The sequence below is a fragment of the Ovis canadensis genome, chromosome 2, assembly GCF_042477335.2.
Source record: "Ovis canadensis isolate MfBH-ARS-UI-01 breed Bighorn chromosome 2, ARS-UI_OviCan_v2, whole genome shotgun sequence".
Classification (NCBI taxonomy): Eukaryota; Metazoa; Chordata; class Mammalia; order Artiodactyla; family Bovidae; genus Ovis; species Ovis canadensis.
Window position 1 is genome coordinate 106725628 of NC_091246.1, and position 144179 is coordinate 106869806.

At 39.0% G+C, this 144179-nt stretch overlaps 2 protein-coding genes, 1 long non-coding RNA gene and 1 other non-coding gene across 5 annotated transcripts; 3 read left to right on the forward strand and 1 right to left on the reverse strand.

Annotated features, from left to right (window-relative positions):
* Nucleotides 1–35304: 35304 nt before the first annotated feature.
* On the forward strand, nucleotides 35305–35376 carry TRNAS-GGA (transfer RNA serine (anticodon GGA)). Its single transcript has one exon. It is a non-coding gene; the product is annotated as a tRNA-Ser (tRNA).
* A 3220-nt stretch (nucleotides 35377–38596) lies between these two features.
* Nucleotides 38597–73948, forward strand: HPGD (15-hydroxyprostaglandin dehydrogenase). 2 transcript variants are annotated; one of them, XM_069574190.1, is made up of 7 exons: nucleotides 38655–38946; nucleotides 39229–39352; nucleotides 41857–41963; nucleotides 52179–52275; nucleotides 66355–66431; nucleotides 70108–70271; nucleotides 72229–73948. In XM_069574190.1, exons 1-7 carry the CDS (start codon nucleotides 38854–38856, stop codon nucleotides 72365–72367), a joined length of 801 nt encoding a protein of 266 aa, XP_069430291.1. In that variant the 5' UTR covers nucleotides 38655–38853; the 3' UTR covers nucleotides 72368–73948. The 2 variants fall into 2 exon arrangements, with proteins under 2 accessions (XP_069430292.1, XP_069430291.1); XM_069574191.1 differs by lacking the exon at nucleotides 70108–70271 and having other exon boundaries at nucleotides 38597–38946.
* A 12701-nt stretch (nucleotides 73949–86649) lies between these two features.
* LOC138432718 (glutathione S-transferase A4-like) lies at nucleotides 86650–87386 on the reverse strand. Its single transcript, XM_069574192.1, has one exon. It carries the CDS (start codon nucleotides 87343–87345, stop codon nucleotides 86677–86679), a length of 669 nt encoding a protein of 222 aa, XP_069430293.1. The 5' UTR covers nucleotides 87346–87386; the 3' UTR covers nucleotides 86650–86676.
* An 11491-nt stretch (nucleotides 87387–98877) lies between these two features.
* On the forward strand, nucleotides 98878–101426 carry LOC138432719 (uncharacterized). Its single transcript, XR_011253959.1, has 3 exons — nucleotides 98878–98939; nucleotides 100165–100383; nucleotides 101052–101426. It is a non-coding gene; the product is annotated as an uncharacterized lncRNA (long non-coding RNA).
* Nucleotides 101427–144179: the final 42753 nt, after the last annotated feature.

A 144179-nucleotide genomic window follows, 5' to 3' on the forward strand; every position in this document is an offset into this window, starting at 1 on the left:
GCTGGCTAGAATAATCAGCTTGGTGATTTTTACTTCACTATTTTTATACTAGAATGTTTAATGTACTTTAAAAATGTTCTGAGAATTGAAAAAAAACACAAGTAGCTGATATTCATCTTTACAATTTAATTCACCCTATAGAATGAAAAAGCCCTAATGTAATTCAAACCTCAGCAGAACAAAATTCCAATACATCTAGCCTACTCTCATAATGTCTTAGGGTCAAAAAATAAAGCTGAAATAAAAGGATACAGGCCCTTATTCTTTAGGAATTCCAAGATTAAATGTAACTGTTCAATTCAAATAGAAAATTAAATTACGCTTATTTCCTTAATAATGAAGAAGTAGAAATTAAAACTCCATCAGGTAACAGAGATATTGTGTAAATGATATTTATAATCCAGATTAATAAGCATATTATTAACTGAATAGAAATCAGATGTAGTTTTTTAAAGACTGAATTACATAGACCTCATGATCTGGTCTCCATTTTTACTCTTCCTGCACAGCAGTGCCTCAAAGTTATCTGTATGCTAATTTCTGGAAATTAAATGTAGTCTGATAATGAACTCTTGGAGATTTTGCATTTTTCACATCTATGCTCTCATATAAGTTTATTATCAAACTATTTTACCATCAGTGCCTGTAGAGATTTTTCAATAAAGTAGAAAACACAGTATCTATTGATATCTATTGTACTAACATTGGTCATAGTTTATAACTTCTGCTTGATTATTACTTTTATTTTCATCTGGTCTTTTTTCCTTGTCTATAATAATAATAATAAACATCATAGTAAATATGACTTATTTTTAGAACAAGTTTCTTTTATTGTTATTAAATCACTTCTAATGGATAGAGGTAGTCCTGTCAAAACCATCATTCAAAATATCCTCTGTCTTGGGGACTTTCCTGACAGTCCAGTGGTTGAGACTTTGCCTTCCAATGCAAATGGTGTGGGTTTGATCCCCAGTTGGGGAGCTAAGACCCCACATTCCTCATGGCCAAAAAACCAAAATATAAGACAGAAGCAATACTGTAACAAATTTAATAAAGACCTTAAAAAAATGGGAAAAAAAATCCTCTCTCCCAGTTTTTAATGGGAGTCTTTGCCATTATCCACACAATTATTTACTTTGTAGGTTAGCCCTGCAAGGTAACAATCCCAGCCCTGGTTAGTGTTAGTCACTTGGCAAATTCTCTGCTCTTGAATGGCAAAATCAATTCAATATTATACTAAGCTAAACATAATTTTTAAGGTAAATCTAATTTAAAAATTAAGGTCTTGTGACAAATCACAAAGTCAGGAGAATACTTCTCTGAACTGTCTGCTTCTCCACCCCACCTGCCCTGGTGGATCAGTGGTAAAGAATGCACCTGCACTGTAAGAAATGCAGGAGATACAGGTTCTATCCCTGGGTCAGGAAGATCCCCTGGAGGAGGGAATGGCAGCCCATTCCAATATTCTTGCTGGGAAAGTCCCATGGACAGAGGAGCCTGGTGGGCTACAGTCCAAGGGGTTGCAAGAGTCATATACAACTGAGCAACTGAACAGGCACACTGTCTCACCCAAGCCACTTATTATCTTTCTTGCTGTCAACATAACACTTAACACCTTTCCTCCTGGTTCTCTTTGTAAAGAAAGGAGATAAATAGGGCCTACGTCACTGAGAAGTACAATCATTAAAGAGATGATCTATGAAGTCTGTTACATGGGTCTTGAAACACATCAACCACAAAATACTATCATGTTATTATTTTATTATATTAAATATATATGTCTTATAAATAGTACAATTTACATTATACATAATAAAAGATGTATTAAATATATAATATAATGTAATATATGCATTATAAATATTAAATGCAGTGTATGTAATATATAGAAATAGTATATATCAAATATTACAGGAAATATTGACATTTATTATGAAGTGATTTTTTTAGTATTATTTTACTCATTGTTATTTCTCTTCTCTGTATAGTGCCATCTGTCCCATCTTAGTTAAATATTTGAGAATTGTCTTTGCAATCATGTGAAATATTTTTAGACATTAATAATGTTAACTGAGTTCTATGTCATGAGAAACTCTGGCCTGGAAGAAGTACAAACTGGAATCAATTTTGCCAGGAGAAATATCAATAACCTTAGATATGCAGATGACACCACGTTTATGGCAGAAAGTGAAGAGGAACTAAAGAGCCTCTTGATGAAAGTGAAAGAGGAGAGTGAAAAAGTTGGCTTAAATTTCAACATTCAGAAAACGAAGATCATGGATCTGGTCCCATCACTTCATGGGAAATAGATGGGGAAACAGTGGAAACAGTGTCAGACTTTATTGTTCTGGGCTCCCAGATCACTGCAGATGGTGATTGCAGCCATGAAATTAAAAGATGCTTACTCCTCGGAAGGAAAGTTATGACCAACTTATATAGCATATTAAAAAGCAGAGGTGTTACTTTGTCAACAAAGGTCCGTCTAGTCAAGGCTATGGTTTTTCCAGTGGTCATGTATGGATGTGAGAGTTGAACTGTGAAGAAAGCTGAGCACTGAAGAATTGATGCTTTTGAACTGTGGTGTTGGAGAAGAGTCTTGAGAGTCCCTTGGACTGCAAGGAGATCCAACCAGTTCTTTCTGAAGGAGATCAGTCCTGGGTGTTCTTTGGAAGGACTGATGCTAAAGCTGAAACTCCAATACTTTGGCCACCTGATGTGAAGAGTTGACTCGTTGGAAAAGACTCTGATGCTGGGAGGGATTGGGGGCAGGAGGAGAAGGGGACGACCGAGGATGAGATGGCTGGATGGCATCACCAACTCGATGGACGTGAGTCTGAGTGAACTCTGAGAGTTGGTGATGGATAGGGAGGCCTGGCGTGCTGCAATTCATGCGATTGCAAAGAGTCAGACATGACTGACCAACTGAACTCAACTGAGTTCTATGTTTATTTTAAAACTTAAGTCACAAGGTAATGTCTAGGAGAATATAAAATAAATTATTTCTGATTAAAAATATTCTTCTATTATGATCCTTTTTAAATAAATTTTTTACTTCAACTATAACGTGGTGATGGAGAAGGAAATGGAAGCCCACTCCAATATTCTTGCCTGGGAAATCCCATGGAGAGAGGAGCCTGGTGGACTACAGTCCATGAGGGGCGCAAAAGAGTCAGACATGACTTAGCCACTAAGCAACAATGACAACTGGGTGAACAAACTCCATGTGAAGAAGAATGTGAAATAAAGAGGAAAATAAAATCATAAGACTGACATACAGAACAATGATTTATCATTTTCTTGTTTCATAATTTATATCCACATTTCTGTTATTATTATAGCAATTTATCTACTGTTGTTTATTATTGGCTTTATAATGATAAACTCGTTTTGAATATATATGTTATAATCTGGCATTTATAATATATATGGAAAGAAATTCAGAATTATTATCGCATCTTGCCTTCCTTATTTCCAGTGTCTCTAATTATTTGGTACAATTACAAAACTGTAACTCTAGCTGTCATCATATAGTGATGAAAAGTGTATTTAAAACTTTTCCTGAACAGGAAGGCTGAAGTGGAATAAATGAGGAAATCCTCCTTTTTAAGAATATTTATATAACTCCAAACAAATAGAGTGGACCTTTCTTCTATCTTTTTCATTAAATAAACAATCTGCCTGGGAAAGGAGCACGTCTTAGTGATAGCAGATCCAGCACCTTCTCTGTGTGGAGCTCTGAAGGCAACAGGAAATGAAAACAAATGAGAAGTAAGCATTGACTTCTGGCAGGAAAATATTGTATCCGGATTCAAAACTGCACGCACGACAAAGATTGATAGACGATAGTCACGGAGAAGCATAGAGCTGAAAACAATGTATTATTTTACATTTGTAACAATATTGCTTCTGTTTTATTTTTTGGATTTTTGGCCACAAGACATGTGGGATCTTAGCTCCCTGACCAGGGATCAAGCCTGCACTCCCTGTTTTGGAAGGCGAAGTCTTAATCACTGGACTCCAGGGAAATCCCTAAGATTCAAATATTGAGTTAAAAGAAAATTGATTGTTTTTTAAAGTACAATACAGAGAAAGAGGTAAGATAATGTATCTGAAAAATAGTTGACACTTTCATTTAATTATGTGCATCATAAGAATCAAACCATCTGATGCCCCCCCCATTATTACACACAGCACACATATTATTAGAATTTAGTGTTCAGATTGGGATATTGTCTATCGAAATATGGTCAGAGGAAAAAAAATGGAAAAGACTGTAAAGAGACTTAAAATCTCCTGATGAATAAACTATAAATAGCTGTGATGAAAACAAGAATATCTAGGCAAAATATCATGGTCGCTTCCAAGTATTTGAGAAAATAACACAAGGAAGGGGGAAGCCGAGTGGGTCTCTGTCATCCCTGGGGATAGAATTAAAACAATAGACCTTTTTCAAGTTAGGAAGTATTTTGCTGCTCAACATAACAAACTTCATAATGGACTTCATAATGGTCCATGCTATTCAACAAAAGCGTAGATGCCCAGGATGGGGGGAGGGGAGGTACGTTTTAGGACTCTGAAAGTGTGAAAGGAAGCCTGGTAGATAGGAATGAGAAATGTAATGAGGAATGTAATCCAAGGCATGCAAACACTGGATGAGGACTCTTACAAAATGATCGCATTGGGGTGGTGACAGTTGTGCAGATTTCTTGCAGCACAGACTGAAAGCAGAGGTGTGAGCTTGTTTGCCTTTCAGCTGGAGGATTCCTAAGGAAGGCCTCTTAAAATATTCAGAGCTGCTTCTGAGAAACCAGCGGGGCCTGTTAGTTGTTTTCTTTGCTTTCCTGCTTAGTCAGTAGCTATACACATGAAACCATTTCTGAACATCTTGCAATGCCTGTTTAAGTTATTGCTAAACAAGAAACAAGGAGTCTGTAATATTCATCATAATTTGTCCTGATTCAGAAATAGGTTCTTACATAGAAACGTGCTTATATATGCCTCAGGAACTATCTTGATAGATCCTAGAAGAAAAGACAGCATGTTATTTTAGGTTTTTAAAGAATTTATTAGCTTTGATTTCTTTTTTAATTGAAGGATAGTTCTTTTACTATATTGTGTTGGTTTCTGTCTTACATCAACATGAATCAGCCATAGGTGTGCATACATCCCCTCCCTCTGGTACCTCCATCCACCCCCCACCCCATCCCACTGTGCTAAGCTGTCACAGAGCACTGACTGTGGGTTCCCTGCCTCATACAGTAAATTCCCACTGGTTATCTATGTGGGATAGATAGGGGTTCTATTTATCTATGTCCTGCCAGACTCCTCTGTCCATGTCAACCCTAATCTCCCAATCCATTCCTCCCCTGGTGGTCCAGTGGTTAGGACTCTACACTGTCACAGCCAAGTGCTCAGGTTTGATCCCTGGTTGGGGAACTGAAGATCCCGAAAGCTATAAGTGGCACTTAGTTTAGAGCAATTTGCTATGGAAACCTTAGCAAACAAATACAATAAACTGCTATTATTAAATTCTCTGCTTTTATCATGTAGGACCTTGATCCAAAAATTGCTACATTTTATTGGTTTACTGGCATCAGAATAAGGAAAGACTTTCTATGGCTGGTTGAGCTGGAGAAACATAACTGTTACTAATTGGGAGCTGCGCAAAGTTAGAGGGAGCTCCTGTCTCTGAGTTAGACACTACCTTCATTCTTTTAATCTCTATAGGATAGTACATTTATGATGCTGAAAGAAAGAAATTGGCCCATGGGCTTCATGTGCTCATTCATTTCTCATTACACATTTATAAATGTAATGTTCTATGAGTATTTAGGTTTTATCCACAAAGCTTCTGCCTTCTGCTTGAAGGTGAAAAATTCTGTGGGGGGTGGGAAGGGTTGGTGACAGATCCCATAGTGAAACTACTTTGAAGAATTCCCTGGCTCTCTACTACAGAAAAATAAGTGTTTTGAGTCATTATTACTTTCTTAAGAGGCAGAGGGGCAATTGTATAATTGATGAAAAGAAAACTGCCCACAGACTCCTTAGGTGGGTCCTTAAAAAGAAACACATTTCTTGTTAAGTATATGAGAAAGAGTTAGAATGACCTAGCATGGTCCCTGAGCAAAAGACTTCAAGTCCAGGAATCTACAAATATATACATCCTTCTTTAACACATAAATTCAGATATCTTAGAATAAAAGATGGCTGTAAACTTTGATGATATACTAAAGGTGGCTCAGTGGTGCAGAATATGCCTGCCAATGCAGGAGGCACAGGAGACATGAGTTCAATCCCTCAGTCAGGAAGATCCCCTGGAGAAGGAAAGGGCAACCCACTCTAGTACTCTTGCTTGGAAAATTCCATGAACAGAGGAGCCTGGCAGACTACCATCCATGGGGTTGCAAAAAGTTAGGCATGGCTTAGTGACTAAACAACAACAAATACTGAGTGTTATCAACTGAAAAACCCGTGATTGCCTCAATAGCCACTAAGATCATCATAGAAGTACCTTCACAGTTTACAAGGACACTACACAAAATGTATTTTAAAAAGAAGGCCCCTAAAAATGTGAGGACCTTTTAGGAATCTGAAACAGGATAAAATTTCTGTTTCATACAGCAGGAATTCTGGAAGAAAATCTAATCTTTTATACCAAAGAAGTGAAGCAAAGTGAAGTCGCTCAGTCATGTCCAACTCTTTGCGACCCCGTGGATTGTAGCCCACCAGGCTCCTCAATCCACGGAATTCTCTAGGCAAGAATACTGGAGTGGGTTGCCATTTCCTTTTCCAGGGGATCTTCCTGACCCAGGGATCGAACCTGGGTCTCCCACATTACAAGCACACACTTTACTGTCTGAACCACCAGGGAAGCCCTTATACCAAAGAGGCTTCTTGAGGCTTCTTGCAAATGAGGTCTGGCAATGGTCACATTGAGTTCACCACAAGGAAATTACTGCCAACCCTGCTACATCCCTAAAGTTACACTAAGGGAAATATACCCACTGGCTATGGCCAGAGTAAGTTCTTAAGAGAGTGGTTAATGGAAAAAATATGCAAAACAAAACAAAACAAAACAAAAAAAAACCTGACCAGCCTTCCCAGAAACTCCCAAGGTCATCAAAAACAAGGAACATCTGAGAAACGATCACAGCCAAGAGGAGGCTAAAAAGATATTGACAACCAAATGCAGTGGAGTATCTTGGATAGACTTTGGTAAACAAAAAACCGCCTTAGATTAAAAACTAAGACAAAATGCATAACATTTAGACTTTATTAATAATAATAGGTGGGACTTCCCTGGCACTCCAGTGGTTAAGACTCTGCGCTTGTAATGCAGGGGGTGCAGCTTTGATTCCTGGTCAGGGAGCTAAGATCCTATATGCCTCCTAGCCAAAAAACTAAAACATAGAAGAGAAGCAATATTGCAACAGATTCAATAAAGACTTTAAAGTGGAATGCATCAAAAAATATCTAAAAGCAAACCCGAAACTAACAGTAATAGGTAGCATTGGTACATTAACTGTAACAAATGTACGCTAGTCACTTAAGATGTTAATAATAGCGCAAACTGGATGCAAGCTATAGGGAAACTCTCAGTACTGTCATGACCGTTCTCTAAACCTGAAACTGTTTTCAAAAAATGAAATTTGTTTCAAAAACAGCTGTTTATATACAGGCATAAATGATCCCTTAGGAAACTATGCATCTGAAATCCTACTTATATTAAGTTTAATTCATATTAAAGTACACACACCTATGCACACGCCAGAGCTGTAGGATGCCTGGGCTAAAGAACATCCCTTTGTTCTTTGGACTATGAAAGAAGCTGCTTTCTAAAACCCAAGACCCTTTGCTGGCAAGGGAGTAGCTTGCAATTTCTCTTCAACATGTAGTTCATTAACACTAGAATAGCTGTTTTGTAATCACAGAAATAGCTGCACAAGGGCTTCTGGGCTCATGGGATATATCCTTCCTAGCTAGAGAGAAAAGAAGTACCCAAACCTGGGAAGAAATTTCTTACAAACTGATGTGTGTATGTGCGTGTGTATGTGTGTGCATGTATGTCCAACTTTTTGTGACCCCATGGACTGTAGTCCACAAGGCTGCTTTGTCTATGGGATTTCCCAGGCAAGAATATTGGTATGGGTTGCCATTTCCTACTCCAGGGGATCTTCCTGTCCCAGGGGTTAAACTCGTGTTTCTTGCATTGGCAGGCAGATTCTTCACCACTGTGCCACTTGGGAAGCCCCATTAAGAAACAATACTTGGGGCATATCAATGGGAGTTCAGGTTGTAGGGGAAGCAAACATGTCTTTTCCTTCTACCCATTTTAGGTTATCTGGCTAGGGCTCTGTAAGTCAGATTGACAAAAAACTAACAAGAAAAAGACAAGCAGAAGTTTATGAACATGTTTATTGCACATACAAATGGAAACACCCAGTGATGAGTAACTTTAAAAGGTGGTTAAAATTTGGGTTTATATAGCATCTTAAAAAAAAAAAAGAACGATGTTATAAAGAAATGGCAAACCAGAAGAAAGACTTTGAGCTTCTGGGGTGTGCTTCAGTTCAGTTCAGTCGCTCAGTCATGTCCGACTCTTTGTGACCCCATGAATCGCAGCACACCAGGCCTCCCTGTCCATCACCAACTCCCGGAGTTCACTCAGATTCTCGTCCATTGAGTCAGTGATGCCATCCAGCCATCTCATCCTCTGTTGTCCCCTTCTCCTCCTGCCCCCAATCCCTCCGAGCATCAAAGTCTTTTCCAATGAGTCAACTCTTCGCATGAGGTGGCCAAAGTACTGGAGTTTCAGCTTTAGCATCATTCCTTCCAAAGAAATCCCAGGGTTGATCTCCTTCAGAATGGACTGGTTGGATCCCCTTGCAGTCCAAGGGACTCTCAAGAGTCTTCTACAACACCACAGTTCAAACACATCAATTCTTTTTGGCACTCAGCCTTCTTCACAGTCCAACTCTCACATCCATACATGACCACAGGAAAAACCATAGCCTTGACTAGACGGACCTGAGTCGGCAAAGTAATGTCTCTGCTTTTGAATATACTATCTAGGTTGGTCATAACTTTTCTTCCAAGGAGTAAGCGTCTTTAATTTCATGGCTGCAGTCATCATCTGCAGTGATTTTGGAGCCCCAAAAATTAAAGTCTGACACTGTTTCCACTGTTTCCCCATCTATTTCCCATGAAGTGATGGGACCAGATGCTATGATCTTCGTTTTCTGAATGTTGAGCTTTAAGCCAACTTTTTCACTCTCCTCTTTCACTTTCATCAAGAGGCTTTTTAGTTTCTCTTCACTTTCTGCCATAAGGGTGGTGTCATCTGCACATCTGAGGTTATTGATATTTCTCCCAGCAATCTTGATTCCAGCTTGTGTTTCTTCCAGTCCAGCATTTCTCATGATGTACTCTGCATAGAAGTTAAATAAGCAGGGGGACAATATGCAGTCTTGATGTACTCCTTTTCCTATTTGGAACCAGTCTGTTGTTCCATGTCCAGTTCTAACTGTTGCTTCCTACCCTGCATACAGATTTCTCAAGAGGCAGGTCAGGTGGTTTGGTATTCCCATCTATTTCAGAATTTTCCACAGTTTCTTGTGATCCACACAGTCAAAGGCTTTGGCATAGTCAATAAAGCAGAAATAGATGTTTTTCTGGAACTCTCTTGCTTTTTTCTTGATTCAGTGGATGTTGGCAGTTTGATCTCTGGTTCCTCTGCCTTTTCATGTCCAACTCTTCCCAACCCCTGAACTGTAGCCCGACAGGCTCCTCTATCCATGGGGATTGTCCAGGCAAGAATACTGAAGTGTGTTACCATTTCCTCCTCCAGGGAATCTTCCTAACCCAGAGACCAAAGCCAGGTCTCCTGTATTGCAGGCTGACTCTTTACCATCTGAGCCATCATGGAAGCCCAAGAATACTGGAGTGGATAGCCTATTTCTCCTTCAGGGGATCTTCCTGACTCAGCAATAGAACTGGGGTCTTCCGCATTGCAGGCAGATTCTGTACCAGTTGAGCTACCAGGGAAGCCCCCCTTTGAGCTTCTAAGGGAAGCGAATTCTGGGAAGGCAAACACAGGAGGTCCCCTCCATAGGAACAAGTTCCATTTTGAGAGCATACTTGTGAGTCCAATTTGTTCTTAAGTCCAATAAAGTTAGCCTAGATACCCAACTAACATAATCAGCTATATAACACTGTACTGTAATAGGTCTGTAATACTTTTCACATAAATAATGCACAACAAACACAGAAAATAAGGAAAACATTTTTACTCTTATGGTACAGTACCTTGACAAGCATAGCTGTACTAGCCACATAATCACTGCTTTTACCCTTGCTTTCAGACATCCTGGGCTTGAAATAAAGATACTGTATTACCGTACTCTATATAGGACTATACAGTAAAGTACAGAAAAGCGCAACCACTTGTAGAGGATTCATGCACATAGCAATGTACACCAGACACGTGATCTAACTTACCGGATTCGACAGGTCAATGACCATTCGCATCTTTGAAAGTCTGCTAAGTTCATATGTAAGGGACTTAATATTTGGGGAACTTGATGGTAGATCAGAGCTACTTTAAGCAATGTTTGTTGTATAGATTCTTCTAGTGCTGCCTCTGGGCTGACACAAGTCTAGCATTGTCTCAGGTAATTATCATCTGGTCTTCCTGGTAGGAAGGAGATAGGAGACACCTACACAAATTTATATCCTGATCTTGGGCAAATAATGAGAGAGCAGAGAGCTTTTCTTACATCTACTTCTCATTTACCTTCATATTAAACAATCACTATGACAAAGGGACATATTTTGGAATAGCATCTTCCACCTTTGACAATCATCACAAACTGTCTTCAATAATGTAATTCAGGAAATGTGTTTCTTCATTTTATAAAGGGGTGTTTTTTTTTGCATGAAAAAAAAATTTTATTTTGTAGATGTTCAATTCATACATTTTAGACTTAAATGAAGAAAAAAAATTTTTCCCTACCTTGTCTACAAATAAATTAATTTTACCATATCATTACCCTAGAAGGCTTTTGTAAGTTTTGTTTTCCCGTATGTTTAAGGATTGAAAAAGCCGGTAATAAAGCAAGATATCTCGTGATTAGCATATGCCCTATGGAATAGCAGATGTTACAATGCACCCTAAGGACAAAAGAAGCTGCCAAAATAGAACAGGCCAGCTTTAACAACCCTGGAATTCAGTTTTGCCAAATGTTTTAAGTACAGGAAATGACTGGAGCCACTCTGTATTTCTTTTTATTTAAAGCATGACTAAAGGTTGAGTCTTCCAGATCTGAGGCAAGTAGCCAATTAAAGCCATGTCCATCACCTGCAAATTTCTCCATGAGATTGCTGTGCCCAATAACCCAGGGAGTTACTTACTTCAATTATCTCAAGTAATAAGTCAATGCTAAGACCCCCAACCCCATGTTTTCAGAGTTATTTACAATGATCCAGACTATATGGTCCAAGTAGATGGTACGAATAAGGAATTGGAGGAAATATGTTAAAAAAAAAAGTTAAAATCTCAATGTGATATTTACTTTCCCATTTTTTATTCTCTGGATCATAAATCTTGTATTTATGTTTTCATCCAACATATATTTATGACTTTTTTTCTAACCCAATTCACATTTATAATTACAGATACTCAAAGCATACTAAAGGGGCATGGAAATTAATAAAAATACTTAAAATAGTCTATCATGATTCATTGGATTAATTTTGTGAGAAATTGTAGAGTTTTGTAAATTTGTAAGAAGTTGACTAGAGGAAAAATCAGGAATATTTTTGGACATATATTGTACATATATTTATGTTTGAACAAACAACCCTTAAGCCATTTAACAGTTTATTCTGGCAGAGGGCTGAAGGTCATATGCTTAGCCTCTTTGTGTGACAGATGACTTTCTTTTATAATCTCTGACATCCTTAAAGGATTACAGCTGTATTTGTCACAAATTTATCATCAACGACAGAAAAACAAGTCAAAGTACATGCAGATTGGGCCAATAACATCATGCTTTGCATATGTGCTGCAAGACTTTTAAATCCTGCTCTCTTGTTTCAATTTTTCACGTGTCCAGGTTACACTGTCACTATAATCCTAGATTGCATCAAGGATATACAGAAGGGGTGTGGATATACAAGTCGTGGTGTGTGTGAAACATAGTATAAATGGCTCCTGGAATTGTCAGAGTAGAAGAGATGGATGACTCTTTCGTTCTGGCAAAACCCCATCCTCTCAGAACCCAGCTTAAAAATCATTTCCTCTGGGAAACACTGAACTACCCTCCACTTATCCACCTCTTCAGATAATTTGTTTCCATTGTGCTACACGGGAATTCTACTTCCTGTTCAATTTTTTTGCAAACCTGAAAGTGCTCTAAAAATTTAAATCTATTCACTTAGAAGATGTCCTGAAAAATAGAATGCGTAGGGGGTCACAATTTTGTTTCACATCCTTAATTGTGTTAAATTTTTTTCTTAAACTTTATGACTGCCATCAGAGTATTTAAAAACTCTAGGGTCAGCATATTAAGGTTAATTTGACCAAGCTATATTTTGACTATCTCAGATTCTTTACATTTCTGACACACTGCCAATAATCATTACTTGGCAAAGCAAGTCTCTCCTTAGGGAAACTTCCCTACTTCTAAACATGCTTTTCTGCCTGTCAGCAGCCTGCTAATGTTCACAGTAGATGTTTTTGCAAGGGAAGAGTTCCATGTTCAGTTGTAGTAGTATTTGTTTGAGGATTCTATGTGAACTTTTTAATAAACTGTATGATGAATTTATTATACTAATAGATTATATTCAAATGATATGTATGCCTATATTTATTTATTTTTGACTGTGCTGGACCTCTGTTGCTGCATGGGCTCTTCCTCTAGTTGCAGTGAGCTGGGGGCTGGGGTTGAGTGAGGGTTTTCTAATCTCTATTGCAGTGCATGGGCCTTTCATTGAAATGGCTTCTCTTGTGTGGAGCACCAGCTCTGGGGCGCTCGGACTTCAGGAGTCACAGCACATGGGCTCAGTAGTTTAGGCTCCTGGGATCTAGAGCAGAGGCTCTATAGTTGCAGCACACAAGCTTAGTTGATCCGCTATATGAGGGATGTTCCTGGACCAGGGTTTGAACCCATGTCTCCTGCATTGGCAGGTGGTTTCTTTATCACTGAGCCATCAGGGAAGCCCCTCAAATAGTGTGTGTGTATATATATATAGACTCAAATCTATAGTGCTGAAACTATTTCCTCTATCAAAATAAATCTTTAAAATCTGCCCCATATACACTTTCAGCTGTTATGTACTTCATTAAGCTCAAAAATACTGAAACAGTTAAATAGGATTATAATTTTCCAGTGGTCATGTATGGACGTGAGAGTTGGACTGTGAAGAAAGCTGAGCACTGAAGAATTGATGCTTTTGAATTGTGGTGTTGGAGAAGACTCTTGAGAGTCCCTTGGACTGCAAGGAGATCCAACCAGTCCATTCTAAAGGAGATCAGTCCTGGGTGTTCTTTGGAAGGACTGATGCTTAAGCTGAAACTCCAATACTTTGGCCACCTCATGTGAAGAGTTGACTCTTTGGAAAAGACTCTGATGCTGGGAGGGATTGGGGGCAGGAGAAGAAGGGTACAACACAGGATGAGATGGCTGGATGGCATCACTGACTTGATGGACATGAGTCTGAGTGAACTCTGGGAGTTGGTGATGGACAGGGAGGCCTGGCATGCTGCGATTCATGGGGTCGCAAAGAGTCAGACATGACTGAGTGACTGAACTGAACTGAATAATTTATCTAGAATCTCTTATCCTTCCAACAAATGTTTTTAACTACATAACTTCCAGACTAGGTGTGAGAAGCTGGGAATATAAAAGAGAACAATCTTACCACTAAGGAATTTACACTTTCTTGAGTGAAAGGGACCAATGAACAATTATACTACAGCATAATAATTTCTGGACTTCCCTGGTGGCTCAGATGGTAAAGCGTCTGTCTGCAATGCGGGGGACCTGGGTTCAATCCCTGGGTCAGGAAGATCTGCTGGAGAAGGAAATGGCAATCCACTCCAGTACTATTGCCTGGAAAATCCCATGAAAAGAAGAAGCCTGTTAGGCTACAGTCCATGGGGTCGCAAAGAGTCGGACATGACTGAGCGACTTCACTTACTTATAATAATTTCTACAATAATGGGTAAATTTAAGATCGTTAGTGAGTAAAAAAGTATTCACATACCTATTGCTCTTATTGTCATTCTGAAAATATTGCAGAGTTGAATTGACTGGAGAAGAAAAATGATTAGGAAAGGGAACAAGAGATGAAGAAATAGTAAGGATATCACAATGATTTCTGATTTGGGGAAGTGAGATAGAGACACAGCACAAATGAGCAGGACCTAATTCTGGAGTCCGTTCCAGGTGAGAACGGGAGAGTGATCTATATAGATGAAATTTCAGGTTCAAGAACTGGACTTAGATTTGAGAATGGTCTCAGTTCAGTTCAGTCACTCAGTCATGTTCGACTCTTTGCAACCCCATGAATCGCAGCACCCAAGGTCTCCCTGTCCATCACCAACTCCCGGAGTTCACTCAGACTCACGTCCTTTGAGTCAGTGATGCCATCCAGCCATCTCATCCTCTGTTGTCCCCTTCTCCTCCTGCCCCCAATCCCTCCCAGCATCAGAGTCTCTTTCAGTGAGTCAACTCTTCACATGAGGTGGCCAAAGTACTGGAGTTTCAGCTTCAGCATCATTCCTTTCAAAGAACAACCAGGACTGATCTCCTTTAAAATGGACTGGTTGGATCTCCTGGCAATCCAAGGGACTCTCAGGAGTCTTCTCCAACACCACAGTTCAAAAGCATCAATTCTTTGGTGCTCAGCTTTCTTCACAGTCCAAGTGTCACATCCATACATGACCACTGGAAAAACCATAGCCTTGACTAGATGGACCTTTGTTGACAAAGTAATGTCTCTACTTTTCAATATGCTGTCTAGGTTGGTCATAACTTTTCTTCCAATGAGTAAGCGTCTTTTAATTTCATGGCTGCAGTCACCATCTGAAGTGATTTTGGAGCCTCTCAAAATAAAGTCTGACACTGTTTCCACTGTTTCCCCATCTATTTCCCATGAAGTGATGGGACCAGATGCCATGATCTTTGTTTTCTGAATGTTGAGCTTTAAGCCAACTTTCTCACTCTCCTCTTTCACTTTCATCAAGAGGCTTTTTAGTTCCTCTTCACTTTCTGCCATAAGGGTGGTGTCATCTGCATATCTGAGGTTATTGATATTTCTCCCGGTAATCTTGATTCCAGCTTGTGCTTCTTCCAGCCCAGCGTTTCTCATGATGTACTCTGCATATAAGTTAAATAAGCAGGGTGACAATAAACAGTGTTGACGTATTCCTTTCCTATTTGGAACCAGTCTATACTTAGATAAAACCGATGCCAGAAAATACATATGCATAACCAGGGAGTCTGCATAATGTGTGAAAACAAGAGAAGGTTTTAACATTTAGAAGTTGACTTCAACAGATTAATAAAAAGACTTTGCAAATAACCATGAAAAGACTCAAAAATTAGAGGGGAAAAATGCAGAGTGCAAGTTCAGGAAAATTCAGGACAAGAAAATGTTTCAACAGGTAAGTTATAGAAAGGGTCAAGTGGGTAAGATAAGTAAATGTGATCAAGATTGAAATGTGCACGGGCCTGTGGTGTGGGTACAGTTGTCACCTCAAGGGAAATTTAACACAGTTCTGTTTCCTCTCCCCACTCTCAGTGGGGAATCTAGCTTGGGATCCACCATCATTTGCTCGCTCAAAAAATATTTGTTGAGGGTCTGTTATGTCCCATGGAGAAGGAAATGGCAACCCACTCCAGTGTTCTTGCCTGGAGAATTCCATGGATGGAGAAGCCTGGTGGGCTGTGGTCCATGGGGTCGCAAAGAGTTGGACACAACTGAGCGACTAACCCATTATGTCCCAAGAAATGGAGTTTTTTTGAAAGAAAAGAGCTCTTTTTTGCTCTTTCAGGCTTGGGCTACATCAGAACCAAAAGACCCAAACCCTTGCCCTTGTTGTGCATCCCTGCCAGAATTAGGTAAGATGGACAATAAAGATACTTTTTATTGTAAATTAATAATTTTTGTATTTATTTTTATAAACATAAAAAGAAATTTTATATTCTTCAATCCATTTTAATGGATTAAAGAATAAATAGGAAGTGATAGATTTAAGATGATTAGTATGTACCGATATCAAAATTGTTGTTGTTGCTGTTTAGTTACTAAGTCGTGTCCAACTCTCTTGCAACCCTAGGGACTGTAGCCTACCAGCTCCTCTGTCCATGGGATTCTCCAGGCAAGAATACTGGAGTAGGTTGCCATTTCCTTCTCCGGGGGATCTTCTGGACCCAGGGATTGAACTGAGGTCTGCTGCATTGCAGGCGAATTCTTTACCGCTGAGCCAATGTGAAAGCAACAGATTTTTTTTTTTTTCTAAAGTGTTTCCATAAGATTGATGCCAATGGAGAAAGAGAAACTGAATATAAGGGGGAAAGAAAGCAGATAAATGGTGAACTAACATTGCCATGAAGAGGAAAGGACTGGATTTTAAAGTACAGATGGAAAAATTAGAGTTATGCCAAAGATGTGACATTGCTAGTGTGGTCTAGATGCAAGGAAAAAGGAAGAAAAAGTCATGGGTATGATAATAATAAAGAGAGATAATAAGATAATAATATTATGATAATAACACTTTATGCTTTCAGGGAAATTATAAGGTCTCCTCCTGACAGTAAAAGGAAAAGTATAGAGATAGAAGGGCTAGTAGAGACTTTGAATCCTTGAATTATTACCCCTGAGTATGAGAGGACAGCAAAGAGTTGGGCATGAGAGAGAGGACTGCCAAGAGGGTCACTCTTATCATTAGAGTTAATGCCCTCGTAGGACCCGAGGCCTGAATTTGAAAATAGAGAAGTTGGGTAGATTTGTCATTATAGTTCATCCAGTATATGAACATTGGTGCTTAGGTCATTGGCAAGAAGGTAGTGCACTAATGGGTTGTGGATCCTAGAGAATATGTGTGTGTGCTCAGTTGCTCAGTCATGTCTGACTCTCTGTAACCCTGTGGACTGTAGCCCACCAGGCTCCTCTGTCCATGAAGTTTTCCAGGCAAGAATACTTGAGTGAGTTTCTATTTCCAATTCCAGGGGATCTTCCTGTCTCAGGGATTGAACCCATGTCTCCTGCATTGCAGGCAGATTCTTTACCACTGTGCCACCTGGGAAGGCCACAAAAGATGAGGATCAGAGAAAATGAGATGCCAGGTAGGCAAGGAGAATGCCTGAAGATATGGAGGTGCAAGTTTAAAAACCTCATATGTTCAGCTAAGCAATTCTTTCATGCTGGATGTACAGATTTACTATCAAACCCAAAGTCAACCTACATATCCACCTATTTTACCTTCCAGGGATTTTATAGTTTTGCATTTTACATGTAAGCCTGTGATCCATTTTGAGTTAATTTTTGTGAAGGGTCTGTGCCTGTTCATTATTTTGCACATGAAAAAATGTGTTCCAGCTGTCCCAGCACTGTTTGTTGAAAAGACTGTCTTTACGCCATTATATTGTCTTTGCTCCTCTGATGAAGATCAGTAACTACACAGATCTCTCTTGACTTATAATGGGGTTGTGTCCTGTAATTTGAAAATATCAAAAGTCAAAAACGCATCTAATATACCTAATCTACCTCTTAGGAACAGCTCGTTTCTCCTTTCTGACTAGTTAGGACATGGTTCTGACCCCATTTTGGAAAACAAGACCCAGACTGGATATTGCTGGCAACTTGCAAAAAACTATGTTCTTCCAGTTTCAATCTAATTTGAGTTGCTGACAAACCCCACCTAGAAAAGATTACAGGGCTCTGTGGTACTATTTTGTGTTCTGGATGCCATGGTTTTTTGAGGGTCCAGAGGTTGCCCTGTGGAGGAGGAAGCTGTGACAGTCTCTAGTGCTTTCAGGAGAAGGATGAATTGATTCTCTTTTCCCCAGGGGATGTCACATAACACCCAGCATACAGGAGGAGAGCTGTTCCCAGGTACTGCAAAGGAGCGTGCAGAATTTGGTTTGCTAGAATCACTTGTGGTAAGTTGACAGGGGCCAAGCTGAAACCATAATTGGTGCAGCACACTGAGGAGAAGGCAATGGCACCCCACTCCAGTACTCCTGCCTGGGAAATCCCATGGGCGGAGGAGCCTGGTAGGCTGCCGTCCGTGGGGTCTCGAAGAGTCGGACACGACTGAGAGACTTCACTTTCACTTTTCACTTTCATGCACTGGAGAAGGAAATGGCAACCCACTCCAGTGTTCTTGCCTGGAGAATCCCAGGGACAGGGGAGCCTGGTGGGCTACTGTCTATGGGGTCACACAGAGTCGGACACGACTGAAGTGACTTAGCAGCAGCAGCAGCAGAGACACTGCGTATGATTAATAGGGTCTGGAGCTGACTGCCCTGAGTTAGAGAGAAGGTGCCTTTTCTGAAAGTGCATCCACAGATGTCCCAGTGACAAAGTCTATAAGAGATGAGTGTGTACACCCCATACTAGGACTCTTCCTGGAACTGAGGTCATTGTCAGAGCAAATAAGGGTTTGTTTACTCCCACAGCCTCCAGACTGTTCACCTTAAGGCTATTGCTGCACAGTCAAGAAAATGAAGATAGAGGAGAGAGAAATCGTATAGTCTTTTATCATGCAGCCAGAGTTTTGTTGACTCAGATAGAGATGATTTTTACTGCTTGCCAGTGTGGCCAGCTACTAAGGAGGGCTGCTCTTCCCAAGGCATGGAGAGACAGAAGGTCAAGTAATTATAAGCTTGCCAAAGCCTCTGGTTTCTGGAAAAAATATAGATAGAAACTTTTACTGATCATTTTTTAAAAGTTCTATTGACATCTGATATGCTATAGACTGCATATAATTAAAGTGTACAATTAGATTTGTATGCTGCTGCTGCTGCTCAGTCACTTCAGTCACGTCCGACTCTGTGAGGTACGTATAAATCCATGAAACCATTGTAACCATGCTAATGAACACATCCATTGCCCCTATGTTCACCCTGTGTCCTTTATAATCTCATCCTGCCCTCACCAGCCCTCTGGGAATTCACTGACTTACTTTCTTTGACAATAAACTCATTTAAATTTCCTAGAATTTTCCATGACTGGAATCATAACATTTGCTTTAAAAAAAAAATCTGGTTTTCTTCATGCTTCATAATTATTTTCAGGTTCAAAAACAGTGTTTATGTGAATAGTTTATTATTTCTGTTGTTGAGTAGTATTCTACTGTTTGGATATACCACTACTTGTTCATCTATTTAGCTGTTAATGGACATTGGGGCTCCTTCCAGTTTGGGGCTATTACAGAGAAAGCTGCAGATTTTAAATGTATAATTTGATGTTTTGATACATGCTTAAATCTTTGATACCAAAAGTCTCTTTTCAGCCTTTTTACATCCATCCTTTGTGACTTGTAAAATTATTGGTGCAAGGACTCTGAGAGTGGATATTCACTTGCAGTGGATATTGATATGGCCATACAAATGGTGAGGGCCCTGTTATGAAGCCCTAGTCCTTCGCTGACTGTCTTCTCACAGCTATTCTTGCATCATCAGTCTCCACCAGATTACAGGGTTATTTTACTTATAAGTTCAGACAGCCTGTCACTTAATGCATAACCTCTTCAGAGTGTATTTCTAAAGTGTAATTTCATAGCCTTAATAGCTATCACACAAAATAAAAATATTTAAACTATGACCAAAAATGGACAAGGTGAAGGAGTTTACAATTCACAGAATAAAAAAAATTAAAATTGACCAATAAACATACAACAAATACCCAACTACACTAGCAATCAAGATATACACATTCAAATACAACCAACAACCAGCTGTATAATTTTTTTTGCTCAAATTTAGCAAAAATTTAAAAGTATGACAGCATTAGCTGGTAGGAAAATGGTCACTTTTATACTAGTTGGTGGGAGTATACATTGGTATCACATTTTTGGAAATTTAATCTGGTATATCCTAACTCAGAACTTTTACTTTTTGGAATTTAAATTAAGGACATAATTGTAAAGGGTTTTTTAAAGTAAAAATGCAAATAATTGAAATATCCCACAATAAGATATTTCCTTTCATGGAGTAATATGTGTCATTTAAAATAATGATGTTAAATAAAGAAGATGGGTACATAAATACAATGAAATATCACTCAGCCATTTAAAAGAACGAGATAATGCCATTTGCAGCAACATGGATGAACCTAGAGACTGTCATACTGGTTGAAGTAAGTCAGACAGAGAAGGAGAAATAGTGTTTGACATCCCTTGTATGAAAATCTAAAAAGAAATGATACAAATGAACTTATTTACAAAACAGAAACAGACTCACAGATTTAGAAAATTAACTTATGGTTGCCAGGGGTAAGGATGGGAGAAGGGTGATTAGGGAGTTTGGGATCGACAGGTACACACTGCTGTATTTAAAATGGATAACTAACAAGGTCCTACGGTATAGCACAGGGAAATCTGCTGAGTGTTATGTAGCAATCGGGATGGGAAGGGAGTTTGGGGGAGAATGGATACATGTATATGTATGGCTGAGTCCCTTTGCTGTCCACCCAAACTATCACAAGTTGGTTAATTGGCTATACTCCAATATAAAATTAAAAGTTTTAAAAAATTAGATAATGCGGTTAATAGGATAGCAAATGTATTTCGATTCATGTGCGAAGTCTAAAATATGACTTTCCTTTATGGATCACATTATTATGTAAATATAAGTAACACTGATTTGTTTGTGTGTTTAAATGTTGACATTTTATTAGCAAAGTCATACATGTGTTGGAAATAGTGTGTCCATGGCAGTATAATCCAAGCAATCAATATTCAGTTAATAAATGCTTTGTAGACCACATGACTTTAGTACAACAGAAAGACATTTGAAACATATAATGTTCACAAAAATATAATAAAAAAAGAATTACAAATATATATGTACAGAAACATTTATCAAATGATTATTAATAATAACAACAATAATAAAGATGATATAGTATTTGCAGCATGGAGTAACAAGAAAGCATTGTCTGGCATTATTCTGCAATTTACCCATTATATCTTTCATCTTAACTTTTAAATATAATGCTTATTCTATACTTATGTAGGATAATGTTCTTGTTTATTGACCCAAAATGTTATGGGGTTATGGGGTAATGTGTTGATAACTTATTCTCAGATGGTAGTGGGAAAAAAGTTCCTTTTATTATAATTTGGATATTTTTCCAAGTTTGAGATTATTCCAAAATAAAGACTAATTTAAAAATCTTACCAAGTGAATTCATTCATAAGTCACATGTGTAGCATTATGACTCACTAACACACCAGGCAGACAATACCTCTGTACATAATTTTATTTATCATTGATTGACATGTATTATTTAACTCCACATCTTGATGGGAGATTTTCACTTTCAAAGCATAAATAAACTCAGTGTTTCATAGGGTCATATACTGTTTTACCAGATGTAGATACAGCCACATATTCATTATAAACAGATTTATCCTGTCTTTTAGTCTTCAAAGGCAGATTTGGAATTTGTTAGTTTATTACAAAGCAAAAATGGGTATTTTATTTACTGAAAACACTTTACCATTTACCTTGCGCATTTTATTTGGAATGTAAATCACTAAGATGAAAGAGAGTGAGAAAGAGATTAATAACAAAATTACATGCTATGTTACTACCAGCAAATAAAACTGCCATTTCTAATGTAGCTATGCAATTTTTGAAAATAAAGGAAATTTGAAAATTTTGCAAAATAACTTTAAAAAAGCAAGCTGTTAAACCAAGCTTTTTCCTCATATGCCTTTCTCAAATCTAGAATTGTTTTGCCTACTAAACTATTGGGTGGAAATTATATTGGGTTTGTTTGACATGAGGAATTCTTATGGAACCCAGGCTGGCTCCTAGTGTTAACCATCCCAACTCCCTGAGAGCTTAAAAAACATTGATTCATGTTAGAGCATAAAAGTATGCTGGAGATGGATGTCAAAGTCATCCCACTACAAATTCTGGAATGTTCCTATGCTAACTTCTCCCCGCAACTTGCTTCCCCGCCCTCATTTTGACTTGTCCTTTGAAAACATAGCCATTTGTGCATTCTGGTCATCTGACACCGGGCACAGTCCCCTCCAAGAATCTTAGCAGATCTTCAATCATAAAAGAAAATACTTAGACGTTGAAGAATGTCATCTGTTTGGATTAACAAGTAACTCATTTTAAAACTAGACCTTTCAATCTTCTAAAGTTCTTGTGATCTTCAGACCACATTTGTTTTGTTCTTTTTAGTGTAAATAATGCTCTCAAAGATGGCTACAAATAAATAGCAACACCACAGTGTTATGGATATTCAGCTATTCATGATCATTTGTTACATCAGCCAGTCTGTAAGCTCCTTGCCATATATTTGTGTACTTGCATGCTGTGGGTTCTCAGTCGCTTCAGTTGTGTCCAGCTCTTTTCAACCCTATCGACAGTAGCCCGCCAGGTTCCTCTGTCCATAGGATTTCCCAGGCAAGAACACTGGAGTGGGTTGCCATTTCCTTCTCCAGGGCATCTTCCCAACCCAGGAATCAAACCCACTTTTCTTGTGTCTCCTGTAGTGCGGGCAGATTCTTTACCACTGGCTGGAACCGGGAGCCCATATTTGTGTGTGTGTATATATGTGTGTGTGTATATATATGTATGTATATGTACATATTTTTGTTTTTATACATTTCACATACATTTATCTATACATAAACATACACACATATGTGTTACTTTTTTCACACATTTTAAAAAGCATTTTGTAACCCATCCACAGTTTAGAAATCTCAGTTCAGGAGAGGCTTGGAGTGTTAGTCACTCAGTCTGGTCTGATTCTTTGCAACCCTATGGACTGTAACTTGCAAGGCTCCTCTGTCCATGGAATTCTCTAGGCAAGAATACTGGAGTCAGTATTCCCTTCTCCAGGAGATCCTTCCAACCCTGATCAAACCCAGGTCTCCTGCATTGCAGAAAGATTTTTTATTGTCTGAGCTACCGGGGAAGCGTGACCATCATAAAACTCTTCTTCAAACCTTGGACTTGCTTTTTTTCCACCAACCTTCACAAAGCTCCTCTTCCTTGTTTCCTCTCAACTCCCGAGGCACTTCCTCAGATGCCTCCTTTTATGGCTGGATCTCATGAAATCCTTCCACTTCTCCCACCCACATCACTGGAACTTAGTCCTGATTTATTGTTTTTGTACCACTTATTCCTACCTGCAATAATTATTTTTCGGTCTTCTTCAGCTAGAAGGTGAGCTTCATGAAGGCAGGACAACTACTGACACCCTAGGGCTTAGTCCTGACACAAGCACACAGTAAATATCAAATAAATATCTGTTGAATACAGTGCTGATGCCCCAAACATTAACTGGTACAGGACAGACACTGGACAATCAGAACAGGGATGAGAAGTGAACAACTGGGGGTGCCCTCCTGGCCTGAACAGACTGAACATTGGCCTTCCTTAAATGAATGAGAGTCTCAGCTGATGTCATCTGCCTTCTTTCCACAAATGGAGTACGGCTTTCCTCATTGGCTTCTTAGGAATGCCTCTCAAATTTGTACTTATAACAGTGACCACTTGTAGTTATAAAGTGGAATGTTATTACTGCAAACCTCACAGATATTTCCAGTAATATTTCTTTATATTGACATCTAGTCATGGGATCGTTCTCATACTTTCTCAGAATTTTCCATAATCTGGCTTTTGAAAGACTAATTCTTTTTTAAAAAGTTTGTTTATTAATTTGGCTGCCCTGGGTCTTAGTTGCATCATGTGGGATCTAGTCCCCTGACCAACGATGAAACATGGACTCCCTACATTCGGAGTTCTGAGTCTGCCCCTGCACCACCAGGGAAGTCTCAAGACTGATTCTAATTCTAGCATTTCTTTCTTTGTCCAATGTGAACACAAGACGCCCAACTTATTACAAAATCTCAGTATACAAATCAGTTCTTCCTTTTAGATTAGAATGCAACATTGTTGCACTTTTCCTTTTATTCCTTCATCTCTCTTGAGATTGAGAATGAGTAAAATCAAATATATTTCACATGCTTTGCTCTTTCAGTTGAAAAGAGACACAGTCCACTGCCCCATGATCCTGTCTTCCTGTCTTCCTTCTGGGAGAGTGTTGTCTACTTGCTCTACTCACAGCTTCCAGGGAGTAAGTTATTTTAAGTCATGACTCGTTTATTCATTTTTTCAAATCCTCACCACTAGGCAGCAGAGTCTGACTATAAATGGGAACAATAGCTTTAGGTGAAATTGAATTGAATATTCCTTTTCTTTCTTTCTTGGCCCAATAATTTCTTCTTCACCTTCTTGGAATTTCAATTATGGACATGCTGTCTACTCCCCTGTCCCTGTTCTTAGAGATCTAATACAAGGACGCTTTTAGCCTGCCATATTCCAGTCTTGACTGTCATCTCACTAGTTCCCAGTAATAAGAGAGATCTAGTTTACCTCTTTCTGGTTAGTTTAAATGTCATTTTATTCATTACTCCAAATCAGTCAAATTTTCTTATTCATTTTCCTGTTGTTTTCATTTAAGAGTTACCAGGACCATCCATGTTGCTGCAAATGGCATTATTTCATTCTTTTTAATGGTTGAGTAATATTCCAATGTATATATGTACCACATCTTTATCCATTCATCTGTTAATGGACTTTTAGGTTGCTTCCATGTCTTGGCTATTGTAAACAGTGCTGCAGTGAGACGTGGGGTGCATTTATCCTTTGGAACATGTGTTTCTTCAGATATATGCCCCTGGAGTGGGATTTCTAGATCATATGGAAGCTCTATTTTTAGTTTTTCAAGAAACCTCCATACAGTTCTCCATAGCGGTTGACCAAATTTACATTCCTACCAAAAGCGTAGGAGGGTTCCCGTCTTTCCACACCCTCTCCAGCATTTGTTATTTGTAGATTTTTCTTTTTTTTCGATGATAGCCAGTCTGGATGAAAGTGAGGTTTGAGGGAGAATGGATCCATATATACGTATGGCTGGATTTCCCAGGTGGCACTAGTGGTAAAGAACCCGCCTGCCAATGCAATAGACATGAGATATGGGTTCAGTCCCTGGGTTGGGAAGATTCCCTAGAGGAGCGTATAGCAACCCACTCCAGTATTCTTGTCTGGAGAACCCCATGGACAGAAGAACCTGGTGGTTACAGTCCATAGGGTTGTAAAGAGTCCAACACTACTGAAGCGACTTAGGATGCACACAGAGCACATATGTATGGCTGAGTCCCTTCGTTGTTCACCTGAAATTACCACAACATTGTTTAAAGTTTGAGGAAAAAAAATTTTTAATAAGATTATCATTCTGTAAAAAAAAAAGTTACTGGGAAACCCAGCCAAAGTATTTGGATTTTAATTTTATCTAATTATGTCCTCCTTCTTCTGAAATTTTTTCCTTCCATCCATCTTTTCTCCCTCCTTTCTTCCCTTCCTTCCCTCTTTCCTTCCTTTCTTTCTTCCTTCTTCGTTCAGCTTCTGCCTCTGTCCTTTCTCTCTCACATTCTAAGCCAGACTATTGACTCTAATTCCACAAGATACCCAGGTTACTTGCATAGTTACAGTTAAAACCCCTAGTGCCTGTCAGCAGGAATTTTTCCATCATTAGCTTCCATTGTTATTTAGACAGCATAATATAAGGTCTCACCTTATCGGTTCCAAAGTTTGACAGCAATTAAGAAAACTAAATTCCAAAGCAGAGGGAAAGCAAGCTAGCATATTTTCCCAAAGGTTAAAGTCTTGAAAAGACAACCTCAGTATCAGTTTTCAATTAAAGAGCCTGATTGTTTGAGTTATTTAGGTGTGTCCAGATATATTTTAAAACAAAATTAAACAAAGTACAACATTTTAAGGGGTGTCTGGAAAAATACACTTGCCTAACTTCTCCAATTATTTATGGCCTTTTGTGAGTCAAAGAGCAAATGAGAAAGTAAAAGTCTTCTTTGGTCAGATAGAGCTCCAGAAATTCCACTGTGTTCCCAGATCAATGAGAGAATGTTCCTGAAATGTAACCAATAAATTATACAGCACATAACTAGCCTTTATTTGTAGGTCACCTTGAGGAAGTCAGTTCTTAAATATTAATGGCTCTGGATCAAAGATAATAACTTTATTATTTTATTTATTTATTTTTCCAAACTAAAGGTTAACCTAGTTGTCCCTATTTGAAATAGATGTGTCTGATCATGGGCCTCCGGTATAGAGATGGCTAGTTCTGATTCCATATCCTAATATATGTTATGTGTTTGTGGTATTAGATCCAAGATAACTGAGACATACACTTCGAATTTCATAGTACTTGAAAATGCTACATCTAGTCCATCATATTTTTTTTTCATTCAAATGACTCTGTGTTATCATGTGTCACTGATCTTCACCAATATTTCAAGAGCAGAGAGCATGTGGTAGGTGGAATGGACATATGTGAACCCCTGAAACTTGTCTGCTCCACTCTCCACGATGCCTTCTCCCATCTTCCACCTTCTCCCTCTTCCACTAGGACTCACGGGACTCAGAGGGGCCTGTCCCGAACATGCACATGCAAAGCCTCCAAACCAAGGAAGAAGTCTGCTTGATACCCAGTTCCCTGTCCTGCTTACATTCTTTGTTCCCTATTTTTCAAGAAATTCTAAGCCTGAATTGGAGGACAGGGCAAAGCGGAGGAAAGAGGCAGAGAGAGAGAAGGAAGAAGATGGGAGGTTAGGGAGGAGCTCTCCCATCTCCCCAAGCCCTAATCTTCAGGACCAGACAACTGAGGATTCACTTGGCAAATACCCACAAAGCCTGCAGAGGGGCAAATTCTCCAGGATTCCAAGTCATAGATCCTAGCAGTTTCTGAATTTGGTTTTCTGTTGCATATTCTAACTCTCAGAACCAAAAATAGCTTCATTGAGGAACATTTTTCAACCTTCATGTATAAAGGCCATTAAATCGATTGCCTTAATGCCCTGCCCCAACTTATACAAAACATGGAAAATCATGCATTTTACAAGTTCCTTGCAAGTCTAGGCACTAGATATCTCTGAAAGTTGTCCTCTACCATTACTAGAAGGCTGACCATCAAAGAATTGATGCTTTTTTTTTCTTTTTTAAATTTAAATGTATTTATTTTAATTGGAAGCTAATTAATTTACAATATTGTATTGGCTTTGCAATACATCAGCATGAATCTGCCACGGGTGTACACGTGTTCCCCATCCAGAAACCCCCTCCCACCTACCTCCCCATACCATCCCTCTGGGTCATCCCAGTCCACCAGCCCCAGGCGTCATGTATCCTGCATTGAACCTGGACAGGCGATTTGTTTCGTATATGATATTATACATGCCATTCAATGCCATTCTACCAAATTATCCCACCCTTGTCCTCTCCCACAGAGTCCAAAAGAGTCTGTTCTATACATCTGTGTATCTTTTGCTGTCTCACATACAGGGTTATCGTTACCATCTTTCTAAATTCCATATATATGTATTAGTATACTGTATTGGTGTTTTTCTTTCTGGCTTACTTCACTCTGTACAATAGACTCCAGTTTCATCCACCTCATTAGAACTGATTCAGATGTATTCTTTTTAATAGCTGAGTAATACTCCATTGTGTATATGTACCACAGCTTTCTTATCCATTCATCTGCTGATGGACATCTAGGTTGCTTCCATGTCCTGGCTATTATAAACAGTGCGGCAATGAACATTGGGGTACATGTGTCTCTTTGAATTCTGGTTTCCTTGGTGTGTATGCCCAGCTGGGGGATTACTGGGTCATAAGGCAGTTCTATTTGTAGTCTTTTTTAAGGAATCTCCACACTCTTCTCCATAGTGGCTGTACTAGTTTGCATTTCACCAACAGTGTAAAAGGGTTCCCTTTTCTCCACACCCTCTCCAGCATTTATTGCTTGTAGAATTTTGGATCGCAGCCATTCTGACTGGAGTGAAATGGTACCTTATTGTGGTTTTGATTTGCATTTCTCGGATAATGAGTGATGTTGAGCATCTTCTCATATGTTTGTTAGCTATCTGAATGTCTTCTTTGGAGAAATGTCTGTTTAGTTCTTTGGCCCATTTTTTGATTGGGTCATTTATTTTTCTGGAATTGAGCTGCAGCAGTTGCTTGTATATTTTTTAAATCAGTTGTTTGTTAGTTGTTTCATTTGCTATTATTTTCTCCGATTCTGAAGGCTGTGTTTTTACCTTGCTTATAGTTTCCTTTGTTGTGCAGAAGCTTTTAAGTTTAATTAGATCCCATTTGTTTATTTTTGCTTTTATTTCCAATATTCTGGGAGGTGGATCATAGAGGATCCTGCTGTGATTTATGTCGGAGGGTGTTTTGCCTATGTTCTCCTCTAGGAGTTTTATAGTTTCTGGTCTTACATTTAGATCTTTAAGCCATTTTGAGTTTATTTTTGTGTGTGGTGTTAGAAAGTGTTCTAGTTTCATTCTTTTACAAGTGGTTGACCAGTTTTCCCAGCACCACTTGTTAAAGAGATTGTCTTTTCTCCATTGTATATTCCTGCCTCCTTTGTCAAAGATAAGGTGTCCATAGGTGCATGGATTTATCTCTGGGCTTTCTGTTTTGTTCCTTTGATCTATATTTCTGTCTTTGTGCCAGTACCATACTGTCTTGATGACTGTGGCTTTATAGTAGAGCCTGAAGTCGGGCAGTTGATTCCTCCAGTTCCATTCTTCTTTCTCAAGATTGCTTTGGCTATTCAAGTTTTTTTGTATTTCAATTCAAATTGTGAAATTATTTGATCTAGCTCTGTGAAAAATACTGTTGGTAGCTTGATAGGGATTGCATTGAATCTGTAGATTGCTTTGGGTAGTATACTCATTTTCACTATATTGATTCTTCTGATCCATGAACATGGTATATTTCTCCATCTATTAGTGTCCTCTTTGATTTCTTTCACCAGTGTTTTATAGTTTTCTATATATAGGTCTTTAGTTTCTTTAGGTAGATATATTCCTAAGTATTTTATTATTTTTGTTGCAATGGTGAATGGAATTGTTTCCTTAATTTCTCTATTTCCTCATTATTAGTGTATGGGAATGGAAGGGATTTCTGTTTGTTGATTTTATATCCTGCAACTTTACTATATTCATTGATTTGCTCTAGTAATTTTATGGTGGAGTCTTTAGGGTTTTCTGTGTAGAGGATCATGTCATCTGGAGACAAGGATTGAGAAGATGCAAGAAAGTTTTAACCAGGACCTAGAAGAAATAAAAAAGAGTGAATATATAATGAATAATGCAATAAATGAGATCAAAAACACTCTGGAGGCAACAAACAATAGAATAACAGAGGCAGAAGATAGGATTAGTGAAGGAGAAGATAGAATGGTAGAAATAAATGAATCAGAGTGGAAAAAAGAAAAATGAATTAAAAGAAATGAGGACAATCTCAGAGACCTACAGGAGAATATTAAACACCCCAACATTTGAATCATAGAAGAAAACAAAAAGAAAGACCATGAGAAAATACTTGAGGAGATAATAGTTGAAAACTTCCTTAAAATGGGGAAGAAAATAATCACCCAAGTCCAAGAATTGATGCTTTTGAACTGTGGTGTCAGAGAAAACTCTTGAGGGTCCCTTGGACTGCAGGGAGATCAAACTAGTCAATCATAAAGGAAGTCAGTCATGAATATTCATTGGAAGGACTGGTGCTGAAGCTAAAGCTCCAATACTTTGGCCACCTGATGCAAAGAACTGACTCATTGGAAAAGACCTTGATGCTTGGAAGTACTGAAGGCAGGAGGGGAAGGGGACAACAGAGGATGAGTTGGTTGTATGGCATCACAGACTCAATGGACATGAGTTTGAGCAAGCTCTGGGAGATGGCAAAGGACAGAAGCCTGAAAAGTTATGGTCCAGGGGGTCACAAAGAGTAGGACACGACTGAGCAACTGAACAATAACACAAAAACCATTACTAGGTGCTAAAGAGCAGGGACTTTTTTGACAACCAAAAAAAAAAAAAAAACCCTCAGATAACCAATGGCACATGAGCAACATATACACTTCTGAATTCTTAAATCTTTCCTCCAAAGAAGACTTTGCTTGTGTATTTGAGCATAGTGAGACACAGGCCAGTTTCGCTAAAACCTTTCATAGTCTCCCTGTCTGGTAAGTCCTCTTACTGGAGAACCTAAAGAATGGGGAAGTGTTTTGGTAATCTGTGCCATGAAGTTTGAAAACCACCAAATATCAAGGAAAATTTTGTGTTCAGTTCCTTTTCTGGTGTAATGTTAAATTGTATAGATTATTAATGCATGTCCACTGAACATAAGCCTGGTTTTGTGATATAACTGCTTAGATTTTATTGGTGATATTAGATTAGTGGTTGCATTAAACAATTAAATTTCCATTGTGATTATTAATTGAAAAAAAAAAAGAATGGGGAAGTGTTTTCTCCACGGTGCATGGGAGGGTCTAAAAATTGCATAGAAAACCTTCAGTGCAGGAAACTTGCATCTCATTTTCCCCATCATACTATGGCACTAGAAAAGACTAATCTGATTACCTTTCTGTGACTAGAATGGTTAAATTTCCAAATAAAAACATACAAACCACTAGGTATAAAATATGGGTATGTTGTACAATGCAGGGAGTATACCGCCAATACTTTATAACTAATAAATGGAGAACAATCCTGAAAGTTGTGAATCACTATATTGAACACCCGTGGCTTACATAATATTGTACAGCAAATATGCTTCAATAAAAATAAATAAGAAATTTAAGAAAAGGGCTAGTGTTAAAGAATTTTCTAGGACACTACCTAAAAACTCAAAAAGAATAAATAACATTCTAAAGATAAAGCAGCTCAGCCAAGTACCAAGAAAATTTCCTTCCCCAAGATTAAAAACCAGATGTATAAGCCCTAACATCCAGCATTATACATAAAAAAACCCAGATGTATAAGCCCTAACATCCACCATTATACATACACAACATATTTGTTTTTCACTTATCAAGAGTGCTACAAACTCAAAAACAAGAAACAATTCAATGGAAATGTGACTAAGTGGCTGTCCCAGGAAGTTTCACTGACAGGCATCCTCGTGATTCTATCTTGCTTGGTGGATTCTTGTGGTCAGTGTCGTGAAGGAATCTTCTCTTCTCTTGCTGTCCCCACCAGAACCATTCCTCCCAAACCCCTAGACTCTGTCAGTGTAAAACAAGATAAATACAGTTGATCTTATTCCCTTGCCCTCAACTCCAACTCATTCTCCAAATGGAATCAAGATAAACTTTTTAAAAAATGCTTAATGAATCTTTTATTTGGACTATATTCCACTACATAAAATCATAAAGCAATGAAAAAGTATTTCAAATTGTTTATATATATATATATATATATATATATATATATATATATATATATATATATTCTCTTTAGTAGACAGCATGGTAAAGAAGGAAATAGCAATTACCCCAAATCTCACCACTAAAAAACTGTCACCATTAAAGCATTGATAGATTTTCTAACAGTTCTGTTTTCACAAGCAATATACATAATTTTTAATCAAGATTTTGGTGTTGTTGTATTTTGAGTTTAGCATTCCATTCCATTAGGATTTCAGCTTACTGCTATATCAGAAGATTCTCTAATTTTTCAGCATTTGTTGTCTAATAATCTTTATTCACTATACCATTAACTGAAAAGTAGAGATGAATTTAGCTTTCAACAGCTAAGGAATTGCTAGTACATCATTGTACATCCTCTCCATCAAACATTTAACCAACATTAAAAATAATTTTCTTAAAGATAAACTTTTAAACACTTAAATCTGAGAGCAATCTCTGGTTTTTTAAGCCCATTCAGTGACTTGTTAATGTCCGAGAGTGAAATCTGATGTTCATTTTGTTAGTTACAAGGTTCCTGGGATCTGGTTCTTGGCTTTTTCTCCAGCCTTACCTTCTGCCATTACTTCAACCCCCACCATCATCACCAAGTGAGGAATTTCTTTTTCTGCTCCCTATACCCCCATCACAGATCACCACCAAGTGAGCATTTACAGCTGTGACCTTGACCATTTAACTCTCCTCCCATTTCCTTTGCCTTCCAGGTCTTAATGCCCTCAGGAAAATGTGATGCCTTGTCAATTACAAGTCACAAGACCAACTCAGCCTCAAATGCCATGTAGATTACAAGGTTCTCCAGTTTAGTAGAGTCAATAAATGGAATCCCATTTTCAAACTGGAAAACCTGCTATGGGATGAACTCTCCTCCCACCAATCATAAATTCATCTGTTGGAACCCTAAACCCTAGGACCTCAAAATGTGATTGCATTTAGAGATAGGGCTTTTAAAGGAGGGGTGAAGTTAAAGTAAAGGCCATAATGATGGGGCCCTAATCTAATTATTATCCTATAAGAACCAGAGATTGGGATACACAGGGTAACACCAGGTAATGCACAGAGAAAGACCATGTCAGGACACAGAGAGAAGGTGGTCCTCTGCAGGCCCAGGAGAGAGGCCTCAGAAGAAATTACTCCTGCTAACACTTTGATTAATCTTGGACTTCCAGCTTCTAGAGCTGTGAGAAATAAATATCTGTTGTTGAAGCCACAGAGTCTACGGTGTTTTATTGTGGCAATCTGAGCAGACTCGTACACTATGAAAAGTTAGAAATATTTAACTTGCATTCTGGAGCTGAAAATCTATCTATATCATCATTAATTTTCCATTTTCAACTGTCTTTACCTCTAAATCTAGAAATAAATATGAACATTAAAGAAGAACCTAATAACAAGGATTCATTCATTGGTCAACATGTACAGGGCAGGCCCTATAATGGGTGCTTCATGAATGCCAATTTATTCTCCACATAACAGCCCAGGACACTTAGGACCACACAGGTTGAGTAACCAGCCCAAGATCACACCATAAGCACAAAGTTAGAGATGACATTTGAAAGTGCATCTCTGTGAGAGCTGAGTTTGGTAGGAGCAAAGGCTTGAACCCAGAAGTGTTGCTAAATATCCAAGTCTGATCTTAAATCAGATTATTTGTCTTCCATGAGCTCAGTTTCTTCATCTGTAAAATGAGGATAGTGTGATATTTACTTTGCAAGATTGGAGAAAGGATTAAATGAGATAATATGCAGAAGAATAAGAATGCAGTAGATATTCAAAAGTGGTCAACCCCTCTATTGTAGTTTGTCTCAGAGGCAAAGCCAAGAAAAGAATCCCTGATGCCAATATCAGCAGAAATTGCCTTGTTTCAGCAAGGCCCTTCAGTTTCAATAAAAAAAAAGCTTATTTCTCTATTGATTTATATGTGATCATTTATAAATTAAATAGGCTTTTAAATGACTGATCTGCCTCCGTCTAAACTGGGGCCTGTGACAAGGTGCTTTTGGGATGTCTGTGCTCACCTCTAGAACAGGACAAAGGAAAATCAAGTGAAGACTGGCCCATCTCGACGAGTCAGAGCTGAGCTAACAAAGTCTAGTGGCTGTGTGAAAATATAAAGTGAACAAGGAAATCTGATTTGAATTACAGTCTATTTGTGTTTTTTAAAGAAATCACTATTCAATCATGGTGACGAGTACTGCTCAGCTATAATACTTTCAAAAAAATATGAAGTTTAATTGAAAAAAAAAAAAAGAAGCACCACTCAGGAGTCAGCCACACTTAGAGTCAAAGTCACCTCCTTCAATTTTCGAGATAAGTGACCTTGGCCAAATTCCCTAACCTCCCCAAACTGGTTTTCCTCATCTGTAAAATAACCACAATAATAACTGCCTCATGGTCTGGTTGTAAATAATAAATGCAATTATATATGTATAGTGCTTCATGATAATAGCATTTACATAACACTTGCTATGTGTCAGTCATTGGCTTAAGCACTTGACTTACATTTATTCAATTTGGTATAGTCTTCATAACAATTTTTTGAAATAAGTACTATCATCAGCTTCATTTTACTGAGGAGGAAGCTGAGATTCAGAGAAGTTAAGTCACTTGCCCAAGGTCACACAGGAGTAGTTGGTGGAGCTGGATTCCAGAGGCTGTACATTTAGCCTTTATGGAATGCCTGCCTCTGAGTAAATACTTAATACTTCAGTTCAGTCGCTCAGTCATGTCCAACTCTTTGTGACCCCATGGACTGCAGCACGCCAAGCCTCCCTTTCCATCACCAACTCCCAGAGTTTACTCAAATTCATGTCCATTGAGTTGGTGATGCCATCCAACCATCTCAGCTTCTGTTGTCCCCTTCTCCTCCCGCCTTCAATCTTTCCCAGAATCAGGGTCTTTTTTCCAATGAGTCAGTTCTTCGCATCATGTGGCCAAAGTATTGGAGTTTCAGCTTCAGCATCAGTCCTTCCAATGAATATTCAGGACTGATCTCCTTTAGGATGGACTGGTTGCCTCTCCTTGCAGTCCAATGGACTCTCAAGAGTCTTCTCCAACACCACAGTTCAAAAGCATCAATTCTTCAGCACTCTGTTTTCTTTATAGTCCAACTCTCACATCCATACATGTCTACTAGAAAAACCATAGCTTTGACTAGATGGACCTTTGTTGGCAAAGCAATGTCTCTGTTTTTTAATATGCTCTCTAGGTTGGTCATAACCTAATACTTACAATTGCATTAAAGAAAAACTAATCCTTTTTGACTCTTAATTTTTGTTTTTTATTTTAAGAGGACTTTGTACAACAAACTAAAGCATAACCTATCAGTAGGAATGCTTTCAAAAATCATATGAATATGGTTTGTTTCGGATTTAGCCTAGTTTTAACTAAGAGTTATGTTTTCAATTACATAAATTACATTGATGATAGAATCACAGTAAGTTAATGTAAACGAAATTAATGTTAGGAGCACAGAAGATGAGAAATGTTTATCAAAAAGTCATAGAGGAATAGAGGATTTGTTTACTGAATAAAGAGTACCTTTTTATGATTTTCAAATATACTGTACATAATATCCTATAGATAGTTTTAAGTGAAAATATACCTTTCATATAAAATATAATATGATCTCAAAACATTCTTGTCCAAAGATATAACACCTATGCATTTTTTTTCCAATCTTATGTTTAAGTTGTGTAAAAATGTAATCACAGTATATAGGAATTTTCACCATCTAATTCAAATTCAGGGACTTCCCTGGTGGCTCAGAGGTTAAAGCGTCTGCCTGGAATGCGGGAGACCCAGGTTTGATCCCTGGGTTGGGAAGATCCCCTGGAGAAGGAAATGGCAACCCACCTCCAGTACCCTTGCCTGGAGAATCCCATGGAGGGAGGAGCCTGGTAGGCTACAGTCCATGGGGTTGCAAAGAGTCGGACACAACTGAGCGACTTCCCTTCACTTAATAATTCAAATTTTCTGTCTTTTCTTGAACACATATCTTACATTTATCTCACATATCATACTTATTATTTTTCTTCATTCAATCCTGCTGGCTCAAATGGTAAAGAATCTGCCTGCAGTGCAAGATATCTGGATTCAATCCCTGAGTACAGAAGATTCCTTTTGAGAAGGGAAAGGAATGGCTATCTACTCTAGTATACTTGCATGGAGAACTCCACGGACAGAGGAACCTGGCAGGCTTCAGTCCACGGGGTCCAAAGAATCAGACATGACTAAGCGACTAACACTAAACTACTAACATTTACTAAGTACTCACTTTGGGTCATCCTGCCCTGAATGCTCAGGACACAGCTGTCCTTGGAGACACTCAGAGACAGGAAGGTAATTATAATAAGGCGAGTGGTGTTTCCACTGTAGTTCTTCAGCTCAGTAGGAAGACGAGTGAAGAAGGTAGGAGAGGACTGTGCTCGGGTAAGCAGATACTGTACTGGTATGCCAAAGCCTGAGCCTGGGCAGTGAGGTCAGTTTTAATGGATGCAGCTTCCCAGGCTGCAAAGCGGAGCTACAAGAAAGATAAGGGATGTGGAATGCCTCCCATGCCATGCCAAGGATTGAGATAATTTAAGGGTTTTAAACATAAGAATGTCTAAACATAATCGGATTTGTGTTTTAGGATTTTTATTGGAAGGAGTGTGGAAACTAAATTTTTTTTTAATTGGAGGATAATTGCTTTACAGTGTTGTATTAGTTTCTTCTGTGCAACAATGTGAATCAGCTATATGTGTACATATATCTCCTCCCTTCTGAACCTCCCTCCCACTCCACTCCCCATCCCACCTCTCTAGGTCACTGCAGAGCACTGAGTTGAGCTCCCTGGGCTATACAGCAGGGATAGTTTTACACATGGCAGTGTATATATGTCAATGCTATCTGGAGGCAAAGAAATAATTCGGGAGTCTAACTGCTTTTTGTATCAGAAGAGAAAGTATAAAGGGTCTGAACAAAGACAGTCACCATGGAAACCAAGGGGAAGGAAAGGGGTGGGGGTTACCAACTGTGCTCGAACTCGCAGTCTTTCCTTTCTACGAATAAAACTATTTCTCACATTTTTCTCCATCTCATGTGAAGTAAAATTGTTATCAATTTATGCCAGACCTAATTTCATTGTCCCTAAAGTCTGATAGGAACTGCTACTTACCAATAAGGGCTCTGAAAACACAGAGCTGAAGCAACTAGCTCAAGGTCACACAATCAGGGCAGGAGCAGAGAGACAAGACCCAAACCTCTGAATCTGCAGCTGATGTACCCCACCCCCACCCACGCACCCACCCACCCCCTTTCTGCTTCTATTCCCCTGTTTTTCACTCGCACTGACTGGCTTTTAACCTGAATCCATCCCTGTCCTTTCGTAAAAGAATAACTCATCTGTTTGCTAGTCTTTTCAACTACCGTGCAATCTCTTGCTTTCCATGTCATGTTAGTCTTAAACCTCTGCAATGTTCACCTTGTCATCATTTTTTTCCTTAAATTTCAGCATTTGGTTTCCGTGCCATCTAAATGTACTGACGCCAGGACTTCCCTGGGGGTCCAGTGGTTAAGACTTTGTGTTCCCACTGCAGGGGCATGGGTTTGATCCGTGGTCAAGGAACTAAAATCCCACAAGCCACAGGATGTGGCCAAAATATAAGTAAACATAAACATTGATTTAAAAAAAAAAAAAGCCATGATGAACAAAAATCAAATTTAAAAAGCAAATATACTGACACCAATTATTGTCTGGAAAATTTTAAAGTATTTCTTCATCCTTCTTTCCCTGTGCTTATCAGAGTGCTTTGCATTAGTAATAACTCCTTTATTCCCTGAAACTCTTTTCCCATATGCTTTTGAACATGTCCCTGTGTCACTCCAGAGGCTCCCTCTCTGGCTCTTATGTTAGTTCTTTCCTGATAAAGAAAAACATTTCCTTTCTGCTATGTTCTGTACGTGCTTTAGAGGTTTGGGTTTTCCTTTGCTTCCTTTTAATTTTTTTTTTAATTCTCTGCTGTTCTCTTTCAATATAAAGACCTCTGTTTCAGTGGTGTGCTGACAACATATATTTCACACAACCTCCCCATACGTGCCTGCGTGCCAGTTACCTCATCTGCTGCCTCTTGGGAGCAACAAAGAAGTACACAAAGGATTCATCCCCTGTTGTGTAAGCTTTCTTCCCGACCTCTGTCTCCCCAAGTACTTGGATTTCTTTGATCATGAAAATAAATGCCAGGCAGGTATTCAGTTTACAGAACTAGAACTGAAGCCTGCAGATGATAACAGGAAAGAGAGAAAGACAAAGTCAGCGGAATACCCCCAACTGAATGCATCTTAGTGCAACAGCTCAAGCTCAAGTTCCTGGAGGACCAGGAACCTCTGTCCCATACTTAACTGGAAGCCTCCAGAACTAGTATGACTCAACCAGCAAACATTCCATTGAACCTGCGCCTCACCAGGCTGACAGCGAGGCTGGAAGCCCAGTGCAGTCAGTGATGACAGTTCTTGCTAGGCACTCTCAGAGTGACCCAGAATTGACACTGATCTGAAACCCGGGTGTCAACAAGACTGCTAAAAGTTCCAGCCTTGAAAGACAGGATCCATGGGTTTCTGTTCAGAGCACAGTGCACTTTAAAGCACAATTCAGTAAGAAAAAAAAAAAAAAAGAAACCTAAAAACGGTGTTAGTCACCTCTGCTCCCTCCATCCCCACTTCGATGTCCATGAGATAAGAATTAAAAACTTAGATCAAGACAAAAGGGCAGCCCCTAAAATCGTGCTTTACTGTTTTTGTTTTTTGTTTTGTTTTTTCTTTTTCTATTATTTGGAGGGTGGGGGTGTGGGGGAAGAGTGGGGTGGGGAGGAAGACCTGGGCACAGAGGAGGATTCCAAGCTCTTCAGCTTCTCCTCTGCCCTCCTTTTATGGGGTGGTCTTCAGCACACGGAAGGGATCTCTTCTTGGGGAGTAACCTTTCTGCGTGCTCTTTAACCAGCCAGCCTGCGTCCAAATCATCATCTCCCCAGCTAGCTTAGGTTACAAGCTCCACAGAGGCAGAGATGTTTATTTACCGTATGTCTCATGCCCTAGTGCAGGAGGAGGCTCCCAGGTTTGGCTACGAGTCAGGAAGGCAAAGATCGCCGGGCCGGAGCGCTCAGGGCCAGGTGACACAGTCCTGGGTGCCGGCGCTGCTTGACAGCTTCATCCCCGCCCACTGGCAGGCGAGCGCGGCCCGGCCACACATGCGCGCGCGCAGGGTCCTTAAAAGCCGCGGCCGCGCGGAGACGCCGAGCTCGCCCACCGAGCGCAGGCGGCGACATGCACGTGAACGGCAAAGTGGCGCTGGTGACTGGCGCGGCCCAGGGCATCGGCCGAGCCTCCGCCGAGGCGCTGCTGCTCAAGGGCGCCAAGGTAAGCGCGGCGAGGCGCACGGCCCAGCCGAGACCCGCTCTCCAGTCGAGGCCCCGGGGAGTGAGCGACCCAGGCTGCGCCCCCGGGGCTCTTCTTGCTGCCTCCAGAGCTGTCCAGGCTGGCGCACTCCAGCGGACTTCGAATGCGCTGACAGAGAACCCGATCTGTAAACTGCCCGATCTCAGGTCCAAACGAGGAGCTTCCTGTTGTCTCTGTACTGTCGGTCTGTCTGCCTGTTTTACCAGGCGCGAAGGATCTCGATTCCTCTCCTTTTGTCCGTAGGTAGCGCTGGTCGATTGGAATCTCGAAGCAGGTGTCAAGTGTAAAGCTGCCCTGGATGAGAAGTTTGAACCTCAGAAGACTCTGTTTATTCAGTGCGATGTGGCCGATCAGGAACAACTGAGAGGTAAGCGAGGGGAAAATCAATCCATCAGCGTGGAGCGCGCTTTGAGCAAGTAGCAACCTGAAGGCAGCCTGCGCCAGAGAGCTAGCTTGGGGTGGCGGAGGGGCTACCTCCTGCAGAGCAACTACCTCCGAGCTCCAAGAGATAGCCGACTGCTACCTGACATCCCAATAGACATTAAAAAAAAAAAAAAAACTAAGGAGGGATATCTGACATCCCAATAGACATACAAAAACTAAGGAGGAAGAAAAGCCAAGCATGTTTGAGAAATCCTTTTCTTTTAGTCATTTGGCAGCGCATAATGTAATCAAAATTCCTTGGTGTATTCCAAGATAGTGCTGCTTCAGTAGTTATTAAATGATTGAACTTGCAAATGGAACTTAGAAAGATAAAGTAGGCTAGGGGATTACGGCAGACTGCTTCTCCCAGAAAGCTGGAAGACGGTAGAATCCAATGGCAGTCAAATGTGGCAATGTTTCTCCTTGGAACATGCTAGGATGCAAGGTCAAGGGTTGTCATCACAGCTGTGCTGGATGCTTTTGACCAGATGTTCTCCCTGATTTTTCCCCTATGAAATGCTTTAAAAACAGTAATAGTTGTATTGCAGAAGAAAAGTTCCTGTCAGATTTTCCTCAATGCTTTCCTGTTTCTGTCTACTCGCTTAAGACAGACGGATCTACTTGACCAATCCAGAGACAGTGTTGGTGTAGACAAAAAAAACAGATTTGGTCATTTAGAAGTCCAACAGATCGGTATGAGAAAATACATGTATTTCGAGGAAAAATGAGAAAGTAGAACATTTGTATTTCACAAAGTTTATTTTTTTTGAAAGACTAAGTAAAAAAAATTGCTAGGCACATCTTTAACGGGCCAAAAAACTTTCATGAAAGTCATTTTAGTACTTCTTAACATGGATGAGTCTGTGTGTGATTTTTTTTTTTTTTTAATGTTGGAGTGTTCTGTGAAAGAGTGAAAATGGAGTAGTATGTTAGAAGGAAACAAATTGTTCAGGGAAATTGTTTTAAAGAAAATTATGTAATTAAACTGAAAATTTTATAAAGATCCATAACATGGATTATAAGTGTGAGCAGAAGAGACCTGTAAACACAGTGCCAGAGCTATGTATTTTGCCAGAGGATAAAGTTTTGCTGATTGCACAGGGTATTTTTCTTCAAGGGTAAAGTCATGTCAAATCCCAACAGCCACGATGATAGAATAGGGAACAGTAGAGGTCATCTGAAAGCTATTTCTGTCTGAATTTATGTAGTTTTTCACATGACATTTAACCTTAATTGTTTTGCTTCCAGTATTTAAAATTAGTACCTTGGCTGTAAACACGTTCCTTAAGGATAACTGATTGTGGAGGAGGAAACCAGACACATAATGAGTGACCAGGAGAAGCCATGATGGTCAATGAGAAAGCCACATGTTTTCTGGACATCAGTGTTTATTTGCATTTTAGGGAAACTTGGCATTGACTCTTCCAGTTTCAGGATTTAGTGTGGCCTACAACTTTTAAAACTATGTAGACACGTGGCCCAAGAGACGTCATTGAAATCATAAAAATACAGAGGTGAAAAAGTTCTTGGAGATGACCTACAGATGAAAAAAAAAAAAAAGGCAACAGGAAGAGTTTAGGCAAATTATAAAGGATGCCACAGCATTTAAATGTCAGCAAAACCTAGATTGTAAGTTGCTTGAGCCCAAAAGTGAGACGCCATTAGTATTTGACAACCTAATTTCCTGTAAGGTGGTTGTGGAGTTCTGAAGAGTGTGTGTGTACCTGCTAAGTCACTTAAGTCATGTCCAACTCTTTGTGACCCTGTGGACGGTAGCCCTCCAGGCTCCTCTGTCCATGGGATTCTCCAGGCAAGAATGCTGAAGTGTGCTGTCATGCCCATCTCCCCATCGAACCCGCATCTCTTGTGCCTCCTGTATTTACAGGCAGGTTCTTTACCACTAGCACCACCTGGGAAGCCTACTAGGTACTAGATGCACTGAAAAGGTCATAATGGATCTGAATACACAAGTGTTTAATATGACACCTTCTGAAGATAATATGGCTTATTTTTAAAAGGATGTTTGTCATAGGCTAAGCCACAGAACTTTAGTAACTTCTCAGGGACAGAGATGCTGGCTGCCCAAACTGACTTCCAAGAGCACTTAGCACAGGGTGCTCAGCTCTCTAAAATTTACCCCATTGAGGTACTGCTTACAGAACTTTAATGTGCATACAAATTGTCTATGGATCTTACTAAGGTTAAGATTCTGATTCCGTAGGTCTGTGGTGACCACTGATTCTGCGTTTTTGACAGGTTCCCAGGTAATTCTGATTGATGGTGCTGGCTTCCAAACCACACTGAGAAGCAAAGCAATAAGCCACAGTCTAAGACTGTAATTTTCACCAGAAGACTGCAGAAGTTAAAACATCATTTCAGGGCATACACTGTGATAAATGTGTCTGGGCAAAGTAAGAACGGATCTATAACGTCTTCTTTTTTTACTAGATACTTTTAGGAAAGTTGTAGACCACTTTGGAAAGCTGGACATCTTGGTCAATAATGCTGGAGTGAATAATGAGAAAAACTGGGAAAAAACTCTGCAGATTAATTTGGTAAGCTGTCTAAACCATGTTCATTCTCTACAATTATTTCATAAAAGGATGTCTTAAAAGGAAAAAAGAGTTTTTTTCATGGAAACAATATAATGACCTACAATTTAGAAAAAGAGAATTTACAAAAAGCTAGGGGAAAAAGCACTTCTGTTCACAAATAGGAAGACATTTGAGATTTTCAATTATGAAAATAAATCTGTCTTAAAATATTAAAGGAAATAGGAAAAAAACATCATTTATTGAATAACTTAATAGTTGTCAAGCTATGATCTTCAGCCAAACTAGCCTGCCACCTGTTTTTGTATGACCTGCAAGCTACAAATGGGCTTTACATGTTTTAATAGTTGAAAAAATAGTATGAAAAGAAGAAAAAATGAAATGTATAAATATATGAAATTCCAATTTCAGTGTCTGTAAAGCCTTATTGGCACACAGCCAAGGTCTTTTATTTACATGTTGTCTCTGGCTACTTTTCTGCTACAACAATAGAGCTGCATAATTGTGAAAGTGGTCCTGTGATACACAATGCCTAAAATGTTTACCATTTGAATTTTTTCAGAAAAAAAATCTTTCCAATTTCTGCCTTACATTATTTATTTAAAAACTAGATTTAGTTCCAGGACTACAATAGAAAACAAGGCTAAAGTGACCATTGTACTTTGTAATAATTAAGATTTTTATTATTAATGCCAGTGTATGTGTGTGTGTGTGCATATACGTGTGTCATTTCTACAATGTTTGATGGTTATTTAATTCTTTCTTGAATTGTGAAAATGTAGAATTAGGAAATAAAATTTGTTTTCTGCATTGTATTACAAGCTTACTGATTATCCCATTTTATAAGCACATGACATAAACCATTGGGGTTTAGAAATACTGAAACTTTAGCTAAAGCCAGATGTCAGAGCTGGGCTGGGCATGGGGTCACCATGCCCTTGGTAATTTCTTTTATTTGGTAATCTTTTTTATTAGTCTTGCAAAGCAAGCATGTGTAAAGTGCAGAGGGGCTACGGTGTGTGTATAAACACATAGGGAGTGCTCCCTACTTCACCGTATCCAGCTTCTTAAAAACAAGTACCATGTGATGTTTTTCTTTGTTCTTCTCTCAGTAATCAACACGATATCCTGAAGATAGTGCTTAGTCAATAAATATTTTACTTGAATTGACATTCTCATGAGTAATGACTTAACTGTAACAACTTGATAGAATTGATGAGAATTACCCTAACTTGGAAAAAAAGGTGATATGTGAGCACTACTTTTTTTAAGGTACAGAGTTGCACCCCAAGCTTGACAGATACCTAAAATCCTTTGACCCAGATCAAAAGGTACTATTTTAAAATGCAAACACCCTCCTTCTAGTTCTATCTAAAATTTGTCTCAAGCATTCCTGGGTATCATATTTCAAAATAACTTTAAAAGGTGTTTGTCAAATGTCTCTCAAAATGTTTCTGATGTGTGTGTGTATGTTTAGAGACCTCACAACTGCTGTTTCTGAGTTGAGACAACTCTTTGATTTTCTTCTACTTTACACAAATAGTATAGATAAGTAAAATGAAATATTTTCATTCTGTGAACCACAGTTACATCTCTTGGCTAAATCTTACTATATTACGGTATATCAATGTCTAATGCCATTGACTTTGCTTAGTTAACACCTAATTTAATTTTATATTCCTGTCTCTGTTATGAATGATAAGATCTTATCATTTTCTGAAAATATTTCTATTTGATTTGGCTGTCAGTTATTCCTTTGCTTACTTTATCTCCTTCATTTTTCTGTTTCTGAATAGAATGTAGTTCTATCTCAAATGACAATTGTCAATTTGCCTACCTCTTTCAGTCATCCTTCAGTTTTAATTCTGCATAAATGGCTGGTGATCATAATTTATCGACTATTGACTTTTTAAAGTTGTAACCCTATTGCAACCTGGGATTTTTTATTTGTTTTCTATTTCCAGATATAAAATTGGCATCCATGTTTTCTTTTGATTCTCATTTACCTAGGCATACTTTTTTCTGTTTCTTTATTTTGAAAATGAAAATAACCTTTTATATTAATTTTATCTCTTGCTAACAGTATAATGTAAAATCTTATTTTTCAAATCACATCCTAGAACTTTTTATATTTGTGAATTTAAGCCACTCATATTTATTTTTACTCTTCTGTTAGGATTTATTCCTTTTGCTTTAGTTCCTACTTCATGTTCACTAAATTTTCTTTTTGTCTATGTTCTGTTTCCATGCTTATCTTAAATTCCATTGGATAGCCTTAATTTTCTTTGGCTGGTAAGAAAATAGTACATTTTATGCATACTTTTTGGTGGTTATCCCTGACTGATTATGAACCATACTTCAGTATATCCTTTGGTTGCCAGACTTAAAAAAATATTGGTTTTGAACATGCAACCAATTGGAAACTTCAGGAATTTAAAGAAGATATATTTTTATGAACTTATGCCACTCTCTGAAACCACATAAACTGACCAGATTTTTTTAATTGAGCTATACTAATAAAAAAAATTACACAACAGTTCTTTCCCTTGTGTATCACTATTATTTTCATTTCATCAGTAAAACTCCAGATATTTTATAGATAGAGGTCCCTAGGATGTAAATTTTCCATATTCAGTTCATTCATAATGGGTAACTACTGTGTCTTTTCTCTGAGAAATCAGCTGTCAGAAAACATGTGCAATGATTAGAGTTAATATAAAGAAACATGAAAATAGTGAAGAGATATCACAGGGGGAATAGGTTGGAGTCTAGTGATCTGTTTTCATCCAGCAGAGCAGGCATGTTTGCTTTATTTTAATAAATACACAGGTGAATAAACATCTGCTCCAAGCTGGGAAGTTCTTGCATTATCTTCAAATAGAGAATTCTGGAAGATGGGAATTTTATTTGTCCCCTTTGGTTATAGCTCACTCTCCAGGATTCTTCCTCACTGAAATTCAACTGGCCTTTACTTTGCTTTGAACTCTGCTGACAGAGGCCACTCCTTAGCTTAACTCTAGAGACTGATGACATTTGTTTAATGTTACAGAAAGAGAACAAGCTATAACCTTTGTCACCCATATATAACTTAAAAACAAGTTCCTTCACTGCTACCTACAATACTCATTGCAAGAGTAGATTAGAGTCTGACTAATCATTGTCCTCCTAGCTGGATTACCTCTGGTAGTGGAATGCAAATATTTGTGTGTGGTTTGTGTATAATGTTTTTTTTCAATTCTGCTCTGGATATAATTTGCTTCCTTGAATTATACAATTTCGTGTCTGGTCTTTTCCATGTTTTTCCATGTTCTTGTCCATGTCAGAGAGTCACCAGTTAGTTAAAGAACCTCACCACATATCATTCCCACTTCTGAAAGCTTATATAACATAACTTATCCTCATAGGGCTTATTGGTTTTTGAAATTTTGTTAGAATTATTTTGAAACGTGTACAACTTATGCTTATATGCTGTAAGTTCTTTCAAGGCAGAACATTTTTGTTTTACATGCTTAGTAGATGTTCAATTAAAATGTATTAGAAAAATAAACTGCTATCCTGTGATATTTTGCAGACATGGATATTCGTTTTAGTGTTTCAGTACAATGTTTGGATGGTTTCCTATTACATCAGTGTTGCAAACAGTATCGTCTATCCTTCACTTTTATTCCTTACCAAATTTATCCCTTCTTCATTCTTCAGACAGTGGTTCTCACCGTGTGTCCCACACAAGAGCTCCAGTAAACCTCTTCCCAGTCTTTTTTTCCCATGAGACTTCTCTGTCCTTCCTTTTCAGTCTGAAATCAGCCACAGGAGCCTGATTTGTAGCTGCTCAGACTCACAAGGAACATTCAGGAAAGAAATACTTTTTACATAACTATCGGTTGGTCTGGCCATTGAGCAGAGGTAGACTTAACTTTGAATACTGATAAAGTTATTTGGTAATGTATTTATTTCACTACTTGAAACTTTAATAAACCTAAATAACTCATTCACACTCGGGTGGGACTTACGACTTAATTGGACATATGACTAACTTGTATTGACTCCATTAGTATATTCAAATAAAAAGTAAATAAAATTGATGGCTATCACTGGGGATTCTTTAAAAGGATTTGTTCCATACCTGAATTTAAAATTCATGAACTTTTGGGACTTCCCTGATGGTCCAATAGGTAAGCATCCATGCTCCCAATGCAGGGGGCCCGAGTTTGATCCCTGGTCAGGGAACTGGAGCCCACATGCCATAACTAAGACCCAGCACAGCCGAAGAAATAAATAAAAGTAAAATAAATAAAATATTTTTTAAAGTTTATGAATTTTTATTTCATTTTTCTGATTTTGTATTTCCCAGATTGGAAAAAGATGAAAATAATCCTTTTACCTCTAAGGTTGGTTAAGCTTCAATAAAGCATAATTTGTATGAAGTCACATTTTCTTCATTCCCACCATCCCATTTCTAAATGAGGTAGACTTTTCTGCTCTACTCTGCCTCTAATGAAGAGTTGAGAAATCAGATAGAAACACTGTTGTCAAGCATACTCCTTTTTCTTGGCTCCCAAGCATGCTGATTACAACTTAAATTAATAACTACTTTCTGTTATTGCAACTCTATCATACCTAAAGACCCTATAGAACTATTTTAGTTAGTTAGGCAAGGCTTCCTAAATTATAAGTAGCTTCTGCAAGGGGGAACACAATCATATTTACCCCCTAAATAAGCAGAAATGTTGAAAGATTGAACATGGAAGAAAAAAAAGATGAAAATAGATTTCAGGAAAAAAATGATCATCTCTATTAGTATCCCTTGAAAACTGACTGGAGGAAAAACAAGATCCTAAAAGGCAGAGTTTTATGATAATATGACAGAATTTTTTATAATTGCTTTAGTTACTATGTAGCACAACAATCATAAATAAACTGAAAGCAACTCCAGAGTGGAGGGAAATGGGATAAAGGAAATAACAGATTAGAAAATTTCAGTAGTAAACACACACACACACACACACACACACAAATATAAACAGAACATATATACATATATGTGTGTGTATGGTGCTCTGTTGTGTCTGACTCTTTGTGACTCCGTGGTTCCTCTGTCTAGGGAATTCTCCAGACAAGAATACTGGAGTGGGTAGCCATTTTCTTCTCCAGGGATCTTCCCAACCTGGCAATCAAACCCAGGTCTCCTGCATTGCCGACAGATTCTTCTTTACTGTCTGAGCCACCAGGAAAGCCCATGCTCTCCTCCACGGGATCTTCCTAAGCCAGGGATTAAACCCATGTCTCCTGGGTCTTCTGCGTTGTACGTGGTTTTTTTTTCTGCTGAGCCCCCAGAGAAGCCTGTCTGTACATATTTGTGTGTATAATAGAAGACATGATGCTTAATGAGAGGAGCTAAGTTCATTTATGCATTTATCTTTATTACTAGAGAATCATTTCCAGGATAGGGGAATTTATGAGAGTGATTTTTAAGTTACAGAATGCCTTAATTCATGAAAAAAACTACTTTAAGATTTGGAATACTAAACAATTGTAATTTCAGTATACATATAAAAATTCTCTCATAACCAAAAATATTGAGTAAGCCTGTGTTCATTAGATTATTTTGTCAATAGTCAAGTTTTTATTTATTCTCACTATGTAAAATTAGGGCTTCCCTGGTGGCTCAGTCGGTAAAGAATCCACCTGCAATGCTGGAGACCTGGGTTCGATCCCTGGGTTGGGAAGATCCTGTGGAGGGCATGGCAACCCACTCCAGTATTCTTGCCTGGAGAATTCCCATGGACAGGGAACCAGGCTGGCTGCAGTCCATGGGTTTGCAAAGAGTCGGACACAACTGAGTGACTAACCACACGTAAAATTAGACATTGAATTTTCCTTAATATATGATCTGGGATGTGGAAGAGATTGTCATAGTAAAGGAAAAGAGGTGAAAATATCGTATATGTTCAGCTAAAACATTAGAGATTTTTTCTTGTAGATTTATTTGAAGAATACTTTCATTTGAAAAAGTATGCAATTCTTAACCTGATAATAGATAGCACGACAATTATTTTTCCTCCTCAATAAAAAAAAAAACAGGAAATAAATATAGCTTTAAAAAAAATTGGAAACATTCCTCAGTCTTCTATCTGGCTGTATCATGTAGATGTTGAAAACCCAAAACAGGTGTCAGCAAAGCTGTAAATACCTGAGAATAAAGGAGTAGTGCCAATACGCATAAACAGAAATCCTGTTCAGACATGCAGAGACCTGGACAGAAACACACAGAATCTGACTTCAGTAATTCCAGTCATGTACATTTTTAAATCCTTCTTATATAAACCACTGAAGGTGGTTTTTTTTTTTCCTTTTAAAAGGGAATCATGTGCAAGTTTTATTCAATCTCCTTGAGTTTGCTTAATATCACACTGATACATGGCTTGAATCTTCAGTTTACTTCTTTGAGTTAAAACTACGGTTAGGTATAGAGTATACCTGAATGCTTGTCAAGAAAACTCCAAAAGGAATTTTTAAAATAAAAAGAAGGTAACCATCAATATATGCCCTCAGGTTCAGACTCGTTATCTCATTCTCTGTTATATTGTTTTCTTTCCAGTATTGTAAAAAATGAAAGTCATAAGAATTAAGATGTCAAAAGGAAATTTTCTATTAGAAGTCTGAGTTGGAAGGGAGAGGCGTTCTTAATTCTAAAAGGGAATGCTGCTGCTGATGCTGCTGCTAAGTCGCGTCAGTCCTGTCCGACTCTGCGCGACCCCACAGACGGCAGCCCACCGGGCTCCCACGTCCCTGGGATTCTCCAGGCAAGAACACTGGAGTGGGTTGCCATTTCCTTCTCCAATGCATGAAAGTGAAAAGTGAAAGGGAAGTCGCTCAGTCATGTCTGACTCAGCGACCCCATGGACTGTAGCCTACCAGGCTCCTCCGTCCATGGGATTTTTCAGGCAAGAGTACTGGAGTGGGGTGCCATCGCCTTCTCCGAAAAGGGAATGTATGGTTTCAAATACGTTGCATGTCACAAGTTGCTTTTAATAGTGGTTAGTTCTTATTTATTTACTTTTGCTTGTGCTGGGTTTTTGTAGCTGCACTCAGGCTTTCTCTAGTTGTGGAGAGCAGGGGCTATCTCAGGTTACAATGCACAGGCTTCTCTTGTCATGGAGCACAGGCTCAGTAGTTGTGGCACATGGGTTTAGTTGCTCTGTGGCGTGTGGGATCTTTCAGGACCAGGAGTCAGACCAGTGTCTTCTGCACTACAAGGCAGATTCTTAACCACTGGACCACCATAGAAGCGCCAATTCATTCTTAAACGTTAGAATAATACCGAAAAGGTGCCTATATGTGGGTGTCAGTAATAAAACAGAATTAGCTATCAAAAAGGTAGCTGGAAGAATGATGAACAAAATTAAGTGGTTTAATTACTGAAGACCATGTGTCCAGGGAACAATAATCCCCCACTCAGTCTAGGTGAAACAGCTATGTGATCTCACAGGACACTGAGTTCAGGGCTGCTTGATGCTGCAGCTCTGTGATATCATCAGGACAGACACTGTCATCTTTCCCATCTGCCGTCCTTCATGGTGGTTCCCTCTTAAAGATGCTATCTCTATAACTTCATTCCAGCATTGTTGCTCAGTCACTCAGTCATGTCCAGCTCTTTGCCACCTCGTGGACTACAGCATGGCAGGCTTCCCTGTCTGTCACCAACTTCCAGAGTTTGCTCAAACTCATGTTCATTGAGTCGGTGATGCCATCCAATCATCTCATCTTCTGTCACTCCCTTCTCCTCCTGCCTACAATCTTTCCCAGCATCAGGATTTTTTCCAATTAGTTGGTTCTTTGCATCAAGTGGCCAAAGTATTGGAGCTTCAGCTTCAGCATCAGTCCTTCCGATGAATATTCAGAACTGATTTTCATTAGGACTAACTGGTTTGATCTCTTTTCAATCCAAGGGATTCTCAAGAGTCTTCTCCAAAACCACAGTTCAAAAGCATCAATTCTTCAGTATTTAGCCTTCTTTATGTTCCAACTCTCACATCCATACATGACTACCGGAAAAGGTCAGTTTTCATTCTAATCCCAAAGAAAGGCAATGCCAAAGAATGTTCAAACTACCACACAATTGCACTCATTTCACACGCTAGCAAAGTAAGGCTCAAAATTCTCCAAGCCAGGCTTCAATAGTACGTAAACCATGAACTTCCAGATGTTCAAGCTGGATTTAGAAAAGGCAGAGAAACCAGAGATCAAACTGCCAACATCCGTTGGATCATAGAAAAAGAAAGAGAGTTCCAGAAAAACATCTACTTCTGCTTTATTGACTATGCCAAAGCCTTTGACTGTGGATCACAATAAACTGTGGAAAATTCTGAAAGAGATGGGAATACCAGAACACCTGACCTGTCTCTTGAGAAATCTGTATGCAGGTCAACAAACAACAGTTAGAACCAAACTTGGAACAACAGACTGGTTCCAAATCGAGAAAGGAGTATGTCAAGGCTGTATATTGTCACCCTACTTATTTAACTGATATTCAGAGTACATCATGAGAAATGCCAGGCTGAATGACGCACAAGTTGGAATCAAGATTGCTGGCAGAAATATCAATAACCTCAGATATGCAGATGACACCACCCTTATGGCAGAAAGTGAAGAAGAACTAAAAAGCCTCTTGATGAAAGTGAAAGAGGAGAGTGAAAAAGGTGGCTTAAAACTCAACGTTCAGAATACTAAGATCATAGCATCCGGTCCCATTACTTCATGGCAAATAGATGGGGAAACAATGGAAGCTGTGAGAGACTTTCTTTTTGGGGGCTCCAAAACCACTGCAGATGGTGACTGCAACCATGAAATTAAAAAACACTTGCTCCTTGGAAGAAAAGCTATGACCATTCTGGATACATATTGGAAAGCAGAGACGTTACTTTGCTGACAAAGGTTCATCTAGTCAAAGCTATAGTTTTTCCAGTAGTTATGTATGGATGGAGAGTTGGACTGTAAAGAAAGCTGAGCACTGAAGAATTGATATTTTTGAACTGTGGTGTTGGAGAAGACTCTTGAGAGTCCCTTGGACTGCAAGGAGATCCAACCAGTCCATCCTAAAGAAAATCAGTCCTGAATATTCTTTGGAAAGACTGATGCTGAAGCTGAAACTCCATTACTTTGGCCACCTGATGCTAAGAACTGACTCATTGGAAAGACCCTGATGCTGGGAAAGATAGAAGGCGGGAGGAGAAGGGGATGACAGGGGCTGAGATGGTTGGATGGCATCACTGACTGGATGGACATGAGTTTGAGCAAGCTCTGGGTATTGGTGATGGACAGGGAAGCCTTCTGTACTGCAGTCCACGAGGTTGCAAAGAGTCAGACATGACTGAGCAACTGAACTGAACCTTTGTTGGCAAAATAATATCTCTGCTTTTCAAAGTAATGTCCCTGCCATTCCCTGCATACAAAGCAATGAAAAGAGAGTAATGCAATCATTTGGTTTTCTTAAGAGCACTGAAAATTTTCTCTGTAGCGTACTCTTTCATCACCCTCCCCAATCTGGACCCGACTTGCAGCTGACTCCTTCTCTGGTCTTACTGGCTGGGAAATGGGTCACTTTCATCTCCTAAACCAGTCACAGGCAAGGGGAATGGGATTTCTGTGACTCAATTAGATTAACCACTGTCAGCACTAAAGCAAGAGAGATCACCTTCCTTTGTATTACATGAAGAAGTAGATACCAATGCAAAAAAGAAGGAAATGAGAAGTGTACAGGCAATCAAGGGTATCCACTATGATATATTCCAAGAGGCAAGAGATGAAACACAGCAGATAGATGTAGAATACTTGGGCAAGAGAACTATGGGCTAAACAGGGTGAATAAATTTTGTAGCCAGTATTTAGAAGATAAAAAGAATATATAGAATTATTGAAGGTGCTGTGAATTAATGAAAGTTAATAAGATACTTTTGCAATATAACATTTATCATAAAATCTCAGAAATTGGGCAACTAAGTGAACTTTTGCAGAAATGTGATGAGCTCTACAAGTTTAGGCAAACAAAAGAGTTAATGACTAACTTAAAACAAAAACACAGCCATTTCATAACCTTTCATTGATAACTTTTGCAGGAATCTCCATCAGTGTCTGGGATAACAATAGAAATATTGGGGTGTGGCTATATCATAAAATATAATTATTCTGTTGCTTTTCCTATTTCTGCCCCTGGACTAGGTTTCTGTGATCAGTGGAACCTACCTGGGCTTGGATTACATGAGCAAGCAAAATGGAGGTGAAGGTGGTATCATTATTAATATGTCCTCTTTAGCAGGTAAGGACAATTATGATGTCAATGATGATTTCTTATTGGTCATTTGGACTACAAAAGTATCTCTTCAAAGTGCATTAATTACCAACTCAGGTTTGAGATAGCAACTTGGTTTACTTTTCTTTTTACTGGTTCTGTGGGATTTTCTGTTTCATAATATCAAAAATTTGAACTCAAAGTTTCTTTCTTTTGTTTTAATTGTGACTTTAAAGTTACCTAATGCAGTACTGTTTTCAAGAAACATGTTGTTGTTGTTCAGTCATTAAGTCCTGTCTGACTCTTTCAAACCCAAGGACTGTAGCACACCAGACTCCTCTGACCTCCACTGTCTTCCAGAGTTTGCTCTAATTCATGTCCATTGAGTCAATGAAGCTATCTAACCATTTCATTCTCTGCTGCCCCCTTCTCCCTTTGCCTTCAATCTTTTCCAGCATCAAGGTCTTTTCCAATGAGTTGTCTTTGTATCAGGTGGCCAAAGTATTAGAGTTTCAGCTTCAGCAGCAATACTTGCAATGAAATTTCAGGGTTGATTTCCTTTAGGATCCACTGGATTGGTCTCCTTGCAGTCCAAGGGACTCTCAAGAGTCTTCTCCAGCACAAGGTGGAGAAGATCTTTTTCTCCAGAAAAAGGTGAAAGCATGGGCAATACTTAAAAGACATATTTGATCCTAGAGAGGGCTGAAGTTTAGATTCTCAGAGACTGGAATCCTAATTCGACAGCATCAATTCTTTGGCACTCGGCCTTCTTTATGTTTTAATTCTTACGTACAAACATGACTACTGACAAAGCTATAGCTTTGATTATACATATATATTTTCCTAGCATTGCTATTTGTCAAAGGTTATTGTGAGATTCCTAAACAGTAAAGTTTGTAAAAACACCTTTGATGAACTGAAAAGGACTACAATGAAGTTAAGGTATCTCTACTCATGTGTGATGGTACTAACTGTATAATTTTAAAATATGGCATATATAGTTAGTTGGGATGTGCTATAGGGGAAACCAAACTTTATCTCTTTCTTGGTGTCTCTAGCCCAGTGCGAGAATTAAATTGACATAAGATAGATCAACAGAGGAACAAAGTATACAGGTTCTCACATGTCCATGAGAGCCCCCATGGGAAAACGAAGATCCAAAGAAATGGTGAGACCTCAGTGTTTGTAAACTAGGTTGAATGAAGTGAGGCATTTGTGGGAAAGTAACTAAAATATATAAGGAGACTCAAGAAAGATAAGAGTTATTTTAACAAGATCTGTATAGATGTCTCTTCTTGACAGCAGTCTCTGATGATAAAGTTTCCTTCCTCCTGGGACTGGGACAGCATCTTTTGCATGGAAGTTCTGTGTCCTGTTTTCAGGAAGAAAAGAGAGATTAAAGTGTTCCCTTGCACCTGCTGTTTTACAAGTGCCTTTAGCTCAAAAGTCACCCTTATGCCCAGGTGACATATTTTGAGATGCCATACTCCACCTCCTTCCAGTGCTAAACTTCTTTCATAAATAGACCCAAACGGGTAGTGGCTTAAATATAGCATAAACTTGTTCACCACTCATGGATCAACGTAGGGCAGGATGCTCGCTGCAGGAAACCTTTTCTGTAGGCAACCTTTTGGGAAACCAGGCTGGCTGAAGCTGGGAGTCTGGGAAATGCAGGCTAGTTGTGTGCCTAGCCTGCACACAATGATCAGCAGAGAGCTGATCATTCTTTCCACAATATGCCATTCAAATTGTGTTTTATTCAGGGCTATGTGACTTGTGATCAGCTGATATCATTTTGCTTGGTATAAGCCATAAACCTTTAGGGTTCCCCAGGTGGCACAGTGATAAAGAACCCACTGCCAATGCAAGAAACGCTAGAGATGCAGGTTTGATCCCCGGGTCGGGAAGATACCCTGTAGTAAGAAATGGCAACCCACTCCAATATTATTGCCAGGAGAATTCCATGGACAGAGGAGCCTGGTAAGCTACAGTCCATGGGATTACAGAGTCGAGCACAACTAAGCACAGCACAAGCAGCAGCTATAATCCTTATGGCAGGAACTTTTGGAGCAAAAGATTTCACTTTGAAAATTCTAGGAAAATCGTCATGAATGGTTCTTGAATAGTTCAAGTGGAGTCATGAAATTTTATAAACCTGACCAATATTGACACCAAGTCTAAACTATCTGTGTCTAAAAACAATGAGACTTTCTTCAGTCATCAGACTGGTTTCAGTTATTGTGGTAATGGCAGAATCAGTGTGCCCACTTCCTGTTCTCCACCCCTCAGCTCCAGTAACATTGCAAGCATCAGCATTAGAGGTGCCTGTGATTATGTACATGTCTGATGCTCTGCGTTTTTCTCATTCCATTGGGAATCATTGTCAGATAGTGCTTAAACCACTGTGAACTTCACCCGAGTAGAAATGTAGACATCTCCTTTCAGTTCAGTTCAGTTCAGTCACTCAGTCGTGTCCGGCTCTTTGCGACCCCATGAATCACAGCACGCCAGGCCTCCCTGTCCATCACCATCTCCCGGAGTTCACTCAGACTCATGTCCACGAGTCTGTGATGCCATCCAGCCATCTCATCCTCTGTCATCCCCTTCTCCTCCTGCCCCCAATCCCTCCCAGCATCAGAGTCTTTTCCAATGAGTCAACTCTTCGCATGAGATGGCCAAAGTACTGGAGTTTCAGCTTCAGCATTATTCCTTCCAAAGAAATCCAAGGGCTGATCTCCTTCAGAATGGACTGGTTGGATCTCCTTGCAGTCCAAGGGTCTCTCAAGAGTCTCCTCCAACATCACAGTTCAAAAGCATCAATTCTTCTGCACTCAGCTTTCTTCACAGTCCAACTCTCACATCCATACATGACCACTGGGAAAACCATAGCCTTGACTGGGCAGACCTTTGTTGGCAAAGTAAAGTCTCTGCTTTTCAATATGCTATCTAGGTTGGTCATAACTTTCCTTCCAAGGAGTAAGCGTCTTATAATTTCATGGCTGCAGTCACCATCTGCAGTGATTTTGGAGCCCCAAAAAATAAAGTCTGACACTGTTTCCACTGTTTCCCCATATATTTCCCATGAAGTGATGGGACCAAAGGTTCTCAAAAATAAACTAGCATTTCATTTTCTGGGTTGCTTCAAGACAAAAATGACATCTCTAGAGTTATTATAGATGTAGTTATATAAACTGTTCAGGGTAATCTGGTTAGTTTTCCTAATGTGACATCTACTTACAAATTATAATACTTCAAGTCCAAGAAAAAGGTGAAAGCATGGGAAATACTTAAAAGACATATTTGATCCAAGAAAGGACTGAAGTTTAGATTCTCAGAGACTGGAATCCTAAAGGGAAATTGTCAAGGCTAAATCTATATACCTTTGAAATAAAATCCTAAGAAAAATATATAAATGATTGGAAAATTAAGAAAAATGTTTAATAGTTTATTAAAATATAAACATGGAAAAGAACCTATGAAGGCAATCAAAAGGTAATTCCGTGCATTCCCTCTTAAAGTTAAAAGGTCTCATAACACTTGGAGAAACATGAATGCCACATAGTGGGAGACCCTTGACCTTGTATCATTGGAGGCACTGATTTCAGTCTCAAGAAGACTAGAAGCCCTCAGTGTTGAATCAATATAGGATTCTCTGGGAGAGATTCTATAGCAGAAGAGGCTCAGTTTCCCCCAAGAGCATGAATAGAGAAATGCAATGTAGTACTGCCTCGTATCCAGTGAAATTATTTAAACATGTAACAGCAATTAACTTTAACTGAGCACTCACCATTCACAGGATACTCTTTTAAATACTATGGACACCTTGTGCTGTGCTTAGTCACTCAGTCGTGTCCAACTCTTTGTGACTCCATGGATGGTAGCCCACCAGGCTCCTCTGTCCATGGGGATTCTCCAGGTAAGCATACTGGAGTGGGTTGCCATGCCCTTCTCCAGGAGATCTTCCCAACCCAGGGATCGAACCTAGGTCTCCCACATTGCAGGTGAATTCTCTGCCGACTAAGCCACCAGGGAAGTCCTTATCTCGTTTAATTTTCTCAACAGCCCTGTGCAGTAGTTTCTATAATATCCATCTTGAAGATAAGGGAGCCTAGTCTGGAGAGCGTAATAAGTATCTTGCACAACCTTATATGCAAGGAAGCTGGGGAGTTGGAATTCTCATAACAGCAGCCTGATAGGAGATCCCCTATGCCTTAACCGCAAGATTTTCTATCTCTTCTGTCTATGAGTTTGTTAAATCTGTGTCTGTTTCCATGTCTATCTTAGCCTAACTATAAAGAAAGAGAAACTGAAGTCCTGTAACTTAATTAAGCCAGTGTGATGTCCCAGTATATTCAGGACTCCTGGGCACTATTTTAATCTCAGGACTACTTACTCAACCTTCAGTGAAAGCTTAAGCTTTTGCCCTGTTTGACACACACAGAGTAAAGCCCTGGAACCATGTGGGGAGATTACCAATGTCACAAGTCAAAACATGCCAAACAGAAGAGCAATTTAGATGTCCACTCACCTTAGATGTCCACTCGCCTTTCTTGGCTAAGAGCTTGGTTTGTCACACTTCCCATCCTGAGTGTTAATTAGCTCTTCTTTATTATCCCAGAGTTAATATTGGGAACCATGCGTGAATCTTTTGCTAGTCATGTAGATAAAGCAATGAATGGATAGAAATTCAATGAGGAGACCATTCTGGCTTTGAGTTACTTTCTGACACTCTTACAATCTAGTGAAAATCAGAGCAATCCAAAATGATTCTCCCTCTGATATTCCTCCTGATAGGCAGGGTAATTCCACTGATGATGGTTCATTAGTTCATCTCTGTCCATTACACTTGACTGGGTACCTTCATAATGCCCATCCTCCACACCTGCAACATCTAACACCATTTCCTTGTTGCCTCTGGCCCATCTGGGCAACCCCTGCTAGCTCTCCTCTGACCCTTGGCTTTGACACTGAGGTTCTCTCATCTCAGAAAGAATATTAAAATGTACTGTTTTGTGTCTTATCCACTCATTATGAGCCTCTGATCTTCCCTTAATGAAATCAGTTTGGTAAAAATACAAGATTTTGTAATAGTATAGCAGAAAATAAATTGTGGCTATCTCACATCTTCACATTTTCCTCAGAAATAATATCAAAAATTTTGTACCCTTGAAGTCAGAGCATGTTGGCAGACGCCAGATGACCAAAAAAGTCTTTGGGAATTACCAGAGTCAAAGTTTGTTTGTTTGTTTGTTTGTTTTTACTTCTCAGCTTATATGAGATATAACTGACAAATGAAATCGTAGGAAAACTAGTTCTAGTACTTCCTTCCTGTGTTTTCCGGATGTTTTTTCCCTATAGACCTTTCCTCTTTTCCCCTACTGCTCTCTCTGTTGAAGGAATAATGGGTACTCTTCAGTCCAACCAGAGTCCATCCCATGATCTCGTGCCCAGATCCAGTGGAATCATTTAGTGTCATAGAAAAACCTCAAGTTGACACACTGGTTTGGGCAGAGGAGTTAATGAGTAATGACCACTGACGCAGACAGAGTATCAGATGCAATTAATAAGTTTAACAAACAGAGGAGTAGTTACAGTAGAGAGTGATTCTTTGCTGTGTTGAGGGAAGGGTGTCTCCAGTCTGGAGCCAGGGAAGTTGTTCCAATCTCTGTTAACCGCATAGACTCTTCTGGATGAGCTTTTGTCTGTAAATGTAATATATAAACCTGCACTCAGTTTGCCACATTCATCCTTAATTATTAAGCAAGAAAACGTTGAACAACAGAGAAGAGCAAAGTCTGGTTTAATGCAGATAATCAAACAGCTCTGCTCCCATAAGACATCCCATATATGTGTGCATGAGTGCTCAGTCGTGTCTGACTCTTTGTGACCCCGTGGACGGAGCCTGCCAGGCTCCTCTGTCCATGGGATTCTCCAGGCAAGAATACTGGAGTGGGTTGCTATTGCCTCCTCCAGAGGATCTTCCCAACCCAGGGATCAAACTCATGCCTCCTGCACTGGGAGGTGGGTCTTTACTAATGAGCCATCTGGGAAGCCCAAGACATCCAATAGGAGTCAAGTATGCTTCTTTATACTTAGTTACTCAAATAGTGGGAAAAGGGGAGAAGTCGTCATAGGAAAAGGAGTCTGCCCACCAAACCTGTTCCCAGCTGCTCAGCTGCTGCAAAATTGGTGTTTGCTGCAGGTGATCTATGTGCTTCAGAAATAAGGCGTTTAGTGGCATTTTGTGAGTGACACTGTGAAGGTCATATCCCTGAATTGAAAACATTAAGAGTCCTGTGAAAATATTTGGATATCCCAGAATTTTTTGTAGTTGAATACCAGCCCCGTGACATACTCATTTGAGCTATGTCATATCTAGAACAATATGATTTGTTGTGTTACAGTAAAAGTGCTAAGGTTACCACTTTAAATGACACATTCAAGTTAACCAAACATGCTGAACATCTACAGAAAGGAAGTTATATGTCAGGAGCTGTATGTCAGTGTCTGTTGTAAGTTTGCAGCACTAAATATTGGGTTGGCCAAAAATGTTCATTTGGGTTTTTCTGTCACATCTTATGGAAAAACCCAAATAAACTTTTTTTGGCCAACCCATTAGTTATCATGGCATAGATGAAGCAGAAACATAATAAGCAGTGAAAATCTTTAAGACTCATGTCACCCGAAGAGAAGCATTTGGGCTGCAATGTCACAACAGACCAGAAATTTCAGGTTATCACATGGTACAACCCTCTGTAACTCTTCTTGCTTTAAAGAAGGGGGACTAACATATTTAGCAAGTTCCAGGCATTGTGATAAACCATTGGCTGTATGATGTTACATTTAACTTTCACAGTTCCCTACACTAGAAGTCTGTTTAATTATCTCCAATTTATAGTTGAACAACTCATCTTGAACAAGTTGCATAACTTGGGTAAAGTGGTGAGAATTAGTTAAGAAAGCAATGGACATGAGTTTGAGCAAACTTAGGGAGACAATGAAGGACAGAGAAGCTTGGCATGCTGCAGTCTCGCAGAACTGGACATGACTTAGAGACTGAACAACAATGATTTAGTGTATCTTGTACAATGGATGACTCTGCATTATCTGAAGCTTCATTGGTCCAAAGAGCCACCTCCCTCCTTTAGTACCAAAGAACATTCTCATGGTGCCATTTTGCTGTCTTATGACTTAAAATTACTAAGAAGACACACACTAGAATAAGGCAGTAGGAAAGGTCAAATATTTTATTGGCCTTTGAGAAATGGATAAAAAATTTAGCATTTCCTAGCCGTGTTGGGGGTTAGGAAGACTGTTAAGGAAATGAATAGTCTTTCAGAATTCAATATGAGAGATATTACCTTTGCTTAGAGGTAAATTCTACTCTGGGGAAGGTCCTGCCATTATGATGCCAGTCCTTGGCCCCAACTTTGAGGAACAGGCTCCTAAAATTTGCACAGGGACATTCTTTGAGTGGTTAAAAAAGCTCATCTTGGTTTCCTCTAAACCCAGCATAGGCAATAACTGAACTTTTAGGAAGGGGTATTTTGATGGGATATTAGGGGCAACTTTCTGAGAATTAACAATCCCTGGAAAGTGCTACTGAAGTTACCTACTGGAAAGATTTTTATTACGAAGATGTAGTCGTTTTGTGAAAATTTAAGCCACTTTTTACATCATGGCACATTTCAAAGCATAATTTGTTAATGGCAGGCATGAGACTGAGAGGGGAAAAAGCAGCATCAGATAAGGTGTTCTACTGTGTGAAAGATCATATAATGAAGACATCCACCAGTTACTTCAGTTAGCTTTCTGCATAAACACAGATAAACGCATTCTCGCTGGCTCTCTCTTCCCCCTCTGTTAGAGAAGAGGTGGTCACACGCAGAGAGACGGGTAGACAGTGTGAGATGGGTCGAAACTGTGCAGAGTTCCAATTCCTGCTTTTGGGCACAGCTGCTGAGCCCAAGTTTATCACGCAAAGAAATCAGTAAGTTTAGACTCTCAATTTACTTTCCTAAGTCGAATTTCTTTCACACTTCTGTGTAGTTTATTTTACATGGTTTCTATCCACTTAAAAGCAAGTATGTTCACAGATTCAGTAAAATTGCCATCTGAGCGTATTTCAGTTTTTTGCACCAAAACTTTTTGAGCTTTTTACTGTCAGTGAAATGTAGATGTTGAAGCTATCTTTTGTAAATATGGGTAGAAAGAATGTTAAAGGTCGAAGAACTAATGGAAATGGAAATGATATTTTATCTTTCTGAATGACTTTATTCTTTAATTGCATGTTTAATTTTCAAGTATTTAAACGGGTTTTGATAGTTGTTCCACCAGTTTGTATCATTTTGTGTTATTATCCTGAGCGGTTGTAGAAAATATTTCTCTGTTTCATGAGTAGAATGTCTCGCTCTGTTGATATTATTTCTCTTAATCTCAGTTATGACAGACATAAACCTGCTACTAATTAGACCTGTTCTATTTTGGAGAGAGCCATTTTGCAATTCTTTAAGTAAACTTGCACAGTGCTGGGCCTAGAATAAATAAGCATTAAAAGTTACCTCCTAACTTTTTTATAATTTAAGGCATCTATTTTTAAGCACAATTGAGGCTTCCCCACAACGTCCAACAAAATGACATTTCTTTAGAGACCGTTCTCTCCTGGTCACAATCCTTGCTTTGTTTTTCTTAAATCCTTTAACATGAAGACAGTAGAATTTCTCTGTGCCTATGGGAATTAATTTGCAAGATTTTAAAATATCTAAATTCATTCCAGCAGCTGCGCCTGCAGTCATTATACTGGCAGAATTCCCTGTGAAGTCAGATGGGGTCATCTGGCTGGTTGAATATCAAAGTTCTACCCTACCCCTGCACAAGGGGCCCTCCGGTTTGGTTTACACATTTCAACAGAGCATATTTTAAATACTACTTCATTATCCTTTGTATTTAAAGTTGCTGAATACATAGTTCTTAAATGAAGACACTCTGTAAAGACTTTCGAATTGGGATTAGCAACAGTCCACAGTTGGCCAAGGGTTAGAAACCAAATCGAGTTAGGATGCTGTACCAGATTTGTGGCATTTTTAGTCTAAAAGATACATTTTCATAAAAAGGTACACTGTGGATAAACAGGTAAACTAATTAATAAAACAAGACTTTGAGATGTTTCATCTTAAGAAAAATGTTTAATTTGCATTTATAGAAAAATAACAGCAAATGATAGGTAGAGCTTATTATGTGGTACGCACAGTTTTAAGTATTTTGTGTAAATTAGCTCAGTTAAGACACACAATAGCTACTATTACTCCTCAAGTTCCCACAAGGAAAACACCACGATATCCAGAAGTAACCCCTCCAAAGGTAGAGCTCACTGTGGTAGATTCAGAATTTGAGATCAGCTAGTCTGGCACCCCAGATCCAAACTCCTGTAATTCCTCTCAACAAATTCAATTAAAAGGACATTTTTAAATGGTTAAATAATATAAGAGATGGCATTCTGGTCAAATGGTGATCCTCCCCTTGGTTTTATACATTTTTAACTAACAATTTAAAACATGTTTTCATTCTATTTGGCACCTAATTGGTACCAAACACATATTTCTAAAGTGAATTCACTCCTATAAAAGCTTTTGAATTAGCACACACTGTGTTTTAAGGGAAGAAAACTAATGGGAAGTCTCGAGACAGAGGAAGAGATCCTGGCTGGAAATGTGGAATTTAAATTTAAAAATCATGTGTGTTTCTGTGAGAGGGAGAGAATGAAAGAGACATTGAGAGAATGAACTGCATCCACAAGACTGGATAAAGTCACATAGGGAAAGAGTGTGCATGGAAAGACAGGGGACTTCTTTGGTGGCTCAGTGAGTGGTAAAGCATCTTCCTGCCAATGCAGGGCACACGGGTTTGACCTCTGGCCTAGGAAGAATCCCACATGCCTTGGAGCGACTAAGCTGTGTACCACAACTTTTGAGCCATGCTCTAGAGCCCAGGAGCTGCAACCGTAGAGCTCAAGCACCAAGATCCAATGTTCTGCAACAGGAGAAGATACTGCAGTGAGAAGCCTGTACGCTAGATGGTAGCTCCCACTCTCTGAGTCTAGAGAAAGCCCACGCAGCAAGGAAGACCCAGGACAGCCAAAGAGAAATAAATAAATTATTTAAAAAGGCAGAGAGGGCCAAGGTCAGCTCTTGGGTCCTCCAGCCTATTCCTGGGTCTGGTTGAGGAGGAGGAGGAGCTGCTGGCAAGGGTAAGGTGGAAGGACACCAGTGAAAGGAGGGAAGTACTTCAAGGAGAGCTTAATTCACTGTGTTGGTTGGTGCTGAGAAAAGTGTCCAGCAAGATGAAGGCTTAGCCTTAGCAGACATAGGTCACTGGCAACCTCCACAAGATCTGTTTGACTGGACTGGTCAGATGAAAGCCTGATTAGGGTGAACTATGAGCTATGCAGAGGTAGCTGGAGAAAGAGGTGAAACCAAGAGAGCTACTATTTTTATTTATTTTTTTAAGTTTGATTGTTTTTGTTGTTCATCATGGATTTTCTGGCACCAGTTTTTAATTTTTATTCACTTTTGGGTGACAGCTACAATTTTTAGATGAGAGATTTTGAGGCTTGTTAATATCTCAAAGAAAAGAGATTCTCTTTTGATTCTGCACTTGATAAAAGTAACCAATGTAGGCTTCTTAAAATATTTCCATCTTTAATTTCTATGACACGATGCTTAACTTGTTTTCTTCCTACCTCCACTGGTTCATCCTCCTCTACCATAGAGGGCTTCCATGTATGGTTGTGCAGGTTATAAACTGCAGGAACTCTGTGGGGCACAATTTCTACAAACTACCACATGAGTGGTGATCCCAGAGTTATAGTGCACACACCCTGAACAATTCTCTGTGCTGACCCTTATTTCTAGCCTCAGAACAGATTTTTATCTGAAGCATGTGGAAACCATATATGAGTATATGCTAGTACTGTGAGTCTAAGGTCAGTAACAGAGTATGGCTAGCCAACACTGAAGTTGATTGCAACAGAAATAATGTTTATACTTGGATCGTGAGATCCAAGAGAAAATGTTGGATTTCTGAAACATTTCAACCTCAGTTAAAGTCATTGTCAAGAAAAGAAAAACACTTTTCTCTCTCCCTTTAACCTTCCTTTCCAAAGCAGCAAACTTAGGGAGAAAGAGCAAATGTCTACATTGAAAGTCAGTTGGCAAGCTGGGGACAAAATCCTGTAGGATCTTTAGCTGTTCAAAATGTAAGAAGCAATAGTTAAAATCTGCATGTAGTAGGGAGATAAAGAAAAACTATTTAACTAAATTAACTACAACTTGCCTAAATAAAATAATTGAAAAAATAGAATTTTCTTTCTTTTATCATCCTCCAAACTGAATATATCTATCAAAAGAGCAAGGTATATGCAATTGATAGGTATATCCTTACAGTGTAATACTATTCAGAAAAAGAAAGAGAAATGACTTATTGATAGACGTTACAACATGGGATGAATCCCATAAGAATTATCCTGAAAGAATCCAGATAGAAAAGTTTACGTTGTGTGCTTATATTTATATAAACTTCTAAAAGAGGCAAACTAATCTATAGTGACACAGAACAGATCAGTGGTTGCTTAGAGGGGAGGGAAGGCAGAAGGAAGGGATGACTGAGTATGCACAAGGAAACTTTGGGGGGATGTTTGTGTTCGTATCTTGATTGTGGTCATGGTTTCGTGAGTGTCGATGTATGTCAAAGCTTATCAAACCACACACTTTAAATATGTGCCCGTTTATTTTATGCCAGTTATACCACCCAGCTGTAAAAATATCTTAAAAGGATGTTTGGTTTTAGAATGTCTGAAAAGGATTTATGCAGCCTTTGATCTAATACCAGAAAGTGAAAGCAGAGCAAGAGGAAACATTTTGCGGGATCATAGTGAAAATATCACTGGAACGCTAGGGGAGTTACAAGACCAAGCGCCACTTTAAAGATGCAGACAAATTCTGATTGCATCTCCAATATACCTTTAAAGGAAAGTGCATTGATTTTGTAGCTTGCTGCTTAGAAGCAACACAATATTAGATCTCCTTCTCTGCTGTGACACTTTGAACTAGTTTGGGTTCAGAAGTTCATTGCTCCCACATATGTAACAGAAATTCATTCCACCTTCATCTTTGACAACATCTGTGAACAGTGTCCTTCTGGGTTTTGTGCTGTCAACTAGCTCATCTCTGATTCAGGTTCACTCTGCATTTCCTGCAGTCTGTGAACACCACCTTCAACCATTGCCTTGGCCTCATAAACAGTGAAGGAGACGATAGAACAGTAACTAACTTATAAGAACAAGAAGCAGCAGTGTCTGGCTGTACCTGTTTATTTGCTTTATCTTGATCTCTTAATACACCTGTATACCTAATACATCTGTGAAAGAATCATTAATTCTTTCTTGTTGACTGACACTGAAGACCTTAATTAACTTGCACATGTTACTGAACAAAAACAAAATGAAAAGGAGAACCACATGTTCCATGCTTTGAGATCACTGGGTGGATGTACTCTGTGTGATCTACCATCCCAGGGATTTAAACTGCTCTTGAGCAAACACACTTCATAAATTAAGACCTGGCAGGCACCCAGGAAGTGGTTAAGGTTCACTGAACTTTGGCATAACTGGCTCACGATCCATCCGTAATGTTCTCGGACTAGTTAGCTGGGTGGAGGTGAGCACATCTCAGCAGAATTATTTAGTAGTATTAGCATGATAGTAATAACATTATAGAATCAGGGATTGATTGCTGCTTCCTGATTTGGAGAAGGCACAAATTTTAAAAATGATAGAGCATGTTAACTCAGGAAGTTAAAAGCCAAGATGGAAGAATGGCTGTAATTAAGAGTTTCACTGTTGATTGAGATAGAGAATTGACAATTAGGAGAAATAAAAGTGAACTTACTTACAAAACAGAAACAGACTCACAGACATAGAGCACGAACTTAAGGTTGCTCAGGGGAAGGATGGGAGAAGGGACAGTTAGGGAATTTGTGATGGACATGTACATACTGCTATATTTGAAATGGATAACCAACAAGGACCTACTGTCTCTCCCCAAAACCCCTCCCATCCAGGGGAGTTTGGGGAAGAATGGATACATGTATATATGTATGGCTGAGACTGTTCTCCTGAAACTGCCACAACATTGTTAATTGGCTATGCTCCCATTAAACAGAAAAAAAAAATTAAAAAAAAATAAGCTTGATAGTACAAATATCTACAGTAAAGTTTGTTTTTCTTGATTCATTTCTTTAGGTGGGAGGTGCTGTTGGGCTGGGAAGTAGGCAAGAAAAGATACTATATATGCTACAATACTACTTTTCCTGGACTGTGAATTTAATTATATATTTGAAGAGTTACTATTGCATGCCTATGGAAAATTAAGCCAACTGTAAAATTGCTTGAATTCTGTTGTTGAGTATGTAATTATGAAAGGAAATAAAATAGGATCAAATATTTTTGTTTCTGGTTTTCTTTTCCTAAGTCATGGAATGAGAAGATATAGGCATCTGCTACCTCAGAATCAAAAGAAGTTAATTTTTAATTTTCTTCAACACTTAGAGGCATCTTTCAGGGCAGGGCAGAGAAATGCTGACCAACCTAAAATGAAGACAAATAAAACCCTCCAAATCCTGCTTAAGCTATCTAAATTCCTTCCGCCTTAAAAAATGTAAAATATACACTTTTTAAAAATCCAGGCTTAAAAACTGAAAATTAGATAATAACTTACTGGATTTCAAGATGATTCTTTTGGTGTTTTAGATAAGGTCAACTTTTCTTGACTTTGTCAAGGAGGCAGATAAACTTTTATATCACCCTTGCCTGTATCCCTAGGCTGTAACTTACCAACTGTAAATTCAGAACAATAGAGCAGAGGTCATGCTAGAAATATATGATGCTAGGACCAGTGAGTTTTACAAAGTTGTCCAGTGATGACCTTAGAGTATTTTCTAAGATTAATCTTAAAATGGAACACGCACAGATTATGTATTTTCATGGCAATTGTTGGGGTTTGTCTGCTTTTGTTAAATAAAATTGTTTTGGTTTTTATTTGTCTGTTTCAGGGCTCATGCCTGTTGCACAGCAGCCTGTTTATTGTGCTTCAAAACATGGCATAATCGGATTCACACGCTCGGCAGCGGTGAGAACACAGCCACAACATCTCTCTTTCTCTTTCTGGGCAAATGTGACAGATGAGCTCTATAAAGTAGAGGGGAACAGAGTTAAAATTCAGTACATTTATGGACTTCCCTGGTGGTCCAGTTGTTGAGATTCCTCGCTTCCAATGCAGGGGTGCGTGGGTTCAATCTTTGGTCAAGGAACTGAGATCACACATGCTCCGTGGTATGATTAAAAAAAAAAAAGCAGAAAAGTAAACAGTGCAGGTAGAGTGCATTGTATGTTTACATTTTTATGAAAAAAAAAAAGCCAAAATTTGCTTTAAATTGTTTTGATACATTTAGATTAAAGATAGAAAAATAAATTATACTTCAGAGTTGTTGTTCAGTCACTAAGCCGCATCTGACTCTCTGTGATCCCATGGACTGCAGCATGCCAGACTTCCTGGCCTTTCACTATTTCCCAGAGTTTGCTGAAATTAATGTCCTTTGAGTTGGTGATATTAGCTAACCATCTCATCCTTATTTATTATTAAAAATAGTTTCCAGGTAACATAAAGGACCAACTATAGAAGGCAATGCCAACCCACTCCAGTACTCTTGCCTGCAAAATCCTATGGATGGAGGAGCCTGGTAGGCTTCAGTCCATGGGGTCGCAAAGAGTCAGACCGACTGAGCGACTTCACTTTTACTTTTCACTTTCCTGCATTGGAGAAGGAAATGGCAACCCACTCCAGTGTTCTTGCCTGCAGAATCCCAGGGACGGCAGAGCCTAGTGGGCTGCCGTCTATGGGGTCGCACAAAGTCGGACACGACTGACGCGACTTAGCAGCAGCAGCAGCATAGAGTAGATTGTTTTAACATGAGGTAGATTCTAAACACAGTTTACTGAAAAAATCTTTAAGGATTAAAAAAAGCAAAAAGATAGTCTTTATTTTTGAAATTGACTCCAAATTTAAAAATCATTAACTATAGACTTCCTTAAATGCTCAAGGCGTTACTTATCTTGACGATACGGTAAAAATGAGTCAGAGCCTGGAGGATGGAGGAAGGGGTGAGGCTAGCTTTTACCTGGTAGCATTGTCAAGGATTCTGTCTCCATAGAGATCTAGGGTAAATGTGTGCGGAGATTAGAAAAAATATTTTAGCCGTAACTGACCACATGCGTTGATAGTATGATGTACCTTAATATAATAACTGAAAAAAAGGTACAGCTTAAGTGGAGCCTGATGAACAAGGGTAAAGTAGAAGGATGATTGATTGGAGGTGTAAGCAAGACCAGACCAAAGGCGACTTATGGGTCAAGGTCATGAACTTGGACTTTATTCTAAGTATAGCCGTCATTGGGTCTTTTCTGCACAGGAGTGACAAGATTACATTTCCATGTGAAGAGGACCATTCTTGCTACTATTTAGAGAACGTATGGGAATTCCCTGGTGATCCGGTGGTTATGACTTTGCACTCTCACTGCCAGGGGTGAGGGTTCAATCCCTGGTCAGGGAACTAAGATCCCTCAGGCTGTGTGGTGCTGCCAAAGACCAAACAAAGAAAATGTATGAGAGAGGACAAAAGTAGAAGACAAAAGAGCAGCTGAGAGACCTCTGCAGTGGTTAGTCTAGTTGAGATGGAGAGAGGGGCCTGATGATGAGGAAATCGTTAATTGCAAGCAATGATAAGCATAGAGAAAGCAGATGGTGACTGGTAAATGTTCAGTCAAAAAGGAAGATGAGCAGCTGTCACACTCGTAATTGAAACTGACTGAAAATTTTAACTTGCAAAGTCTTAATCTTTAAATCAACTTTTAATGAACACATAACACTATTACAAAGCAAAGTGCAATCACACGTGCACACTAAGTTGCTTCACTGGTGTCAGACTTTGCGACCCCATGGACTGTAGCCCGCCAGGCTCCTCTGTCCATGGGATTCTCCAGACAAGAATACTGGAGTGGGTTGCCATGCCCTCCTACAGGGGATCTTCCTGACACAGGGATCGAACCCATGTCTCCTACAGCTCCTGCATTGCAGGTGGATCCTTTACTGCTGAGCCACCAGGGAGGCAAATAAATCAAAGCAAAGACCAGAAATGCTGCATTTACAGTTACAAGACTGGAACTTGTATAGTTGATGCTCATTATTCATTAGTTATGTTCTGTAAAATCACTTGCAAAGACTGAATTAGAGGATACTGAACTATTACTTTTAAGGGAAATGTGTGGTTAAGTTCCTGCAAGGAACTTGTCACAATGTCTTGTTCAACTGATCCACATATAGCATAGTTTTAAGTATATTTCTATTTAAAGACACCTTATTTAATATGTATTGTGTATAATATGCATTGTATTATTAATAGCATGGCCAATAGCATTTATACCTCACACCTGAAGGAAGCTCCTCTAATGTATGTATTTTCCCCCATAAGACACATTGCAGCCTTCTTGCACTTAGAAATACTAGACAGCACTTCAGCACTATGCTTTGAGGGCATTTCAAATAGTAAAATCGCCAACAAAAAGCACAAAGATGAGAAAAACCTGGGCAAGTATCCTGAAAAGGATGCGTATTTATGGTAGAGGATCTGAAACAAGAAAGCAGAGCATCGTTTTGTTTGACCTTAGTCCACATCAGGCAACTCAAATTTCTTATTACTCTCTGTCCACAGATAAACTTGAAAGCACTATGAGTATTAATTTGAGGTCTTATGAGTAAATTTTAGTAAGGAAGAAAAATGAATCTACAAACAATTGACTTACATTTTGTTTTAGAAATAGTTCAGATAAAACCTATAGGTTGAAAATTAAGCCAAAAGATGTTAGTCTGAAAATACTTAAAATTGTCTTCCTGCTACTTCGAGGTCACTTCAGTCGTGTCCAACTCTGTGCGACCCCAGAGATGGCAGCCCACCAGGCTCCCCCCTCCCTGGGATTCTCCAGGCAAGAACACTGGAGTGGGTTGCCATTTCCTTCTCCAATGCAGGAAAGTGAAAAGTGAAAGGGAAGTCGCTCAGTCGTGTCGCTCTTTGTGACCCCATGGACTGCAGCCTACCAGGCTCCTCCATCCATGGGATTTTCCAGGCAAGAGTACTGGAGTGGGGTGCCATTGCCTTCTCCAAAAATTGTCTTCCAGATAGTGCCAATTACTAAATGTCTTTAGAATAATCAAAGTCCTAAAATTTTCCACTAAAAGTATTTTTAAGCAAGTAAGAATACTTTAATACAACCCATTGCAAAGAAAACTTTGGATATCAATTCTAAAGCCTTAGCTTCTTTTTTATTTTATTTTAAACTTTTTATGTGTGTGGTGGGGTATAGCTGATTAGCAACATTGTGGTAGTTTCAGGTGGACAGTGAAGGAGCTCAGTCCTACGTATACATCTTTCCGCCTAAGCCTTAGCTTCTTACCTTCAGCTTCCTGCAATGTTCAGTAGGTAAGAGTACTTTAGATAATCAAGTATTTTCAGAAGTGCCCAATACTGAATTTTTTAGAAAGTAATCAAGTGAGGCTTTGGGGAATTAGTTTACCATTTTAGTTTTGTATTCCTTTACTTTCTGCCATCAGTCAGCCTTACTTTACAGAGCTAGGATAGCTGTTTTGTGATTTTCACATCAGAGTCTTTTAACTAGCTTTAATTATCAGTTTACCCTACATGACACATTTATGAAACTCCTGAAACCTGCAACCTTCTACTTCCAATCGACAGATGGCTGCTAATCTCATGAACAGTGGTGTGAGACTGAACGCAATTTGCCCAGGCTTTGTTGATACACCCATCCTCAAATCCATTGAAAATGAAGAAAACATGGGGAAATATATAGAATACATGGGTCCTATCAAGGATATGATGAAATACTATGGAATTTTGGAGTAAGTAAAGCTATACCTATCTTCCTTTAATATGACAAAGCAAAGGGCTATCTAGACATACGCAATCAAAAGGGAAAAAATAGCTTTTATATCTGAGAAACTCACACGAGCTTCAAAGTTTAGTTTGGCAAAATCTCTGCAAAAAAACTTTTTTTCTGGGTTTCTGAATAGACTGTATTTATATATCATGGATTTTGTTTTTAGATGTAGAGAATGCATTATTAATACCTTCAGCCATAAGGAAGTATTTTTTTAAAAGGTGATGTTTAATTGTCTTTCAAAGAAGCGATACCTTATTTGCCTAAATTCCAAGCAATGTTTAAATATACCCTTCGTGACATTTCATGTGGCCCTTAACTTCATCCACTTTCCTAACCATGTCTGAGTTAGAGCAGTTGACATTTCACAGGATGGAGTCATTGGTATCAAATCCTGACTCCACCACCAACCACAAACTTATCTGTCAACCTCTGGGAACCTCAATTTTCTCACATGTAGAATGGGAGTGATAGTAAAACAAGCTTATAGGACTTGGAGAAGTCTACAAACAAGTTGATAAACGGAAGGTACTTAAAACAGCAGCAGATAAATAATAGACATTCAGTAAATGTTGGCTACAATTCTTTCTCCTTCTACAATTCTGCCTCCTGAGAAATCAGTACGCAGGTCAAGAAGCAACAGTTAGAACTGGACATGGAACAACAGACTGGTTCCAAATCAGGAAAGGAGTATGTTAAGGCTGTATATTGTCACCCTGCTTATTCAACTTACATGCAGAGTACATCATGAGAAATGCCGGGCTGGATGAAGCACAAACTGGAATGAAGATTGCTGGGAGAAACATCAATAACCTCAGATATGCAATGACACTAACCTTATGGCAGAAAGTGAAGAAGAACTAAAAAGCCTCTTGATGAAAGTGAGAGAGGAGAGTGGAAAAGTTGGCTTAAAACTCAACATTCAGAAAACTAACATTGTGGCATCCAGCCTTATCACTTCATGGCAAATAGATGGAGAAACAATGGATACAGTGAGAGACTTTATTTTTGGGGGCTCCAAAATCACTGCAATTGGTAACTTCAGCCATGAAATTAAAAGACACTTGCTCCTTGGAAGAAGAACTCTGATCAACCTAGACAGCATATTAAAAAGCAGAGACATTACTTTGCCAACAAAGGTCCGTCTAGTCAAGGCTATGGTTTTTCTAGTAGTCATGTATGGATGTGAGAGTTGGACTATAAAGAAAGCTGAGCACTGAAGAATTGATGCTTTTGAACTGTGGTGTTGGAGAAGACTCTTGAGGGTCCCTTGGACTGCAAGGAGATCCAACCAGTCCATCCTAAAGGAAATTAGTCCTGAATAGTCATTGGAAGGACTGATGCTGAAGCTGAAACTCCAATACTTTGGCCACCTGATGAAAAGAACTGACTCATTGGAAAAGACCCTGATGCTGGGAAAGATTGAAGGCAGGAGGAGAAGGGGATGACAGAGGATGAGATGATTGGATGGCATCACTGAATCGATGGACATAAGTTTGAGTAGGCTCTGAGAGTTGGTGATGGACAGGGAGGCCTGGCATTCTGCAGTCCATGGGATGGCAAAAGTCAGACATGACTGAGTAACTAAACTGACAATTCTTTAAATTTCTACTCTAAGAATATTTCTGATAGGTCTAAATTCTGCTGATAGGCTAAAGGTGGGAAAATAATCATTTACTCAATGTAAACAATAATCAATATTTTGATAGGTTAGGTGTGGACAAGGTTAGGTGTGGACATCTACAGCAAATTTATAATTCAGTAAATATTGAATTAAAAACTCAGGTAGCAGTGCTTCATAACATACATTTCTCAATTATTTGTTAACGGTAATAGATACTTCAAAAATAACTCAAAGTGATGTGACAAGTATGCCTTATTCTTTAATTTTAAAATATTGATTTTCCCTTTATATTTAGCCCTTCGATGATTGCCAATGGATTAATAACACTCATCGAGGATGATGCTTTGAATGGTGCTATTATGAAGATCACAACTTCTAAGGGAATTCATTTTCAAGATTATGACACAACCCCATTTCACACGAAAATGCAGTGAACATCTTATATGTCAGCTTTAACTGAAAATAAGCACAAATGGCATACTCCATCTTCTATTGAATATAGCTTTTTAAGTGAAATGTTACTGTTTTAAGCCTTCCTTTCACGCATGTGATGTTCATTTTCTCTAAATGATTAGTTAAATATATAGACTTTAAAAAATGAGGAACTATAAAAAATATGACATAGACCAAAGCTAGGTTTTGATCTTTATAGTCTAAACAAGGGATATTCCAGGAATATTCTGCCTTTCAGAAGATATATTTAAATTTGTGATTCATAAATGTTCATTTCTTCATAACTTCATTTTAAAACAGATACTTGAATTGTTATTTAACTCAAAGCAGATGTAAAAAGCTCATTTTGTCTCTATGTTCACACTTTAAAAGAAGGAAGCTACCTACAATGGCAAATATTTAGTAGCAATAACTTTTGCTTATGTACCATCTTTCAGCTGACTATTTCAGCTCTTTGAGAACATGGCATATTCAGGGCCCAGTAGGTAAGGAGTAAATTATTGTATGAATATATCCCAAATGAAAAAGCTAATGCATGGAAAAATGACAAAAAATAACTGGCTGAAGTGTTGATCTACTTCACCCTTCCATCTGGTGAAAACAGCTTTTCCTCTGTGCTTGCTTTAAAAATTTTGACTCCAAAAATCTCAGGAATGAAATTTTTAATAGCTACAGCAAAAAAGCATAGTTAGTAAGTGTTGTATTTAAGACACGCTTGTTAAGAAAGAAATACAAATGTATTTTTTTTCAGATTCCTTCATTTGTGCCAATTTCAAAAATGCCTGCTTTTCAGTAAAACTATTTTTTTTCTAATCTTCATGAGTTACTCAGTGTTCTATGTATAGATGTAGAGAAGAAACCAATTTTGTGACAGCCTCAACTGAAGATGTTTTTGTGTTTTTAAAGCCATAATAACAAGAAGTAAAAATAGCTGTGGTATTTTGCCATTTTCCCTGTCAGGTATTTTAAGACAGGATCATTAAATGCACCTGCTTCAGGTAATGCTATTTGCAAGCAATAATTAATGCTAATAATAATGACATGAAAGATTTCCAAATCAATCATTTCCTTGTAGAAATTTTGAAAAGTAACTCATTCTGCCTGCTAGCTCCTAAGCTCCCAGGTGGAGCAAAATCCATCCATGTGAGATTAGTATGGATTTCTTAGAGATATTGGTGAGTTGTCAGATTATGGCTGTTTTAATTCTGCCATAGAGATCTATTACCTTCACTTTTAAGGAGTGGATTGAATATGAGGAACTGTTGTCTAAATGTCCACATACTTGAAAAACACCAAGACGTGAACATCAGTGAAAATCTAAGAAAAGTTAAGTTGTATAATTAGGCACAAACGTGTTCATAACTTGTGGCGGTAACATACCAGTTAGTGATGTAGATATGAGGAATACCATTTATCTTACTCTGTCTTCCACTGTAATGCTCAAAGCTATAGCTTAAGCTTTTAATTTATGGAGAAGTCTTTGTACTGGTGGCCTTCACTATACATTGTGCTTTGAATTATTGTTTTTAAATCAATAAAGTATGCAGACATTTAAACCCAAATACTGAGTAAAACTGAAAAGAATGTGTTCTATTTTTTAAGATTATTTTTACATTAAAATGTTTATTCTATAAAAAAACTTTAAATAAATCATAATGTTATATGCTGCTGTATATACTGGTTAAGAAAACTAAATAGTAAATTTTCAGGAAAGGGAGTGGTGAAATCTTAAATGGATTTTTTCAGTGAAAACCCTAATGTAAATAATTTTTTGAGCCAATTTTTCTTATTCTGTGAAGTAGGGGTCCCAAGATAGCAAAACTAAAAATATATGGGTACTGAAAAAAGATTAAAAGATTGGATAATGACACTGAAATGTCTCACACACTTAGTTGTCCCATATGAACATAATTTTATATACTTGTAATAACATTTAAAATAGAAATGATTATGTGATAATTTCTAATGTTGCCCTGTGTATAAGTTTAGGACAGTGAAGAGGTCTGACAGTGTACATATTTAATAAAAATTTAAGTCACTTCACAAATTAAGTATCATTTATGAATAGCTTTTTCTTGCATGTGGTTTGCAGGGTCAGCCCCTGGTGATACAGAACTGAGCAGTGTAGTGGAAAGGAATGGATTTGAGAATAAATAGACAAATGACAGGCATGACATACATTTGATATTTTTCCTGATATTGTCCCTGCTGTAGACTTGCGCTTGTCACTTCAGTTCAGTTCAGTCACTCAGTTGTGTCCGACTCTTTGCGACCCCATGAATTGCAGTGCGCCAGGCCTCCCTGTCCATCACCAACTCCCGGAGTTCACTCAGACTCACGGCCATCGAGTCGGTGATGCCATCCAGCCATCTCATCCTCGGTCGTCCCCGTCTCCTCCTGCCCCCAATCCCTCCCAGCATAGCACCAACTAAAAGTTGTTTTTAAGAGCCATGAATAAAGTGAAAGTGAAAGTGTTAGTCACTCAGTCGTGTCTGACTCTTTGCGACCCCATGTGCTGTGGCCCACCAGGCTCCTCTGGCCGTGGAATTCTCCAGGCAAGAATACTGGAGCAGTTTGCCATGCCCTCCTCCAGGGGATCTTCCCAACCCAGGAATTGACCGTAGGACTCCTGCATTGCAGCTGGATTCTTTACCATCTGAGCCACCAGGGAAGCCCCCAAGGATACAATATTAAAACGCATTGCCGGCCTTATTAAATCCTATCACATTTTTTTGTGTTTAACCTCTTGGGTTTAAATTAAAAGGATAAACTGGTAAATTCCTAGATTTAGGTTGACCTGAAGTAATTGCATGCTAGTCAGGCACCATTTTCTAAAATCTAAATGTATAAATTTAAGTAAATTTTTATTTCTTTGTCCTTAAATTCATATGTGTGTGAAATATACAGAGAGAGACATATAAATATATATTTGCTCCTATAGCCACAAAATAATTTTTAGAACTATGTGTCCATTGTAATTATCTAGTATGAGTAGCAGAGGATTCAGATAAACCTTGAAACTCATGATTTAACATAATAGAATTGTTTTCCTTTGGTCACACAAGAGTCCAATGCTGGTATTCAGTAAGCATGTTTCCAAAAGGTGGTTTAGACTGCTTCTGCCATGTAGCCCCACTGTGTAGGACTCTGGAGTCATTCAAATCCAGCCAGTTGACTGGAGAAGAAAAAATGAAGAAGGTATACCTGCTTCTTAAACATTTCAGCCTGGAAATAACAGTCATTATTTTTACTTATAGCCCATTGATGAGAGCTAGTGTAAAAGCCCTACCTGAAAGCAAAAGATGCTGGGAGAGGCAGACACATACATGCCTCCCAGAAACAACTCTACACCATAGAAAGGGAGCATGAATTTTTAAGAGACAAATACATCTTTTGTCTTTGCCACATCAGCTATGTCTGTAAACCCCTCGTTCCTCACATTGAATACATTCACTCCCATTCCAGAGAAACATCCTAAAATTCCATTCAGTTACTGTACGCAACTCGGATCCAGATCTCCAGTAGCTGCACGGACCTCATTAAGATTCTGTGGCTTCTCATGATCCTGGGACAATTTATCTGGCCTGTGCATACACTCTATTGTCATAAGCAGAGAGAAAATCTACAGTCAAATCTCCCGTTTAGAAAAGGGAAGAATGGGATCACTGGTAAACCCTACAAGCAGGCACTGTGAAATCTCTGCCCCAAAGTGGGGAACTTTCTTGACTTTACTGCAGTCTTCAATTTGAGAATAACGATTAAAAAAAATTTTTTTTTATTTTTGTATTTGGGTAGAGCTGATTAACAATGTGATAGGATTGAGGGGACTCCGCCGTACATATGCATGCATCCATTCTGCCCCAAACTGCCCTCCCATCCAGGCTTCCACATAACACTGAGTAGAGTTCCATGTGTTGTACAATAGGTCCTTGTTGGTTATCCATTTTAAATATAGCAGTGTGTACATGACCATCTCAAACTCCCTAATTATCCATTCCCCCATCCTCCCCCCCTACCCCAAAACCACAAGGCAATTCATAATTAAATGATTTTATCATTGTGCTGGAAGAGGGGGAGAGTGAGGTGGACTCTGGCTTTGCCCTAAGGGGAGTTCTTTTTACTGTATTATCCTCCATGGTTTGTTTTTTGGCTTCTTGGTTTTTCTGTTTTTGCTACCAGATCTTTGAGGAAGTGGTATCGTTTTCACACATCTATCCTGTCAATGCAAGTTTCAAAACCTGAGGGATTTTTTTCAGTCTTAAACAGTTAAAGGCTGAAAAAGTCTGGCTTATGATTTCTTTAGCTGAACAATTTGAAAAAATGTGTAGGCTTCTGATTATTTGCTTCCAGTTGATTTAAGTTGCATGAAAAATGCCCAAATATATTGAATATTCATAATTAATAATCATAATTCTTCAGCCTGATAAATTTTTTTTCTCCCCATTCCATCTCTTCTTTCAATATAAGTGCAACTACATTGAGGTAAGCCAGCTTGGAGGGAACTCAACACTTACATTTTGTGGCAGAACTCTGCATTAATGGATCTTTAATGCAGAAAACATTTCTGAATTGGACCTTTGCATTTTCAGAGTCTACAACTAGTTGAGTTTTCAACCCAAAAGGCTCCACATTTTTGGATTCTCTCTTCTCCTTTTATTTTCGTTTTTACCACAAACTAGCCTGAACCAGCCTCAACTTACCTCCTAGTTCTATTCCTTGCTAAGTGTAACCAGAGAGCACCAAAAGATATCACTAGCATTTCTTCTTCCAACCTCTTCATCTAGAAATCGGCCTGAGGAGTCAGGGAAGACAAAATACTTGTCAGATGCTTCATCTTTGCTTCACAGGATTTTTCAGCTTTGTAGTCTTAAGTATCCGCCTCCTGAGGGCTTCCCAGGTAGTACAGTGGTAATGAATCCACTTGCCAGTGCAGGAGACACAGGAGGCACGGGTTCAGTCCCTGGGACGGAGGAGCCTGGCAGGCTACAGTCCATGGGGTCGCAAAGAGTTGGATACAGCTGAGCACAACTGAGCAGCAGCACCATCTACCTGCTAAGTCAATGACACATGTTTTAGGGCTGTTTGATTATTGTTGTTGTTGTGTTTGGCAGCTCTAGTTCTGGTACCGAGTGAATTAGCTAAGGTAGTGTTCAGAGCTATAAGGGATAAATCCCAAAACTGCAGGGGGTTAATAAGAAAGAGTTCCTCTCAGAAAGATTTAATACAGGTGTGGAGTGGGCAGCCTTCCAAGGGGCTGAGTCAAGGATTCAGCTTCCTCCCTCCCATCCTCCATCTCTAGCATCTTTTGGAGCCTCAGAGTCTACTCACGGACTAGCCAGATGCACCTGCTTCTTATGCACTCCAACCCACAAAGCATTTGAAGACTCGCTCAGACACCCCCCTCCAGATGCAAGAGGTGGGGGTGCAGTGCTGAGAAGTGTAACCCCGGCCAGAGAACCCACTTTCCAGCAAAACACTTCTCGCTGGAAAGGGAGGGTATAAATCTTTGGTAAAGAGCTAGCCATCTCTGCCATACTGCTCTCAGTTTTAAGTTAAAACATCTGATGTATGGCTTCCAGGTTGAACACATGGAAATGTGAAGAGAGAAGGCTGGAGAGGTCACAACAGCTGTGCACTGTTTTCTCTTTCCTTGTCCTGTGCATTGTTCCATCTAGCTGTTCCTGAGTTATATCTTTTTATAATAAACCAATTCTCTTAAGTGAATAAATATACAAGTTTAAATCACTACAAAGTATGTACTTTTGCATATTTTAAATATTGGCATTTAAAAATATCCAATGGGAAAAATAAGCACCATGACCACTTTATGCATATCATCTGCTCTAAAATTCAAGAATAAATAGTTTTGGAAATGTCAGAATTTTTATGTTTTTTTTAATTGTTTAGCTCATACTCATATCTTCTATAGCATTTTATCCTAAAGAATGCTTTCCTGGGAATTATTGTATGATCATCACTCTTTGCAACAAGTGTAAATACACACAAATTAAAAATTAATTTTTGTTTTGCATATAAGGCTCTAGATGGTAAAAAATTTCCTTTGGATTTGGTAACATTAAAATGAGTAATACAAGTATATTAAATTTTTATAAGTGATAATTATTCTTAAAAGCACAATGCATCATTATTAATATATATAATCTTTTAAAAATATTAAAAATCCAAGTCCGCTTTCAAAAAATACAATACATTAGAAATGTATATGGAAACTGAGATTTTCCCCCAAATTATTCATGTATTCAAGAATAGATATAAATAGTACTTGTAGATAAAATAAGCATCAGTATCAAATCTATTCCTATTATAACTTCAAGATTTAAGAAACTTTGTAAATAAATAGCTGGGAATAAAAGGAGTTTTGTTGTCTTCTTTGAATTCTCTCTGAATTTTATTTCAAAAGCATACAATAATCTGTCCTCAAAAGGTGTTGTTTTTGAAATCTATTAACTGACAACTCAGTTACTTCCTCCTTCAACTCTTATTGAAAGTAAAGAAATGTCAGTTTTCCTGCCAAAGGATTTGTTATCCTTTATTTGGGGTCTGTGAGTGTCCCAATTGCCGAGAAGTGTAACAGAATGGCTATCCAAAATGTGCTGAATATCTGGTTTGCCATCCTAGGTTGCTGATATATATAAAGACTCACTACCCCTTTGCCTGTCAGCACCTGATTTGGTCTAGTCAACAGGAGGCTCTCAAAGCAGGCTGGAAGACTAAAGAAAGTGAGGTTAGGCTACTTTTCCTTGGCTTCATTCCTGAGCTATTGGTGTCAGCATCTGTCAGAGAGTCCTTCCCCACCACCCCACCACCCCCCAGCTCCACACAGTGCATCGGTCCTGGTGACCATTCTCTCCTTTTCTCCTCCAGGTGCAAGGGTGGTTGTTACCTACTGCAGTTCCTACCCCTTGTGGTTTCCCTGAACACCACAGATAACTTTATAAATAAGGTTTTACTAAACTCGCTTCAAACTGCCCAGTTTGAGAGAATGCCATTTCTTTCCTGCCAGAACTATTACTAATAAACTGAACTTATCAAAAGACTGTTAGCTATAGCTGTTACTCTTTCACTCAATAGCACCCTGTCGATGAAGTTTAAATTAGGTGAAACAGGGGTAAAACACTTCACACCATTAAAAATAAAATGAAAATTCTCGAATAAAACTTTAGGAATAAAAACAGGTTCTTTAGAAAATGAAAAGATAGTACAAGGATATTATTAACAAATTACAATAGTAAGTTGGAATATTTACATTAAATGGGAAAACACCTAGAAATATACAACTTATTCAAATGGACTCAAGAAGGGAAAGAAAATTGGATTAGTTAGATAACTACTAAAGGGATTGCAAACTAGCCAATTTATTTATCTATAATTAAATAATTCCCATAAAAAAGTCTTTACCCGGATGGCTTCACTGGTTAATTCTCTCAAATATTTAAGGAGGAAGCAATTCCAACATTACACTGATTTTTTCAGAGGTCAATTCCAACTTATAACCTCGATTTCAAAATATTGATCTTAAAAATGAAACAGCTGATTAGTTTACCAGCAAAAATGGGTTTACTCAGGAATATCAAAGAAACAGCAATTTGGGAAAAACAAACTATGGCAATAGCTGTTGGCAAGTCCAAGACAATGAAAAGGAAAGTTGAAAAAGGGCAAGTTGAAAGGGATTGTTTTGAACAAAAGTCTATTGGAGAAAAATGAGTGTTTAGGGTGATGATGGTTGCTCACTAAAAGTTGGCTTAAAGCTCAACATTCAGAAAATGGAGATCATGGCATCTGGTCCCATCACTTCATGGGAAATAGATGGGGAAACAGTGGAAACAGTGTCAGACTTTATTTTTTGGGGCTCCAAGATCACTGCAGATGGTGATTGCAGCCATGAAATTAAAAGACGCTTACTCCTTGGAAGAAAAGTTATGACCAACCTAGATAGTATATTCAAAAGCTGAGACATTACTGTGCCTACTAAGGTCCGTCTAGTCAAGGCTATGGTTTTTCCAGCAGTCATGTATGGATGTGAGAGTTGGACTGCGAAGAAAGCTGAGCACCAAAGAATTGATGCTTTTGAACTGTGGTGTTGGAGAAGACTCTTGAGAGTCCCTTGGACTGCAAGGAGATCCAACCAGTCCATTCGGAAGATCAACCCTGGGTGTTCTTTGGAAGGAATGATGCTGAAGGTGAAACTCCAGTATTTTGGCCACCTCATGTGAAGAGTTGACTCATTGGAAAAGACTGTGATGCTGGGAGGGATTGGGGGCAGGAGGAGAAGGGGACGACCGAGGGTGAGATGGCTGGATGGCATCACTGACTTGATGGATGTGAGTCTGAGTGAACTCCGGGAGTTGGTGATGGACAGGGAGGCCTGGCGTGCGGCGATTCATGGGGTCGCAAAGAGTCGGACACGACTGAGCGACTGAACTGAACTGAGTTGCTGAGGTTGTCAGTTTGCTATAGGAGACACACATCTCTCCCTGTTGGGGCCTGTGATTGATGGCTCTTTCCTGTTGGTGATTCTTCTGTTGGGATGCGTGATTGACAATTCTTCCTATAATAGACATCAGGTGGTACTGCCTGAGAGTTCCCCCTTCTGGCTTCCTGACTGTCTTAGTGAGGTTTTTCTTTATGTTTTAATTTAATTTTTTTTAAATAGGAGGTTTTGTTATTGTTGTTTTATTTATTTATTGGTCATACTACATAGCATGTGGGATCTTAGTTCCCCAAGCAGGGACTGAAACCTTGCCCCCTGCATTCCTGCATTGGAAGCATGGAGTCTTATCCAGTGGACTACCAAGGAAGTCCCTGAGGTTTTCCTTTATTAATTTTCACCAAAACCTGCCAAAGATATTATCTTAAAAAGCATAGACCATAACACTTTTTCTGTAATAAACATAAACACAAAAACTCCAATGAGTTAGCAAAACAATTCTTCCACATCAAAACAATAGCAGAAATCAAAAAGTTGATTAGTATGGTAATTAAATTTAGTCTAATATTTAAATTAAATCAGTGAAATTATCATATTAAAATTGTAATGAAAATATATGAAAGCACAAATGTTAAGGAGTACACAGTTAAGGTATTTATATTTTCTAAAATTTGCTGAAACCACTAATTAATATTAGATATCAATAAATCAAGCATGCCTAGGGTAAAATATGATAAATCATATATAGTTCAGTTCACTCGCTCAGTTGTGTCCGACTCCTCACAACCCCATGAATCGCAGCATGCCAGGCCTCTCTGTCCATCACCAACTCCCGGAGTTCACTCAGACTCATGTCCATCGAGTCTGTGATACCATCCAGCCATCTCATCCTCTGTCATCCCCTTCTCCTCCTGCCCTCAATCCCTCCCAGCACCAGAGTCTTTTCCAATGAGTCAACTCTTCCCATGAGGTGGCCAAACTACTGGAGTTTCAGCTTCAGCATCATTCCTTCCAAAGAAATCCCAGGGCTAATCTCTTTCAGAATGGACTGGTTGGATCTCCTTGCAGTCCAAGGGACTTTCAAGAGTCTTCTCCAACACCACAGTTCAAAGGCATCAATTCTTCAGCGCTCAGCTTTCTTCGCAGTCCGACTCTCACATCCATACATGACCACAGGAAAAACCATACCCTTGACTAGACGGACCTTTGTTGGCAAAGTAATGTCTCTGCTTTTCAATATGCTATCTAGGTTGCTCATAACTTTTCTTCCAAGGAGTAAGCGTCTTTTAATTTCATGGCTGCAGTCAGCATCTGCAGTGATTTTGGAGCCCCCCAAAATAAAGTCTGACACTGTTTCCACTGTTTCTCCATCTATTTCCCATGAAGTGATGGGACTGGATGCCATGATCTTCGTTTTCTGAATGTTAAGCTTTAAGCCAACTTTTTCACTGTCCACTTTCACTTTCATCAAGAGGCTTTTTAGTTCCTCTTCACTTTCTGCCATAAGGGTGGTGTCATCTGCATATCTGAGGTTATTGATATTTCTCCCGGCAATCTTGATTCCAGCTTGTGCTTCTTCCAGCCCAGCGTTTCTCATGATGTACTCTGCATATAAGTTAAATAAGCAGGGGGACAATATACAGCCTTGACGTACTCCTTTTCCTATTTGGAACCAGTCTGTTGTTCCATGTCCAGTTCTAACTGTTGCTTCCTGACCTGCATATAGGTTTCTCAAGAGACAGGTCAGGTGGTCTGGTATTCCCATCTCTTTCAGAATTTTCCACAGTTTCTTGTGATCCACACAGTCAAAGGCTTTGGCATAGTCAATAAAGCAGAAATAGATGTTTTTCTGGAACTCTCTTGCTTTTCCATGATCCAGCGAATGTTAGCAATTTGATCTCTGGTTCCTCTGCCTTTTCTAAAACCAGCTTGAATATCAGGAAGTTCACGGTTCACGTATTGCTGAAGCCTGGCTTGGAGAATATTGAGCATTACTTCACTAGCATGTGAGATGAGTGCAATTGTGTGGTACTTTCAGCATACTTTGGTATTGCCTTTCTTTGGGATTGGAATGAAAACTGACCTTTTCCAGTCCTGTGGCCACTGCTGAGTCTTCCAAATTTGCTGGCATATTGAGTGCAGCACTTTCACAGCATCATCTTTCAGGATTTGAAATAGCTCAACTGGAATTCCATCACCTTAACTAGCTTTGTTCTAAGTGATGCTTTCTAAGGCTCATTTGACTTCACATTTCAGTATGTCTGGCTCTAGATGAGTGATCACATCATTGTGATTATCTTGATCGTGAAGATCTTTTTTTAAATCATATATAACTGGTAAGCTAAATGAGAATAAATTTTAATAATAATTATTTGATAAGTCCAAACAAAGGAAGAAAAAAACAGTACATTTAATGGTGAACCCAATAGAACGATATTAGGTGTTTCAGTGTGCAAATCCTAATATGTCATCCTACACTTCTCTTTATAACCTCCATTGGTTTCCCTCTGAGGTTAAGACAAAATTCTCACTTGAGTTATTGTCAGGAAGATAGAATAGACAAAGTTTTCTCCAGGAAATGGAACTGTAAATAAGTGGAAGTCCAACGGTTGCGATTTAAGGTACCATCAGAATTAGGATACTGGAAAAAGTCAGTTTTCATTCCAATCCAAACAAAGGCAATGCCAAAGAATGTTCAAACTACCATACAATTGTGCTCATTTCACATGCTAGCAAGGTTATGCTCAAAATCTTTCAAGCTAGGCTGCAGCAGTATGTGAACTGAGAACTTCCAGAGGTACAAGCTGGGTTTAGAAAAGGCAGAGGAACCAGAGATGAAATTGCCAACATTCATTGGATCATAGAGAAAACAAGGAAATTCCAGGAAAACACCTACTTCTGGTTCATTGACTATGCTAAAGCCTTTGACTACGTGGATCACAACAAATTAGAACATTCTTAAAGAGATGGGAATACCAGACCACCTCACCTGTCTCCTGAAAACCTGTATGTGAGTCAAAAAGTAACAGAACCAGACATAGAGCCAGTTTGAACTTGAATGGTTCAAAATCAGGAAAGATTGAAGGCAAAAGGAAAAGGGGATTGTAGAAAATTAGATGCTTAGATAGCATCACTGACTCAATGAACATGAATTTGAGCAAACTCTGAGCGATAGCAAAGGCAGAGGAGTCTGCCTTGCTGACGTCTTTGGGTCATAAAGAATCAGACATGACTTAGCGACTGAACAACAACAATGAAAAATCGAATGCATTTGCCCTGGAAGCAGACAGTTCATTGCTCAGTGAGATGATTGAAGCTGATGCCCACTAGCCCCTCATTAGAAACCTCGTGCACAGCATTTCTACCTACGTGAGAAATTGAACCAAAAGAGCTCTATATCTCTTTTAAACTTTATTTCTATTCTGTGCACTATGTAATGGTCTTTGCAGTAAAGTTTATACAAAGTAAATATGATCCATGGTAATACTTTTCTTAATCACAAAATATTGTTATGAGATTCCTGCACTAGTTTGCTTCCTTTCTATCTTTTTTTAAATGTCTGGTTTCCCCTGTCTATCTCACATATGGAGGCTTTCCAAAACTCTGTGGCCCTACACAGGCTTTTCTGTGGCTTCTAACCCCATCATACAGCCAAGTGTCTACTTTCAGCCTCTGGCAGGACATTCTTAAATGAACATCATAATGGCCACCTAACAGGATAAATCCAAAGATTATTTCATTCAGATTTTGTGGCAAAAGGCTCACAAAATGTTAGTTGATGAATGGCCTGCTCCATTCTTCCTGTCCATGGGAATGGGAGGGTTCCTTGAAAGAAGGATGTTTTGAGCATCGGTTTTCTTAAGGAAATTTTATCATCCTTATCTGATGGCTGCTCAAGTACTATGGCAAAAATGATCTTTTTTGGTTGCTTCCTCTTCCTGTATCTTATCAATGAGGGGATGTTGTAAGTTTGTAGGAATAGCACAAACAGACACCTAGGGTTTTATATGGATGAATAAGCTGCTTTATATGAAATTGAGTCAGAAAGTGGGATCTTTCTAGTCTATGATCTTTTGTTTCTCTCATCCCTCTGATTCACTTCCACTGCCCCAAATCAAGTTCTCATAACATCTTACATGTGCTAATTTACTTTTATTTTTCTCATTAACTGCTCTCAAGTCTTCAGAGTCTTTCCTAGTCTATTAATCCTAAATACTGAGTTAGTGTAACATAACACACGTTCCATTTACGTCACCTCCCATCTCAGACTCTTCTGCCTCCTATTTCCAGAGGCACAAAATCCAGATCTTCAGCTGAACATTCCAGATGTTTCTCAATCAAACCACTGCTAATCAGTCCTGCTTTATCTGGGTTCATCCTTATCAAATTATAGGCTTCCTCAAATCCACCCTGACCCCACCCTGGCTTTGGCTTCTTCTCTTTCCTTTTTATCCTCATTTATAAATCTCCCTCATATTGAAGAGAGTAAAAGAATATGCCAGGGGTATGCTTCAGATAGAATTCCTGCAAGTGAAAGAATTTTAAAATTGGGAAAAGGGGGAGGGAATAATGGAGGTCTTAAGGTAATTTGGGTAAAATTTTTGGATACATTTCATAAAAATATGGTTTCCATATTTAGCCTAGTATAAAAACATAAGGAACAGATTTCTGAATCTAATTGTCTGCCTACAGATGTTTGCCATCATTGTGAATTCACATTCAACTGAACAATGAATAAGATTTTCTTATAATCACAGCAATAAATACCTTCATGTGGTTCCCAATACCTCACTGGTTAAATGCTTATCACATAAAGTGCTTATTGTTAATACTTGCTGGTTTACCTGAACTGTTTAGTGACGGGGGCTTATCAGTCATCATCCAATATATTCCATCCAACATAGGACTTGATCCCTGACTATTCCTTCTTCTTGTGTTCTAAAACATCTAAAACAAGCCAGGCACCGCTGCTGTGGGGTTGCTCTGTCACCCAGCATCATTTCACACATAGACGACAGAGCCCTGTGTGATCTCTGCTTCCCATTATCTTTTTCATCTTATTATAAGTTGTGGTGAGTGACTAACAACAATTACTAAATTCCAAACAGTCCTACTTTTTTTGTCATTGCTGTAAAATATTTAAAACTTAAAAAAAAAAACAAAACCCTAAGAACAGTAACACTATTTGTCAAGCTCTTCATGCATAGACATGCAAATGCACGGCTTGATTGGGTAGAAAGAAAGAAGAGAAATGGCTAACTTCCAATAAAACTTTCCTTTTCAAAAATAATTTTTATTGGAGTGTAGTTGATTTACAATACTGTGTTAGTTTCAGGTGTACAGCGAAGTGAATCAGTTTGCATATATTCACTCCTTTTAGGATTCTTTTCTAATACAGGTCCTTAGATTCTTGAATAGAGTTTCCTGTGCTATACAGTAGGTCCTCATTAGTTATCTATTTTACGTGTGTTAGTGTATATATGTTCATCCCAATCTCTCAATTTATCACTCCCACCCCCTTGGGAACCATAAGTTTGTTCTCTACATCTGTAACTAGTTCTAAAATTTTCTCTTTTATTTATTTATTTATTTATTTAAATTGCATTTACTTAGCATTTGCTGCTGATGGCAATATGGTTTTGTTCTTTTTGGACACATCACTCCTAGAATCTACGCTTAGATTACTTAGAATCTACACTTAGATTACTCCTAGAATCTACGCTTAGATTACTTAGAATCTACACTTAGATTACTCCTAGAATCTACACCATTCGCTTTGCTTCTTGACAGGAGCCAGTGCTGCAATTGGTTTATTAGTGTGCCATCCCAAGACTGCTGCCTTTAGAGCTGCAAGGCGTTCCTGACAACCTCGACATAGTGGCTATCCGGGGGCGGCTTCCTCTGACTCCCAGGCTGCAGGAACTTCTTAATGGTAGGAATGTTGCTGATTCTTGTCTTAAATTCCTTTAGCAGAGGAAAGTCGCAAAGAACAGAAGCATCAAGTTCTTCCACCATTAAAATAGCTTCCAGGAGCTGTATGTCTGCCCAGCTGAATTTGTTGCCAACGAGAAAATCCTCTCCGTGGTCTTTCAAAATCTTTTCAAACACCGGAAAGTACCGGGTTTTAGCTTTCTTCACGACTAAGGCCAGGCTCTCCTCTTTTTCCTCCGGGGGTTTGAACGCAGCCAGCGCCACCATCAGCATGAGATCCAGGGTGCCGTCGGCGTACATGTCGATCCTGACTGTCTCCTTCGGGTCCTTCCCATGCAAGTTGTACTTGGCAGCAAGGTAGCTGAGGATGGCTCTTGTCTGTGTCAGCTCCATTCCATCAATTTCAACCAGAGGCACCTGGCCGAAAAGCAGGGGTCCATCCTTCTGCAGCTTCTCATATTGTTCTCTTGTTTCAAGAAATTCTTCTTCAAACTCCACACCAGCTGCAGCCAGCAGCCAGCGGATAGACTCCATCCTGCCTCGGCCGTGGAAGTACCAGAGCTTGGGTTTGGCCGCCATGACTGCTGGCTTGGGTTTTCTTATCTCTTCCTGGCTCTCCTCTCTGGGGTCTAAAAATTTCTCTTTTAAAAGGCTACTCATTTGTAGAGGTTTCTAAGGCAAATGCTAGTATCTTTGTTTCATTGACCTTCTCTTGGTTCCTCCAGCATTTTATAGAAGAGAAGAGGCTGAGTCAGCCCCAGAGGAATTCTTAAAGCTTCCCTAAGTCCATCCCTATTGATGTTCTCCCATTTTGTTGTTGTTTTAGTCACTAAGTAGTGTCTGACTCTTTGTGACCCCATGAACTGTAGCCCGCTAGGCTCTTCTGTCCATGGGATTTTCCAGGAAAGAATACTGGAGTGGGTTACCATTTCCATCTCCAGGAGATCTTCCCAGTCCAAGAATCCAACCTGCATCTTATGCACTGGCAGGCAGATTCTTTACCACTGAGCCACCAGGGAAGCCCTTTCTCCCCTTCTACAACAAAACTGAATGTCAATAAAGCAGAAAACTTATCTTTCTTTAACTCTCTCCTGTTTAACTTATAGTCAATCAATCCTGTTGTGTTTCAGCTTGTGACAAATCTTACTTTAAAGATGTTTCGACCTGCATGTTAAACATTAAAGCAGTAAAGGACCTTTCTATTTTTCCCTGTCCTTCTATCTCAAGAAAGAGACAAATTTGCTTTACTTTAATATAATGCTCTGTTAAAGAGAAATTTGTAAGGACAACTAAATAATTTTCTCTGAAAATTCAGGGCTCTGAAATGGGATATCCACTGAGTGAATTTTTAAATTTAAATTACATTTAATATTGTAAATGCCAAGAATATAAATAGATCTACTTTCAGATACATATATTTATTGGATAACTTCCTTGTTTCAAGCACAGCCCTAAAAACCAAGCCAGCAAGGATGAATAAATGTGTTTGCCTTCAAGGAGCTCACAATCATGTTTGGAAAACAAGCATGCAGAGGAAAAAATTACAATTCCAGATTATAAAGATTGTAACAGATTTATGTACCAGATAGATAAGGAAGTTATAATGGAAACTCTGTTTAAAGGAGCGACTTTGTAAAAAAAGGAGACTCTTGAGCCCAACTTTAATAGATTTTCATGAATTTGGCAAAAGATGTTTCAAGGAGAGGGAAAGTGCATAGAGTTGGTTCAACAAACTGTAAGCAGTTCCTTATGAGTTCAGGATGAAATGTAGGGTTGAAAGCTGGTGTGAAGCATCCTGTCATTCTAAGGGATCTACAATTTATTTTGGCAGTAGGGGACCTTTCATGAATGTTGAGTCAGTCCTAATGAGGTGAATGAATCTAGAGACTATTATACAGTGAAGTAAGTCAGAAAGAGAAAGACAAATATTATATATTAACGCATGTGTATGGAATCTAGAAAGATGGTACTGATGATTCTGTTTGCAGGCCAGCAATGGAGATGCAAATGGAGAACAGGTTTGGGGACACAGTGCCAGAAGGAGAGATTAGGACAAACAGAGACAGTATCACTGAAACATAAGCATTCAGTCAGTTCAGCCGCTCAGTCGTGTCCAACTCCTTGCAACTCCATAACTGCATGAGGCTAGGCTTCCCTGTCCATCACCACCTCCTGGAGCCTGCTCAAACTCATGTCCATCCAGTCGGTAATGTCATCCAACCATCATATCCTCTGTTGTCCCTTTCTCCTCCTGCCTTCAATCTTGCCCAGCAACAGGGTCTTTTCCAATGAGTCAGTTCTTCACATCAGGTGGCCAAAGTATTGGAGCTTCAGCTTCAGCATCAGTCCTTCCAGGGAATTTTCAGGGTTGATTTTTCTTTAGGATTGATTGGTTTGATCTCCTTGCTGTCCAAGGAACTTTCAAGAGTTTATCCAACACTGCAGTTCAAAAGCACCCATTTTTCAGTGCTCAGCTTTCTTTATGGTCCCACTCTCACATCCATACATGACTACTAGAGAAACCATAACATTGACTAGATGGACCTTTGTTGGCAAAATAATGTCTCTGCTTTTTAATATGCTGTCTAGGTTTGTCACAGCTTTTCTTCCAAGGAGCAAGTGTCTTTTCATTTCATGGCTGCAGTCACCATCTGCAGTTGCAACCCAAGAAAATAAAGTCTGTCACTGTTTCCATTGTTTCCCCATCTATTTGCCTGCCGTCAATGGGTCACACAGAGTTGGACATGACTGAAGCGACTTAGCAGCAGCAGCAGCAGCAGCAGATAGCATATTGAAAAGCAGAGACATTACTTTGCCAACAAAGGTCTGTCTAGTCAAGGCTATGGTTTTTCCTGTGGTCATATATGGACGTGACAGTTGGCCTGTGAAGAAAGCTGGGCACCGAAGAACTGATGCTATTGAACTGTGGTGTTGGAGAAGACTCTTGAGAGTCCCTTGGACTGCAAGGAGATCCAACCAGTCCATTCTAAAGGAGATTAGCCCTGGGTGTTCCTTGGAAGGAATGATGCTGAAGCTGAAACTCCAGTATTTTGGCCACCTCATGCGAAAAGTTGACTCATTGGAAAAGACTCTGATGCTGGAGGGGATTGGGGGCAGGAAGAAAAGGGGACGACAGAGGATGAGATGACTGGATGGCATCACCGACTCGATAGACGTGAGTTTGAGTGAACTCCAGGAGTTGCTGATGGACGGAGGCCTGACATGCTGCGACTCATGGGGTCGCAAAGAGTCGGACATGACTGAGCGACTGAACTGAACTGAACTGAACTGAATGGGACCAGATGCTATGATCTTCATTTTTTGAATGTTGAGTTTTAAGCCAGTTTTTTCACTCTCCTCTTTCACTTTCATCAAGAGGCTCTTCAGTTCCTCTTTGCTTTCTGCCACTAGGGTAGTGTCATCTGCATATCTGAAGTTATTGCTATTTCTCCTTGCAGTCTTGATTCCAGCTTGTGCTTCATTGCCTGGCATTTCACATGATGTACTCTGTATATAAATAAGCAGGGTGACAATATACAGCCTTGACATAAACCTTTCCCAATTTGTAATCAGTCTGTTGTTCTGGTTCTAAGTGTTGCTTCTTGACTCACGTACAGGTTTCTCAGGAAGCAGGTAAGGTGGTCTGGTATTCCCATCTCTTTCAGAGTTTTCCACAGTTTGTTGTGATCCACACAGTTAAAGGCTTTAGCTTAGTCAGTGGAGCAGAAGTAGGTGTTTTTCTGGAATTCTCTTGCTTTTTCTGTGATCCAACAGATGCTGGCAATTTGATCTCTGGTTCCTCTGCCTTTCTAAATCCAGCTTGAACATCTGAAAGTTCTCAGTTCACGTACTGTTGAAGCCTGGCTTGAAGAATTTTGAGCATTACTTTGCTAGCATGTGATAGGTGTGCAGTGGTACAGTAGTTTGAAAATTCTTTGACATTGCCTTTTTTGGGGATTGGAATGAAAGCTGACCTTTTCCAGTCCTTGGCCACTTCTGAGTTTTCCAAATTTGTTGGCATATTAAGTGGAGAACATCATCATCTTTTAGGATGTGAAATAGCTCAACTGGAGTTCCATCACCTCCACTAGCTTTATTTGTAGTAATGCTTCCAAGGGCCACTTGACTTTGCACACCAGGATGTCTGACAAGTGGCAACTTGCTGTGTGACACAAGGAGCTCAACCCAGTGCTCTTTGACAACCAAGAGAGGTGGGATGCCGTGGGAGATGGGAGAGGGCTTCAGGAGGGAGGGGAAGTATGTACACGTGTGGCTGATTCATGTTGATGTATGGCAGAAAGTAACACAATATTGTAAAGCGACTATTCTTAAATATTTAAAAAGAAATAGTACAGGTGTTTTTGCATTTGAGAAGATGATTTTGAGGTGACTTCAGAATGGAATAGATAAAAGTTGACCTGAAAGCCTGGGTAACTAAGTGGGAAACCTAAGTGGGAAAACTCCATAGGATAGATGATAGCAAACTCAGTACGTCCAGTAACCATGGAGATGAAGATATAAACACAGACAGGGCACAGTTAGGAATCAGAATAGTGGTGCCATGTGGGAAGTGAGCTGTGACAAGGGGGACAACTCAAAATTTTAAGACCACTAAGTTAAAGAAAGCATCCACAGCATCATTAAAATGCAACAGTATTATTAGCAACCTTGAACCAGAATCACTTTTTTTTTTGACACATTTTGAAGTTATTTCCTTCGCAGCCACCTGAGGCAGGGCTCAAATATCAAATCTGTTTTTAATAAACAGAGAAATTGACACATCTGTGATAAAAGCATGGCAGGTCAGGAATAAAACTCTCAGTCTCATCACTCCCATCCTGGAGAGTTTTTCTAACTCTCCTGTGTGTATGTGTGTGCGTGTGCATGTGTGTGCACCAGCGCGTGCCCAGTTGTGCCCAGCTCTTTAGCCACTCCATGGACTGTAGCCTGCCAGGCTTCTCTGTCAATGGGATTTTATAGGCAAGAAAACTGGAGTGGGTTGCCATTTCTTCCTGCAGGGGATCTTCCTGACCCAAAGATCAAAACCTCATCTCCAGTTTTGTAGCAGATTCTTTACTGCTGAGCCATCAGGGAAGTCCTTTGTCTCTTGTAGTTAGTATTGTTAGAGATGAGAGTGTCTCTAGTCTGTGTTTCACAAACTACATTTCTGCACAAGAGATTCTAGGGAAAAACATGAGTTCACCCTCTTGGTTTCAAGAGAAAAAAATTATAAGGACACTAAGATGTATTTCATAACTTATGGGCAGCTGATGATAGGAGCACTTGGGATCAAGACCTCAAAGTATTAGCACTGCCCTTTTTCCTCATCTATTTGAATCTTCTTTCTCTCTCTCTCTCTCTGAAGATTTGCTTTTATGAATGTCAGGCTTCAGTTTCTCTGAGAGCACTAATTTTTTTTTTTTAAAGAAAGAACAAATAGTAACTATTGGGATTCTCTTAAATTGATATTTAATTTATTAAAGTAAAAAATCCTAGGGAAATTCCCTGGCAGTCCAGTGGTTAAGACTCTGTGCTTCTAATGCAGATGGTGGGGGCTTGATCCCTGGTTGGGGAAATAAGATCCTACAAGCTTGTGGTGCTGCCCCCAAAAAAGTAAATATTCTAAAATTTAGTTTCCCTTAGGCTCTTAATCTTATTGTTTATAGATAGATAGACATAGAGAAATAGATATATAGATAAACATCATAAATTTGTATTTATACCTTCAGAAGTTAACAATGGCTTTCAAACTGGCCTTTGATTGATGTTTGGATCCCTCAAGTTACAGAACTCACTAAACAAGGTTTCTTACAAATTCAGTTCAGTTCAGTTCAGTTCAGTTGCTCAGTCGTGTCTGACTCTTTGTGACTCTGTGGATTCCAGCATGCCAGGCCTCCCTGTCCATCACCAATTCCCAGAGTTTACTCAAACTCATGTCCATTGAGTCGGTGATGCCATCCAACCATCTCATCCTCTGTCATTCCCTTCTCCTCTTGCTTTCAATCTTTCTCAGCATCAGAATCTTTTCCAATGAGTCCATTCTTTGCGTCAGGTGGCCAAAGTATTGGAGCTTCAGCTTCAGCACTGGTCCTTACAATGAATATTCAGGAATGATTTCCTTTAGGATGGACTGGTTGGATCTCCTTGCAGTCCAAGGGACTCTCAAGAGTCTTCTCCAGTACTACAGTTCAAAAGCAACAATTCTTCAGTGCTCAGCTCTCTTTATATTCCAACTCTCACATCCATACATGACTAGTGGGGAAGCCATAGCTTTGACTAAATGGACCTTTGTCAGCAAAGTAATGTCTCTGCTTTTCAATATGCTGTCTTGGTTAGTCATAACTTTTCTTCCAAAGAGCAAATGTCTTTTAATTTCATAGCTGAAGTCACCATCTGCAGTGATTTTGGAGCCCCCAAAAGAAAGTCTCTCACAGTGTCCCCATCTATTTGCCATGAAGTGATGAGACTGGATGCCATGATCTTCGTTTTCTGAATGTTGAGTTTTAAGCCAACTTTTTCACTCTCTTCTTTCACTTTCATAAAGAGACTCTTTAGTTCTTCACTTTCCACCATAAGGGTGGTGTTATCTGCATATCTGAGGTTATTGATATTTCTCCCAGCAATCTTGATTCCAGCTTGTGCTTCATCCAGCCCAGAATTTCTCATGATGTACTCTGAATATAAGTTAAATAAGCAGGATGAACATATACAGCCTTGATGTACTTCTTTCCTGATTTGCAACCAGGTGCCTTTATCATTTTAGACAACATTCATAAGATTGGGGTATTTGTTGCCTAATCCGACCTGACTTGACAAGTAAAATTTCCTCCAGGTACTTTCTCAAAAAGTACTTTAGTACTTTAAACTACTTTAAACTACTTTAGTAAACCCAATACTATATCAAACTCATAAATATGACAAACCTGAAATTCCCTCAAGAATTTCAGAAGTCATTAAAGTTTTAGAAAAAAAGCCTTTCCTATTGTAAGGTTGCTGCTGAACCACGAAAGACACCAGGATTCTTGGCCTCCGGAGGAGAAGAATTCAATCCGGGGCCAGAGATGAGGCTTGATCACTCAGAGCTTTTGTGTAATAAAGTTTTATTAAAGTATAAAGGAGATAGAGAAAGCTTCTGACATAGACATCAGGAGAGGGCAGAAAGAGTATCCCCTCACTAGTGTGAGCAATGGAGTTATATACTTTTTAATTACTTATTACAGTGAATCAAAAAAATGTCTGGAGGTTGTAAAGACCTCACTAGACCCACTCCCATAATTTACTTTTTAAGATAACAGGATTAACCAGAAGGTTTTTTTCCAGAGACTGTCCTCAAGAAGGATACATTATTGTTAAATAATCCTAAGGAATGTAGAGGGGAAAAAAACATTTGTCCTTTCTTCCTCCTTAAGAATTTCAGACCCATCTCTCCTTGGGGACCCCTGGACTTCTTATCAACCTGCCTAGGAATTGACTCTCTCACTATTTGGCCACATACACCACAAGTTCAAATCAATTCTTTAATTGTAATTTTAAAGTTGACACAAGGGGGACAGAAAGGTGGGATAAACTGACAGAATAGTACTGACATATGTTCACTACCATGTGTAAAATAGATAACTAGTGGTGAACTTGACTGTATAGATCACAACAAACTGTGGAAAACTCTTAAAGAGATGGGGATACCAGACCACCTTATGTGCCTCCTAAGAAACCTGTATATAAGTCAAGAAGCAATAGTTAGAACCAGACATGGAACAACAGACTGGTTCCAAACTGGGAAAGGAGTACATCAAGGCTGTATATCACCATCCTGTTTAACTTATATGCAGAGTACATCATGCGAAATGTTGGGCTGGAAGAAGCACAAGCTGGAATCAAGACTGAAAAGAGAAATATCAATAACCTCAGATATGCAGATAACATCACCCTCCTGACAATGCAGGAGACTCGGGTTTGATCCCTGGGTCAAGAAGATCCCCTGGAGAAGGGAATGGCTACCCACTCCAGTATTCTTGCTCGGAGAATTAAATGAACAGAAGAGCCTTGTGGGTTACAGTCTATGGGATCTCAAAGAGTCAGACATGACTGAGGGACGAACACTAGAATTTTTTCCCTTTTGGCAAGTTGCACTCAGATTCTCCTTACAAAAGCGCATCCCATAATGTGCCAACCACCATGAGCTCCAGATGGATTGACTCCATCCCAGCTCCAAGCTATATTATTTTTCCTCACTTAAAACAAAGATTAGTTCAATAGAACCTTTCACCCAAACCTCAATCAATCAGCATTTGGTTTCTTCCTGGCCACAGCGATTGGCCCAATCACAGTAAATCACAAGACTTTTATTAAATGGTTATAGAAAGTGACACTCTCTCCTTGGCTATGAAACAAGTATACATGTTACCCTGGTTGCTATTGGCAGCCATTTTGAGAACGTGATGAGAACCAGAGTGAGAATGAGGTGAAGCCAGAACGCAGAAGAGGGCATAGCCAAAGAAATCACAAAAAAACTGGGAGACTGCCTCAATCAAAACATGCCCAGACTTTTCAGACATGGGAGCCAGTATATCTGGTTTATAATTTATGCTAATTTGTGTTCGAGGTCTGTTATTTAAAACCAAAAACATCCCAACTAATATATAAATCATCTGGGAAGGTGAATTTATCTAGGGAGTGAACACTAGACTGTAGCAAAGGTTAAATGAATCACTACTGTTTATTTTCACTCACTATAAGATTTCATGGATTCAAAGCATTTCCTGGAAAAAAAAACAAGTACTAAGTTTACCAGAACCAAGCACTCCTTTAAGAATATATACATGGTCATCAATTCAAGTGCTTTTTAAATAAATGTTGGATGCCAACTTTGAAAGTTCTGTTTGAAAAACATGCCCAGAAAGGTGAATGAGCCATTGGGAGATTGCTTAATCTAAAATGTTTTCTCTACTAACCAGTTACTCTATTATATAAAATGCCCAACATTAGTCATGCTTACAAGATAAAGGTTTGAAAGATCTTATTATTCGAAATTATAATCTTAGATGGGCAAAGAAAGAGCAATTATTTATTACTTAACAACTCAGCAGGCACTAGTTTATCAGAAGCTTGAGCAGAGAAACAACCCTCAGGAAATAGAATACAAACATTATTAAGTGGAGGAATGGGGTGGAAGAGAGTTCTGGATCATTCTTCACTAAAGAGGAAGGCAAATCTCAGTGGAGACCAGATCATAAGGTAGGGATGAGAAAAGAGTAGTAAAGAGACAGAAGATTATTCAAAAACCTAAGCTCACTTTCTGTTCTTTTCTCAAGAGCCAGTCTATGTAGAGAACATTTATAAATTATATCTTAATATTTGGACTATGCATGACTATATCTGAATATGAACCTTGAAACCAACAATTGGCAAAGTCCTAAGAACTTGTCCTTGAACTAGAAGAGGGTTCAAGCTAGAAATCTACTGTGAGCAAACTGAATAGATGCCACATTCTAAACCTTAGGATTTACCTTCCTCCTCCCTCTCTCCACCCCCTCACTTCACGGATCCTGCCAGTCAGTGATTTTCTTGGCAGTGTGTCTTTACAAGATATTTACATGATTTCTCTGCTGCACTTTCCATCCAAACTGGAAAGGAACCAGTTTTATGACAAACTTCTACTTGTCTCACTGGAAAAAAGGCAATGATTAACTACTAGAATTGCATCCAGACATAGCTAAAAGCTGGTTCAGCTTTCATTCAATAAACTTTGCTTTTTCAAAAAAAAAAAAAATGGGGTCCTTCTTTTTCTTTCCATTTGTTATCTATTCACTCCATCTTTAACTGCCTTTTCCCTAACATATCAGATGAAAGGTCATTTGATTTAAGGGAGGTGTCCAAATACTTATGGAGTGGCTTGAAGGAGTAATGTCTATATGATCAGTTTGGGAAGAATATATTTTTTTTTACCCTACAGAAAAAATAAGACCTTAAAAATATGTTTTAATTTCTTTTTAACCAAAAGAGAGAGAGAAAGACAGAGACACTCACACACATACACACACACACACACACAGACACACACACACAGGTATTATATTAAGGTATAAAACTACAACCTGACCACCTGGTATTGAATTAATATTTTATAAAGGAAAAAACTGATAATACTAATAAAATTCTCTGGTGTGTAAAATTTCAAATTAAGAGAAACTAATGTCATGTACAAAGTGAAAACTTCTGTCCTGTATATCTGGTTTATGGTTTGCTTTCGGGTAAAAAGGAGCACCATTCAAGCCTCATGGTACCAATTTACCAGTAAATTACTGTCATATCCTATTATTTTTGAGATTCTGACCTTTCATTTTGTTTAATCAGGAAATATTTAAAATTACAGTGCTTAGGTTCAGCTTCTAGGTTTCACAGCAGCTCTTTTGCCAGCAGTCTGTCCTCCTCCATAGGGTTTCTGGTAGAAGCTGTCTATGCCTGGTAGAATATCAAAGTTTTATCAAACCATATGATCCACAAAGTCTTAATTTTTCCTCATTACTCCTCAACCCACACACCCAGTTCCACCCTAGAAATTAGTAATGCAATCCAGAAGGGAACTTTGGAGTTGCTAAATCAAGTACAGTCTAGCAGAGAATCCTAGACTCAGTAGAAAGATCTATTTAAATGGGTTGGTTGTTGTTCGGTCCTAAGTCAGGTCTGAATCTTTGCTACACCATAGATGGCAGCACACCAGGCTCCCCTGTCCTTTACTATTTCCGAGTTTGTTCAAACTTAGGTCCATTGAATTGGTGGTGCCATCCAAACATTTCATCCTCTGTTGCCCTCTTCTCCCCCTGCCTTCAATCTTTCCCAGCACAAGGGTCTTTTCCAGTGAATTGTTTCTTTGCCTCAAGTGGTCAAATTAAATGGATTTATAAATCTCTAAAAAAAAATTCTAACTGTGGTGCTGAAAAATGAAAATTAGTGAAGTCCATTAGCACACCATTCTCACGATGGCCATCATGATCAGTTGATAATATAATTTATTCTCATAGCCAAAGAGTCTGAATCCAACTTCTAAAAAATACATGAAATACTTATCAGAAGGAATTTGAAATAATGGCAAAAGGCAAACTTGGGAGCTTAGTTTGTATTTTCCTCTGAAAATGTCTGCCTTAATGATAGAAGTTCTGATTGTGTAAATCCCAGCCTTAGATGTGACATTTGCTAAAATCTTAGGTAAAGTCTTCAGTATGACGTCTAACCTTCAGTATACTGGCATATTTCCTAGAGGGGAAAAACAAAACAAATGAAACTACAGAAGTCATGAGATTCTATATAGAGAAAATACTGAATATGTCTATATTAAAAAAAAAATTTATTATTCTTACCTTTCTAGCTACCCAAACATCAGAAGACAACTTCTAAGTCTTAAAAAGAATCTATAAATAATAAACATAGTTCAGTGGCAAACTTTAGATTTTGAATATCTAAATGCTCCTATATTTTCCTATCGTGTTATTCTTGGATAATCCAGGGCCCCACCTTCTTCTACTTCTCCTCTGGCCTTCTCACACATTTGCAAGGAAATGGACCAAAACATTCATTAAATACTGGGAAAATTAAGCTCCAGAGGAAATATTTTAGGGCTATAGCAATGGGCTTTATTTTCTTATTCTAAGTACAATAATGATAATATCTTGTGTTTAAAATGTCTTTCTTTGAAAGCATTTGAGCATGTTGTTTTTGTTTGTGCTGTTAATAGGTTACCCAGTGTTCCCATGACATACTTTAAGCCACTTTAAGCCCTCACTGGTAGAGGGTTAGAAATTAGAAGTTTAGAGTCTCAGCCTCCCCAATGCAGGTCTAAAGTTCTTCTCTTTTATATGTTAGTTACATATTGGCTAATTCATAAGGGACAGGGACAGACTCCAAAGGCTTCTGAGTAACAGCAGAAGGTCACACCAATTAAGGTTACTTTTTTTCCCTTTGGGTATGAGCTCTGTTCTTTTGTGACAGAACTAATTTTGATTTTTAAAATCAACCCCTTGCTTTTTCCTGAATAATCATTATCTAAAGAAAGAACTGTCTGAGCTGTTACCTTCGGGTCTAACTTCAGGTCTGCCACATGCCAAATAAATCTTAGCACATTTCTTCCTGCACAGATCAGAAAGAGGACCTTAACATCATCCAAGCCAGGAAGCCAGGTCTGATTAGCCATAAATGGAAGAATCTCCATTTACTAACTCCATTTACTAAGAATCTCCATTTACTAAGTAACTAACTTCTTTCTACTTTAATTTTTTTTAAATAGAAAATTGGGTTAACAGAATTAATAGTAATTATATCACTGGATTCCTGTGAGTTTTAAAGAGAAATTATGTATTTAATATATCATATATGAAAGTGAAATTGCTAGTCACCTAAGTCGTGTCTGACTCTGCAACCCTGTGAAATGTAGCTTGCCAGGCTCCTCTGGCCATGGAATTCTGCAAACAAAAATATTGGCGTGGGTAGCCATTCCCTTCTCCAGGGGATCTTCCTGACACAGGGATTGAGCCTGCTGCTGCTATTGCTGCTAAGTCGCTTCAGTCGTGTCCAACTCTGTGCGACCCCATACACGGCAGCCCACCAGGCTCCCCCGTCCCTGGGATTCTCCAGGCAAGAACACTGGAGTGGGTTGCCATTTCCTTCTCCAATGCATGAAGGTGAAAAGTGAAAGTGAAGTTACTCAGTCATGTCCAATTCTTCGCGACCCCATGGACTGTAGCCCACCAGGCTCCTCCGTCCATGGGATTTTCCAGGCAAGAGTACTGGAGTGGGGTGCCATTGCCTTCTCCGGGGATTGAGCCTAGGTCTCCCATATTCCAGGCAGATTCTTTACCATTTGAGCCACTAAGGAAGCCTAATAGATTACCTATAATTACCTATAAATGTGTTAAGTAAGTTCTTGAGTAATTTTATTTTATTGTGTGAATTGTATCAAAATTTTTATCTTTACTCGATTAGTAAGTATCCCAACAGGTCCAATATTGAGCTCAGAAACACCAGCTGACCAGAAGGTTAAGGTCTGTCAAGGCCTCAGTGCAGCCTGCACAGTTTTACTTCCACCTGCACCCCAACCCTCCCAAAAAATGACTAGGAAAATTCAGTAGGGTTGCTTTGGTCATCCAAGCACAATTACTCAAAGCTGAAATTATTTGAATAGCTTGGTTGTTCCTGAATCTAAATATATATAAATTGTTTTAAAACTCATTCATGAATTTTTCAATTGAATTCTCAGAATATTCAGCACTTTTCAAAATATTGATGTTTATGGATTGGGTGAATATATACATGAATATATATATAATATGTGTATATGTACTGCTGCTGCTGCTGCTGCTGCTGCTGAGTCGCTTCAGTCATGTGTGACTCTGTGCAATCCCATAGATGGCAGCCCACCAGGCTCCCCCGCCCTGGGATTCTCCAGGCAAGAACACTGGAGTGGGTTGCCGTTTCCTTCTCCAATGCATGAAAGTGAAAAGTGAAAGTGAAGTCACGAGTCGTGTCCAACTCTCAGCGACCCCATGGACTGCAGCCCACCAGGCTCCTCCATCCATGGGATTTTCCAAGCAAGAGTACTGGAGTGGGGTGCCATTGCCTTCTCCGGTATATGTACTACATATATATACGTGTGTGTGTGTGTGTGTGTGTGTAATATATTCAATAAAAACATGCAAGGAATCTCCATGTATTAAATTGTCAAACATTAAGAATATTCAGTAATAAGATAATGAGTATGCTTAAATTACTGCATGCAGATGATTATAAAAGAAAAGAAGCATTTTTCCAAAGATTAAATGGATTTCCTTTCAGTATTTCAGTTTTAAATATGGCCTCAAATATAATGTATACTGTGTGATACTGAACTTTTTAGTTCTCCATCTAAAATCCATGTATTTAACATTTTCCATTCTATTTTTTTCTCTGAAAACACTAGCTTGTTGTTTTTAAATTGTTGATAGAAACAAGATGGAATTGCAAGATCTTTAAAGACTTTTTCAATCTTCCTTATTTAAAATGGATTTTGTAAAACAAAAGAGCAAGTTTATGAAATTCTTATACATCCTTTTGCTTAAAAATAAAGTCAAGAGGCTTTAAAAATACCAAACTTCATACTAAAAAGGAAAATCTTAATTTTTAGGGGTTATGGAATATTATGTTTATAAATTAAACTTACTCCAAGTTGTATATGTCTAGATTGATGAATATCTGCCTTAGGTAAGCCATCATAGTCTTAACCTGCTTATTCATACTGTTTCTCTTTTCTTTTTTAGTTTCATCTTTAAAGAGTTTTATTGAAATGTATCACAAAGACTCTAGGACATGAGCTGTGTACAAATATATTGGATTGGAGCGGATCTCAGAGGCCAGAGCTACATATAATTCAGACTGTGCTAAATCATATAAACATTTCGGCCTTTGTTTTATTTTTTAAGTCATTTTTATTATATGCTTTTTTTTTTTTTCTGGGCAGAGTGCCTTCAACTTGTCCTGTTTTCTTCTCTTTTATCAATCTTCTTTATTTACATAACAGTTTCCTTTGACTTATAACTTACAAACTGACATGAAGCTGTTTCTTTCTGGATCAGAAAAAGAAAATAAGTTATGTATTACTCTTTTTAATTAAACCATGTGGACATCTGGAAGCAGAATCTAAACCTGTCACCCTCTCATGATATAAAGCAAATATGTATTATTCCACGGAGGAAACTAAAACAGAGGTGTTCTTTCCTCATCTCCCCACCTCATGGAAATAAGTTTAATTTATGGGAATTTCTGTGACAGGCAGTCTGTACCAGAGAAGAAGGGCACAGCAATTACCTTGGAAAACAAAACAAAGTTTCATCAAATACCTCCTAGTTCCTGGAGAATTTGCTCAAACTCCATTTAATTTTTGACAGAGGGTTTAGCTCTATAGAAAGGGAAGGATAAACTTCCAAGCCAAACATTCTTAATAGATGCCAACTGCAGGAGAAACAATGGCATGTTGTTTCCTCAGTCATTCAGTCAAGTTTGTACTGTAAGACTTTATATACAAGGAAAATGTTTACAACACTCAGTGGCTGTGAGATGTGCCAGCTGGTGTGTTAAATGCACTCACAATTAGCTAAGGTATTCCATTTCCTAATCTCTGTGTCTCAAACTAACAGGGTCACACACTGGTGTAGTGCTCTGAACAATTAAAAACAAGACAGACACTGGCAGCAACAGGATTCAACCTATTACAGTGTATTCAGTGAGCTGAAAAATTACACAACTGAAAAAAATGCATTCTTGGGTCATCTGAGACCTAAAGGGGCATAATGTACCTGAATTGTTTAGCCACTAAATCCACAGCTCAACTATCGAGGAGGTATTATAGAAGCAGTCATAGGAGCTGAAATAGAGAGTGCTATTTCAGTCTTTGTTAACATAGACTTATTGCTAGTCTGTGCTAACATAGAATTATTCTCTATGAAATAATCACATCCAATCTTAAAAACACAGCATTTTAAAATATAAAGCTAATGCCTCCAACTCATGAACAGTGTTTCCATAAACAATCAAAGTAGTTTTACTTTGTACAAAGCAGTAGGTGTATAAAGCATTGATGTCCACGACTGTAGCATACATGAACAGTGATCTGCTACCTGCTGCTGCTGCTGCTAAGTCACTTCAGTCGTGTCCGACTCTGTGTGACCCCATAGACGGCAGCCCACCAGGCTCTGCCGTCCTCGGGATTCTCCAGGCAAGAACACTGGAGTGGGTTGCCATTTCCTTCTCCAATGCATGAAAGTGAAAAGTCAAAGTGAAGTCACTCAGTCATGTCTGACTCTTAGCAACCTCATGGACTGCAGCCTACCAGGCTCCTCCGTCCATGGGATTTTCCAGGCAAGAGTACTGGAGTGGGGTGCCATTGCCTTCTGCTACCTAATGGTCTTCTAAAAATGTCATTCAACTCTATTATATGGACAATTCTATGATTCTTAGAGTCGAGCCAGAATTATTACTCTAGTCTACCTACTGTCACTCATATAGAATAATAGTGCACACAAAACTCACCTTGAAGATGCTTCTCTTGACCTCTTGGACAGATTATATTTTCCCACTTTTAACCTTGATCAAGAGACTGGTTTCTGCTCTGCTCTTCTCTCACTACCATTTCTAGCATCAAAGAAGGCTTTGGGATTCTCTGGGCCCATTCTGCAGATTTATATGTTTTATGTCACCTTTCACTTGTGAAAAGCCTTTGTGGCTGCAGTTCTGGTGTTGAAAAAAAAAGACTCAAGTTTAGAGGAGCCTCAACACATGCTAAAATCTCTTGCCAATATTTTAAAAATCCCCTCATTGTTGTAGCTTCCCTTGATAGCTGGACTCATGCCTGAGTGGCAGGTTAAGTCTTGTAGATCTCTGAGATTTTAGGCTCCCTCAGGCTAGATTTCTAGAACTTGGAAACAATTTTGAGAAAGCAATTTCAAACCTTTGCTCTAAGCAAGAACTGACAGAATTTCCCATTATAACAATTCCAACATGCATCTTTAAAGAACCAAAGCCAATGGATTTTCATCAGACTCAAAGAAAATATTGGCGCTTTTCAAAATCCATCAGAGTTCCTTTACAACCCAACTCTTTTCATAGGCAAAGTTATCTGGCTTATATTCAGAACTTCCATAGACAGATATTTAAACCACAGGTAGATGTGTTTTCACTTAAACAATGACTTCCCACATATGCTATAGAAGACTTACCATTTTCATTGGATATCTGCATATGAAAATTAGCTTCAGTTTAAGCCACATCTTTCTGTGAAGTTTGACAAAAGAAGGCAGCCAGGTTTGGAAGATTATGAATTCTGAGATGGAACTTGATTCATGGCTTCTAATAAAGATATTTTAATGCTCCTGCCAAATTCAGCAACAAGCTTGCCAGAACGTAGAATCTCAAGTAAACGTATCCTTTAATCTTGTGTGAGAAAAGAAAACAAGCCCAAGAGCAACAAGGGCTGGATATAAGGGTTCGTTTCTATTACTTTTCCCAACAAAAGTCAGCTGCTCCCCCCAACCCCCCAAAAAGAAAAAAACACATCAGTAATATCTGGTATTGTTCACAGTCGTTAGCAAGAAGAGGGGACTCTTATCAGTTGAGTATCTCTACGGAGGAATGCCCCTTGTGTGTTACCTTCTTAAATATATGCATTATCCCCAATAAACAGAGACAGTTTTGATAATCCAAATTAGTAGAGGTGAGAAGCAGCAGGGAGGGAGTAAGTCCAATCAAAATGACTAGCAATATACTCAACAGGGGTTGGCTTTCGATTTTGTTTTTGTACTTGCATTGGAATATGGGTGTGTCTGGCATTCTGGGAATTTGCATTTCAGACAAAGTAATAAAAAGACCATAGAACCTAACTCAGAAAAGCTGGAGAGTCACTTTAGCTCTTCATCTGCTCAACTTCTGGTTACCACATTCCCTTCTGGGGGTAGCAACACATCCACTTCTCCAGTTATTATCTTAATTAAGTGAAGTGTTGTATTTTTTGTTTCTCAGCCGGAAAGTGAAAGCACAATTTTGCAGGGAATGATGATGTAAAACTTGAGCAGTGGAGATGTGATTGTTTCCTTAGAAAATCAGTAGAATAAAATCAATCTGATTCTTGAGAAATTGTAACTTGTCACCCATTTTCAGAGATATTTAGCCTACTGCATTTGACAATTGCATCCATTTTGCAAAACAAGACTGCTTCTGGAAATTTTACCTACACCCCCCACACACACACCCACAGTCACATCACACACACATCCCTCATCTCTGAGACTGAGACAGGGACAAACATCTAGGTAGTGATCCAGAAGAATAAAAATCCAAGGAAGACCAGTGGGAGAGGCGTTGTCTAGCAACGAAACAGGGAGAGACTACTCAAGAATATCTTTCACCTGGAAGAGAAACAACGTCCCCCCCCCCCGGCCCCCCAATACCGGGTCAATGACATTACAAGACAAAAATATTTGAAAATTTATTTAACCTATACATTCTATTTTCCAAGAGGTAAACATTTAGGTATTTGGCAGGTAGATTAAACCATATGTTCACTTGCACAGATAGTGCCATTTTGTGGCAGCTTAAAAACATTTTAATATATGATTTTGCTGTTTTACAATAATTTTCCTAATTCTAATTCCTTTGAATTACTGATTGAGATGAAAGAAACAGAGTGCACAGATTCTTCAAGCTTGAAAAGTTGTTTACCACAAAATGTTTCATTTTTCTCAGAGTTGTCTCATAAGGACAGATATCTGTAAACAGTGAGAATTTGGGGACTTGGCTGATACACTGGTTATGGAAAGTCGTGCTCTGTCGCCAAGTTCCAGAGATGTTTGCACAGTGTCTAGGTGATTGGATTATATACATGGCAACGTGACAAATATTAGTTACACAAATCAAATTCTTAAAAGTATCCAATGATGGGACATCCTAAGTTAAAAATTAGAGATTCATCCCTTTTCTAAAATGAAAACAAAAAGTTAACATCACTTCTTGTTTTATCAATCCATGCAAAAGCAAATAAAATAAAATGTTATTAAATTGTTAAATCCCACAATTGATGCTTTTAACTAACATCTTTGTTGTAGAAAGTGACAGCATATATTAGTAGAGCACTCACAAGGTCATCAGTAAGATCTAGCTTAACTCAATGTGGCATTTTTACTCAATGAAGAGAATTTGTTCTGGAAAAACAGGTTAAGAAAAACAACAGAAATGGGGAAATATAATTGCATATTCATAAGCCACACCAAACAGAAAAAAATAGAAAAGAAACATGAGTGCCGTTTGACATAGTTGGCGTAAATAATGACTGAAATTATGAGTTGTAAGTACAAAGTCAAAATAGATGAACTAGTGTGTATATAAAAGAAGGCTATTTCTTCTATTATGCTTCTAGAACTTATTGCAATAGACATCAGAGAAACATATTATATAACAAAAAGGAAAAAGATGGTCATTATTTTTCAAGGGACTTGCATTTAGCCATCCAAAGGTTGTGGCACAAACTATAGATTATATTAATATTCCATCTATTTTTTTTTAACAAAATGCCAGTTTGGATGATTCTTATATCCTTCAGTCTCATTACACTGGAATAGCTGCACTTAAGCTACAAATTTACACAGTAATAGAGCAACCAAAACTATATATAATTTCAGGGGGGAGAACAAGATGGCGGAGGAGTAGGTGGATGTGGGGTACATCTCTCTCCAAGGATACATCAGGAATACACCTTCAGACAAGAAAGTGCATGCAGAGCACCAGCTGATAGCGGACTGGTGTACCTGATGAGTGGAAAAGAATATATAGACCCATGAAAAACTCCGTAGGATGAAGGAACTAGGGGGGAAAACAGGAGTATTAGTAGGACTGGGCCTTCCCTCGGCAGGTGGGGGAACTGAAGCAGGGGTCCAATCCCCACATAGGGGCAATTGTCTGAGTCAGGGAGAAACATTTAAGGCTGAGAGTGAAACAGCTGATCTCTGGCAGCCTAAATGGAATGAGAATCAGGCAGTCCTTGCCATAGCCATACATACCTTAGAGAGGGACACAGATCCCCTAGAAAATGCAGCAGCTGGGAGCTGGAGTTTAGGGGTCATAGAGCAATCCCTGGGTGAGGACTGCTGTTGACTGAAAAGAGACAGATCGAGGGGATGTTCGAGAGAGGAGACTATGGTGGGAAATGCCTGTGGAGGAAAGCTGAGCAGCCCTGGAAGCAAGGCGACACTGCTGAGTCATGCATAGGGGGTGGAGCCATCACCATAGCCACTCTTCCACCACACACCATCATTGGCAGCTGAACAGTAGAGAGGCTGGCCCATCAAATGCCTGACTCACTGAACTGCAGAGTAGGAACCCACCCAGGGTGCCCCTTTAAGTCCCTGACCCGCTATCTACAGAGTAGGACCCCAGCCAGGGAGGCCCCCTCTATGTGCCTGACATGCCGAACAACAGAGAAGGACCCCAGGCAAAGAAGCCCTCTAAGTGCCTGAATGGGCAGAGCTATGCAGAAAGACTGGCCAAAGAGGTCTTCTGATCACAAGCTACAAGATGCTCGAAAAAAGACGGATAAGACAATAACTCCCACGCGGTGGAGGCAGTCCATGTCTCTGCACACTTGGGGCCACCAAGGTCCTCACAAGCCAGGCAGCCGTGCCATCTTCACATTCAGTTCTCACTGGGGCAAGAGCTGCCACAGGCAAATAAAGTCTGCTTCCCTGGTGGCTCAGAGGTTAAAGTGTCTGCCTGCAATGCGGGAGACCTGGGTTCAATCCCTGGGTTGGGAAGATCCCCTGGAGAAGGAAATGGCAACCCACTCCAGTATTCTTGCCTGGAGAATCCCAGGGACGGAGGAGCCTGGTGGGCTGCAGTCCACAGGGTCCAAAAAGAGTCGGACACAACTGAGCGACTTCACTTTCACTTTCTTTCTATATGTGCAGGGTCACTTTGGTAGTGTTCAGCTCTTTGTGAACTTGTAGACTGTGGCCTGCCAGGCTTCTCTGTCAGGAAAGGTGGGTTCTCCAGGCAAGAATACTGGAGCATATTGGCCAATATTTGTTACCATACTCTTCTAAAGCACTATATTTCCTGCTGCCCTAGCCATCAACTCCCCTGAATACCTGCCACCCAAGCAGCTGCACCACCTCCACACCTGTCCCTCACAGGGGCAAACCCAAGTCCTCCAAGTCAGCCTCAGGAGCAAACCCCAGTGGATGACCCAAGTGCAGAGGTGGAAATAAAACCACAGTTGAAACTCAAGGGCAGTGTGACTAAGGAAGAAGACCCAAAGCCTTCCCACCAGCTGTACAAGCTGCAGATTAAATCCACGTGATCAACTAGCCAGACTCTGTGTCTATGGAATATATAAAAGGTCATTGAGAACTCCCACAAAAGGAAACACTAGTTCTGATAGCTGTGGACATTGGAGGCAAGAACACAGGTGAGTAAGACCAGATTAGAAACTGAGCTGCCCCCACAGCAGGTCCAGAGACCAGCTCAGTGTTAGAGGGCATCCTAGGAAGGTGAGGGGGACTGAGACACCCAGCAAGGGAAAGGACTCTGACAGCAGTGACTCAAGAGAAACAGTTATTATTCTTATGTTTTGACTTGTTCTGTAGATTCTTCTGGATTTTTTTCTTTTTCTTTTCCTACCCTCCCCTGCCCCCCCATTGTAGTTGTTGAGTTTACTGACACTATGAAATCTAATTAAGCTTTAGAGCTTTTTCTCTTTTTCCTCAGTCAGATTTTTTATTGTTGTTATTAATCTCTGCCTCTACATTGGGCTTTTGCAGTTCTAGGAGTTTTCCTTTTTTTCTCTCTCTCTTTTTTTTAATTTAAATTTTTTAAACCTATTAGTACTTTTTCTACATTTATTCCTTTGTTTGCTTTTCCTACTGTTCTTTTCCCCTTGCACTTAAATCTTTCATATATATAAATTTTCTTTATCTACCTCTATTTTACTTTGCATATATATTCTTTCTTTCTTTCCTTTCCTCTCAACATATTTGTTATTTTTATTTTCATTGCTTTATTCCCCAGTTGGCACCTTGCTTTAGTTTTGTGTTCCAGTTTATGCTTTAGCTAGTTTTGTTCTGGTAGACATAATTTTTTGTTCCCTTTGTTTGCTGGGTAAATCTATTGTCTTTTATTTTTGTTGGACAGTTTTGATTTTGCTTATGAGCGTATATGTATATGTGTGTATTCAGTTACACTTTTTATTGTTGTTCTAAACCTCTGCCTCTATGCTGGGCTTCTGTAGTTCTGTGGAGTTCTCCTTCTTTTTCCTTTTCTCTTTCTTCTTCCATTTTTTTTCTCTTTTTTATAATTTTGTTTTAATTTTTTAAACCTGTTATATTTTTCTACATTTATTCCTTTGCCTCCCTCTCCTACTGTTCTTTCCCCCTGGCAGTTAATCTTTAATGTATATAAATCTTCTTCATCTACCTCTATTTAACTTTGCATATCTACTTGTTCTTTCTTTCTTTTTTTTTTCTCTCCTTTCCTCTCAACATATTTGTTAGTTTTATTTTCACTATTTTATTCCCCAGTTTATGCTTTAATTTTGTTTTTGAGTTTGTGCTTTACTTAGTTCTATTCTGGTAGAAAATTTCTTGGTTTCATTTGTTCCCCAGGTCAATCTATTGTACTTTATTTTTGTTGGACTGTTTTGATTTTGCTTATGGGTGTATATGTATATGTGCATATTCCATTATTTTAATTATTATTTGCCTGATTTTGTAACTGCCATTTTTCTGGGGTTCTCTTTGGTTTCTCATTTTTGGATATGTGTTTTAATCTCACTTAATGCCATAACAAGCCACTTGTGGAATCTTCATTCCTGATCAGAGATCAACCCCTGAGCCTTTGGAGTGGAAATACTGACTCCAAGACCCTAGACTACCAGAGAAATAACCCTAGGAGGTATCACATAGTGAGAACTCATACAAAAGAAACCACTGGAATATAAGACCCAGCAACACCCAACTACCAGTAGCACCCTGTGCAGGATGCCTCATCTAAACAAGAAACAAAACAAAAACACAAATCCAATCAGTAGACAGGATTACCACCTCACTCAGCATTGCCCTTCAGAGAAAAAACAAACAAACAAAACTCAGCACAAATCTCACAAAGCTAACACAAACCACTGGACCAACCTTAGGAGGGAAGAAACCAGAGGGAAAAAAGAATTCAGCCTTGAAGCCTGGGGAAAAAAGACCTCAAACACAATAAGTTTTAAAAATAAATAAATAATGAAAAGGCAGAGAAATACTACACAAATGAAGGAACAAACTAGAAACACAGACATCCAAATAAATGAGGAGGAAATAGGCAAACTACCTGATAGAGAATTCAGAATAATGATAGTAAAGATGATCAAAACCTTGAAAACAAAATGGAGAAAATGTAAGAATCAATTAACAGAGACCTAGAAGAATTAAAGAGTAATGATGCAGAGACAAACACAATTGCTGAAATTAAAACTACTCTAGAAGGAATCAATAGTAGAATATCTGAAGCAGAAGAACGCATCAGTCAGCTGGAAGATAAAATGGTGGAAATAACTTCTGAAGAGCAAAATAAACTAAAAAGAATGAAAAGAACTGAGGACAGTCTCAGAGACCTCTGGGACAATATCAAACACTCCAACATTTGAATTATAGGGGTCCCAGAAGAAAAAGAGAAAAAGAAAGGGTATGAGAAAATTGTTGAAGAGATTATAGTTTCCTTTCCCCAACATGGAAAAGGAAATAGTCAATCAAGTCCAAAAGGCACAAAGAGTCCCACACAGGATAAACTCAAGGAGAAACATGAGAAAACACATACTAGTCAAACTAAAAAAGACTAAACACAAAGAAAGAATATTAAAAGCAGCAAGGGAAAAGCAATAAGTAACATACAAGGGAAACCCCATATGCTTGACAGCTGATCTTTCAGCAGAAACTCTGGAGGCCAGAAGGGAATGGCAGGATATATTTAAAGTACTGAAAGGGGAAAATCTACAACCAAGATTACTGTACCTAGAAAGGCTCTCATTCAAAATTGATGGAGAAATAAAAAGCTTTTCACACAAGCAAAAGTTAGGAGAATTCAGTACCACCAAACCAGCTTTATAACAAATGTTAAAAGGGACTTATATAGTCAAAAAACACAAGAGAAGAAAAAAGATCTACAAAAGCATCCCCCAAAATTAAGAAAATGGCAATAGGAACATATATATTAATAATTACTTTAAATGAAAATGGATTAAATACTCCAATAAAAAGACACAGACTGGCTGAATGGATACATAAACAAGACCCACATATATGCTGTCTACAAGAAACCCACTTCAGACCTAAAGACACATATAGACAGAAAGTGAGAGGATGGGAAAAAATATTCCCTGAAAATGGGAAGCAAAAGAAAGCTGGAGTAGCATTCTTCTTATCAGACAAAATAGACCTTAAAATAAAGAAGATTACAAGAGATAAGGAAGGGCACTACATAATGATCAAGTGATCAATCCAAGAGGAAGGCATAACAACTATAAATATGTATGCACCCAACATAGGAGTACCTCAATACATAAGACAAGCACTAACAGACATAAAAGAAGAAATTGGCAGTAACACAATAATAGAAGGAGACTTTAACACCCTACTAACACCAATGGACAGATCATCCAAACAGAAAATTAATAAGGAAACACAAGTCTTAAATGATATATTAGATGAGATGGATCTCATTCAAATCTTCAGGACATTCCATCCAAATGCAGGAGAATACACCTTCTTCTCAAGTGCACATGGAACATTCTCCAGGATAGACCATATCTTGAGTCACAAATCAAACCTCAGTAAATTTAAGAAAATTGAGATCATATCAAGCATCTTCTCCAACCACAACCCTACCAGAGTAGATATCAATTACAAGAAAAAAAAAACAGTAAAAAACACAAACACATGGAGATTGAACAACAAGTTTGTAAATAAGCAACAGGTTACTGAAGAAATCAAAAGGGAAATAAAAAAATTTCTAGAAACAAATGTCAGTGAAAACACAACTCAAAATCTATGAGATGCAGCAAAAGAAATCCAAAGAGTTTATAACAATAAAATCCTACCTCAAGAAACAAGAAAGACATTGAATAGACAACCTAACTTTACACCTAAAGCAACTGGAAAAAGAAAAACAAAAAATTCCCAATATTAGTAGAAGGAAAGAAATCATAAAGATCTGAGCAGAAATAATTGAAAAAGAAATGAAAGAAACAATAGTAAAGATTAATAAAACTAAAAGTTGGTTCTTTCAGAAGATAAACAAAATTGACAAGTCTTTGGCCAGACTCATCAAGAAAAAAGAGAGAAGAATCAAATCAACAAAATTATAAATGAAAAAGGAGAGGTTACAACAGACAATGCAGAAACACAAAGGGATTATAAGAGATTATTATGAACAGCTATATGGCAATAAAATGGATAACCTGGAAGAAATGGACAGATTCTTAGAAAAGTTCAATCTTCCAAGACTGAACCAGGAAGAAATAGAAATTATGAACAACCCCAGTTACAAGCACTGAAATTGAAGCTGTGATAAAAAATCTCCTAGAAAACAAAAGCCCAGGACCAGATGGCTTCACAGGAGAATTCTATCAAAATTTAGAGAAGAGCTAATGCCTATCCCTCTAAAACTCTTTCAAAAAATTGCAGAGGAGAGGAAGGAACACTTCCAAACTTATTCTACGAGGCCACCATCACCCTGATACCAAAGCCAGACAAAGACAAAACAAAACATGAAAACTACAGGTCAATATCACTGATGAACATAGATGCAAAAAATCCTCAACAAAATTTTAGCAAACAAAATTCAGCAACATATCAAAAAGGCTCATACTCCATGATCAAGTTGGGTTTATTCCAGGAATGCAAGGATTCTTCAATATATTCAAATCAATCAATGTGATACACCATATTAACAAACTGAAAGATAAAAACCATATGATAATCTCAATAGATGCAGAAAAAGCCTTTGACAAAATTCAGCACCCATTTATCATAAAAACTCTTGAAAAAAGGGCATAGAAGGAATCTATAGTAAAGGCCATATACAATAAGCTTATAGCAAACATTATTCTCAATGGAGAAAATCTGAAAGCATTCGCCCTAATTAGGAACAAGACAAAAGTGTCCAATTTCACCACTATTATTCAACATAGTTCAGCAAGTCCTAGCTACAGCAATCAAAGAAGAAAAAGAAATAAAAGGTACCCACATCAGAAAAGGAGAAGTAAAGCTCTCACTGTTTGCAGATGACATGATACTGTACATAGAAAACCCTAAAGATAATATCAGAAAATTACTAGAGCTAATCAGTGAATTTAGCAAAGTTGCAGGATACAAAATCAATTCATAGAAATCACTTGCATTTCTATATACTAACAATGAAAAATCAGAAAGAGAAATTAAGGAATCAATCCCATTCACCATTGTAAGAAAAAGAATTAAATATCTAGGAATAAACTTACCTAAGGAGACAAAAGAACTATACACACAAAATTATAAGACACTGATGAAAGAAATCAAAGATGACATAAACAGATGGAGAGATATTCCATGTTCCTCAGTAGGAAGAATCAATATTGTGAAAATGACTATACTACCAAATGCAATCTACAGATTCAATGTGATCCCTATCAAATTACCAATGGCATTTTTCACAGAACTAGAACAAAAAATTTCACAATTCATATGGAAACACAAAAGACCCCAAATAGCAAAAGCAGTCTTGAGAAAGAAGAATGCAGCTGGAGGAATCAACCTTCTTGATTTCAGATTATACTGCAAACCTACAGTCATCAAGACAGTACTGTACTGGCACAAAAACAGAAATATAGACCAATGGAACAAGATAGAAAGCCCAGAAATAAACCCATGCTCCTATGGGTACCATATTTTTGACAAAGGAGGCAAGAATATACAATGGGGCAAAGACAGCCTCTTCAATAAATGGTGCTGGGAAGAATGGACAGCTACATGTAAAAGAATGAAATTAGAACACTTCCTAACACCATACACAAAGATAAATTCAAAATGGATTAAAGACCTAAATGTAAGACCAGGAAGTATAAAACTCTTGGAGGAAAACATCAACAGAACACTCGATGACATAAATCAAAGCAAGAGCCTCTATGACCCACCTCCTAGAGTAATGGAAATAAAAACAAAAGTAAACAAGTGGGACCTGATTAAACTTAAAACGGTTTGCACAGCAAAGGAAACTATAAGCAAGGTGAAAAGACAACCCTTAGAATGGGAGAAAATAATAGCAAATGAAACAACTGACAAAAGATTAATTTCCAAAACATACAAGCAGCTCACAAAACTCAATGCCAGAAAAACAAACAGCCCAATCAAAAAGTGGGGAAAGGACCTAAACAGACATTTCTCCAAAGAAGACATACAGATGGCTAACAAACACATGAAGAGATGCTCAACATCGCTCATTATTAGAGAAATGCAAATCAAAACCACAATGAGATATCACCTCACACTGGTCAGAATGACCCTCATTAAAAAGTCTACAAACAATAAATGATGTAGAGGGTGTGGAGAAAAGGGAACGCTCTTACACTGTTGATGGGAATGTAAATTGATACAGCCAATATGAAAGACAGTATGGAGATTCCTTTAAAAGCTAGAAATAAAACCACCATATGACCCAGCATTAGCATTCCTAGGCATATACCCTGAGGAAACCAATGTTGAAAAAGACACGTGTATCCCATTGTTCATTGCAGCACTATTTACAGTATCTAGAACATGGAAGCAACCTAGATGTTCATCAATAGATAAATGGATAAAGAAGTTGTGGTACATATACACAATGGAATATTACTCAGCCATAAAAAGGAATGCACTTGAGTCAGTTCTGATGAGGTGGATGAACCTAGAACCTATTATACAGAGTGAACTGAGTCAGAAAGAGTAAGATAAATATCATATTCTAACACACATATACAGAATCTAGAAAAATGGTACTGAATAATTTATTTACAGGGCAGCAATGGAGAAACAGACATAGAGAATAGACTTATGGACATGGGGAGAGGGGAGGAGAGGGTGAGATGTATGGAGAGAGTAGCATGGAAATCACATTACTAAATGTAAAATAGATAACCAGTAGGAATTTGCTGTATGGCTCAGGAAACTCAAACAGGGCCTCTGTATCAACCTAGAGGGGTGAGATTGGGAGGGAGATGGGAGGGAGGTTCAAAAGGAAGGGGATATATGTACATGTATGGCTGATTCATCTTGAGGTTCAACAGAAAATAACAAAATTCTGTAAAGCAATTATCCTTCAATAAAAACATTTTTTTAAAAAGTTACAAACCTCTTTTTCAAAAAAAAAAAAAGCTAGATGTAATTTCAAATGACTTATTCTGGACTTTAGAATGTATTGTAGGATTTTAAGCTGGTTCACAATCCCCATCATACTTTATATTTATGAAAGAAGGTTATGGGCAGAACAAGTCAGAGGTAAGAAGCAGGGAAAAGATTCCAATGCTTCCTTTCTGGCTTGAAGATGAATAGGTCATGTGTCAAGAAATGCAAGTGGCTAGTTGATGAACAGAGTAATACTTTAGTGACTTTGCCTGCCGACACAAATGGTATGGGTTCAATCCCTGGTCAGGGAACTAAGATCCCACACACCTCAGGGTGGAAAAAACAAAACATAAAACATAAGCAATATTGTAACAAATTCATTAAAGACTTTAATAATGGTCCACATCCAAAAAAAAAAAAAAAAAGTTGCCAGTGAGACTTGTGATTGACTCTGATGTGAGTCAGGAAATATTTGTCTAAGGAATCACAAGTTACTTTAGGATAGAGGTCTGTTAAGTAGATAGGCTGTTGCAAGTTATTTTAGATTACAAGATATTTAAAAGCACCATGTCATAAATGGCCTTTTGGCTCCATTTTAGAGAGTCTTTTTGCAGTATCAACTCCATTTTTATTTTGCTTCCACAATTTTTTTGTATCTCAGGCCCATTTTTTTTCTGTTGTCTCAGCCTAGCTTTTAGAGTGGAGAAGGCGATGGCACCCCACTCCAGTACCCTTGCCTGGAAAATCCCATGGACAGAGGAGCCTGGTAGGCTGCAGTCCACGGGATCGCTAGGAGTTGGACACGGCTTCACTTTCACTTTTCACTTTCATGCATTGGAGAAGGAAATGGCAACCCACTCCAGTGTTCTTGCCTGGAGAATCCCGGGGCGGGGGAGCCTGGTGGGCTGCCATCTATGGGGTCACACAGAGATGGACACGACTGACGTGACTTAGCAGCAGCAGCAGCAGCTTTTAGAGTAAGTCAATTCAGTGATGTTCATAAACAAATATAGATAGACTTATTCATTTCCCTGGAATTTTGTTATACCAGCAATGATAATCCCCTCTTTTGGGTTAATCCTATGGTTTCCATGTTCTCTGTTCTTGTACCCAGTACTGTTGATTGTAGTCATTCAAAACCATGTTGACTGAATTCAACAAAGCTTGAACTAGTTAGCAACCTTTTCTTCATTATTTCCTTTAGAGGCTAGTTTAAATCATTTTCATATTCCTCAAACTCTTAATGTGTCTTTTACACCCAAATGCAGAGGCTATTTCATTGAAAAGATTTAAGTCATTAATAGTAAGCTTTGTTGACTTTCTTTTCTAATCTGAAAATATTACCTTATTTTCTCTTATTCACTTTTCCAGTTTTGTCACAAATATCCTGCTCCCATTTTCAAAACTAACCCTTTCACCTGTCCTAACAACCCCATTTTGGTTTCAAGCCATTGCACTGCCTTACTTTTACACTCTCTGGATTGTATTTCTCAGTTTCCCTCACAGCCACATATAATAGATATCAACAACATGGAAGCATACAAATCTCAACAAGCTAGATTATTTCTCCATAACATTTTTTATAGAGGAGTATTGTTGCTTTAAAATGTTGGGTTAGTTTCTGCTGTATAACAAAGTGAATCAGCTGTGTATATACATACATCCCCTCCCTCTTGGACCTCCCTCCCACTCCCCCACCTCACCCATCTAGGTCATCACAGAGCACTGAGCTGTGCTCCCTACCTTATATAGTAGGTTCCCACTATCTATTTCACATGGTAGTGCACATACATCAATCTCAATCTTCTGTAGCATTATTAAGCACAAGAACATTACAGAAAGAAGATTGTCTGCTTTTCTAAGAATTTAGGCAAGACTGGGAGCTATAGAACTACCTGCCATGCTTCTCAAATTTCTAGGGAAATAAAAAGAAAGAAAAGTGGCCAAAGCAAAAAATATAATAATTCAGTTTTATTTTTTAAGTCTTTCCACTGTACATTTCTAAAATTAACAGAACTATTTCTATAATTCCCAGGGTATGACAGGAATTGCAAAATTATTTACTGCAACCCTGGAATTGGCTTCCCAGGTAGCTCAATAGTAAAGAATCTGTCTGCCAAGCAGGAGACATGGGTTCAATCCCTGGATCAGAAAGATACCATGGAGAAGGAAATGGCATCCACTCCAATATTCTCACCTGGGAAATCACATGGACAGAAAACCCTGGTGGGCTAGAGTCTTTGGGGTTGCAAAATGTGTCAGATATGATTTAGCAATGAAATAACAACCCTGAAATTGATGAAGAAAAAGAAAGGTGTGGTAATAATAGTAGAAGTAGGAAAAAGAGGGCGAAGGGAAAAAAGAGAATGTAGGGGAGGAGGAGGAAAAACAAGGGGAAGGAGGAGGAGAAGGAAGAGATTAAAAAGTAGATAGAAAGTAAAGGTTCTTTTGTTTGTTTTCTTGGCATGCTTCCAAAGGTAAGTTCAGAGGACAAATAAGAGAGCAACAGTCAACTCTATGCTCTAGCTAACCATTATATAGATTCAGAATCATTATCCAGGTGCTGCCAAAATCTTGGCTTCTAGTTCTAATCAACAAGCTTGTGTATATTGGAAACAAAACTTGAGCATTCTGAAGGTGTCTGTTACCTCTTCCCTATAATCACTTGTTTCTTAGGATAGAAATAGAGCATTTTTATGGTCAAACACTTAATGGAATTCTGCACCAAACACTATTAGAATTATACAAATAGAGAAGGCATAGTGTCCATTCTATGGACTAGGTGGTGAGTATAAGATTGAACTGACAGCTGTGGTCCATTCCCTGGAGACAGAGATAAAAATTAAACACTAAATCAATGATTTCTTATTTTGAAAAGTGCTAAGAAGAAAAGCATAATTTTCTAATGTCTATGTAATCTATGGAAAATTCTTAAAGAGACGGGAATACAAGATCACCTGACCTGCCTCCTGAGAAATCTGTATGCAGGTCAAGAAACAACAGTTAGAACTGGACATGGAACAACAAACTGGTTCCAAATCGGGAAAGAAGTACCTCAATGCTGTATACTGTCACCCTGCTTTTTTAACTTATATTCAGAGTACATCTGGAGAAGGCAATGGCACTCCACTCCAGTACTCTTGCCTGGAAAATCCCATGGATGGAGGAGCCTGGTAAGCTGCAGTCCATGAAGTCAATAAGAGTTGGAGATGACTGAGCGACTTCACTTTCACTTTTCACTTTCATGCATTGGAGAAGGAAATGGCAACCCACTCCAGTGTTGTTGCCTGGAGAATCCCAGGGACAGAGGAGCCTGGTAGGAGGCCGTCTATGGGGTTGCACAGAGTAGGACATGACTGAAGTGATTTAGCAGCAGTAGCAGCAGCAGCAGAGTACATCACGAGAAATGCTGGGCTGGAGGAAGCACAACCTGAAATCAAGATTGCCGGGAGAAATATCAATAACCTCAGATATGCATACGACATGACACTTATGGCAGAAAGTGAAGAAGAACTAAAGAGCCTCTTGATGAAAGTGAAAGAGGAGAGTGAAAAGTTGGCTTAAAACTCAACATTCAGAAAACGAAGATCATGGCATTCTGTCCTATCACTTCAAGGCAAATAGATGGGGAAACAATGGAAGCAGTGACAGACTTTATTATGGGGGGTTCCAAAATCACTGCAGATGGTGACTTCAGCCATGAAATTAAAAGACACTCGCTCCTTGGAAGAAAAGCTATGACCAACCTAGGCAGCATATTAAAAAAAAAAAAAGGGAGAGAGAGAGACATTACTTTGCCAACAAAGGTCTGTCTAGTCAAAGCTATGGTTTTTCCAGCAGTCATGTATGGATGTGAGAGTTGGACTATAAAGAAAGCTGAGCACTGAAGAAATGATGTTTTTGAACTGTGGTGTTGGAGAAGACTCTTGAGATTCCCTTGGACTGAAAGGAGATCCAAATAGTCAATCCTAAAGGAAATCATTCCTGAATATTCATTGGAAGGACCAATGCTGCAGCTGATGCTCCAGTACTTTGGCCACCTGATGCAAAGAACTGACTCATGGGAAAAGACACTGATGCTGAGAAAGATTGAAGGCTGGAGGAGAAGGGGATGACAAAGGATGAGATGGTTGGATGGCATCACTGACTTGATGAACATGAGTTTGAGTAAATATGGGAATTGGTTTTGGACAAGGAGGCCTGGTGTGCTACAGTCCATGGGGTCACAGAGTCAGACACGACTGAGCGACTGAACTGAACTGATGTAATCTACAAAACTGTGATTCCCTGCAATGTTAAAGACTCTTGCCTATCATCTTCCTCTTTTTACAATCAAGCACCTCCATAGAACATATGTGTTGTATATATTTACTGTGATAGAAAAAAAATATGACTTACTAGCAGGTTTCTTGTATTTGCTGATAAATATTAAAGGATCCTGAAACGGACAGATAGATAGATAATAGATCAAAAATGTGTGAGGTGGATAACTTACTGCTCAGTATAACTTAGCTCACAGGAGAAAAGATTATGGTGGGGCAGGGGGGAGGGAAATGGTAGAGCATTTAGAGAACTCACAGTAGTACAGTTGACATGGAATTAGAACTAGATTGTGACTGTGGAAAGAAAAAGATAAATCTTGAGGATATCTGCAGAAAGAATGAGTCAGACATGATGATGGGGTGAAAGGCAAGAATAAAGATGTAAGAGATGGAGCTGCTACCACTAACAGTCTAGAAAATCATGCCCTTGGAGAAAAGGCTTCAGGCTTACAATGATACAGTCTCTAGCACTGTTGTTGTCTACTAGAAAGATAGGTTTGATGGCATTTGCATTGGAATGTGTGTGTAAGACATTCTGGGGCTGAAAGGAAAAGCGAACATGGGAATCACTCAACTGTCCATGAATACCAACCAGCTCGACCACCATTCATTTCCTTTTAACCTCCAAATAACAACTTGTTCTATTTTCCCATGTGTCTAAGGACAAGAATTCCCTAGCTTTCCAAAACCAAACAAATTTCAAGTGTCCTGTTGGCAAACTCCCACTGAGAATAATAAAAGTATTCAGAAATTTTGAGGAAACTCCCTTCTTTGCTGCCAAACTCTCCCCTCCTCCCCGCAAAAACAAAACAAAACACATACAGCTCCTGAAATGATTTCAACATGATGCATTGAATCTACAACCAAAAAGCATGAACTCTAACATATTGGCATTCCAAGCAAATTTGTCTTCTCAGGAACATTTTTTGAAAAATATTAACATATTGTGAGAAGTGAGAGCACCCACCCATTTATTTTGTCTGCAAAATAAATGATTCAACCATTCCTCAAGCATTCTCACAAAGGAAATGCAGGCTTATCACATTAAATAAGAACACATGAAGAGACTTCAATGTGTTAGAATTCCAGACACATTCAGGTATAGTGATATCATGGGCTACCCTTTCATATTTATTCCAAGATTGGCTTTGAGGCTATTTGTTTTGAAATCCTATAAACATTAGTGCTCTGAAATTATACTGGGAAAAGGCTTTCTTATTCCATATCACATTTAATCCTAGAATTTTGTTGTTGTTTTAGTTGCTAAGTCATGTCCAAATCTTGGTTACCCCATGGACTGTGGCCCACCAGGCTCCTCTGTCCATGGGATTTCCCAGGCAAGAATACTGGAGTGGGTGGCCATTTCCTCCCCCAAGGGATCTTCCCGACCCAGGGATCAAACTCCTTCATTCCAGGCTGATTCTCTACCACTGAGCCACCAGGGAGGCCCTAATCCTAGTATACTAGCATTAAATATTTGATTGGCCAAAAAATTCATTCAAGTTTTTCATATGTATGGAAAAACCAAAGTGAACTTTTTAGCCAACCCAATACATAGATATTTAACTCAATTAGGGCCTTTGAAATTATGTATTCTAATTTTGTTGATTTGTGTGTTGTCAGTGATTTTTGAATACAGGCTTCTTTGGAAATCTGACATTATCTCTGAACTCTCTGCTTAGAAAACTGCATGTGTTCCACATGTCCTGCAGAAGTTCAGACTTGTAAAGAACCCAAAAACTCTTCATGAATGACGCAACTTCCAGGGTGGGAAGGGAGGGCTTCCTGGATCCCAGGTGAGACATATGTGATTTGGCCCAAGCACCTTACCTATCAAGGAAGAATGAAACCCAGAGAAGTTCAGTGACAAAAGTCATACAACGAATGCGTGGGGGAACCATCCCAAGTGGAAGTGGAACTTCCTAACTAATTCTTACCCCTACACATTCCTACCTACTGGGAATTTAAATTACCACAAACAATCACAGTTTGGGACGTCTATCTCTGCCTCTCCTCTCCAAGACTGGAGTGTCACCGTCAAGAGAGAGTGAGGTCAGAGGTTGGAGAGACTTGGTTTTGCTCCTGATGGATGAGTTGATTATTGCATGACTGGTCGTAAATGTTTTGTCCACATCAATTTATCTGCAAAGTAAAAACAATTACTTCTGGCCAATTCAACCACTTTGGACTAATGCAAGAATCAGCGCGATAATATCTATAGCATATTGTTGTACCCCTGAAACTAATGCAACACTGTAAATCCAGCATACGTCAATAAAATAAATAAACAGTAAAAATAAATATAAACGATTTTTGAATGTTTTCTATGGTGGTAAAAGTTGCATGATGTAAAACATACTATTTTGACCATATTTATGTTTATTTCAGTGATACTGTTGTGCAGCTTTCACCATCATCCATCTCCCGAATTTTTCACCTTCCTGAACTGAAACTCTGTCCCTATTAAACACCAACTCCTTATTCTGTCTCCCCATCACCCCATCCTGCCCTCAGCCCCTGTCATCTATCAGTGTACTTTCTGACTCCATGAATTTGATTAATCTGGATACTTCATATACGTGGAACCAAACAATATTTTTCAGTATCTACTGTATATACTATGACCACCTGATGTAAACAGCAGACTCATTGAAATAAACTCTGATTCTGGGAAAGATCAATGGCAAAAGAAGAAGTGGGCAACAGAGGATGAGCTGGTTCAATGATATCACTGACTCAGTGGACACGAGCTTGAACAAACTCCAGGAGATAGTGAAGGAAAGGGAAGCCTGGTGTGCCACAGTTCATGGGATCTGGAAGAGTTGGACACAACTTAGTGACTGAACAGTCACAACTGTATATTAGAATGTATTTTTATAGTTAATATATGTCCTAAAAATCATATAATTAAAAAATATCAATAACATATAATCAAAAGCATATAACTTCAGAGGGAAACGTCCTGGAATAACAACAACAACAACCAGTATAATCATCTGTGTTTTCCAGAGTCTTACAACATAGCATTTCAACTGGGAAGTAACAAGTTTGGTACAAAGAAGTTTACCCTGATTCTTATGTTCACTGGAAAGATGAGTGGCACATTAAACTGGTTGCTCCTTGAAGTCTCAGCTGTGTCCTGGTCCTCATATGAAAGTTGTCTCTGCTATTGGACCCCCACCCTCCTCCTTAGGGTCTAGAATCTTAGAGGTAAGCATCTGAAACCCAGATGCTTTAAACCTGTTGCTGCTGCTTCCTACTTACAACACCTCCCACCAAATTGTTCAACACCATTCCGCGATGGGGTGGGATTGGCACTATTTTTACTGAGATCCCAACAACGTGGCCCACTGTCACTTACCCCGCTCTGGATTCACCCCATTGAAGAGCAGACCACACATATATAATTTATCTCAAGCAATACTATGTAGCATTCCTAATGCCCCACAGAGATTTTTATATTTCTGGTAACTGGTGCATACTCGGTCTCAAATAAATGCTGATGGAAATGCATTTTGAAGAACTCTGACTCTGCAATATTATTATTATTTCAGTCTAAGAGTGTAGTCCCTGAACTATGTTGCCAGTTAAGACATTGAGTCTCGATCTTACTGGTGAAATAACACAAAAATGCCAGACCTCAAAATAGATTTATCTAATAGATGGGGAAACAGTGGAAACAATGTCAGATTTTATTTTTTGGCGCTCCAAAATCACTGCAGATAGTGACTGCAGCCATGAAATTAAAAGACACATACTCCTTGGAAGGAAAGTTGTGACCAACCTAGATAGCATATTCAAAAGCAGAGACATTACTTTGCCAACAAACGTCCATCTAGTCAAGGCTATAGTTTTTCCTGTGCTCATGTATGGATGTGAGAGTTGGACTGTGAAGAAAGCTGAGCACCGAAGAATTGATACTTTTGAACTGTGATGTTGGAGAAGACTCTTGAGAGTCCCTTGGACTGCAAGGAGATCCAACCAGTCCATTCTAAAGGAGATCAGCCCTGGGATTTCTTTGGAAGGAATGATGCTAAAGCTGAAACTCCAGTACTTTGGCCACCTCATGCGAAGAGTTGACTCATTGGGAAAAACTCTGATGCAGGGGGGGATTGGGGGCAGGAGGAAAAGGGGATGACAGAGGATGAGATGGCTGGATGGCATCACCGACTTGATGGACATGAGTCTGAGTGAACTCCAGGAGTTGGTGATGGACAGGGAGGCCTGGCGTGCTGCGATTCATGGGGTCACAAAGAGTCGGACACGACTGAGTGACTGAACTGAATTGAACTGAACTGAAAATGACATTTAAATGTGTCTGCTTATAAAAATATTTGTTCATCTCTTAAATTTCAATTTCTGAGAAATTTCCTTCAGAAACTGTGATGAATACATATAATTATTTAAATTGTGAACTTGGCTTCATGCTAATAAATACAGTAATAGATATTTTTACTCTGTATTGTGGACCTTTTGGACAAACTGGAAAAACAGTGGATATTTCACAATGAAAGTCATTGAATAAACTTAAGAAAGACAAAGGGAAAGTCATTTGCAAAGGGATTTAAAGATAATATTCACATTTAGAAGTTCCTTTCAAGTTTCTTAATTGAGGTGATCTGACTTAAGCCGGGGAAAAATCTAGAAAGCTTTTTACTACTCCAATTTATTTCTCCAGGGTATTATTAAATGTTTTACCCATTTATGGAAAAAATATAAACAGAAATAGGTATTAGATACTGCTGTACACAAAAAAAGACAGTGCTAGAAAGGCAAGAAATGCAAACCACACTTGCAGGCAATTTGAAGTCACATGGGAAATAGAAATATACAATTTGTTGTTGTTGCCATTGCTGTTGTTTAAGTCATATTCCACTCTTTTGTGACCCCATGGACTGTAGCCCGCCAGGCTCCTCTGTCCATGGTATTCTCCAGGCAAGAATATTGGAGTGGGTTGCCATTTCCATCTCCAGGGGAATTTTCCTGACCCAGAGATTGAACCTATATATCCTGCATTGGTAGGCAGATTCTCTTCCACTGAGCCACCAGGGAAATTAAAATATCCTGACCATAAAAAGAGGAGCCTAGGATGTGGATGGTGAATGGTGGAGAAGGGGACAAAGCAGCCATTCTTTGGAAGGTAACCTCTTTTTTGTGCCATTTTATTCACTAGTTTTCAACTTCAAACTGCACTGCAAAATTATGTTTTACCATAGAAACCACGTTGACAGCAACAAAATTTTGTATTTAAAGGACAGAAATGGTGCATGCATAGAACATACTCACAAGTCACCCCCTGCCCCTCAGTGTATGTAAACAAAGAGCAATTCTGAATTCACCTAAACATTGTTCTATCTAATATTCTATATAATATTCTCAGACTCTGCACTGTTGTGTCGTCTCTTGATGAGTATGTCTTTGCCTAAAAACATAATGTGAGAATATTCCTTTTCGTAGTATACATCTTTACCACACTTGAGGGGAAAATTGTACTAAAAATCAAAGGACTTACTCACAAAGAGATAAACTTTTTAAGCAATGTCTGACAGAAAGTTATAAAGCAACAACTGTAAGGAGGAAGCTCTGTAACCTTTTTGTCTCCTAGGGTGTAAGGCTTTGTTCCCAGCCTGTAGAATGAGTGAAGTGCATGAATACAAAGACTGGGGGTAAGCAGGACTGATCTGTTGTCACTAGCAGTTTATTGAAGAGAAGAAGGGTTCTGAAACAGGACTTCAGGACTTCTCTGGTGGTCCAGTGGCTGATTCTAAGCTGTTACTGCAAGGAGTCCAGGTTCGATCCCTGATCAGGGAACTGGATTCCACAGGCCGAAACTAAGAATTCAAATGCTGCAACTAAAAGATCTCACATACCGCAATGAAGATCAAAGATCCTGAGTGCCGCAACTAAGACCTGGCGCAGCCAAATAAATAAATATTATTTTAAAAATAAATAAATGTCAATTAAAAATAAATAAATTTTAAAAAGAAACAGGACTTGCATTTCCTTTTTCCAGAGGAGAAGCTGAGACTTGAAGATGAGAGAACTGGGCATGGAATTCTCTGGGCTCCTGGTGAAAGGCAGGCCCACAGAGCTTCAGGGATGTACACAGAGATGCATGAAAGAATATTCACCATATGTCAGTGTTAGTGCCAGGGAAAGGGTTTTTGTTTTATTTTTACTTCCTGCTTATGTGTATCTACAGTGGTAATTTTTAAATAGTAAACTATATTACTCTTGTAATGAAAAAATCATAACCTTATTTCATTTGGAAATAGAATTTAAACAGAAAAAAAAATTGACTCATCCAAAAGTTTAAAAACCTAAATTCTTGGTTCATCTCAAAGACATTCAGAAACCCGGGGACTTTCTTAAACCATTCAAAATGATTCTTGAGCTCAGGCAGCTGCAGGGCAGCAGCGGCCAAAGGTTTACCCTGTGGGTTGTCAGATCGTAATACATCTGTTGAATTCTCTTAGCCAAGTCTCATAATGATAGTCATGGCTGGCACTTAGAAAAGCCTATGTTCAAAGCACTGTGCTGACTACTGTATTTGTATCATCACATTTAATACTCAGAGGAATCCTTTTAAGTATTACTGTCTTTATTTCAAAAATTAAGAAAAGAAGACACAGAAAAGTTAAGTAAATGGTTATAGATCAAATACCAGGCAATGGTGGTGTGTGCATCCTCACTCAGCTGTGTTCAACTCTGCAACCCCATGGACTGTAGCCAGCCAGGCCCCTTTGTCCATGAGATTTTCCAGGCAAAAATACTGGAGCGAGGTGCCATTTCCTGTTCTGGAGGATTTTCCTGACACAGGGATCAAACTCGTGTCTCTTGCATCTCCTGCACTGGCAGGCAGATTCTTTGCCATTGCGCCACCTGGGAAATCTACTCCTTAGCTCTTAGAGCCATCAAATATAATATGATATATATTTTATTTGTTTCTCATGGGTATTATATGTCTCTTCCACTCTAATGAAATTTCCATGATGATGGGGATTTGTAATCATTCTTTCTTATCACATTTCCATTTCTGAGAGCAGTACCTGGCATGGAGTTGACATGTCCTAGTTGTTGAATTCATAAAAGGATACTCCACAATGTCAGTTAAAGAATCAAACCTCACAGTGTGAAAAGTATATTTACTGAGGACATCTCAGCCTTTGAAAGTCAGGCAAAATTGCGTTAAGCCCTTTATCCCATCTTCTATGGGGAGTCTAGTGCCCTCACCAAGATTTCCAAGAATTCCCTGGTGCTAATGTTTTCATGATTACTCTGGATTGCCTACCTGCCTCCCTGGACTGTTAATGTCATTGGCATTTAGACCCCTATAACTATTCTCTGTATCCTGCTCTGTGACAAACTAAGACACAGAAATCAGCATCTTTCCTTCCAATACTTCTACAAACTCTGGTCCATTGTGTCTGTATATATAGTATATTTAACTTATAATTTGCAATTACAGAAGTGTATTTACATGGCTTCAAAAGGTTAAAATTTCATATTATACATCCTTAATCTTTACACTGCTTTGACATGTCTTTAACACTGTCTTACTATACATTTTTCTCCATAGACGTCTGTCAAGTTGCTTGATCATTTCTCCTCAATTCTCTCTCTCTTTTCACCATTTCTTTTCCTAATATCTGTTCATCATTTTTTTAAAGAGAATATTGCCTCTTCTCTTTTATTTTATGTTCCATGCTACTAAATTTTCACATTGTACTAAGAAATAACTTCTCAAGTTTTATCATTTTACACAAAAGGCAATTCCTCCTCATCAAAGGAAATTCAATGTCAACTTTTAAAATTCTTTGCTTCCAAGAGCCCTGGGCAGTTGGACAATGACAGCTACCTAACCAAAATCTTTTCCAACAACCTCCAAATGACAAGAAGAACAAATAAAACCACACAAAACTCATCCCATTGGCATAATTAGAAGACAGAAAATTTTATACTGCAAATTACCTATAAGTGAAAAACAAGTACCGATTTCCAGCAGAGCCAACTTCAGAGTGCAAAGAGTTTCTGAAAAAAATACACAAGAAAGATAAGAAAGGATAGAGATAAAGCCACCTTCAGAAATTGTATCCTTCAGTGTGAAAATATTGAAAAAAGAATTCTGATGTTGGTGGTAACAGATTCAATGAATACACTGAATTCAATAAGAATCCATGAATACAGTAAAAATCCTTGAATCCATACAAATACCAATCAATAAATTAAAGCTAAATGAATAAGAGGTGGGAGGGAAGAATCTTACTCCTTCAGCTAGACTATCAACTAATAAATAAGGGTGGAATTATAGAGTCGGAAAAATCATTTTATTATAATCACCATTATAATAAAAATTTATTTAAGCAAAATTATTGATGAATGCTTAGCATAGGTGAAAGTTTTTACTCTGCCTAAAAATACTTATTTTCCCCTTGGTATTAATTACCAAGGGGAGATAGTGACTTGACAGTAGAGAAACCTGGCAGAATCATCATAGCCATATGATTATAGTAAAAAACACCAAAAATGTGACAACATAGACTGCCTCCTGATGTGATGGCCTGAGGAGGACACAATGTCACATCTGTTTCCCTGTACAACATCCATAACCTGAATTTAATCAGAAGAAACCTCAGGTAAGTTCAAATTGATGGATGTTCTATAAATAATAGGTGCTCTTTGAAACTGCCAACATTATGAGAGAAAAGGAAAGAATGATCAGCATTATTCCAGATCCAAGGACACTCAAGACACAAGACAACAAAGTATAATTCATAACCATGGATATATTTTTTTTAACTTTTTATTTTATGTTGGAGTATAGCTGATTTAGAAAGCATATTAAAAAGCAGAGCCATTACTTTGCCAATAAATGTCCATCTAGTCAAAGCCATGGTTTTTCCAGTAGTCATGCATGGACATGAAAGTTGGAATATAAAGAAAGCTGAGCACCAAGAATTGATGCGTTTGAACTGTGGTATTAGAGAAGACTCTTGAGAGTCCCTTGGACTTAAGGAGATCAATCACTGCAACCAGTCAATCCTAAAGGAAATCATTCCTGAATATTCATTGGAAGGACAGATGCTGAAGCTGAAGCACCAATACTTTGGGAAGTACTGACTTATTGGAAAAGACCCTGATGCTGGGAAAGATTGAGGGCAGGAGGAGACGGGGATAGCAGAGGATGAGATGGTTGAATGGCATCACTGACTCAATGGACGTGAGTTTGAGCAAGCTCTGGGAGTTGGTGATGGACAGGGAGGCCTGGTGTGCTGCAGTCCATGGGGTCACAAAGAGTCAGACAGGACTAAGTAACTGAACTGAACTGAATAGCTGATTACCCTGAATATTTATTAGGAGGTCTGATGCTGAAGATGAAGCTACAATACTTTGGCCACCTGATGTGAAAAACTGACTTATTGGAAAAGACTTTGATGCTAGGGAAAATTGAAGGTTGGAGGAGAAGGGGATGACAGAGGAGGAAATGGTTGGATGGCATCACTGACTCAATGGACATGCGTTGGAGCAAACTCCGGGAGATAGTGAAGGACAGGGAAGCCTAGAGTGCTGCAGTCCCCTGGGGTCATAAAGAGTGGAACACAACTGAGCAGCAGCAATAACCAATTAACAAAAATGTGATAGTCTAGATGGACAACAAAGTTGTGATAGTTTTAGATGGACACCACAGGGTCTCAGCCATACATGTATCCATCTCTCCCAAACACCCCTCCCATCCAGGCTGCCAAGTAACATTGAGCAGAGTTCCCTGTGCTGTACAGTACATCCTCGTTATATAACCCTGGATATCTCAAGCCAAGAAAAATGAATTAGCTGTACAGGGCATTATTGAGATAGTAGATAAAATTCAAATAGGAACTCTGGACAAATGAGCTCTCTGTGTATCCTGGCAATAAGGCAACTGAGATTAAAAAAGAATTTTAAAATAGACTTTTAATATCCTAGCAGAATCCACAGTGTAGGAAATCCAGAAATAGCTAAGAGTAATTAACTCTAAAGAATTAAAAGGATGGACTAGAGCAGAGGAATGAAACCTCCAAATACTACATATTTGATTTTGAAGTTTAGGCTTTTATTCTACGTCAATGAAAAAGATCTCATAACAAAATTCAAAGATCGAGAAATCAAATCCTTATAAACAGTCTTTGTTTTGAAAGTCTTTGAAGTTGGTTTTCTTTCTTTTTCAGTTAATTAATTGATGGGGGGGTGGGGGGGTGGGGGTGGCGGGTGCTATGATAGTTGTTCCTGGCTGTGTGTAGGCTTTCTCTAGCCATGGCAAGAAGGGGCTACTCTCTAGTTGTGGAGCTTGGGCTTCTCATTGCAGTAGCTTCTTCTTGTTGTGAATCACGGGCTGTAGGGCACTCAAGCATCAGTGGTTGCTGCACGCAGGCTCAGTAGTGGTGGTGCATGGGCTTAGTTACCTTGCAGCCTGTGCAGACCAAGGATAGAACCTGTGTTCCCTGCTTTAGCAGGTATATTCTTAACAACTGGACCACCAAGGAAGTCCCTAAAGCTGGCTTTTATATTGAACTGTCAGGAAGGTAGCTGGCTGGCTACCCATCACCTTCAGACAGAGTAGCTCTGTTTACCTGGCCACTGCCAACACATGAGTCATGGAATCAGACTGCAACATGCCTACAGCTTGTCTTATTATTTAACCCATCACTTAAGAAAACACACACATGGAGAAAAGTACACTCTCTACCAGCCAGTCATTTTAGCATCAGTGCCGAATTGCATACAACAGACACAGCTGCATTTCTTAAGCAGTCTGACTAGCAACTTCAGTGATTCTATGCAAGGCTGTAACATGTTTTTGCTATCAGTTATTTCAATGGAATTTTAGATAACAATCCAAAATTAACTGTGATCTATGGGTATTGTAATCACAAACCATTCCAATATTCTTGCCTGGGAAATCCCATGCACAGAGGAGCCTGGCAGGCTACAGTTATGGGCTTGCAAAAGAGTCAGACATAACATAGCAACTAAGCAACAACAATAAATGGGTACTGTAGCATTTATCTGGAAAAAAATGCAAACCTAGAAGTGGTTTGACTGGGCTCCCCACTTGATGAAAATCTAGATTCTTCTAACTTGTCAAAGAGATAGAGGACTACTAAAAGTGTCTAAATTATGGAAAGGACCAATTTAGCAGTTTTGTAAAAAAGAAATGAAAGTAACTATGTCATAATAAAGTCAAAATATTTAATCATTCATTTTTTGAAATTGACTTCTCTCCTAAAATTAAAATTTATTTGTTTTCTTTTCTTCTTCAAAAACTGAGTTTAATTGAGGTCCTGGAAATGACTTAGTAGTTTACTTTAGACTAAATAAGCTGAAAATTCACTAAATATCAGCATTAAATCTATTAAAAACTAGTTTGTATACGAGCATATTTTTAAATTCCATAAATTTAATCTACTAAAGTCTAAAATTCAGCTCAGAGATTTTTTTTGGACAGATTAGTGTAGAGAAAAATAAAAGCAATGAGCTTATTTCCTTTCACATCTATAAATGTACCACTTTTGCACAGTACATCATGAAGTCTGTTACATTCACATCTGAGAAGGAAAAACAATTGGTAATTATAATTATATTTATGTTTGATGAATGAAAATATGATCATCAAATAATTTATCACAAAATAATTTAGAGGATTTATTTGCACACTGCTTATTGTATATGTGAACCAAGTCAAACACAAGAAACATGATTTCCTTTCTCTGGAAGAATAAATAGAATATAAATAAACATAGAACAAATAAAAAGCACAGAGATGATCTCGAGAGATGATATGGGGTGGAAGGTGGGAGGGGGGTTCAGGATTGGGAACTCATGTACACCCGTGGCTGATTCATGTCAATGTATGGCAAAACCAATATAGTACTGTAAAGCAAAATAAAGTAAAAATAAAAATTAAAAAATAAATAAATATTTTCTTATTTGAAATGAATATATAATGATAAATATAAAAGAAAACAGTATGCAAGAAAAATACTTCTTTACTTAACCACATCCTCTGGGCAATATTGTGAAAAATTTCCTCACTAAACACAAGGAAGAGACTGCAGAAAATGAAGTATTAATGTCCATTTCCTGTGCACTGATTCAATGTGCTCCGTTGCTCAGTTGTGTCTGACTCTTCTGGCCCCAGAGACTGTAGCCTGCCAGGCTCTTTTGTACATTGGATTCTACAGGCAAGAATGCTGGAGTGGGATGACATTTCCTTCTCCAGGGGATCCTCTCAGCTCAGGGATGGAACCCAGCCTCCTGTGTCTCCTGCATTGGCAGTTAGATTCTTTCTGTCCATACAGTGATCCCCTTTCCCAGTTACCTTCCCTTGTGCCCCTTCCTATCTGTCAGGCACCACTGTGTTCTCTGTGTCTATATTTTTGTTTTGTTTCAGTTCAGTCACTCAGTCATATCCAACTCTTCGCAGCCCCATGGACTGCAGCATGCCAGGCTTCCCTGTCCATTACCAACTACTGGAACTTGCTCAAACTCATGTCCATTGAGTTGGTGATGCAATCCAACCATCTCATCCTCTGTCATCCCCTTTTCCTTCAACCTTCAATCTTTCCCAGATTCAGGGTCTTTTCCAATGAGTCAGTTCTTCACATCACATGGCCAAAGTATTGGAGCTTCAGCTTCAGCATCATTCCTTCCAATAAATACTCAGGACTGATTTCCTTTAAGATTGACTGATTTGATCTCCTTGCAGTCTAAGGGACTCTCAAGAGTCTTCTCCAACACCACAGTTCAAAAACATAAATTCTTTGGTGCTCAACTTTCTTTTTGGTCCAACTCTCATATCCATATATGACTGCTGAAAAAACCACAGTTTTGACTAGACAGACCTTTGTTGGCAAAGCAATGTCTCTGCTATATAATAAGCTGCCTAGGTTGGTCATAGCTTTTCTTCCAAGGAACAAGTGTCTTTTTCATTTCATGGCTGCAGTCACCATCTGCAGTGATGCTGGAGCCCAAGAATATAAAATCTGTCACTGTTTCCATTGTTTCCCCATCTCTTTGCCATGAAGTGATGGAACTGGATGCCATGATCTTCGTTTTCTGAATGTTGAGTTTTAAGCCAGCTTTTTCACTCTCATCTTTCGCTTTCATCAAGAGGCTCTTTAGTTCCTCTTTGCTTTCTGCCATTAGGGTGGTGTCCTCTGCATACTTGAAGTTTCTCTTGGCAATCTTGCTTCCAGCATGTGCTTCATCTAGCCCAGCATTTCCCATGATGTACTCTGCATGCAAGTTAAATAAGCATAGTGACGATATACAGCCTTGACATACTCCTTTCCCAATTTGGAACCAGTCTGTTGTTCCATGCCTGGTTCTAACTGTTGCTTCTTGACCTGCATATAGATTTCTCAGGAGGCAGGTAAATTGGTCTGGTATTCCCATCTATTTAAGAATTTTTCACAGTTTGTTGTGATCCACACAGTCAAGGCTTTAGCATAGTCAACAAAGCAGAAGTAGACGTTTTTCTGGAATTCTCTTGCTTTTTCTGTGATCCAACAGATTTCATCTCTAGTTCCTCTGCTTTTTCTAAATCCATCTTGAATATCCAGAAGTTATCACTTCACATCCTGCTGAAGCCTACCTTATAGAATTTTGAGCATTACTATGCTAATGTGAGGCTTCCCTGGTGACTCAGAGGTTAAAGTGTCTGCCTGGAATGCGGGAGACCTGGGTTCGATCCCTGGGTCAGGAAGATCCCCTGGAGAAGGAAATGGCAACCCACTCCAGTACTCTTGCCTGGAGAATCCCATGGAGGGAGGAGCCTGGTAGGCTAGAGTCCACGGGGTCACAAAGAGTCGGACATGACTGAGCGACTTAACTTGTGAGATGAGTGCATTTGTGCGGTTTGAAAGTTCTTTGGCATTGTGTTTCTTTGGGATTGAAATGAAGACCAACTTTTCCAATCCTGTGGACACTGCTGAGTTTTTCCAAATTTGCTGGCATATTGAGTGCAGCACTTCCACAGCATCATCTTTTAGGATGTGAAATAGCTTAACTAAAATTCCATCAGCTCCACTAGCTCTATTCATACTGATGAGTCCTAAGGCCCACTTGACTTCACACTTCAGGATATCTGACTGCAGGTGAGCGATCACACCATCGTGGTTATCTGGGTCGTGAAGATCTTTTCTGTATAGTTCTCCTGTGTATTCTGGCCACCTCTTCTTAATATCTTCTGCTTCTGTTAGGCCCATACGGTTTCTGTCCTTTATTGTGCCCATTTTGCATGAAATATTCCCTTGGTATCTCTAATTTTCTTGAAGAGATCTCTAGTCTTTTCTATTCTATTCCTTTCCTCTACTTCTTTCCATTGATCACTAAGGAAGGCTTTCATATCTCTCCTTGCTGTTCTTTGGAACTATGCATTCAGATGAGTATATCTTTCCTTTTCTCCTTTGCCTTTCACTTCTCTTTACTCAGCTATTTGTAAGGCATCCTCAGACAACCATTTTGCCTTTTTGCAGTTCTTTTTCTTGGAGATAGTTTTAATCATAGCCTCCTGTAACATGTTGCTATGACCAGTGCATTCTCTTGGCAAAACTCTGTTAGTTTTTGCCCTGTTTCATTTTGTACTCCAAGGCCAAACTTGTCTATTACTCCAGATATCTCTTAACTTCCTACTTTTGCATTGCAGTCCCCTATGATGAAAAGGATACCTTTTTTTGGTGTTAGTTCTAGAAGGTCTTGTAGGTCTTCACAGAGGCATTCAACTTCAGCTTTTTTGGTATTAGTGGTTGAGGCTTAGACTTGAATTGCTGTGATATTGAATGGTTTGCCTTGGAAACAAAGAAAGATCATTCTGTTGTTTTTGAAATTGCACCCAAATACTGCATTTCAGACTTCTGTTAACTATGCTGCTGCTGCTGCTAAGTCCCTTCAGTCGTGTCCGACTCTGTGCGACCGCATGGACGGCAGCCTATCAGGCTCCCCCGTCCCTGGGATTCTCTAGGCAAGAACACTGGAATGGGTTGCCATTTCCTTCTCCAATGCATGAAAGTGAAAAGTGAAAGTGAAGTCACTCAGTTGTGTCCGACTCTTAGCGACCCCATGGACTGCAGCCCACCAGGCTCCTCCATTCATGGGATTTTCCAGGCAAGAGTACTGGAGTGGGGTGCCATTGCCTTCTCTGTCTGTTGATTATGAGGACAACTCTATTTCTTCCAAGGGATTTTTGCCCACAGTAGTAGATATAATGGTCATCTGAGTTAACTTCACCCTTTCTGGTCCATTTTAGTTCATTGATTCCTAAAATGTAGACATTCACTCTGCCATCTCCTGTTTGACCACTTCCAATTTGCCTTGATTCATGAACCTAACATTCCAGGTTCCTATGCAATATTTTTCTTTACAGCATCAGACTTTTACTTTCATCACCAGTTATATCCACAGCTGAGTGTTGTTTTTGCTTTGGCTTGGCCTCTTCATTCTTTCTGGATCTATTTCTCCACTCTTCTCCAGTAGCATATTGGGCGCCTACCAATCTGGGGAGTCCATCTTTCAGTGTCCTATCTTTTTGCCTTTTCACACTGTTGATGGGGTTCCCATCTCCAGTGGACCAGGTTCTGTCAGAATGCTCCACCATGACCTGTCTGTCTTGGGTGGCCCTACATGGCGTGGTTCATAGTTTCACTGAGTTAGGCAAGGCTGTGATCCATGTGATGAGTTTGGTTAGTTTTCTGTGATTGTGGTTTTCATTCTGTCTGCCCTCTAATGGATAAGGATAAGAGGCTTGTTGAAACTTCCTGATGGGAAGGACTGGCTGTGGGGGAATCTGGGTCTTGCTTTGATGGGTGGAGCCATGTTCAGTAAATCTTTAATCCAATTTTCTGCTGATGGGAAGGGCTTTCCTGGTGGCTCAGTTGCTAAAGAATCTGCCTGCAATGCAGGAGACCCAGGTTCAATCCCTGGGCTGAGTTAATCCCCTGGAGAAGGAAATAGTAACCCACTCCAATGTCCTTGCCTGGAGAATTCCATGGGCAGAGGAGCCGGGTAGGCTACAATCCGTGGGGTTGAAAAAAATCTGATACAACTGAGCAAATTTCACTTTCACTTTCTGTTGATGGCTAGGGATATGTTCCCTCCCGGTAGTTTGACCTGAATCCAAACTATGGTAAGGGTGATGCCCCACAGCTCCCAGGACAGTTATATTCAGTGCCCCACACCTTCACTGGACACACACAGAAAAGTTTGGCTCAGTCTCTTGTGGGCCTTAGAACTTTTGCAACAGTGTGAGAACTTCTTTGGTATAATTGTTCTCCAGTTTGCAGGTTGTCTGCTTGGTGGCTCTGTGGTGGGGCTAATGGTGACCTCCTCCAAGAGGACTTATGCCACACACAGCACCTCCTCGGTCTGCTGCCAGCCAGAGCCCCTGTCTCCGAGGCAGGTCACTGCTGACCTGTGCCTCAGCAGGAGACACTCAAACTCAACGGCAGGTCTGGCTCAGTCTCTTGTGGGGTCTCTGGGTCCTGTTGTGCACAGTGTTTTCTCTGAGCCCTCCGAGCATCTCTGGCAGGTATGGGGTTTGATTCTAAATGTGATTTCACCCCTCCTACTGTCTTGTTGGGGCTTCTCCTTTCCCCTTGGATGTAGGTTATCATTTACTGGTGGGATCCAACATCCTCTCGAAGGTTGTTCAGCAGAGAGTTGCAATTTTGGAATTCTTGCAGGAGAGGATTCACACAGTCCTTCTACTCCACCATCTTTTCACAAGTCTACTTTGACCCTTGTTTTGTTTAGATCGTTCAATTATTTTGTTGTATGTTTATTCTTTTATACTGTACATATGATTTGTACATAGTATTTGTCTTTCTCATCCAACTTATTTCACTTAGTGTAATATCCTTAAGCAAAGAGTCAGACACAACTGAGCGACTGAACTGAACTGAATATCCTTAAGATCCATGTGTGTTACTGCAAATGGAAAGATTTCCTCTTTTATGGCTGAATAGTATTCTATGATGTCTGTGAATGCGTGTGTCCACATAAAGCTTAAAGTGACACAGTCCCTGCATTCCTAGAGCTTGCACAGTTCAAGAGAGAGGCATGCACACTCACAATACACCAGTATAAGTATGTGAGTATGACAACTGAGGTATTGTCAGGGGCTATAGGATCACCAAAGTGGAAATCTTATCTTGCCTGGAGAAGCCACAGAACATTTCATGAAGCAGATACATTTTAGCTGAGTAACAAGCAAGCACAAGGAACTCCCTGTGCAGTTGCCCAAAAAACCCTTGCAAAGGTGTAGAAGAGAAAGCACATACCATATTTTGAAAAGCTAAATGTTTCAGTGGTGCTAGAGTATGAGAGGGAAAAGTTAACAACATACCATTATATTAACAGTATTTAGGAATCACTGAAATATTTTTATTGATTTTTTTGCTGTCAAATTAATTCATGTTCATCAATAAATGTTTTTAAATTGAGAAAACATAAAGAAGAAAATTAAACCTACTTTACATCTTATCACTAAATAATCATGTGACTTATACATTTTATACCATAGCTCTGCTTCTCATAGCCTTTCCAGGCTACTGATCAGAGAAAGGGGATGGTAAATACTGCCTGAAATCTCCTGAAATCAGTTCTTCTGAAATCAATCATATATCCCACATTTCTCACCAGAATCTTCTCCACTTATTTTGCACATCAATCATTTCTTCTCTCAGTTTTGGTTCCTTTGGGTTGATTCAATTTCCCTACACTCTGCAGACATTTCTTGAATCTTGTGATATGAAGTTGCCATTTTCTTATCTTGGTACACTAATAAATATAGGGTGGGTTTTTTTTTTTTCTGTTATCAATGTTTCCTCCTTTTGTTTTTCTTGTATAGATTGATCAGTAGCTGAGAGGGGTTTTTAGAAGTTTGCTCACAGACACAGCTGTGCTGGGAATCCAGATCATACTGTCTGGTTTCCGTTCATAATAAGCACATATTAGTGGCACTACTGGGCTAACAAGTACTGTTGAAAGTTGTCTTGTCCACAAGGCAAACCGCTTTCTGGAGAAATAGCAATATTCAGTTCCATTGGTACTGGATGAATGCTATTATCTGGCGTTCCTACTAACTCTACGTGTCATCTTTAATCTTTGCAAGCAGTTGAAGAATTTCAAAGAGTGATGCTATCAGGACTGCCTTTTATTCCTATCGCTTTTCCTGCAGTGTCGGGGACAGATACGGGGTGCAGGGGTGTGGTGCCGTTGTAGTCAGGAAGACAAGGAAGTTAGTGAAATAATCTATAAGAGAAATGAACCAAGGAAGTGACAAGAAGAAAATGAGATAAGGAAACAGATTTGAGAGATAATAAGAAAGTACAAGCATTGTAACCAAGAACATGTTGCTAAGGGAGAGATGAAAAATCATTTTGAAAGCGGCCATTGTCTATAAGACACGTGACATACTTGGGCGTGTGTAAATCTCACAACAAATTTAGGAAATCAGTTTTATTATTCTGATTGTTTGGATTTGTAAAATAGGTTAAAGTATACATTTAGGAAGTTTCTTTGTGAGGATCCCATTGGTGACTAAAACCCACACTCATGTGGACGATATCTCCCCACACCACACTGGACCGCACTGGCTTCTGAAATGAGGCCTACTTTGCTAATGTGAGTGCCTGGGTATTGAAAGAAATTTCTACCTCCAGCTCCACTTCCTTTGGAAGTGCCTGCCTTTCCTTAGATTTCAGGTCAGTCTGCCACCCTGCTGTCTCAGTTTTATAATGCAGCTTAGCATTTACCAATTGTAAATTTTTAAATTTCCTGTTCTTTGGGGTAGAAGTCATGCTCTTGCCATGGCTTCCCCAAAGGCTCAGCAGGCAAAGAACCTGCTTGTCAACGCAGGAGACGCAGGAGGTGCAGGTTCGATCCCTGTGTCAGGGTAATCCCCTGGAGAAGGAATGGCGACCCAGTCCCGAGTTCTTGCCTGGAAAATCCCATGGACAGAGGAGCCCAGCAAGCTACAGTCCATGGGGTCGCAAAGAGTCAGACACAACTGAGCGACTAAGCACAAGCATGGTGTTCTTTCTACATCATAAGCAGAAGCTACTGTCTCTCCATTGATTTTTCAGGCTCTGAGACTCTTCAAGGGCCTAGGTCTATGTTCATCCTCCTTATTATTTATGTTTCCTTTTGTATTTCCCACAAATTTACCCATGCAAGATGCCTTCTGGGAGAGTTCCTGGAACTAATTTTCCCCATCATGAATTCCTGTGAATGCAAATCCACCCCTCTATCCCAGTTCCCACTCTTTTCTAAAGATTCCTCATTGTTTTCCCTCTATTTCCTTTTGTTGTTGTTGTTCTGTTTCTGTTTGTCTTATTCTTTAATTGTAATCTCATCTGTGGAGAATGGCAGTTGTGAGAAGGAAGGATAAGGACCTGCTTGGGGTTCCACTGACCTGCCTGCAGGGTTCCCTGGTTCAGCAGTCTCTGGCTTTCCTGGCTTCTGAGCAGTAAGACAGGCAGCCATCTGTCTCCAGAGTGACAGCTGGAAATAAAGACCCGGTGTAGCCTTCTCAACCTGTTAGCCACTGTGCCAGGTCCTCTCCTGTCCTAGGCTTTGAATTCACACACACACACTGGGAAGGATTCCCAGATGAATATTCTTTGATTTCATGTTTCACTTTCTGATCAGCTCACCACCTTCTCACTTTTGTGATATTTCAAGACTTCAGGAAAAAGAGATGTTTGCTCTTGTTTATAGATCATTTAATACTCTTAAATAACAGTGAAAAAAGGCACTCTTCCACAATATGGTTTTTACATTTAAATATATATATATATATATATATATATATATATATAGCCTCACTTTAGCACCCAAATGCCAGAGGAAAATAAGTCAGAAATGTAGCTTTAAAATTCAGTCCCAACAGTAAATAAGTGATTTTGATAAAGCAACAGAAAAACCTGGCAGCCTACCCAGGAAAACAATTTATATCATGTAAGTGTGTACCAAAAGACCAGAGCATCAAGCAAAATACCTAGGCATATGCATCTTTGCCTAGGTTCTAAGGCTAGTAATGAACCAAAAAAAAAATTTTAATAGTGATCTGGAATTTTGATGTTGACTAAATTTGGTAATATAATGAGTGAATACCAGTATATTCTGAGGAACCAATCTGACGGAAGGAATCGAACCATCAAATTTTTGGATCAGTAAGCGATAGTTTGGTTTGACTTACTTTCTACTACATTAATATTTTACTTTATTTTATTCTCCTCAAGTTTTTCAAATATAACCAGCAAGTCAGACATTTGACTTGCCATTTGCTTAAAGAAAAGCTTGCTTCATATATGAAAATATGTAAAATCAAACCCATATAAGTCAATGTTCCTTTTATTGACAATTTATCTGGAGTCAAATCAGCTCTATCCAAAGCAGCAGCATGCACCCGTGCTCAGTCATGTCTGACTCTTTGTGACCCCATGGACTGTAGCCCATCAAGCTCCTCTGTCCATGGCATTTCCCAGGCAAGAATATTGGAGTGGATTGCCATTTCCTCCTCCAGGAGATCTTCACAAGTGAATGCTTTATTACTGAGCCACCTGGGGCGCCAAGAAGTAGCAGCAAGTAAACATGTTCCCCTGCGTCAAAGACTCAAAATGGCAGCTGGGCTTACCCTCTATCCTTTGGGAAATATTAATTTCCTACAAAATGTGAAAACTCACTAGTTTGTTATATTTCTAGAGAAACGAAAATATTACAAGACTTTCAAAAGTAAATTGAAATGCATATACTTTTAGGGACAATAAAATGTTTTTAAGTTTAGGTTTAGGTGGAAAGGATGAAACTGAGATCATTCCCCCACCACGTTTCACAAATACCGCATCCCTCACATTCACTGATGGAAAAGGCAATGGCACCCCACTCCAGTACCCTTGCCTGGAAAATCCCATGGATGGAGGAGCCTGGAAGGCTGCAGTCCATGGGGTCGCTGAGGGTCAGACACTACTGAGCGAGTTCACTTTCACTTTTCACTTCCATGCACTGGAGAAGGAAATGGCAACCCACTCCAGTGTTCTTGCCTGGAGAATCCCAGGGACGGGGAGCCTGGTGGGCTGCCCCCCTGGGGTCGCACAGAGGCGGACACGACTGAAGTGACTTAGCAGCACATTCACTGAAGACAGGGGAACCCAAGTCGTTCATTCAATGTTCAGTAAACCCGGAAGACTCCAAAATTAGAAAACCTGATTAAAAAACAAGTTCCAGTTGCTTTACAAGTTACTTAGTTCCAAGTGCATTAAAATTTAAATCTTGACTATTTATACTAATAAACAAGTTACCAGATAACAAATAATAGAAAAATCATAGTTACATCACCACGGATTTGATCCTTTCAAGGGGAAGCCTGAGATTCACGACCAGACCCAGCTGTGGTTTGACATGAGACCCCATCTCTTTATTTAAAATACTATTAACTCAAGAACCAGAGAACAGTCTTATTAAGGCAATTTAAGGTTTTTTTTGACAAATGATCACCTCTAATTCTGACGCTTGATTTGTGGGATTGAATTTTTTAACCACTGCATTTTACTCATACCAGAATCTGTAGACTTCTGAAAGCAGAGTCTCTGATGTACAATAAATTAGCACCTGAGGCCCACATCTTCAGGCACGTTAGTGAATTATGAGACAGAAATACACTTCAAAGTTCATCTAGTTCTGTGCCCTTGGTTGTGTCTCAGTGATGACTGTTAAGATAAAAAGGGGTCTATTTCTCAGCTTTTTAACTCAAGTAAGTAACTTAAACAGAGTATCAACTTCATTTCAGAAACTTTCAAAGTAACTTCAAAAATTATTTAAAATTTAAATAATCAACAAAAACTAGGCTATTGAAGGTAAAACATGCTGTAATTTTATATCTACATTTAATTATTGGACAAAACTAGCCTTAATAGAATGGAAAACAATATTCTTATATTAAAAATTAATTTAAGAAAAGTAAGTATATAGTGTTTAAATATTTTAAATATCTATATTTTTATTGTTAAAATAATCACAATTAAAAACATAATGTATATATTTCTAAATTACACCATATATAAAGTATTAAAAACTGGAGTATAAGTGTAGAAGTATTCGTTGTCATTAAGTCACTCAGTCGTGCCCAGTTCTTTGCCATCCCATTTACTGCAGCACACCAGGCCTTCTTGTACTTCACTGTCTCCCAGAGTTTGCTCAAACTCATGTCCATTGAGTTGGTGATGCCATCCAACCATCTCATCCTCTTCTCCTCCTCTGTCATCCCCTTCTCCTCCTACCTTCAATCTTTCCCACCAGCAGGGTCTTTTCCCGTGAGTCAGATCTTCGCATCAAGTGGCCAAAGTATTAAAGCTTCAGCTTCAGCATCAGTGCTTCCAAAGAATATTCAGGGTTGGTTTCTTTTAGGATTGGCTGGTTTGATCTCTTTGCAATCCAAGGGACTCTCAAGAGTCTACTCCAACACCAGAGTTCAAAAGCATCAATTCTTCACTGCTCAGCCTTCTTTATGGTCCAACTGTCACATCCTTACATGACTACTGGAAAAACCACTGCTTTGACTATACAGACCATTGGCAGCAAAGTAAAGGCAGACCTTTAAATAGAAATTGGACCAAAATCTACATACTGTGTTGTATCCTGTTTCCTTCACTTAGATGACATTATGAACATTTTCCCTGTTAAAAAGTCAGTTCAGTTCAGTTCAGTTCAGTTCAGTCACTCAGTGATGTTTGACTCTTTTCAACACCATGGACTGCAGCACGCCAGGCCTCCCTGTCCATCACTAACTCATTATTCAAATTCATGTCCATTGAGTCAGTGGTGCCATCCAACCATCCCATCTGTCTTCCCCTTCTCCTCCCACCTTCAATTTTTCCCAGCATCAGAGTCTTTTCAAATGAGTCAGTTCTTCACATCAGGTGGCCAAAGTATTGGAGTTTCCAGCTTCACCATCAGTTCTTCCAATGAATATTCAGGACTGATTTCCTTTAGGATGGACTGGTTGGATCTCCTTGCAGTCCAAGGGACTTTCAAGAGTCTTTTCCAACACCACAGTTCAAAAGCATCAGTTCTTTGGTGCTCAGCTTTCTTTATACTCCAACTCTCACACTCATACATGACTACTGGAAAAACCATAGCTTTGACTAGACGGACCTTTGTCAACAAAGTAATGTCTCTGCTTTTTAATATGCTGTCTAGGTTGGTCATAGCTTTTCTTCCAAGGAGCAAATGTCTCTCATGGCTGCAGTCACTATCTGCAATGATTTTGGAACCCCCAAAAATAAAGTCAGCTATTGTTTCCACTGTTTCCCCATCTATTTGCCATGAAGTAACGGGACCAGATGCCATGATCTTACTTTTCTGAATGTTGAGTTATAAGCCAACTTTTTGACTCTCTTCTTTCATTTTCATCAAGAGGCTTGATAGTTTTTCTTCACTTTCTGCCATAAGGGTGGCATATCTGGGGTTATTGATACTTCTCCCAGCAATCTGGATTCCAGTTTGTGCTTCATCCATCCTGGCATTTTGCATGATGTACTCCGCATATAAGTTAAATAAGCAGGGTGACAATACAGCCTTGACATACTCCATTCCCGATTTGAAACCAGTCTGTTGTTCCATGTCCAGTTCTAGCTGTTGATTCCTGATCTCGTACAGGTTTCTCAAGAGGCATATCAGGTGGTCTGGTATTCCCATCTCTTGAAGAACTTTCCACAGTTTGTTGTGATCCACACTATCAAAGGCTTTAGCATAGTCAATGGAGTAGAAGTAGATTTTTTTTCCTGGAACTCTCTTGCTTTTTTGATGATCCAACAGATGGTGGCAATTTGATCTCTAGTTCCTCTGCCTTTTCTAAATCCAACTTGAACATCTGGAATTTCATGGTTCCCATATTGCTGAAGCCTGGCCTGGAGAATTTTGAGCATTACTTTGCTAGCATGTGAGATGAGTGCATTTGTGCGGTAGTTTGAATATTCTTTGGCATTGCCTTTTTTGGGGACTGGAATGAAAACTGACCCTTTCCGGTCCTGTGGCCACTGCTGAGTTTTTCAAATTTGCTGACCTATTGAGTGCAACACTTTCACAGCATCATCTTTCAGGATTTGAATTAGCTCAATTGGAATCCCATCACCTCCACTAGCTTTGTTCATAGTGATGATTCCTAAGGCCCACTTGACTTCGCATTCCAGGATGTCTGGCTCTAGGTGAGTGATCACACCATCATCATTATTTGGGTTGTGAAGATCTTTTTTGTATAGTTCTTCTGTGTATTCTTGCCACCTCTTCTTAATATCTTCTGCTTCTGTTAGGTCCATACCATTTCTGTCCTTTATTGAGCCCATCTTTGCATGAAATATTCTCTTGGTATCCCTAATTTTCTTGAAATGATCTCTAGTCTTTCCCATTCTATTGTTTTCCTCTATTTCTCTGCACTGATCACTGAAGAAGGCTTTCTTATCTCTCCTTGCTATTCTTTGGAACTCTGCATTGAAACGGGTATATCTTTCCTTTTCTTCTTTGCCTTTCACATCTCTTCTTTTCACAGCTATTTGTAAAGCCTCCTCAATCATTTTGCCATTTGCATTTCTTTTTTCTTGGGGATGGTCTTGATCACTGCCTCCTGTACAGTGTCATGAATCCCATCTATAGTTCTTCAGGCACTCTGAAAAACTATTAAAAAAAAAAGTATTTACTTACAATATCCTCTATGGCTCTAAATAGACCATTTAATATATATCCCATAGTTTATTTAACCAGATTCTTTATTATTGGTGTTTTAGAGATTTTTCATGCTTATTTATATAACAATTTCTTGTGTTGTGTGCTTTATATTTAAATCATCAGCTATAACCTTAATAATTTAAGGTTATTTAGAATGATTTTGAAATAAAGGAATTGATAGGGGAAAGTATATTTTTAACCATTTGATATCTAATTTTGCCTAAGCACAGGTAATAGAAATTATTCCAACTTCATTTACCAAATTCTATGTTAATCTACCAGAGAAAGAATTTCTGAGAAATGTGGATAGTTTGACATCAGTCTGACAGAGCAAATAATTAGAAATAGCATTCTAGTTTTCATTTGGAGAGTTTTGATTTATTTCACTCCTACCAGGTAGAGAAAAGCCACTTTAGGACACAACATTTTTTTCTTC

What these genes read in the sequence shown, in the direction of transcription:
- HPGD (XM_069574190.1), top strand. Translation starts at nt 38,854, where the DNA reads ATGCACGTGAACGGCAAAGTGGCGCTGGTGACTGGCGCGGCCCAGGGC. An exon ending in TGCTGCTCAAGGGCGCCAAG is followed by an intron (nt 38,947 to 39,228) that starts GTAAGCGCGGCG and finishes TTTTGTCCGTAG; the next exon opens with GTAGCGCTGGTCGATTGGAA. An exon ending in TAATATGTCCTCTTTAGCAG is followed by an intron (nt 52,276 to 66,354) that starts GTAAGGACAATT and finishes TGTCTGTTTCAG; the next exon opens with GGCTCATGCCTGTTGCACAG.
- LOC138432718 (XM_069574192.1), bottom strand. Translation starts at nt 87,345, where the DNA reads ATGGCGGCCAAACCCAAGCTCTGGTACTTCCACGGCCGAGGCAGGATG.